Source organism: Capricornis sumatraensis, chromosome 1 (genome assembly GCF_032405125.1).
Source record: "Capricornis sumatraensis isolate serow.1 chromosome 1, serow.2, whole genome shotgun sequence".
In the NCBI taxonomy this organism is placed as follows: domain Eukaryota; kingdom Metazoa; phylum Chordata; class Mammalia; order Artiodactyla; family Bovidae; genus Capricornis; species Capricornis sumatraensis.
In genome coordinates this window covers 248,253,760-248,360,116 of record NC_091069.1, presented here as the reverse complement: position 1 = coordinate 248,360,116, position 106,357 = coordinate 248,253,760, and the positions used below count along the sequence as shown (strand labels likewise).

The 106,357-nt window shown below is 50.8% G+C and overlaps 1 protein-coding gene across 1 annotated transcript; it reads right to left on the bottom strand.

Annotated features, from left to right (window-relative positions):
- Positions 1-6,578: 6,578 nt before the first annotated feature.
- Positions 6,579-88,909, bottom strand: UMODL1 (uromodulin like 1). The gene is made up of 22 exons (XM_068969419.1): positions 88,834-88,909; positions 84,108-84,350; positions 76,289-76,450; positions 74,205-74,326; positions 71,671-71,857; positions 69,549-69,681; positions 57,507-57,514; positions 52,358-52,612; positions 49,304-49,416; positions 47,127-47,346; positions 41,523-41,660; positions 38,515-39,096; positions 37,143-37,400; positions 35,178-35,290; positions 31,302-31,515; positions 29,588-29,725; positions 27,158-27,477; positions 15,561-15,706; positions 14,836-15,072; positions 14,077-14,236; positions 11,834-11,918; positions 6,579-6,760 (listed from the first exon to the last, which is right to left on the bottom strand). The coding sequence occupies exons 1-22, from the start codon at positions 88,907-88,909 to the stop codon at positions 6,579-6,581; spliced, it is 4,092 nt and encodes a 1,363-aa protein (XP_068825520.1).
- Between the last annotated feature and the right edge of the window lie 17,448 nt (positions 88,910-106,357).

Below are 106,357 nucleotides of genomic sequence, written 5' to 3'. Positions count from 1 at the left end.
GGCTCTGCCCACCTTGAAAGACCAGGGATGAAGTAAAAACTCACATCTTAAGGCAAAACAAGGAAACTTTGAATATAAGCCTTTTCCTCTGCTATTGGGCCTGCTTTCCCCCCCGCCTCCCCTCCCTCCGGTGTATTGTGTCTTAACCAGACCTCCCTAGAGCAGAAATTCCTGCTCAACCCTAAACATCAGTTTTTCTTCCCCTGACACCAACCCCATAACTCCTTAGAAGACAGCTTCCCTCTCTCAATCCTGTGAGGGGTCACAACGACCCTGCACTCACCGTGTACGCGCAGACGTCTTCAGTGAACTGGATGTAAAATGCCAATATATCATTCCCCTTAAAGGTAGCCGTTGGAACAGACTGCTGAGATGACCTGCTGAGTGTAGGGCTGCACTTCAGGAAGTTCTCAGCTGAAATACTTCGTGTGTATTTCACAACCCCATGGACTGTAGCCCTCCAGTCTCCTCTGTCCTTGGGATTTTCCCCGCAAGAATACTGGAGTGGGTTGCCATCTCCTCCCCCAGGGACTCTTCCCAACCCAGGGATCAGATCCATGTCTCCAGCTTTGGCAAGTGGATTCTTTACCGCTGAGCCACCTGGGAATCCCTAAATACCTACTTATGACCTTGTTAACTAACGTTACTTGCTGTGTTACTTGTATCCCGTCTATTTTACAAGATAATTGTTTCTTGCATTACCAAATGTGTGACGGAGACTCAGGTAAAATTCATAACATCTGTGTGCTCAGTTGCTCATTCTTGTCCAACTTGACAACCGAATGAACTGTAACCCACCAGGCTCCTCTGCCCCTGGATGTCCCAGGCCAGAGTACTGAAGTGGGTATCTTCCCAACCCAGGGATCCTCCCGACCCAGGGATGGAACCCACATCTGCTGCACCTCTTGCATTCCAGGTGGATTCTTCACCACCGAGCCATCAGGGAAGTCCCAAGAACAACTAGGTGACCTGGAATGGTTGACCAAATATGTAGTCCTATAAGAAAAATGATTGTAATCGTGTAATTAGTCGTAGAAAGAAGCAACAAGAGGGACCCATTTCCTGGGCCAGAACAGACCAGTAGGACAGGCGGCCCAGAAGCTTTGGGCCCCTGTCATCAGGGCCTTGTCCAAGAACAGTGCATGGGGCAGCCTGTCAAGTCCGCATCTGACCCAGGAATGAGCATTCTTAGGGCCTTGGAACAAGCTGGTCATGAAATGCCTGCAAACGTTGGTTGAAATTAAGATCAAAGGGGAAGGGACTGTAAAACAGGAACACTGCCCTCCCTCCAGTTCCACGAGAATCAAGTCAGCAAGCTCTGCATATGCTGACCTACAGGGTGAAGATCCGGATGAGGCCCTCTGTGCCTGGGGAAGACCGGCCCTCAGACAGTCAGAGATTTTCAGGAGAAATTTTGTATGATCCTGGATTCTTGCATCTTTCCATACTCAGGAAAGCACCCAAACCAGATGCTGTTCCTGGTGACAGCAGCAGCCTTCCACTAAGGTGTTTGCTCGACTGCACACCCCCTCCCCCAAACCACACGTATACTAACCCTCCCCCTCTTTGGAACATTCCCTGGAGCTACTGCAAGACATCTCCTGGTGATAATCCTCAGGTTGGCTAGAATAAAAATTTTCATTTCATTCTTAGAGTGACTATTGATTAATTTTTTCCTCACCACCAGCGCGGTTGTCTGACCCAACCCCAGCAGACACGTGCCCCTGAGACCCCGAAGCTCTGTGGAGTGATTTCAGATTTCCTTCCTTCGCAGCCAAGAAGCTCAAACAGGGCGAAAGCGTTCAAACCAGAGAAGCAGGGCGCTGGCGGCTGCAGAAAAACGGGTCTCCCTCCCTGGTCTGCGGCGCCATCTCGTGGTGGCTTAGGGGTAGCGCAGCTTGGGCCGGAGGGTACCGGGCGGATGCGGTGAGTCTCCCCGCCTCCATCAGATCCCTGATTTTCATCAGACTCTCCCTAGCAGAGAGGATCACAGAACTTTACAAGCAGGCAGGCCTGGTTTCAGTTCCAGTGTCTCCACTTACTAGCTGTTTAGGAAAGTTGCAAAACGACTCCATTTCCCCCACTTTCTCCATTTTAAAGTGAGAAGGTGTATAATATCTACAAGGTGTGTGCACAGGCTTCTCTTGTGGCTCAGCTGGTAAAGCATCCGCCTGCAATGCAGGAGACCTGGGTTCAATCCCTGGGTTGGGAAGATCCCCTGGAGAAGGGAAAGGCTACCCACTCCAGTATTCTGGCCTGGAGAATTCCACGGACTGTAGAGTCCATGGAGTCGCAAAGAGTTGGACACGACTGAGCAACTTTCACTTTCACGGGTGTGTCATACAATCCCCGCCCCGGATAGGCAGGACAGCCCACTCTGTCCCGGGAGGGGTCTTCTGGAGGGTCTCCGAGGTTCCCAAGTCTGGCCTCACAGAGTGTGCCTTGCACAACTCTGAGGGTGACCTCTGCATTGAAAAGCAGTGAAAAACCTCTACAGATGTCCAGGGCCGCCCTGGATCCTGCCCTTCCTCCTTCTGTGTCACAATGCTTTGAATTCAGTTCCTGAGACATGTCAGCAGAGTTTTCGATCAGAGGGATTAAACAACAAGCAACATGCAGCCTGAACCTACCTTTACCCAGCAGCACCCCAGACTCTCTTGGAGAAGTAATGTGAGCACACGGGCACACATAAGCATAATTCTGGCTCCCTCCCTCTCTCCTTGACTTCCCTGACTTTACTGCACATAGGGTTCATAGGGGCTTTTCTTTAGCTGGATGTTGAGTTTCTTGGGACATGGACTCTACTTCACTCTGCCTTCCAAATGCCAGTATACGGCTTCCCAGTAGTGCTAGTGGTAAAAGTAGGAGGCATAATAGACACAGGTTCCATATCTGGGTCAGGAAGATCCCCTGGAGGAGGGCATGGCAACCCACTCCAGTATTGTTGCCTGGAGAATCCCATGGACAGAGGAATTTAGCGGGTTACTGTCCATGGGGTCTCAGACTCAGACACGACTAAAGCGGCTTAGCATGCACGCACACAATGTCAGCATAAGAATGGGAACTCAACGATCTTTGCTGGTTGGATGGATGGATGAATGGGAGGAAGGAAGGTTGGAGGGAGGGGGTGAGGGATGGGTGATGAGTGGTTGGGTGGATGGGAAGAGAGGAGAATGGTGGTTGGGTGGATGGGCAGAGGAGAATGGTGGATGGGTGGATGAGTGGATGGGTGGATGGGTGGACCAGGTCAGTGCACCTCACGACACACACGTTTTTGCCCCTCTCAGTACTTGTCATGACCCCATCATCAGTTTTGAGTGTCTCTCCCCAAGACCATGTGCCCTTTGAGGGCAGAACCAAGCCCGCCTCTCACGATCTCCAGCTCTGAGCTCAGGCCTTGGTGCATAGTATACGCTCAGGAAATATTTGTTGAAGAAGGGACTAGGGCAGTGGAAGGAAAAAGAGGGGGTGACCAAAGTTTCATTATTACAGAAAACACTAGTGAATGGACACAGCGGTTGCTGAGATTACATGAACACTGTGGATGAAGCTTAAAGATGGAGTTCTAAAGTCCACGTCAACCACTTCACCTGAGATCCAAACAGCCGCACAGTCACAGGTCTCAAGCCTGGGCTTACTGAACACTAACTGTCTCTTCCTCCAGAAAGGTCAGTGAGAGGTCCTGAGCTGATGTCAGAACAAGTGGACACAGCTCAGGAAGAGCCAGAGATGGGCTCCTGGTGTCCTTGAAGCACAGCACTTGCAGATGCTGAGTGAGCTTGTGAGGCGGATGAAAACAGACAGAGCAGCCAGCACGGGCCTCTTTCAGGGTTGTAGCAATTTATTCCATTCGCTCAGAATCGTTATCCATGGTATCACATATTGTAATTCTATCATGACTCTGAGATTTTCAATAAATCAAAATACATTTCCCTACTGTCCCGTGTTAGTTACACTCAATAAAATTAATCCTATGAGTTAAAAACATTCAATCAAATTAACTCTATGAATTAAAAACTAAGACCATGTTCTAAGTTCAAGGAAAAACACTATACTCTCAGGTGTTAGGTATCAAATACAATTCCTTGTACTTCCAGTAAAGTAAGAAGCATAATCGCTTAGCATGGTGCGATGAAGAAAATTCTAACTAAAACTTAGTTTCTAGACCTATTTCCTCATGAGCTCATTTTGTGAACTTATGTAAATAACTCACCCATTCATTTTATGGTTAACCATTATGCAATGGGTAAATAGTGCCTCACCCCCAGGTAAATTATTTATTTTAGTATCTGTGAAAATGCTTGGAAAAATATAAAATAGGGAGATATATATACATATATAAAATGTTTTCCTACTTGCTATAAAAATTTTCATATTAATAGAGTGCTTTTTGAGTCGCTGTTGTGTAAATAGAAACAACATCTTGGTAATGATGCAGGACTGAAGTCAAAGGGTATATGTGTCTACTAAAAATCACATTAGCAGTATTTTTTTATGACTGACCTAGTTTTAAAAATAGGATTTCAAGTGTGATGTCAAATATTTTTGAGAAAGTGAAATATTGTGTATTTAACAGAGGGGCACAAAGATGGATGGGTGGGTAGTAGGTGGTAGATGTCAACAGTGAGCAAAGCCAAGACAGGGGCTTGGCCCACTTGCGGTGGTGACTGGGCTGGGAGCTCTGGGTGGTGGCGGTGACTGGGTGATGGCAGAGCTGTGTTGGAGCTTGCTTTGAAAATCCCTGTGTCTGGGGCTCCTGGCGTCCGGGTTCCTGCATGCTTCTCCACCAGCTCCTCTCACCCTCCTGGCGCTGCTGCTTGTCTGGGACCCACATGGAGGACGGGCCTCCTGGGGGCAGGCAGAGTCTGTGTGTTCTCCATCTCTGGGGCTCATCGAAGCCTGGATGTAGGACAAAACAGGCTCCCATCAAGGCTCGCGTGCAGACCGGAACTTGATCACAGCTACCTGTGTCGGGAAGTTCATCTGGGTCAGTCTGTGCCAGGAAAGGCAAGGTTTATGCTGGAAACCCCGGGAGGGTGAGGAGGGGAGAGTTTCTGCCAATCCTGAGGACACGACATCTGTGCTTGCTGAATAGGGCCAGGCTGGGCCCAGTAAAAGGGCAGAGACTCCCAGGAGGTATGGGAACATGGTCTCGGGTGAGGCCCACTCCCTCTGGTAGGCAAGCAGGTGTGACGGGTGCACACACCTGAGCCAGACGGCCACGCCCTGGGGACTCTGTGCCTTTGCACAATTTGTGGGCCACCCACCCGGACACAGCACTCATCGCCCAATGGGGCTGTGCCAAGTGTCAACCTCGGGGATGTTTGTTTGATGTTTTCCAAAGAGCAGATTTTTGCAAGAACTTGAGAACTAGTTATAAGTTTCTTCCTTATATACTTTGGAAGACAGGAGTCCCAGGAGCTTAAGAAAAGACCAGGGGCCAATTTTCCCTCCGTGTTTTAATTCTGAGGAGGGGCCAGCCTCCCTGGTCAACTCACCAGATTTCTTTGGAAATCCCCCAGGACAAATACTGGCCTCCTTGTTGTCATTCTTATTTTATATCTGAACTAAGAAACTGAAATTTCCTTGTGATTCTGTGCGGGGTGGTGATGGGCCTGGGCCCAGTCCTGAGAGTAACAAGGGCTGAGAGTAACAACCTGAGAGTAACAAGGGCTCTCAGGTTGGTGGGGGCTGAGACCAGGTGGGATCAGGCGAGGACGTCACGTTCCCAGTGTCTCCAGGACCAGCTCCTGGAGCAGGGGACAATTTCTCTGGTCACAACGAAGTCAACCAGAAGGAGATGCTGCCTCATGGAGAAGTAACCCAGGCTCTGCTGTGTGACCGACCCGGGTGATTGACCTGAGCTCTCTGAGCCCACTGTCTTCATTTAAAGAATGAATCCCGGGTCTACCACACTGTAGAACTGAATTGTGCTGAAGGTCTGTTATCTCGAGAGAATGACAGGCTAAGCATGAGGACGGAAGAAGGGGATGTGGGCTAGCCCCCGCAGTACCCCCAACGAGGACAGTATGGAGCAGGGTCAGTAAGTGGAAGGGTCTGCATGACCACACCTCATGGGTCCCAAACCGGACGAGAAGGTACCCGGCCAAGGCAGCTGTTGTCTTTAATGTTAGAGGAAAGTTGAGCTGAGGTTGAGCTTCCCAGGTAGCACTGGTGGTAAACAACCTGCTTGCCAACACAGAAGATATAAGGGACGTGGGTTTGTCCCTGGGTCGGGAAGATCCCCTGGAGGAGGGCATGGCAACCCACTCCAGTATTCTTGCCTGGAGAATCCCAGGCAAGAGCCTGGGGGGCTACAGTCCATGGGGTCACAAAAGAGTCAGATATGACTTAGCGACCGAGAACACACACGTGTACCAGGAACAGTGGATGAAGGCCAAATATATATTTCTATTAAAAAAAATCACACAGTATTGCAGGCATGAGACACCAACACCCACAAATCTACCCACAGCCAAAACCCCCGGATATGCTGTGTGGTCGCCATCAGTGGTGAAGGCAGGACTCGCACGTCAGAGGGTCTCACTTGGCACCCACCTGCAGGGCAGCCAGGCTCCTTACTCGTGGAACACCTGGTAGCTGAAGTTGTCGGACCGGGCTTTGAAGTCGTATTTTCCAGTCATTCTCTGGTAGTGCCGGACAAGGAGGGCAGCGGCCCCGGCCACCAAGGCACAGGCGGCCCCCACGATGAGGACCAGGTAGCCGGCTCCCAGGCCCGGCCCTGCCGCCAGAAGTGACCCTGTGTTGCACAAAAGAAGCCAGTTTTGACTCCATGTTGGAACTGTTTCTTTAACATTGCTTTTGACTGTTATTACAATCATACACAATGGTCAGCCTCAGAGGACTCTGTCCCTCTGCATGTCTGTCAGCTAGAGTGCCTTTGCTCAGCTCACAGATAATCGGACCCTACCCACATACAGAGTACACCATGTGAAATGCCAGGCTGGATGAAGCACAAGCTGGAGTCAGGATTGCCAGGCGAAATATCAATAACCTCAGATACGCAGATGACACCACCTTTGTGGCAGAAAGTGAGGAAGAACAAAGAGCCTCTCTATAAAAGTGAAAGAGGAGAGTGAAAAAGCTGGCTTACAACTCGACATTCAGAAAATGAAGATCATGGCATCTGGCCCCATCACGTCATAGCAAATAGATGGGGAATCAATGGAAACAGTGAGACTTTATTTTGGTGGGGGGGCTGGCTCACTGCAGATGGTGACTGCAGCCATGAAATTAAAAGACGCTTGCTCCTTGGAAGAAAAGCTATGACAAACCTAAACAGTGTATTAAAAAGCAGAGGCATTGCTTTGCCCACAAAGGTCCGTCTAGTCAAGGCTATGGTGTTTCCAGTAGTTGTGTATGGATGTGAGAGTTGGACTGTGAAGAAAGCTGAGCGCCGAAGAATTGATGCTTTTGAACTGTGGTGTTGGAGAAGACTCTTGAGAGTCCCTTGGACTGCAAGGAGATCAAACCAGTCAATCCTAAAGGAAATCAGTTCTGAATATTCATTGGAAGGACTGATGTTGACGCTGAAGCTCCAATGCTTTAGCCACCTGATCTGAAGAACTGACTCACTGGAAAAGACCCTGATGCTGGGAAAGATTGAAGTCAAGAGAAGAAGGGGACGACAGAGGATGAGATGGTTGGAATGTATCACTGACTCGATGGACTTGAGTTTGAGCAACCTCCAGGAGTTGGTAATGGACAGGGAAGCCTGGCATGCTAACAAAGAGTAGGACACAACTGAGCGACTGAACGGACGCACCTGTGAGCAGAAGTGATTAGCATACCCCTCCACAGGTTGGCCATTCCCGTGGAGATGTTTGGCAAGACCGCAGACCCTTTCGCTTTACTTCCCCAGTGCCTCTCCCTCTCTGTTCTGCCTTTTGCCTTTAGTTCCTCCTCGCTTCTTTCTTTCTGACTCTATAAAGGAACCTGGCACCCAGACCCCAACAAGATGGTTATTTTGAGAAACAAGCCTGCCATCTTCTTGGTCAGTGGGCTGCCTGAATAAAGTTGCTTCTCTTAACCCCTTGTCTCTCAGATTTATTGGCCTATCATGCAGCGAATGGAGCGAGCCCTGACTGGGTAACACCTACAGGGGTGAGACGGTGCGGGTGGGAGGTCCACCCACAGCAGCGGGGCCAGGTCCTGGCTGGGCCCCAGCATCGCCCCTAGAGAGAGGATTCAGGTCAGAGCCCATGATGGAGCAGGCTCTCCCACGGCAGCTGCTCAGTGTGCCAGGTGCCTCAAGCCCAGGAGAGCACAGCAGAGGGGACAGCTCCTGCTGCTCATCCTCTGGATGGTCACTGGCCAAGAAGAGGAGGCCACGTGGGAGCCACTGGCAGTGCAGGTGGGGGCAGAGAGCTCAATGGACTCGGCACAGGGACACGTTGCCTGTACCCACATGCAACTCAGCACCAGGGAGCTGGCCTTCCCCAGACTCAGGGGCAAGAAAGCACATGGAGTCTGGACCCCAAACTGCTGAAAACAGGGATGCAAATACTCATATATGCAGGTTCACAGCAGCGGAAAGGGGAAACAGACCCGAATCCATCAAAGGCTCTGAATGAACAAACAAATGTGGCCATCACCCAGAGGAATGGCGTTCAGCCATGAAAGGGAGGAGGTTCTGCCACACATTACATGGGACCCAGAGGAGTCTTGAAAACATCCACTCCGCTGAGTGACAGGCACGGTTGCTGAAGACCACAGGTAGTCATGTGATCCTGTTTTTAGGGAAACTGGAGTCAGAAAGCCGACCTCATGGTTTCAGGGGTGGGGGTGGGGCTGAGGTTCACTCTCTGTGGGCTTGGAACTGCTTTGGGGGATGAATATGTTTTGGAACTAGAGAAAGGTAATGGTCGTACCACACTGTGAATGTGCTAAATTCTACCCAATAGTTTATTTTAAAAGTTAACTTTATATTAGGTGAATTTTATCTCAATCTTATCACAGGAGCTTATCAGAAAGGTCTGGGTATGAAAGCCTTCCTGGGGAACAAGCGACACTTGAGACCCCGTTTCCCATTTCTGGGGCTGTGGCCTGAAGTGCCTGCTGCTCTGGGCCCCCCAGTTACAGCTCAGGCATGTGCAGCAAAGTGGTCACCTATGGCTTAGAAAAGGCTCCCTTCAGACAGCCTGTATGATGGGTCAGCTGGAAACCGGACAACCCCATCCTCCAGAAGGAGGGCCACACTGGGATGAGGATACTGGGAATGATTGCTGGAGCACCTGCAACCTTCTAAGGAACCTGAGGCCCCAGGACTCTGGGTCACCACCTTCCTAACAACTCATTCACAGCTGGCTCTGAAATCCAGCCTCCAGTGGATGGTACCATGGAGACTCCCCCCTCCTCCTGTATCTCACATCAGGGGCCAACTTGTGACCATAAGGGGGGACTGTCTCCCTTGAGGATCCTACAGCAGAAAAGCAGAAGTTCCCCCCCCATGGTTGGCCCCACGGAGTCTAGCTGCAGCCCCAGACTGCCAGCTCCAGAGACAAGGGAACCTGCTTGGTTGCTGCCTCTCCAGCTGGGTTTCTATTCCCTACAGTCAAGTGCTCTTAACCAGCCACAGACTCAGAGCTGCTCTGAGTGGAGTCCACAGGCCAGCACTGTCCCCTGGTTATCAGGGTCCAGGAATGGTTCCTGGTTCAGGAGAGATGCTTACAAATAGAGAGGGAGCCTGTGCTGCAACGTGACCCGCACCATCAGTGGGAATGTCTCCTTAAACATAACATCCACAGGTCAGCCCTGATGGATGAGACACTTAGAAGACATGGGTCTTCCCCCAGAAGTGTGAGCACCCATGCACAGGGCGGTGGTGACATCATGCTGTGATGTACATGACCATTCCTTCTGCAAAGACACTGACCTGTCACTGCCCCTGTGATGGGGACAGTCTCAGTGAGGGGTAGTGATGGAGGTGCGCAAGAACCCAGGAGCTGGGAACCTAGAGCCCAGGCCCCTTCCAGAGGCTGAGCTCAGCCACCATCCGGGGACCCCCAGACTTCTCACTTCTGAGCCTCCTCCACAATTGTTCCAGACCGTTCCCACTGGTTCATTTCAGGAGCCTATAGGACATTAACCTCAAACTTTCTCAGCTTCTTCTTACACACACACACACACAAAGCTGTAGTGACTGAGAAATTATGTTCTCTGGAAAAGCAAATGGCGATGGATGATTTCCACAAATTAAGTGCAAAAAGTATGATGCTGATAGGTGATCTGTTGGCAGCACAGATTCAGGGATTGCCTGGGTGGATTCTTCCTTTAAAAGGCCAGCAAACAGTGTTACATGTTGAAGCACAATCCTCCAAAAAATATGTGTTGGGTTTGAACCCCCCAGTGCCTCAGAATGCGACCTTATTCAGAAATATGGTCCTTGCAGATGTCATTAATTAAGAAGTTATACTGAAGTGGGAGAGGCCCCTAATTCAATGACCAGTGTCCCCTTAAGAAGACAGAGGTGCTCAGGAGAAGCCACATGATGCCAGAGGCAGAGGCTGGAGGGAGGCAGCCACAGCCAGGTCATCCAGCAGGACCTGCAGAGGCTGGGAGCCAGGCCTGGAACGGAGGCCCTCAGAGACTTTGGAAGGAGCCAGCCCCACCCATTATGTGATCTTGGATTTGTGTCTCCAGATTTCAAGAGTATTTTCTGTTATTTTAACCACTCAGTTTATGGTTCTTAGTGAATGTAATTCACATATATGTTCTCTTTCATATTAGAGCCCCAGATCAACCAGCTCTCGGCAATTTAAGACAATGAAGAGGGCAGGGAAAGCATTGTCCCAGGACCCAGGCCAGTGATCGCCCAAGGACCAATGCAAACGCCAGGGCCTGGAGTCCAGCTTGGGAGACCCTGAGGGGACAGGCCTGGGGCTTGGCTGGGGACCTGTGATCTTTTAAATCTCTGAAATGTTCTGGATGAGAACCAGCAGCTGAATATCATTGGCCAAAAGCCTTCCCTCCCAAGCTCTGGTCAGGACTCCTGTCCTGGTTCACACCCTGCCTCCAGAACCCAGAAGTTCTTGAACAAGAAAATAGAGAGACAAAGAAGGCCATCCAGATTAGGAAGAAACAGAATAAAAAGAGAAAATCAACTAGGATTAGGTTTAGCTGAAAGAAAGAGAAAACCCCAAAATAGCGGTACAAAGAAAATGGAAGTTTCTTTCTTTCTGGCATAAAAATGGGAGGTCAGAGCTCAAGCCTGGCCCCACAGCTTTGCTCCAGGATGTCCTGGGGCACCAGTTCCTTCCAGCTCCTGTCTGGATGGTCCTCATGACCCCAGGTGGTGGCTGGCTGCAGCCACCTCCCCTGTATTTCAGGCAGCAGGGTGCATACCAGGTGTTTATAACGAGGGCATTTGACACTCCCTTTTGCATCTTACTGGGGCTTCCCTAGTAGCTCAGACGGTAAAGCATCTGCCTGCAATGCAGGAGACCTGGGTTTGATTCCTGGGTCGGGAAGATCCCCTGGAGAAAAAAATGGCAGCCCACTCCAGTATTCTTACCTGGAGAATTCCATGGACAGAGGAGCCTGGTAGGCTACAGTCCATGGGATCGCAAAGAGTCAGACACAACTGAGCGACTTCACTTCACTTCACTTTGCATCTTATTAACCGAGTTCACTCATGCAGCCACTCTTGCTGCGAGGTTGGCTGGGAACTATAGTTTTTCCTGGCAGCCACCTGTCCCCTAAAAACTGAGGGTTCTATTACCATTGAAGGAAGGAAGAGCAGATATTTGGGGACAGCTAGCAGTTTCTGAATCCATACCCAGGTTTAGTTGTCTAGCCCGAGTCAACTGCTCACCTTCAGACCGAATCAGGGGTCCCCAGGACATCTGGTGCATCACGGATGCCTCGCTGCTTCTCAGTGACCGAAAGTCATCACAGTTCTGTTGTTTGCATAGGAAAGAAGTGTTCACATTAGTCGAACAATGGTTATGAGAAAGGTACCCACTCTCATGGATGGTACACTGATTCAAACATGCTCTTTCCTGCTAGAAACATCAAGTCACAATGGATGAGTTCAATGAGGGGGGAAGGATGTTGAGGAGGCCAGATCACCTGGACTATGCCAGGCTGCATGCCCAGCAGGATGAAGGAAGGACTAGGCAGCAGGCAGTTTGGAGGAAGTGAGATGTAGCCCCCTGAGCTGTCTCCAGTTACTAGCTCTGGCCTCATCTCAGAGTCGCCTTTGTGTTCTTCACAGCCTGCTGCAGACACCTGCTCCTCTTAATGCCTTTGCCTTACAAAAAGTTTCAGAGACATAGAATCTACTTGCTATACCCCTGTGACGGAGTGCACTGTGCTCAGCCCCCAAAGATGTTACAGTCCTAACCCCAGTACCTGTGGATGTGACCCTAGGTGGAAGCAAAGTCTTTGCAGAGGACCCAGGTAAGATGAGGCCGTTAGGGTGGACCCCAACCCAGTGTGATTGTGTCCTTGAAAACAGGGGGCATTTGCACACGGACACAGGCATGCACAGAGGGAAGATGTGTGAAGACATAGGCAGAAGGTGGCACCAACCAGGCAGAGAGCCAGACCTCAACAGAGTCTCCCCACAGCCTCAGGAGGAATAACCTGGCCGACACCTCGATCTTGGGCTTCCAGCTTCCAGAGCTGTGCAAGGAGAGATTTCTGCTATTTAAGCCTATGGTACTTTGTTACAGCAAGGCTTCCCAGGTGGTGTTAATGGTAAAGAACCCTTCTGCCAATGCAAGAGATGCAAAAGATATGGATTCGATCCCTGGGTTGGGAGGATTCCCCTGGAGGAGGGTATGGCAACCCACTCCAGTATTCTTGCCTGGGAAATCCCATGGACAGAGGAGCCTAGCAGGCTAGAGTCCATACAGTCACAAAGAGTTGGACACAACTGAAGCAATTTCACACGCTCGTATGCACGCACACACTTTGCTACAGCAGCCCTGGGAAGATAATACAACACCTGTCCCAAAGGAAGTTGGAAAGAAATATGAGCAGCCCATGTTATACAGAATTTGAGAACTGGCAGCTCTTTACCCAGGCTGTCATGGCCCTTAACATCCTTAGTGCTGGAACCTCCCTGGCGGGCCAGTGACTAAGACCATTCCATGCTCCCAATGCAGGGTGCCCGGGTTTGATCCCTGGTCAGGAAACTAGATCCCACATGCCCCAACTAAGAGTTCACATGCCACAGCTAAAGATGCCGTGTGCCACAATTAAGACCCAGTGCAGCCAAATAAATACATAATAAGGGTCAGGGCCCCTCCACAGGCAAGCACTGTGTCCTCTCCTCCTGTTGTCCCAGAAGATCTTCTGTTTGAGAAAAAGTAACAACAAAACCAGGAGTCGCTGGGCTTCTCCTGTGCATTCAGACGATGCCCTGCCGCCGATCACCCTGGAGACCACCCAACTTCCATGAAGAGCATAGGAACAAGCGTGACCCCAGAGGAAAGAGAAACAGGTAGTGGCTGACCCAGAGACCAGCAGAGCCCTCAACGCTATCCTTCGCCACAGGCGACATGTGACAGTCACTGCACCTACTCATCTGTAGACAAAGAATAACTCTCCAACCCGGGAACACAAAGCACATCTCAGTTTCAAAGGTCTGAGGAAATGAGAATGTAAAGTTATTCATAATCCCAGCATAAATGCTGAACGGGAAAGAAGAAAAAAGATTAAACAGGGTAATGGCTAGGATTCAACAGCGTTCCGTCGACTTGCTAACAAGAATTCCAAATTAAAACATTTTTACACCTAAATATGTGTTCGATCACCTTGAAGAGAGGCACTACCGCACTATGAGAAGGAAGGTCTGATGTGACGGCCAGTGGAAGCGTATGGCCCCAGGAGGGGCTCCAGTGAACCACCCAGTGACATCGGTCTTCCATCCAAGGCTGTCCACCATCAAGACCTCATTTCATGCCTTTTAAAAGCCAGTTCTGTGGGGCCCAGAACCCTCTCCATGAAGTCGGTTCCCAGAGCTGCCCAAACCCCGGGCTTCTGATCCTGGAGCCTCCCTCCTCATATGCTGAGCGTGAGTCCAGAGGTTTAGAAGAGCAGAACACCTACTATCTTGCATGTGGCTCCGGGGGATTCCATGCAGATGCGGAGTTTGCAGTGCAAATAGACTATGGAGTTGTTGATGAAGGAAAAGATTCTCAGCTTAAACCGGGCCTTGTTGGAACTGCCGTTCTCGATCACGTTCGTGTGTGTGTTGGGGATGGGGCAGCTGGGAAGAGAGAAGGTGACTCATTAGTTCTGCACTGGCCCTCCTGTCCTTGTTGCCGGACGAGTTTCCTTGCATCGCACCTGAGTGCAGCTGGAGCATGCCCGCAAGCCTCCAAGTAGGCAAGGATGGCCAGGTCTCCAGTTCCCAACAGGAAGGTATCCTGAGGGCACTGCCTACACCCAGCTCTGCGTCCACGTGTATCTGGGAATTCTCTGGGAAGTCCTTTTGACTGCAAGGAGATCAAACCAGTCAACCCTAAAGAAAACCAACCCTGAATATTCATTGGAAGGACTGATGCTGAAGCTGAGGTTGCAATACTTTGGCCACCTGATGTGAAGAGTGGACTCAGTGGAAAAGACTTTGATGATAGGAAAGATTGAGGGCAGGAGGAGAAGGGGACAACAGAGGATGAGATGGTTGGATGGCATCACTGACTCAGTGGACATGAGTTTGACCAAACTCCAGAAGACAGTGAAGGACAGAGGACCCTGGTGTGCTGCAGTTCATGGGGTTGCAAAGAGTCAGACATGGCTGAGCAACAACAGCAAAATCAGGCTACACAGCAAGGGGCAGGTGCCCAGTGGCCCCTGAGCCCTCACCTATTGTTAATGAAACCAAACATGATCGGGTCCCTGGCATTGCTGGATGGCGTGGCCCAGCATTCGGTCAGGACCACCTTCAGGTTGCTTTTCTGTTTATAGAGCCCTACTTCGATCTTGACATCATCGCTGGCAGACACGCTGTAATTTTGAGGAATCGGAGAGTCTCCAATAAATAACTGCATTTCAGTGACGAAACTTCCAGCGCCGTGGAGGTCCTCAATGATGGTGTAAACCCTGCAAGACACAGTGTTTGCAGCGGTTGCTTCTTTGACCCACTTGTTCCCATTCCTCCCCAAAATGCAACTCCAAAGAAGGGTGGAAATAAAAGAAGGCCATCCAGTGAGAACAAGCAGAGAAAGGCTATTTTTTTCCCTAAGCTGGCTGGAGCTGGGAGCAGCCCTGGTCACTAGAGCTTGGTGGAGACCTGAAGGCAGGCAGAGGAGGGGTGAGTTTCACAGGGGACAGGGGAGCTCAGGTGTGCCCTGATGGCATCCTATGTGACTGGCTAGGGGAGCAGACCTGACTGTCTCTGGTTGGTTCAAACTGGAAAAGGGGACAAGTCTAGGGAAACTGGCAGTTAATCAGTTCCTGGCCAGTATCCACTTGTATGTTCAGTCTTTCAGAAGGGTCTTCAAGTGACTGAAACCCTAAAGAAGCCCCCAGGTGAAGGCACTGGGAGGAGTATGAGCCCCGGGGAATAGGGGAGAGACCTCTGCACTCACCCCCACTCGGACGTGTAGCCGGATGAGGTCAGGAGGTCATTCTGGAAGGCACAGTGGATGGGGCTCTCAATCTTCATGTGGTGGATGATGCCCTCTGGGGACATGTCGTTCCTCAGCGTGGTCCTCACCACCGTAGTGGTCATGTTCTGAGAACAAACGGGAAGTGAGTGAGCTCCCGGGTCCCGGTCAGCCCCCACCGTGGCTGCCGATCACGGCTCTGGGTGCAGGGGCTGTTTAAAGTTTATCGCCTCCAAGTGTGAAAACGCTGACAACTTTTCCCCAGTATAAACTGCAAAAGATAACATTGGGACACCTGATTTAGCCTATTTCCTGTGCTCCCTTTCTGCATTAAAAGAGAGCCAGAGACAAACTAGATCAGATACCCCAAACAACAGATCAGGCTCCTGCCCAAATAATCCTCAAGGGCATTTCTGAACACGAGAGTGCAGAGCGCTCACCGAAGAAATCGAGTTAAAATAAATCGGTTAAAGTCCGCGACTCAGAAAACTGCATTGTACTTTTGCAGAGAATTTTGCACAGAACCAAAGATCCAGAGGGCAACCTAACGAAAATGAATGTGGTCTGGAAGAAGACTGGGGGATGTGAGGTGATAGCGCAGTTTACGCCTGAGGACACGAGTCCCCAGGGAACCTTGTGATGCCTGTTAGTATTAACGAGGTTAAGCCCATAAACAGAAGTGCAGAGCAAATCGGTTTCATGCTAGGGAAATGACCCCAAGGTCAGCTGGCATTAAGGACTGGCTGCTCAGAATGTGAATGTTTAGCAGAAAAAAAAGAGGTTTAGCAGAGAAAAAAAGAGGTTTTCAGACAGTTGTGTACCAACTAATACAAGGAGATGGGCTTGGCAACATCAAAGAGAGTTCTGAAATTTCTCCAGAATCAAAAGCAGAAATGAAAACCTTGAGATGGGCAGCTTCATCATTTGATTCAGTGGAGAGAGCATTGCAGGAGGAGATTAAGAATTTCTGTGAAAATTGCCATCGTTATGAAAAGTGAAGTCACTCAGCCGTGTCCGACTCTTTGCGACCCCGTAGACTGTAGCCTACCAGGCTCCTCTGTCCATGAGATTTTCCAGGCAATAGTACTGGAGTGGATTACCATTTCCTTCTCCAGGAGATCTTCCCAACCCAGGGCTCGAACCCGGGTCTCCTGCATTGTAGACAGACACTTTACCATCTGAGCCACCAGGGAAGTCCTGCCATCGTTATACTGAAGCCAAAGTCTTTTGTTTGACAAAATACCTGAAGTTGTAATTATCTGTTTGAGTTGCTTTTCTTGCTAGTGGCTTGGAGTTTGATTGTCACGGTAGTGGCTTCCCCAAGATCAATACCCCTTATTGACACCTTCAAAAGTATCACCAGAAGGACAGAGCCCAGGACCAACCAAGAACAGCCTGGGTGACCTGTGCTTGTAATGCTTACTGTGCCTCACGGCCAGCAGTGGGCCTTGTTCTGCTTCTGTTAAAGTCACCAACCTTAACAGTTTAGAACTAGACAAGGGGCATTTTGTGTGAAGAGGAAACAAGAGGCGTGGCTGAAAATTAGGCCAATGAAGAAGCTGGAATTAGAGTCGGTGGAAATACACAGCCGAGTAAAGTAAATGTTATTGGACGGCTTGAAGGACGATAGAGCCAAGCAGAGTATGAGCCATATGACAAATGGCCTATCCTGATAAGGCTGCCAGTAGAGTATCTGCTGAAAATAGAGATCCTGAGATTACCAATACTAATGTGACCTGTGCCTCTAACTGACGAGAAACCCAATGGACAATTAAGCCTTGACTTGAGTGGGTCTGAAAACAAAACTTCATCTGCAGGACTGCTGGGAGCCAGCGTGAGGAACTCCGTCCATGGCAAAGGTCATGAGGAACGAGGCTTGGCATACGCAAAGGCGTGATCAAGCCTCAGGAAACCCCCTGTTCCCGACCATCTAACCCCCAAACCAGAGTCTGTTTTATGCTCACCTACACCTCTGACTTTACGGGGGGCTCTCCCCCATAACCGTTTTTCTCGGAGAAGGAGTAAACGCGCAGCTCCAAGGCAATAAAAATTCCTGGGCGTGACAAGAGTGTTTCAGCTTACGGACTCTGAAGGTTATCTAGCCCGCCTGTATAGGTTCGTCCGGCCACATGTGATTGTTTACAGCCTCCCAATCTGAGAGGCACGAGATGTTTTAGACTTACTAAAGGCAAATTCTTTTGGGGAGTTAGAAATTATTAGTACAGTGGGTTGGTTAGGAATTATATTGGTGAAGGGTTTTTCATTTGTTGTGTCAATAATTGCTCCTAATTCCCTGCTCTGGGTGGGACAAGGATATTTCAGGTCAAACCTCTCTGCTGACAGACTAGCCTGTGTGACAGGATTATCCATATTCCTGCCACTATGCACATGATTGTTTACTACCTCTTAACCATAAACAGCACAGAGAGTTTTGGAGTATTTTGAGAGTCTTAATTAGCATAGGGCTTTTTCTTCTTGAGTCAATGATTGCTGCCAGGCCTCCATATCCTTAGGCACCTGGGAATATATAAATCAATGTATTTGGAATATAGAAAAGGAAATATAATAGTTTTTGATGTTAGCAATACTAGACTTTTTGAGTTAATGGATTTTCTCTTTTGTAATAGATCACTGTACTTTGTTATAAATCACTGTGTCCTTGCTATGTAAAAATGTAACTTTATCATATCTTAAGACTAAATAGATCTTAAAGGGAGCATTGGTGAAAGGATTTTCATTTGTTGGGCTGATGTTTGCTGCTAAATCTCCATGTTCCCTACCCTTATAATGAATATAACTAACATATAGGAAGAATTAAGTATTAACCTTTAAGCATATAGGAGAAATAAGTATTAACCTTTAAGACTAATCATGTTAACTGTGGGTTAAATAAATTCCTTTCTTGATTGTAACTCACTACACCCTCACCCTATAGGAATGCAACTTTATTTGGAGGGTGGTGCCTGGTTTAAGAAGAAACACCCTTGGAAGAAATAAGTTTTTTGGTTATCAGAAAGAAAGGATCATAAAATGTCAGCAGGTCTCACTCATGGCCAGAAGATAATGTAATATCCCTAAGACCTTTTTTTATACATTTATGTGAAGCACCTGATTTTGATAAAGGTCAGGACTGCTGACCCCCGTGTGACTCTGTATTCATCCCTATGTGTAACAAAAGGTATATAAGCAAACCCAAAAATAAAGAAATCGGATCAGTTTCCAGAAAGACTGATTCCCCCATGTCGCTTCTTTCTTGCTCCCGTTTTTCTGGCTGAATTCCCACCTGGAGCATGGATGCTATTCTACGTAATCCAAGTTATTCAGCCTCTTTTTCTCCACTAATCTTCCTACTACACTATCCATTTCTAATCTCTCTATATCTGTGGTTAAATATGTATTTTTCCAAAGATGCCGACTCCGTCCCCACCTTCGAATCACCCTGGATCCACCGGGGCTGGACCCCGGCACAGGACAAAGCTTAGAGGAGTAGGAAGGGAATTGTCTGCTCTCTGATGATCAGAAAGTTCCTGAACAGAATGACATTTTGAATTATCTTTTCTTCTACAGCTACTGCATCTACTCCTTACTTGCTGTTTTATAATAAATTATATAATGAGTATGTTTTACTTGTGTGCATATTAAACAGACCTGGACAAACTGGCAAAGTTGTTCGTATCAAAGAGTCTTCAGCTCTTTAACATCACACTGAAAGCTGAAAGCACTTCCTCTAAGATCAGCAGCAAAACAAGAATGCTCACTGTCACCACTTTTATTCAACAGAGTATTGAAGTCCTAGTCACAGCAATTAGACAAGGAAAAAATAGAAGGAATCCAAATTAGAAAGAAAGAAGTAAAACTGTCACTCTTTGCAGATGACATGATGCTATACATAGAAAATCCTAAAGTGAAAGTCACTCATGCCTGACTCTTTGTGACCCCGTGGACTATGCAGTCCATGGGAATTCTCCAGGCCAGAATACTGGAGTGGGTAGCCTTTCCCTTCTCCAGGGGATCTTCCCAACCCAGGGATCAAACCCAGGTCTCCCACATTGCAAGTGGATTCTTTACCAGCTGAGCCACAAAGGAAGTTCAAGAATACTGGAGTGGGTAGAATAGCCCTTCTCCAGGAGATCTTCCCAATCCAGGAATTGAACCAGCATTTCCTGCATTGCAGATGGATTCTTTACCAACTGAGCTTTCAGGGAAGCCCCCAAATCCTAAAGACATCACCAAAAAAAACCTCATCAATGAAATCAGTAAAGTTGCAGAAACATAATTAGTATATAGAAATCTGCTTCATTTCTGTACACTAACAGGAGCTATCAAACTAACTAATAAGCTATCAGAAAGAGAAAACAATCTCATTTACAATTACATCAAAAAATAAAATTAAAAACCTAGGAATAAATTTAAATAAGGAGGTAAACGACTTGTACTCAGAAAACTGTAAGACACTGATGAAAGCAACTGGAGCCAACAGAGACAGATGGACAGATACGCTGTGGGCGTGGACTGGAAGAATTAATATTGCTAACATGACCTTTCTACCAGGGCAATCTACAGACTCAAGGCATAACCAATGGCATCTTTCACAGATCTAGAACAAAAAAATCTAAAATTTGTGTGGAAACATAAAGACCCCAAGCAACCAAAACAATTCTTAGAAAGAAGAAAAAAAAAAAAAACTGGAAGTATCATACTTCCTGACTTTAGACTCTACTACAAAGCTACAGTAATTAAAATAGCATGGTATTGGCACCTACACTGACACGTAGATCTATGGAACAGAGTAGAGAGCCTAGGAGTTAACCTACACTTACTTGGGAAATTGATCTATGAGAATATACGATGAGGATAAGTCAACCTTTCCAAAAAATGGTTTTGGGAAAACTAGACAGCTACATGCCAGAGAATCAAACTGGTTTACTCTCATGCCATGCAAAAAAAAAAAAGTTCAAAATGGATACAGAGTTAAATGTTAAATCTGAAACCATAAAACGTGTGGAAGAAAACATAGGCAATATGCTCTTTGAAATCAGTCTTATTAGTATTTTTTGATATGTCTTCTCAGGAAACGGAAACAAAAGCAACAATAAACAAATGGGACTATGTAAACTAAAAACTTACATAAGAACGAAAGTATCAACAAAACCAGGCAACCTACTGAATGGGAGAAGATATTTGCAAAGGACACATGGTGGCTCAGTTGGCAAAGAATCCACCCGTAATGCAGGAGACCCAGGTTCAAATCCTGGGTCAGGAAGATCCCCTGGAGAAGGAAATGGCAACCCATTCCAGTATTCTTGCCTGGAAAATCCCATGGACAGAGGAATCTGGTGGGGTGCAGTCCGTGGGATTGCAAGATTCAGACAAAACTTAGCAACTAACCCACCACATATCTGATAAAGGGTTAATATCTAAGACATAAAAAGAACTCACACAACTCAACATCAAAAAAACAAACCCAATTTAAAAATGGGCACAGGACCTGAATAACCCTAAAAGATGATGCTATCAAAATGTTACACTCAATAAGTCAGCAAATCTGAAAGACCCAGTTGTAGTAGTGGCCACAGGACTGGAAAAGGTCAACCCTCAGCCCAATTCCCAAGATGGGCAGTGCTAAAGAATGCGCTGAGCATTAGACAATTGCATTCATCTCCCATGCTAATAAGGTTGTGCCTAAGAACTTGCATGCTAGTCTTCAGCATTATGCGAATCAAGTACTTTGAGTGAGTGAGTGAAGTCACTCAGTCGTGTCCGACTCTTTGTGATCCCATGGACTGTAGCCTACCAGGCTCCTCGGTCCATGGAATTCTCCAGGCAAGAATACTGAAGTGGGTTGCCATTTCCTTCTGCAGGGGATCTTCCCAACTCAGGGATTGAACCCAGGTCTCCTGCTTTGTAGGCAGACGCTTTACCATCTGAGCTACCAGGGAAGTACTTCAAGGTGTACAAATGAGTTTTAAAAAAGGCAGAGGAACCAGAGATTGAATTGCCAACTTTCGCTGGATCATAGAGAAAGCAAGGGAATTCCAGAAAAACACCTACCTCTGTTTCATCAACTACACTAAAGCCTTTGACTTTGTGGATCATAACAAACTGTGGAAAGCTCTTAAAGAGATGGAAATACCATATCATCTTAGCTGTCTTCTGATAAACCTGTATATGGGTCAAAAAGCAACAGTTAGAGCCTTGTATGGAACAACTGACTGGTTCAGGATTGAGAAAGGAGTACCACAGTGCTCTCTGTTGTCACCCTGTTTATTTAATCTATATGCTGAGCACATCATGAGAAACGCTGGGCTGGATGAGTTATAAGCTGGAATCAAGATAGGCAGGAGAAACATCAACAACCTCCGATATGCAGATGATACCACTTCAGTGGCAGAAAGCAAAGAGGAACTAAAGAACCTCTTGATGAAAGTGAAGGAGGAGAGTGAAAAAGCTGGCCTAAAACTAAATATTAAAAAAAAAAAAAAAAAACTAAGATCATGGCATCCAGCCCCATCACTTCATGGCAAATAGAAGGGGAAAAGGTGGAAGCACTGACAGATTTCCTCTTCTTGGGCTCTAAAATCACTGCAGATGGTGACTGCAGCCATGAAATCAGAAGATGATTGCTTCCTAGCAGGAAAGCTATGACAAACCCAGATAATGTGTTGAAAAGCAGAGTCATTATTCTGCCGACAAAGGTCCATATGGTCAAGGATATAGTCTCCCCAGTGGTCACGTATTGTGAGAGTTAGACTGTAAAGAAGGCAGAGTGCCAATAAATTGATGCCTTCGAACTGTGGGGCTGGAAAATACTTCTATGAGTCCCCTGGACAGCAAGAGATCCAACCAGTCAACCTTAAAGGAAATCAATCCTCCAAACTCGTTAGAAAGACTGATGCTGAAGCTGAACCTCCAGTATTTTGATCACCTGATTCGAACAACCAACTAATTGGAAAAGTCCCTGATGCTGGGAAAGACTGAGGGCAGGAGGAGAAGAGGGCATCAGAGGATGAGATGGTTGGATGGCATCACTGATGCAATGGACATGAACTTGGGCAAACTCTGGGAGATGGTGAGGGACAGGAAGGCAGAGGGACAGGGATCGCAAAGAGTCAGTCGTGACAGGACGACTGAACAACATACATAATGGAATACTTCTGAGCCATAAAAAAAAAGAATGGAATTTCGCCATTTGCAACAACATGCATGGACCTAGAGGGTATCATGCTAAAGGATTTAAGTCAGACAGAAAAAGGCAAATACTGTATGTTATCCCTTGTATGTGGAATCTAAAATACAAAACAAATGAACAAATGTAACAAAATAGAAATAGTTATAGATACAGAGAACAAAGAATGGCTCTCCAAAGAGTGGTTCTCCAAAGAGAACCAATACTCTTGGATAGTATTGATCTCTCTAGGTTATTATACAAACACTGAAATTAGAGTGAAAGTCATCATAATTTTTAGGGTTCATTTTCCTTGGTAGAGACTCCAGATGCATTAGCGTCTAGGAACAAAGTCACACAGGTTCTTAAGTAAACGATTCAAAATGAAAACATTTAAACATCTTTGAATTTACACCTATCTCCTATGATTGCTTTTTAAAATAAAGTGCTTGTGTTCATATCTCCAGGCTTCCCAAGTGGAGCTGTGGTAAAGAATCCTCCTGCCAATGCAGGAGACACAGTAGATGTGGGTTCAATCCCTGGGTCAGGAAGATCCCCTGGAAAAGGCAATGGCAACCCACTCCAGTATTCTAGCCTGGCCAATTCCATGGACAGAGGAGACTGGAGGGCTACAGCCCATAGGGTCACAAAGAGTCAGACACAGCTGATCTATGAAGCACGCACACATGTTCATCTTTCCATGTTTCTGAATGATCTGCATGATGTTTATAAGCTCCGTGTTTTTTCAGTTCATTAACAGAATCTCATGGAGCACATCTGGTTTTACAAAGCCATGAAGTCACATCTTGGATGGGCTTTATTAAAGACAACGGATCTGGAACACGTGCCCTCCCAGCGATGGACGTCATGCACCTTGACTCACTTTGAAAACTGCCTCAGAAAACCTGGGCAGTCTCCTTCCATCGTCATACGAATTTTACACAAATTATGAAGATGATTCTGTACTCCAGGAAATCTTTGGAGTGTGGGCTCATTTCTGTCTCTTCCAGTGCTATGCTGTGCTCGGTCACTCAGTCGTGTCTGACTCTTTGAGTCACCATGGACTGTAGCCTACCAGTCTCCTCTGTCCGGGGGATTTTCCAGGCAAGAACACTGGAGTGGGTTGCCATTTACTCCTCCAGAGGATCTTCCCGACCCAGGGATCAAATCCACGTGTTCCGTCTCCTGCATTGGCAAGCGGCTCTTTTGAGAAGCCGCTTGAGACACCAGGGAAGCCCTATCTCTTCCTAGCCAGATCTAAATCATCTGTATAGAGTGAATCAAACTCAGAAGTGAGACCCTAAATTTCACTTTTGTTAAAAACTAGGAAGTCAATAAAATTTTACCAAAAATAAAAGGAGACAGGACCTACTAACAGCATATACTCTGCTGTATTTGTATAAGGAAGCCTTGGGGAGAATCTTAGTTTTTGACAAATTTCAGAACACTTAAGAGCTCCTGTGGCTTCCAGGGCTTGGATATGACTCATAAGACATGAATTTCCTTTTGTTCTGAATGCGCTCCGAGTCTTACTGAATTTAATTGCTCAACCAGGTGTTTGTCCAGCTCAGAAAAACAAGCAAGCAGGAGAGCTGACAAGTGCAGCCTTCTCCTTGTCTCTGGGCCCCCTGTCTGGCCTCCAGTCGTGTGGGCGGCGACGACTCCCCCGCAGGGCAGCCCAGGGCTCCTCCTGCCTGAGCACCACAGGCAGGAGCATCTTATTTCTCGTATCTTTCCCTGGTTCTACAAGCCCCGCACCAAAGCGGCCCCGAGAACCGCGGCAGCAGCTTCGCCTCCCCTCTCTGTGCACCCACCTGCATGTGAGAGTCTTAGGGATCTTTAAGAAAGAGAACCGGAACCCTGGTTGTTTTCTGGTTGTACTGGTTAGAGAGTCGGAGGGGAGCTGAGGAAGGCTGTGGTCACCAGAAGCATCCTAACTGGTCCTTCAACCCAGGGTCCCTGTCTGTAGGTCTGAGACCCCCCAAGGCAGCCAGGCCCACAGGTCCCCGCTGACCTCCAGCTGCCTGGCCCGCCCTTGGCACAGGGTCTGGCATCGAGGTGGGCTGGCACTCTGAGCTGTGTTTGCACCACGTCTCCAACCTCCCCTTCCCCAGCCCATCCTACTCAGGCCCTGGGTCATGTCCGGGCCTCCTGCTTAGCACAACACTGATTCTGACCCTTTCAGCCCGAGATGCCACCTCCCTGTACCCTAGACTTGGGGTCATCAGCAAGCTCAGGCCAGCCTGTGCCCAGGCTCCCCCTCCCCACAAGGGAGCTCACCCAGGGCTCCAGCCAGAGCCTCTGAGGGTCCCACCCTGTGCCACTGAGACCCTTGGAGCGGCAGAGTCACAGAGGCTACAGGGTCCTCGGAGGCCAGGCAACCTCGACCTTGCCCTACCCCTTAGACCTTGGTGAGCTTCCAGGTTCCATTGATTACACATGGCTAATAATACCCAGGGGCTTCCCTAGTGGATCAGAGGGTAAAGCGTCTGCAATGCAGGAGACCTGGGTTCGATCCCTGGGTCAGAAAGATCCCCTGGAGAAGGAAATGGCAACCCACTCTAGTACTCTTGCCTGGAAAATTCCATGACAGAGGAGCCTGGTAGGCTACAGTCCATGGGGTCGCAAAGAGTCAGAAATGACTGAACGACTTCACTTTCTTTCTTTCTAATAATACCCAGCCTGGCGCTGATGAGGGAGCTAAATACCCAGCCAGCAGGTCCCAGCACACTCCCTACCCCTGTTCTAGGAAATGAAGCCAAAGACCCTCAGGGCCCTCCCCACCCAGCAGCGCAGTTAATCCAGCAGTTTCCCTGATAAGGACTACCCTCCCCCAGGGCCATGGCCGACCCCCTGTGAGACCCTCCCCAGCCTACCTCCAAAAGGGGACCCTTCCCCTTGGTGCAGCGCTCCCGCCCAGAGCCCAGCCTTTCCCACTGGCCAGAGCCACTTAGATACCCTCTATCATGTAAATTCCTGGCCTCCCTCATCGGCCACCAGCACTCGTCCTCGGCCACAGGCATGGTCCCCTCCATACATCCCTTGGGACCATTTCAGCCTCCTTGCACAGGCTCCCTGCAGAGGCCTCTCCCCACCCTGGGGCACGAGCCAGGTGCTGGGCTGAGTGCTGGGCTGGCCCCACCCAGCTTTACTGGGTGATGGCCCCCATTCCATGCCAGGACCAAACGTTTCTCCAAGGACAACCTGCTCGGGGCTGCTTCTTCTCCCCAAGTCCCGGCGCTGGCTGAACCCACAGAATGCGTTGCTACTGCCTGGTGTGGCCCTGAAAGCAGAGCCCTTGTGCTCAGGGGCCAAATGTGGGGAGCGGGGATGGGGGTAAGCAGGAGTGTAACCGTGGCTTAGAGACAGCCTTCAGAGACTCAGGACCTGGAGCCGTCAGTCCGCCATATGAGGATGCTGCAAACCAGAGATGCGGAGGGGGGCCTGGGAGCCTGGCCCAGAGTCACCCCAGCAGTCGGTGGTGGGGGGAGGCCAAGAGCCCCTCTCTGCACGTGAGATGTAAATGCCTTCTGGCCAGGACAAGCCCACTCCCCACACTGCACCGCAGAGGAAAGACCCTCAAATATGATTTTGGATGCCCCTCCAGCCAGGTAACCCCCACCAATGCACGCACACACACAATTATTCATACATTCTTCACAAACATCCCCCCCAACACACATGAACACTGACACACTGTCATACACAAACACACATGCACACGCAGGCTCCCAGCTTTCCTGCCACTTCACACACAACCGCTGACACACATGCACACGGATACATTCTCATACGCAAACACACGTGCACACAGACAGGTTCTCATACACAAACACATGTGCACACAGACACCTCCTCATACTCATGCACACGTGAACACACATGCACACGCAGGCTCCCGGCTTTCCTACCACTTCACACACAACCGCTGACACACATGCACACGGATACATTCTCATACACAAACGTGCACACAGACACCTCCTCATACTCATGCACACGTGAACATAACATGCACATGCAGGCTCCTGGCTTTCCTACCACTTCACACACAACCGCTGACACATGTGCACATGGACACGTTCTCATACACAAACACACGTGCACAAAGACACCTCCTCATACACAAACACACATGAACATACATGTACACGCAGGCTCCCGGCTTTCCTGCCCCTTCTTCTCCTTCACTACCTATCCTTCTGGCCCGTGCATCCAAATCACTGGGAGGATTTTATAAACACTGACTTCACACCTGTTGCCCGATGAGAACTCCACCCTGTTCTAACCCCTGGCTCTGTTCTGCACTCAGAGTCAGAGACTCCAGAATGCAGCGTCTTCCCAGTCCCCCAGGCCAGACGCTGACCCTCCCCACCCCGAGATCAGATGCCCGGAGCCTTCTCCCCAGCCTCACACTCTGCAGGGCGGTCCCGCACTCGCTCCACGCGGCTGCCAGGGTCACGTGTGTACTGTTTCGGTCGCTGATGTTGCAGGACGGCTGCCCCAGGTAGAGCGAGGACTCGGGGATGCCCTCCTGCTGCAGAAAGCGCCTCTGGATGACAATAGCCACCTTCTCGATCTCACAGAGCACCCTGACCGCCCCAGTCAGGTTCAGCCGTGGGGAGAGGCCCTGGGCGGCAGGGCGGGCACCTTGCACAGAGGCAGCTTCAGCTCCCGTTGGGGTTGGGGGCTGTTCTGGGTCAGGGGCCTGGGTTGTGTTGCCAGGAGAGTCACCTGTAAGACAGGAGGAGACAGAAGCATAGAGTGGGTTTGTGTTTAGCGTCAGCCATGGGAGCCTGGCCAGCGGGTGGCACAGGGTGGGAGGGTGGACAGAAGCATAGAGTGGGTCTGTGTTTAGGGTCAGCCACGGGAGCCTGGCCAGCCGGGGTGGCACAGGGCGGGAGGCTGTGGGCAGAAGGTGGACAGCAGATGGGAAGCACTCACAGCCTGCAGCCATGCATGATGAGGCTACACATGCCAGCACGGCTGCACACACACACGTGTTGCATGTTCCCACCAGCCCACGCAGCTGGGCATGCCCTGGCTCACTTTTGCCGCCTTGGCCGGGGAACTGTAGGGCCCTCTGCCCACCCAGGCTGATGTTGGGCGTGTGATGAGCCCATGGACTTGGGACCAGCCATCACCCCCGGGGACCCTGAGTCTTCTCTGTAAAATGGGTTATGGAAGACTTTTATGGTGGTCCAGTGGTTAAGAATCTGTCTGCCAATGCAGGGGACACAGGTTTGATCCCTGGTGCAGGGAAGATCCCGCATGCCACAGAGCAACTAAGACCTTGTGCCTCAACTAGAGAGTAGCCCCTGCTCGCTGTAACCATAGAAACCCACACGCAGCACCAAAGACCCAGTGCAGCCAAAAATAAAGTAAATAAGTAAGTAAAACGGGTTAATGAAGTTTACTCTGGATCCTCAGATTCTTCACTCCTGCTCAGCTTCCCGCTCCCCTCGAAGCACGCTCAGTTTCAACCTCTGGGAGAGCACGAGGCTCTGTAAGAACATCCCCCATCCTCTGAGGGCAGACCCAGGACACGCTCAGCCCTCCCGGGGCCTCTGCCACAGCCCAGCTCCACCACCTGCCCCTCAACCCTCGCCATCCCATCTCAAGGCGCTCACCAGCTGCCCAGCCCCAGGCGGCAGTCCAAATCCCTGTTCCCAGTGCTCACAGCCTTCTCAGCTGGCTGCATCTGGCCTCGCTGAGCAGCCTGCTCCGGCTCTCCCACCCACCTCCTGCAGGCACCAGCTGCAGCCAGCCCAGGTGATGTGCCTGGACCCTGCCCACCCTCAACAGCTCTGTTCTCACTGCTGCACCCACCACCACACCCCGCCCCGCAGCAGCCCTCTCTACCAGATGACGACTGCTGCTACTGCTGCTAAGTCGCTTCAGTCATGTCCGACTCTGGGCAACCCCATAGACAGCAGCCCACCAGGCTCCCCCGTCCCTGGGATTCTCCAGGCAAGAACACTGGAGTGGGTTGCCATTTCCTTCTCCAATGCATGAAAGTGAAAAGTGAAAGTGAAGTCGCTCAGTGGTGTCCGACTCTTAGCGACCCCATGGACTGCAGCCTACCAGGCTCCTCTGTCCATGGGATTTTCCAGGCAAGAGTACTGGAGTGGGGTGCCATTGCCTTCTCCCAGACAACTAAGCCATCCTTTAAGACGGGTGCTAAGACAGCTCTTTCCTGACCACACCCTAACCACACCCATGGGACTGAAGCAACTTAGTGTCCTCTGGGCCTCCTGCTTCTACCTCAGGTAGCCCGCATCTCGCATCCCCTGAGGCATCGTGTTCACTCCTATAAACATCTGTCTCCTCCATTTGACCACAGATCCCTAGAGGGCAGGGGTCATCTCAAGGTCAACAGTGAACCCACAAAGATCCCATTTAGTGGAAGAAGTGCTGCATGGACAGTGGGGCTGAGCAGAAAGATTTCCTTGCATCGTTTGTCACACAGACTTGGGTTTTGAATGATCATCTTTTAGCATCTGAGAGGACACACCTGAGTGGTTGTGTGTGTTTTCTCATCACGGGCATCAGAAGAAGCACTTAAGAGATGAGGTGCCTCCAGAAGGCTGGAGGCGTGTGGAAGGATGGGGAGGTACCAGAACATATACACGTGCACACACAGGCACACCCATGCACAAGTACACACATATGTATCTACACATGCACATGTGTGGCACACGCATGCACATGCACACTCCGGAAACTTGCCCAGGACTTACAAATATGTTGACCTTATTTAGAAAAGACACATTTTGGGGATGAGTGTCCTTAAAAGAACAGACTATCTGATGGTATTCCAGACAAAGGATCCTGATAATATTACCTTCGCAGGGTCTTCCAGAAAATTCCACTAGGAGGTCAGGGGCGCCTCCCTCGCAGCTGCAGGTGAAGGAGCCCAGTGTGTTGCGGCAGGCAGAGCCCGGGGCACAGTCATCCTCCCGGCTTGCACACTCATCAAAATCTGCAGCATGCAGAAAGCAAGATGGGAAACCCTTGTGGGGACCTGAGCATCGCGGCTGCACCGTGGTTCACAGCAGCTTGATGGGGAAGGTGCATCTTGGGGAGTAAAGTTAAAATTATCAAGTGACAGCAAAGATGACCAGTTCTGGAGGGCTCAAGAGCAGGGTGGCACCTTGAATTTCTACAGGATTGGGGTGGGAGCAGGTGGCAGACAGTCTGCTAAGATTGTTCTGGAAGGAGGATTCCTGGACCCGGGGATGCTGGGGTGGAGAGGGGCACAGCAGCATCCCGTCAGCTCCCTAGAGACAAGGAGACAAGGAGGACCCCACCCCCACCCTGGTCTCAGGCAGAGGGACCCCGCCACCCACCCACTCTCATCTCGACACTCAGTTACTCATCTTACTAGCAATAATGCAGCTTTACTAAAAAAAACGGATAAAAACTCAAAGGGCTTGGCAAAGCCTTCCATCTTGGTGTTTCATCTTTCACATACCGTCTATTTGGATCTTTTGTACCTGTGTCTATTGCGTTTAGTATTTTCTTACCAATGCAAGTGATCACTCTATATTTGGGATATAACTCTTCACCAGATTGTTGAAACTATTTTTTGGTCTGTTGCTTGTTTTACAATGGTGGTGACTATTTTGTTTGATATGAGAGCTTGAATTTTTTGTAGAGGTAGCTATTCCAGTCTTTTTCTGCATAGGCTTAACCCTTCTCATTCCAAAAATCAGAAAAATATTCATCTACATGGTCTTTGATTTTACCCATACATGTAACTCTAAGCCTTTTATCATGTATTCTTGGGCCTGATATGTGCTAAGGATGGAATCTTATCAAAATCTATATGTTGAAGCCTTGACACCCAGTAGGACTGCAATTCGAGATGGGCCCTTCAGAAGATAATTAAGGTTAGCTGAGATCATAAGAGAGGGGCGCTGATCAGATTAGGACTGATGGCCTTATATAAGAGACACCAGAGCCCTCTCTCCACACACAGAGAGGAAAGGCCACTCAAGGACACAGCCGCAGGAGAGGGCCCTCACCAAAATCAGCTGGCATCCAGCGTCTAGAATTGTGAGACAATAAATGTCGGTTGTTTAAGTCACTCCATCCATGGTTTTTCTTTTTTTTTTTTTTTAACGACAGCTTGAGCTGATCAATACAATATGAGAAGAGACTCTAAACGGCCTCTACTCCCTGCTTTTGTCTTCAATTATTCTTCCTAGGATCTCCTTGGCAACTGTGCTGGGGAGGAAGTCTGGCTGCAGAGAGGGGCCTGTCTGCCCTCTGTCCAGCCCGCTGAAGAGCAGCAGAGGAGGAAGGAGCGGGGTGCAGAAGGGAGGCAGTGTCCCTGGGCACCCTGGCAGGTTCACCAGAAGATGTTTTCAGCCCTTACACCTTTTCAAAAAAACCATAGTACCAATAAGAGAGACAAGGGTCCTATAGGTTTCCATTTTCATCCCATGCAGGGAAGCCCTTACGAGGAGGCCCATCTTTCAGAAATGAAGCCAGTGGGGGGGATTTCACTGCCTCCTTTGGAGAGTAAGTCTCCGTCGGGCCTGGCCTTCACTTACCCCCTATGAAGGTGTCGCCCCTGACCACCTCCAGCAGAGAGGTGTTCTGAAAGGCGGCCAGGAATGCAGCAGACACCTCCCGGACATCCATGTCTGTGATGACCAGCAAGGTGAACTCCACCACGACGCTGCCGTTGGAGATGCGAGTCACTTCTATGCGCACCCCGCCTGTGTCCAGGTGCTGAAGCATGAAGGCTGGCAAGGAATTCCGCACCTTCAGAGAAACAGGGCTGGTGAGAAGAGCTGCCCACTGAGAGAGAAGACAGGGTACTTGTTCTAAAGTGGTTCCTCTGGGGACTGTGGCCAGCAGCAGGGCTGGCCTTGGGAAAGGCGTCAAAGCCGCAGGTCAGCTCTGGCCTGGTCCCCAGGCCCAGCACAAATACCAGTGGAGTCTGAGACAATGAGCCCTGTCCTCCCCACCGACCAGCCGGTCAACACGGGACTGAGTGCCAAAGCCCCACCCTATGGGGCTTGTAATCTGGTAGGGGGCTCACGAGGGCAGTTAGGATCTGCTGATCACTCTTGGCTCAGAGCCCGTGGGGGTGGGGGACAGCTGAACGAGTGGTCAAAGGGAGGGACCCCACGTCCCCTGCTTGGTTTGCTCCAGAACAGTCCTTGTGATTCTCACGCTGCAAGACTTTCCCCTTTCTTTTTCGCTGCCTGCCTTCCCAAAGACCACTTCCCTTGAGCATCCCAGCTATTGTTGCTGTTCAGTTGCTCAGTCGTGTCCGACTGTTCATGACCCCATGGACTGCAGCACACCAGGCTTCCCTGTCCTTCACTATCTTCTGGAGCTTACTCAAACTCATGTCCATTGAGTTCGTGAGACCATCCAACCATTTCATCCTCTGTCGTCCCCTTCTCCTCCTGCTTTCAATCTTTCCCAGCATCAGGTTCTTTTCCAGTGAGGCAGCTCTTAGCATCAGGTGACCTAAGTATTGGAGCTTCATCATCAGTCCTTCCAATGAAGATTCAGGACTGATTTCCTTTAGGATTGACTAATTGGATCTCCTTACTGTCGAAGGGACTCTCAAGAGTCCTGCCCTTATAAGCTTTGCTTATTATTCTATCAGTTTGGACAGAACTCTGTATGTAATAATAACCATATTATTCCATTCTAACCTATCATGGCCTAATGCCTAGAAAACTACCCCCATCATATGATGAGCTTCGAGTGGTCCATATAGTGTAAATCTGCCATGGAAAAGCCCACCTCCATGGTTTGCCCTCATAAGAATACCTCATCTGCGTCTAAACTGCATGAGGTTCAGGCACAGGCTTGTGGATTCCCAGCCTTGGGACAGCCAGTGTGAGCATATCACCCACGAGAGACTGTGGATGCTCAGGAGACCCCAAAGCCACCTGCAGTCACGTGGCTGCCACCATTGTCGCTGGAAGAGCTGGTCTTCTCTCTGTCTCTCTTTCTTTCTCTCTGGGATTTCCAGAGACGGCTCTGTCAGAGCCTTGGGTTAAAGTCACTCTTGTCTGCATTACAAGCCAGTCTCAAAGCAAAGGTCCAAGCCCCTTGCTAGGAAGTGACAAAGAAAAAAGCAACACCATTATCCCACAACATCCCAAAATGTGTCCTAATGTCCTATGTAGGTGTTAAGTTGCACAATTATTTGCTATCCAGAAATTCCAGATAGCAAACTGTCCCCCCAAATAGGCAAAAATATGAAATGCTTTTAAAAAGAAAGGTTAATCAAGGAACTTGAGTGGTAATGAAGCTGTCTCGTGAGGCCACTAGAGCCGTGTGATCTGATCTCAGTGACTGTTGCTCAATGTGATATGTGTTGTTGTTAGGGGCCTCCCAGGTGGCTCAGTGGTAAAGAATCCACCTGCCAATGCAGGAGACACAGGCTCAATTCCTGGTTCAGCAAGATCCCCTGCAGGAGAGCATGCCAACCCATGCCAGTATGCTTGCCGGGAGAATCCCATGGGCGGAGGAGCCTGGTGGCCGGGCTACAGTCCGTTTCCAGCCACTAAGTTGTCTCTGACTCTGCAACTCCATGGACTAGGGCACACCAGGCTCCCCCGTCCTTCACTATCTCCTGGAGTTTGTTCAAATTCGTGTCTGTCTAGTCAGTGATGCTATCTCAACATCCTCTGCCGTTTTCTTCTCCTTTTGCCTTCAGTCTTTCCCAGCATCAGGGTCTTTTCCAATGAGTTGACTCTTTGCATCTGATGGCTAAATTGGTAGAGCTTCAGCTTCAGCATCAGTCCTCCAAGGAATATTCAGGGTTGATATTGTTTAAGATTGACTGGTTTTATCTCCTTGCAGTCCAAGGGACCCTCAAGAGTCTTCTCCAGCACCACAATTTGAAAGCATCAATTCTTTGGCTCTCAGCCTTCTATATGGTCCAACTCGTGATGTGCAACTATCGTTTAACCCAAGGAAGCTGGTGATACACACGTGAATCAGACCATCAACAGCTCTTGAATCCATCCACACACTGGGCCAGGAGCTGGGGACCTCAAGATAAATAAAGCAGGATCCCAGACCCCAAAGGTCACCAATGGGACGGTTCCTGGAGGCAGTATGCCTGTTTTATCAGTGACGCTGATGGGGTTGAAAAGAATCACCAACCATTGCAGAGCCACCTGCATTGCAGCCACCAGCATTGCTGAGGCTTCGTCCTGCTACGACTCCACCAATAGGTGGCGCAGCCGAGCTCTCTCAGTTCTGCATCTTAAACTCCCAGAGCAAGGAAAAGCTAAAATACCTCAGATGTCCTCTATGCCAGCGGTCTCCAACCTTTTTGGCACCAGGGACCGGTTCTGTGGGAGACAAATGTTCCACAGACCCACGGGAGATGGTTTGGGATGATTCAAGCACATTACATTTACTGTGCTCGCTATCTCTATTTATTACTACTCCAGCTCCATCTCAGATCTCCAGGCATTAGATCCTGGAGGGTGGGGACTCCTGCTCTATGCAAACAAGATCTCAACTAGTGCATTCTCTATTCAAACGGTAATCTAACCACCAGCAAAAATAACATATTACTACTCTAAATAAATTCTAACAATATACATTCTTTGGGATGAAAAAATGCCAAAGGGGTTGCAGAGTGCACTGCAACAAAGAGAAAGGAAAGGAATTTTTTAAGGCTGGAATCACAGCAGCATTATTCCCAATAGCCAAAAAGCGGAAGCAACCCAAATGTTCATCAGTGGATGATGGATAAACAGAACGTAGTTTGTCTTTACAGAGGACTATTACCCGGCCATAAAAAGGAATGAAGTTCTGATATTGGTACAACAGGGATGAACCTTGAAGATATTATACCCAGTAAAATAAGCCAGACACAAAAGTGATGTATTGTATGATTCCATTTCTGTGAAATATCCAGAACAGGCAAATCCATAGAGACGGAAAGCACACATCTGGTCCCAGGGGCAGAGAGAAGGGGAGATGAAGAGCTAAACTGGTTTCTTTCTCAGAGGATGAAAACGTTCTGGAATTAGATGGTGGTGATGGCTGTACAATTTTGCAAACTGTCTAAATCGCTGGATCCCGCACTTTAAAAGAGTGAGTTTTATAGTGCGTGAAATAGATCTCAATTTGTAAATGCTTTTCCTTTTTAAGGCACAGGGGAGGCTTTCTTCTCCACAGGGTCCCACATCAATAGAGACTGAACTGAAAACAACGTGAAGCAGAGGAAAAGACGTGTCCCTCACCGGCTGGTGTGTCTATTTAATGACAGATCGGAACACACAGGCCCTTCAGCAGAGCTGGATGCCCCAGCTTCCCCCAGAAACGAGGAGTCTGTGGCCCTCCTCAGTCAAGCCTGAATCCCCATTGGCTGTTCAGGATGCTACCACCTCCCTCCTTCACATCCCAGGAGAAAATAAGGACCAATTCCACCAACGTACCGTCCTCAAGAAGAGCTCTAGGAAGGCCTGGGACTGCTCACTGCTGGTGTTGCTGAAGGATTCGAAATACCTGACGTTCACTATTCTGACTTTCCCACTGAGCTTCTGAGCCGCTGCAGGGTGGAGAATAAACATGTTTGCCATGGTAAGTGTCGGATAACAGGTTATCATCTCTGTCTTAATAGTAGTATTTTCCCATCAGTCAGGAAGAACATCAAAGGGAGGCTGGTTTGCACTCTGTAAAGAAGGAACAGCACCCGGTATGTATAGATACAGCCCCTTGGGTCCAGAGGACAGTGGGACAAAGCCTGGAAACAGGCAGATGCCTTTCTGGAGCCACAGAACCAGATCAGCCCTTGCACCCTGGACTCGTCCCGCCAGCAGTGACCTCCCCTCCTCCAGCTCACCGAGAACTTGCACTTAGCACCCTCATCCACCGTCTCCTTTCTATATCCCAGTCCACAGTGAAGTCCTGCTTTAAAGCATATAAGCAAAATTCTAGACATTTCTGACTGCACCCTAATGGGACATCTTAGGTATCACCTAAGATGTCCCACCTTGGAGATGACTGTTACCAATTCTTGGATGGATGCCCAAGGTTTGATAACTAATCTGCAACACCAGGGCTGCCCTTGGCTGCTCAGGCAAGTTAGATATTCAAGAAAATATGTGGATGACAAATGCTAATGAGGAGAAAGGAGGAATATTGTCGGAATATATACCTATCGACAAGAATCACCTTCACCTTGGGATTGCCCTGGTGGTCCAGTGGTTAAGAATCCTCCCTCTTACACAGGGGACTAACACAGGTTTGTGTTAGTGGTTAAGAATCCTCCTTCTAACACAGGGGACTCAGGTTTGATCCCTGGTCGGGGAACTAAGATCTCACATGCCTTGCGGCAACTAACAGGCGTGCTGTACCTACTGAGCCCACACTCTGCAACTTGAGACGCCCTCATGAGCCACAAGCTCCCACAAACTTGTACAGAACATGAGCACCACAACGAAGACCCAGCCCCCGCCCCCACCAAAAAAAAAAATCAGCTCCACCTTATCAGAGTCTATTAATACATTTGACTTGCTTAATTCTACTCCCCTCTCTTTTACGCTGCAGCCCTAGGCTCAGGGTGGGGCACCCTCAGAGATCTATCCATCGTCATCTTTCCTGAAGGCTATGTCCACTAGGAGTGAGAGAGGTCAGAGAAATCGCACAACCAGCACTGCACAAGTGCCGCAGTAGCTCTAGTGGGTGAAGAACCTGTCTGCTGATGCAGGAAATGAAGGAGACCCTGGGCCAGGAAGATCCCCTGGAGAAGGGCATGACTAGCCACTCCAGTGTTCTTGCCTGGAAAATCCCATAGACAGATGAGCCTGGTGGGCTACAGTCCACGGAGTCGTAGAGTCGGACACGACTGAGCACCCAGCACAGCACTGTATCCATTTCCCTGCTGCATACCCGTGAGGACACAGGTGATCGAGGGCCTGCAGCCTCTGCAGAGTCTGGACATCGTGCAAAGCAGCCTCTTTGCCCACCACCTGTCCCTGAAACGGGGCTTCCTTGGTGGCTCAGATGGTACACAGTCTGCCTGCAGTGAACGAAACCTGGGTTTGATTCCTGGGTCGGGAAGATCCCCTGGAGAAGGAAATGGCAACCCATTCCAGTATCCTTGCCAGGAAAATTCCATGGACAGAGGAGCCACAGTCTATGGGGTCCCAAAGAGTTGGACGTGACTGAGCAACTTCACTCATTCATTCATTTGTCCCTGAAATAAGCCCCCTCACATATGGCCTTTGAACCCCAGCTGAGGAAGAAGCGAGCCAGGTGTTCATATACTGAGAAGAACGGAAAGCCAACATCCATACATAAATGCAGCTGTTTTAAGCCTTCACCCATTGAAAACTTCTTTCCTACTTTTTCTCCTCCCTTTAAGAACCCATGGTGACATTGTTTCTAGAGCCTCTTACCTGTCCTCACTTTCAGCTGGGCTTTGGCACTTTCTCGCCCACATGCTCTGGCCACGATCTCCACCAGGTACAGGACGCCGGGCTCCAGGCCTGACACCATCAGGCTTGCTTTCTGGGTCTGCAGGTGCACGGTGGAGCTCCGAGCAGAAACCAGGCTGAGCTGGAAAGTGGGGCGCAGGGTGGGATCCGCCACCCAGGCCACATGAAAGCCCGTGCTCGTCACATTGGAGACAGTGACCCTTCCGATAGGGATGGGAGCTGAGAAATGGAATATAAATGCCCCTGATTAAAATCAATCCAATGTTCCCAGTAACAGGAAGGATAGCTTCACCCCACCATGCGGGGACACAAGCATCCTCAGGGGACGTCAAGTTCACTTGCTGCCAGCTGCACGCTTGGGTGCAGGGTCACTGGATTGCCCCCTGAGCCCTGGGCTCCCGGGCATGGCTTCCCTGCCCTCAAGTTGGCTCTGTGGCCACCTTGAGGTCCCAGGACCTCCAGAAACAAAGTTTTCTTGAGGAGGTTCTGGGCAGCTCCTCCAGGGGTCCCCCTCCTCAACCCCCAGGCAGACTTCCCAAGGAATCAGCCAGGTGGCTATTGCTGGTCACACACCATTCCTGCAGGTGACTTGGGGCTGTTTATGTAGGCTCAAGAGTTTAGTCTGGAATCCAGCCTTGGGCAGCAGACATGCATCAACGGAGCCACAGCTGACAGTGGGTTCCACGTGGACGCAGTCCAGGGTCAGACTGGCTCAGGGAACTCACACAAGGGGGCCAGGGCTATCTCCTTCCATGGGAGCCGCATCACCAGGCCTGTTTCCTTCTCAGAGTGGCCACCCGGCTCCTGGGGTATCACCCTGGACTACTGATGATGGCCAAACCTCCACAGGTAGTGGGTGATGTGGAGCTGCTGGGGGCGGTGTGGCTGCGGGTGGCGGGCGGAACACAGAACCGCTGGGACTGCAGCGGGCTTGAGGGTGCAGCACTGCTGGGGTCTGTACCTGGATGAGGGGTGCAGTACTGTTGGAGAGGTGCAGAAAGGTTGGCGCCCAACACTACTGGGGGGAAGCGCCCCCGTGCTCAGGGCCCTTAATGCGACACCTGCTCGGTTTCCTGCTCCTGCTGTTGGCCAACAGGGAAGCAGGAAGGGGAGGACAGGGCTGGAGAGGAAGAGGGGACACCAAGTTCTCACCCTAACTAGACTGGGAGCTGGCCTCTCGGGGACTGGGTGTGCTGCAGTGGGTCTACACAGCATAAAATGAGGGCCCGCCCGGTGCTGCTGATGGCCCTGGACTGTGTGAGCCTTTGCTTACGGGAGCTCACACACCACATGGCTCCACACAGCCCCAGGACACACTCTCCGTGCCACTCACCGCAGGCCGCGGTCTTCAGAGATGCAGGCGTGGGGGCCAAGGGCTGGTCTGGGGAGCTGAAGGGCCCAGGGTCCAAGTTCTGCACCCACATGGGATCCAGAGGTGCTGGGGGTGTGTCCCTCATGGGGAGGCTGGAGTGCCACTCAATGTGGCCTGTGGGATCCGGGGCAGGAGTGGGCCAAAAGGGCAGCTCCACAGTAGAGTTAGGGGGTGACTGTCCAGGGGCATCTGGCAGGCTGTCCGTGGCCCCAAGAGAGGAGCTGTGGGTTGGCCCAGGAACCCTGGGGGAGAAGGCCACCCTGCTGGCTGTCCACTGGCTGGTCCCCAGGCCTGGGGCCACGCTGGCCTTCTCCATGCCATGCCCAGTGCTGTTACCACTGTGGCTGCCCAAGCTGCTGACTCCTCTCCTGGGTGGGAGCCCTAGGGTCCAGGCCTCGCCTGCTGCAGGGGTACTCCATAGGTGTACAGGGCCAGCGGACAAGGCAGGGGTCTCCAGACTGAAGGATGTTGTTTCTGTGCTGGGAGCTGAGGCTGTGACCTCTGACACTGGAGACGGCACACCCGTGGGACTCTCCATGTCACCTGCCAAGACACAGCCAGGCTCAGACAGGGCATCTGGTCTACCCTGACCAAGCGCGCCCACCCCCCAAGGGAACTCAAGGGGGACACAGGCTGTCCCAGTGGGTGATTCAGAGTGTTTAACAGGACCCATGGTTTTGGTTTCCTAAGAGCTCTCTTTAAAGGCCAGGGGGCTTCTTCATTTGACAAGTGAGGATGCCCCTACCGTGAGTAAGGGGTCCACCCAGTGACTGCAGAACCAGAACATAAATGCAGGGCTTGGTTCCTGCAGGCCTCAGATGGGTGCATCTGACCCTTAAGAAACTTGGACAGTTTCCCCCAAATGTGTGCTCAGTGTGGGGGTTGGTGCTGGTCACTCTTACCAGCCTGCTGGGCATTACACATGTAAGAAAAAGGATGGGACGGCAGGACAGTATACACAGTAGGTAAGGACTAGAGGCTTGCTCCCAAGGGAAAAATTCTCTGCTGCTGCTTCCAACCAGAAGGCTTTAGCAGGGATGGCAGAGCAGACAGGTGGCTGAGCATCTCCACTGCCCACCTGCCCCCAAAGCAGACATTGCTAGTCAATCACAGCACTGCAAATCTGTACATGACCTCCTCCTGCTTCTTAGCTCAGCACTCCAGGTATCCCCAACCAGCTGGTCAGAACTGCACCCTATCCCCAGAATCTTGGGGCCGAAATGTGCCTAGAATGGGGCTCAGAGGCCTCACCTCGAGGCCTTCTCCATGCTTACCTGGGCTCCTACCCCTCTCAAGATCTGGGCCACCCAGGAAGGGGTCATCCTCTCCCTCCATGGGTTTCATCAGGACCTTCTCAGGCCTTTTCATTCAAAAATAATAATAATTTAAAATCGTACTTTAAAACTGTATTGGTCCAGGGGCTTCCCTGGTGGCTCAGTGGAAAAGAATCCGCCTGCTAATGCAGGAGATACAAGTTTGATCCCTGATCCGGGAAGTTCCCACATGCCACAGAGCAACTGAGCCCGTGCACCAACACTGCTGAGCCAGTGCTCTAGAGCCCAGACGGCTGCAACTACTGAGCCCGAGTGCCCTAGAGCCCATGCTCTGAAACAAGAGAAGCCAAACAATGAGGAGCTTGTGTACTGCAAACAGTGTGCACGGCAGCAGAGACCCAGCACAGCCAAAAATAAATAAATAAAATTTCTGTAAACTGCCTTGGTATAAACTAGGTTCATAATTGATATTTAAACTGTGGAAAATTCTGAAAGAGATGGGAATACCAGACCACCTAACCTGCCTCTTGAGAAATCTGTATGCAGGTCAGGAAGCAACAGTTAGAACTGGACGTGGAACAACAGACTGGTTCCAAATAGGAAAAGGAGTACGTCAAGGCTGTATATTGTCACCCTGCTTATTTAACTTCTATGCAGAGTACATTATGAGAAACTCTGGACTGGAAGAAACACAAGCTGGAATCAAGATTGCCGGGAGAAATATCAATAACCTCAGATATGCAGATGACAACACCCTTATGGCAGAAAGTGAAGAGGAGCTAAAAAGCCTCTTGATGGAAGTGAAAGAGGAGAGTGAAAAAGTTGGCTTAAAGCTCAACATTCAGAAAACGAAGATCATGGCATCTGGTTCCATCACTTCATGGGAAATAGATGGGGAAACAGTGGAAACAGCATCAGACTTTGTATTTTTGGGCTCCAAAATCACTGCAGATGGTGACTGCAGCCATGAAATGAAAAGACACTTACTCCTTGGAAGAAAAATTATGACCAACCTAGATAGTATATTCAAAAGCAGAGACATTGCTTTGCCGGCCAAGGTCCATCTAGTCAAGGCTATGTTTTTTCCTGTGGTCATGTATGGATGTGAGAGTTGGACTGTGAAGAAGGCTGAGCGCCGAAGAATGGATGCTTTTGAACTGTGGTGTTGGAGAAGACTCTTGAGAGTCCCTTGGACTGCAAGGAGATCCAACCAGTCCATTCTGAAGATCAGTCCTGGGTGTTCTTTGGAAGGAATGATGCTAAAGCTGAAACTCCAGTACTTTGGCCACCTCATGAGAAGAGCTGACTCATTGGAAAAGACTCTGATGCTGGGAGGGATTGGGTGCAGGAGGAGAAGGGGACGGCCGAGGATGAGATGGCTGGCATCATGGACTCGATGCACGTGAATCTGAGTGAACTCCGGGAGATGGTGATGGACAGGGAGGCCTGGTGTGCTGTGATTCATGGGGTCGCAAAGAGTCGGACACGACTGAGCGACTGAACTGAACTGAACTGATTACTATATTAATTTTTTCTTTTGGTTTTAAAAGGAATTAAATCATTCTCATGGGTCCCTAACAGTATGGTGGGCCCCAGGCACTGTTCCCACCCTGCTGGATGGAGGTCGGCCCTGCTCCAGCCCAGGCCCTAGGGGCAAGGGCTCAGCCCAGAGCTGGGGGTGGGGAAGGTGCGCACCGTGGCAGACCCGGCCCGGTCTGGAGGGGTTGGCGTCCCTGGCTGTCCGGCAGCGGCAGGTGTAGGAGCCTTCGAGGTTGATGCACTGGGCCACGGGCGAGCAGTCGTGCTCCAGGCTGTCTGCACACTCGTTCCAGTCTGCGGGCAGGAGGGAGCAAGGACGTGAGTGAACACGGCTATGTGGTAAGAACATGGCAGAGGCTGCTCAGAGAACAGGATAGTCATGGCATCGAGTTCTCCGTGACCGTCCTTTCAGCGAACACACAGAGGGCTGGGTCAGGGCATCAGTGAGGCCCGGGAATCCAGCCCCTGGTGTAGGGATGGGGACCCTGCACAGAGCCCTCCAAGAAGCTTCCATCTGAACCAGGGACCACCTGAACGGAGTGTCTGCCTGCCTCCACCGCTGTCTGATCTGGAGGCAGAGACTAGGCAACGTCGGTTCCTTTGGGGGTACTAGTGCCCACGGGCTTCCCTCATAGCTCAGTTGGTAAAGAATCTGCCTGCAATTCAGGAGACCCAGGTTCGTTTCCTGGGTTGGGAAAATCCCCTGGAGAAGGAAAGGGTAATCCATTCCAGTATTCTTGCCTGGAACATCCCATGGACAGAGGAACCTTGTGGGCTACAGTCCATGGGGTCACAAGAGTCAGACACGACTTGGCGACTAAACCACCAAACCACCGCCACCAGCACCAACAGGTGTGAATATAGTCCTGTCTTGTTTGTTCTTTGCTCCCAAGGGGCTGTCTCTTCTCTCTGATGCATCCCTTAATATTTAGTGTCTCAAGAAAGAAACAGGAAAATAACTGAGCCAGGAGGTGTCCAGTCACTACAGCATGAACCTTCTGAGACCCAGGGCGGCCCTTGCACACCTCCTCTCTGGGTCTGGGAAATGACCAAGAGAGACTCAAAGGCCTCGAGCCACCAGAAGCCCTGAACCTTCTGATCTGGACAAAGTAGGCTGTTAAGTGAGCCCTGTAAGTACCCCCTGCCCCCAGCCCTGTAAATCCCCACAAATCCTCCCGTCCTTTCTCAGCCAGGGCCAGCTTTAGGGAAAACTCATCAGGAGCATCCCACCCGCCTCCTTCTCCCGCCACCCCCTCCCCTCCCCTCTTCTGGGCCCCCTGGTCACCCCCAGCCCCACGTGTGGCCCTGCTGGAGGAAAGAATCTGATAGCTTTGGGCATGTTGACTCATGACTGATCAATAAGGTGCTACAGGAGAGATAGCAGGATAAAACCTTAAGGAAAAAAGACAAACATATGTCACTTATACGGAAAACCTGAAAAAAAACAAGGGGGGTACAAATGAACTTATTCACAAAACAGAGAGAGAGTCTGTAGAAATGTAGGGAGATGTAGAAAACCACCTTTTGGTTACAAGGGGAAAGAGGGAAGGGATAGACTGGGATTGACATGTACAGTACACACAGTAGGGTGTGTAATAAAATAGATAACTAATAAGGACCTACCGTATTGCACAGAGAAATCTGTGCAATCTATGTATATGTATTTCCAGCAGTTTTTCCAGTAGTCAGGTACGGATGTAATAGTTGGACCATAAAGAAGGCTGAGCCACGAAGACTTGATCCCTTTGAACTACAGCGCTGGAAAAGACTCTTGAGAGTCCCTTGGACAGTAAGATCAAACCAGTCAGTCCTAAAGGAAATCAACCCTGAATCTCATTATAAGGACTGATGTCGAAGGTGAAGCTCCAATACTTTGGTCACCTGATGTGAACAGCCGATCCATTAGAAAAGCCCCTGATGCTGCGAAAGATTGAGGGCAGGAGGAGAAGGGGACAACAGAGGATAAGATGGTTGGATGGCGTCACCGACTCAATGGACATGGGTTTGAGCAAACTCTGGGAAAGAGTAAAGACAGGGAAGCCTGGCCAAGAGAGGTCGCAAAAGTTGGACACGACTTAGCTACTGAAGAACAACAAATGTATATGGAAAACTGATTCACTTTGCTGTATACCGGAAACTAAGACAATATTGTGAATCAACTATACTCCAATTTAAAAGTAAACAAAAGTAAAATACTCAAGCTCTATCTCCTGGGAGGAGCCAGGTGGGGGAGCAGTCTTCCCCCAGCCCTGGAAATCCATCCTTCCGGTCTGGCTCTGTGGGTCACTGCCTGTCCCACCCCTACTCCAAGAGAACAAGTGGCTCTGAGCAGAGTCACCCTCTGTCATCAGAGGAAGCTGGGTACCTGGAGGGGGCTGAGGGTCCCCATGAGGGATGGTCACCAGCCCTCTGCATAGGTTCCCCAAGAGCTGCAGGGCAGGTTCCCTGGCCAGGCTCAGGGTACCTGAGGAGCCTGGACTTAGCTGGGCTTTGAGTGAAAATAAGGCAGAAAAGGTTCAGTTTTGTGCAGAAAAAGCTCTGCAGCCGGGTGCTCAGAGGCCTGTTTGCTGGTTTTCAGTTTTGCTTCATCTGATCTTCACAGAAGACCAGCAGACTCATCAGCTGATGCAACAGTTACATGCCGACCCTGGGCTCCCCACTGGCCCAGATCCCCTGGAGTGCTGCCCAGCCTCCAGCCTGCAGGGGCTCAAAGGTGCTGATGGTTCAGGCCAGGGCCAGAGCCAGGCCAGCCGGGGCAGACGACCACGAGGAGAGTGGAGGCCCCACTGAGACCTGAGTTCAATCCGCAGAGCTTCGGAGGTTATCGTGGGGAGGTGGTTCCCTGTTCACTCAGCCAGCACAGGGCTCAGGAGCAAGCCAGAGCAACTCTGTCTTATGCCAAAGCCTGGGGCCGTGCAGGTCTCGGCTTCAGGCCTGTGAGCCGTGGGAGCTGCCGAGCAGCCTTCGTGCCTCCCGGACCACCAGACGAGGATGCAGACAGGATCCCCTATGGGGCCTGCGCTCTGCTCCTGCCGGCAGGAAGCTGGGACGAGGGTGTGGCCCCCTGACTAGAGGAGGGGGAGGCCACGGGAGAGCTGCAACTCCCCAGGTAACCCTCAGGAATGCAGCAGGGAGGCCCAAGGACAAGCCACCCCATCCCTGCAAAGGCAGGCTCCTCGGGAGGCTCCCAGCTGTCTTGGAGGTCCGGGTGGCCTTTGGGGGTGAAGCCTGCCTGGCCAGAGCCCTCAGCCCTTCCTGGGGGCGGGCATCAGAGTCTCACTCAAGGAGGCAAGTAGCCACAGAGAACTGGGTTCTAACAGCAGCTGGTGCCAAAGGCAGCACCACCGATGGTGGAGAAAGAGCCCCATCAGCAGGTCAGGGGGATGGTGACAGTCCCGGGGCCAGGCTTCCCTGCCCATGCCTTCTCCCACTGCCCGCAGGGGTGACAGGAAGGGCCCCTGCATCTGAGAGGCTGTCAGGAGCCTGTGGCCAATGGGAAGTTTTGGGGAGCGTGGCTAGGCCTGTCCTGAGCTCACAGGAGGAGGCGTTGCTGCCCGGGTACTGCGGTGACCCAGGCGACCCCTCACACTGAACGGTGCCACCATCAGGGCCTTGTTGGGCCGAGGTCTGCACACAGCATGATGGCATGAAGGGGCCACGTGGACACACGTGGAGGCCTGGTGGGTCGTCTGCACTTGGAGCAGGTGCGCAGCACAGCCCTTTCTGAGCAGAGTTTTAGGAAGGGGTGGGGGGCGAAGGCTGCAGAGACAAGGGGAACAAGGGGAAGGAGGAGTGAGGAGGACTGATGGGGGACCGTCCAGGCCCGAGAACTCTTCCAAAGTACGGACGTAGGTCCTAGAGCAGCATTGCCCCGACGTGTTGGGTGATGCTGTCAGACATGTGCCAGGCACGCGCTAACTGCCCCCCATCCCCCTCAGCACTCCCTCATTTACCCACGAGGTGGGATGTGTCCTCGCCTTCCCATCTCCCAGATGAGTACACTGAGGCCCAGGAGGCAAAGTCCCTTGTACAGTGGTCCACGGCAAGCCAGCATCAGAGCTGGGATTCCACCACAGCCAGCCTCCCTTGCTGGGTAGAGTGGACAGGATCTGAGAACCAGGGTGCTGCTCAACACTGGGCCTCCCCACACATGTACACCACCCCAGAGGAAGACCAGGGCACGCGGCCACCCAGTGTCTTGGGGGAAATGGGCCTCAGGGAAGACATGAGGTCATAACAATATGACGGCAACGCTGCTGGGACCTGGTCATCTGGAAAAACCCTTCTTCCAAATACAGTCACATCTGAAGTTCTGTGTTCTCTTATCTTGCAGGATCACCATTGAACCCACAGCCTCACTTGACAAGGATATGGAGTAACCTAAGCCTTGATGCTGGGAGGTATGGCTGGGAGGCACCTCGAGGAGGGCTGGATCTTCCAAAGACGGTGCAGATCTGCCTCAGGTGGGCCCTGGGGGATCTACGCACAGGCTGCCTGGCGTCTGCCCGGCACTTGGCCTCTGAGCCCAGGCAGGCAGAGCTCATCATGTTAGAGAGGGCCGCCACCATGTCCATTCCCGTGGGGGTGAGTGACAAAGAGATGGCAGGCTAAGCAGGCAGTGTGCTCCAGGTGTGACACTCCAGCGGCACCTTCCCTGCCTTCTTGGGTTGGGGGAGGTTGAGACAGCAAGCCGGAAGGGACTGAGCTCACAGGAGCTGGCAGCACCCACTCCACTGAGGGGTCAGCCATGCCCAGACTGACCCGCACACAGGCTTTTTGATGTAGAGACTGTGGTGCCCTCACATGCGAGGGAACTGCGTCCCCAAGCAGACGGCAAAACCTTGCTGACATGACAGCTCACTGTCTCTGTCGCCTCTGTAGCTCTGTCTCTCCAAGTCCCTGTCTCTCCCCACCCAGGCCACCCTGGATCCCCTGAACCTCTCTCTCTGTCTCTCGGTTTCTCCGTCTCTGTCTTATCCCTGACTCTGAGCCCCCTGCTTCCCCATCTCTCACTGCTCCTGCCCCCGCCCTCCCCCCACCGTCTGCTTCTCCATCTCCCCCTCTTCCCTGATCTGTGACTTCCTGCGTCACCAAGTCAAATTACAGGTGTTTGGGTTAATGACATAGCCCCCCATACTGGCGAGTCACACAGCGGCCAGCTGGCACTGGGCCCCTACGCAGACCCAGGAAGCCCCCACTCTTGTGCCCCTTATGATTCCTCCAGCCTGGTTCTGCCCTGGGTTCCGGGCCCACTGAAGATGAGAGGCTCCATCCAAGGGAGTGAGTGTCTCCAGACCCCGCAGGTCACTTCTCCTGTCAGAAACAGGAGGTGTGGGATGCACGTGGGCTCCATGGTTTCGGGGGCCTGGCCCCAGGCCCCAGTTCCCAAGGAGGAACACAGAATAAGGACTCACATTTCATTTGCTTTATCTACCTTTTGGGCTCCCCAGGTGGCGCTAGTGATTAAAAACTCACCTGCCACTGCAGGAGACACAAGAGACCCAGGTTCTGTCCCTGGGTGGGGAAGATCCCCTGGAAGGGCATGGCAACCCACTCCAGTATTCTCACCTGGAGAATCCCATGAGCTGAACAGCCTGGTGAGCTTTGCCCATAGGGTCCCAAAGAGTCAGACACGACTGAAGTGATTTACCACCACCACCATCTACCTTTTGGAATAAAGTGAATGTTGACCAGAACTGATGCAGCCTAGACTCAAGGGCATGAGGGTGGCATTCCCAGGGTGTGGGGAGGGGGACCCACCTTGCACATGTGTCCCTTGCTGGTCAACCTGGAACACGGTGCTTGCCCACAGAGCCGGGAGCAGGGGGGCCAGCGTGGACACACCCACTGGGAACTCAGGGTCCCACACAGTCAGCCTGAGCTTCACCACCACGCTTCCAGTCTGGAGAGACACGACCTGCAGCCTCAGCTTCCCTCTTCGGTACAAGTCAGAAACGGCTGGCGGCAAGGAGGCGGTGACCTGGCCCGGGAGAGGCGACAGATGCTCGGATGGAGCGGACTTTTCCATCAAGGTCTTCATTGCTCATTGGGGCCCCCGGAGTGGCACATGGATGGTGCACAGAATCCACGGGTCCCCTTCATGACCAAGAGGAGGCTCCCACTCACCCACCTCTTGGGGCAACAGTGTCACCCCCGGGATGACTGGAGCCCTGGGAGAGTGGGCCGGGCCTCATCAGCCTTTCTGAGGATGCTGAGACCACAACAGTCAACTCCCCGTCCTGCAGCCCTAGATGCACGGCCCACTCCCTGTGCCCCGGAAACCAGTGTGAAGGTTAACATGTGTGTGAGAGGCAAACAGAGAGCTGGGTTGACTGGCGGACTGGTGGAATGACCAAGAGGAGCAATCACCTGGCTCTTTGGCACTGTCCCCTCTCCCTAGGCTGAATCCTCAGGAAATGCAGGCACAAACAGCTGCTCAGGGCAGCCTGTGCCAGAGCAAGGAGACCCCAACCCCTCCCCACCACTCCTGCCCCCCCAGGCCAATCACTGCAAAAAAGCAGGAAGACTTCTCCAAGAAAGGTAAAAGACTGACCCCTACCCCCCCAGATGAACGTAGAGAGGCAACCCTCCTTCAGGGTGTCCCATTTCCACACATCCTGCAAGTGGAGCTTGCAGAACTTCTTTCTTGCTCCAGAATATCTTTCCAAGACACGTGTGTGATGAACGCCTTGGGAGAGAGAGAGGATGGCCCGATCCAGAGCAAGGGCAGATCTGTCTGTCTGATGTCGCAAAGATAACATCTCTTGGGAGCTCCCTGGTGGTCCAGTGGCTAAGACTCCAGGCTCCCAATGTAGGGGGCCTGTGTGTGATCCCTGATCAGGGAACTACAAGCCACATGTCATAGCAAAGTAGACATAAAAATAAAAAAATAAAAACAGATATATTCATTGGAAGGACTGATTCTGAAGCTGAAGCGCCAATACTTTGGCCATCTGATGCGGCAAGCCTATTCATTGGAAAAGACCCTGATGATGGGAAAGATTGAGGGCAGGAGGAGAAGGGAGTGACAGAGGATGAGGTGGTTGGATGGCATCATTGACTGAATAGACATGAGTCTGAGAAAACTGTGGGAGATGATGAAAGACAGGGAAGCTTGGCTTGCTGCAGTTTATGGGGTTGCAAAGAGCTGGACACGACTCAGCAACTGAGCAATAGCAACAAATATTTTTAAAAAAATAAGATAAGGTCTCTTTCTGCAAGGTTCAGGCAGGTTTGCATGGGGATCGTCAGCAGCGGTCAGAGGTCCTGCCTGTGCGTCAACCACACGCAGAGGGAACCGGGTTCCCTCTGTGTCACCCGCTCGGGACTTGGGGGCCAGCAGGGGACCTGGCACCCCTCTGATGCTCATGCTGCCTGCTCTGCCATGAGCAATGAAGTCCTTATCTCCGATCCAGGCATCTCGTGTCCTCTGCCAGCGTCCATCCAATAGTCTAACTTACTAGCTTGCAGGCAGGACGAAATCCTAGACCTTTCATAGTTTCTGACAGTTCAGCATTTTGTTCTTTTCTCCTATTCAGCTTATGAGGATAGATGGTAGTTGCTACTGGCCCTGTTCTCCCAGGCCGTGTGCTGGTGACTCCCCTCAACCCCAGGGAGGGACGGATGCTGTGATCCCTGGTAAATACTTCTTCAGTGAAGCTGCCCCTAAGCAGGAGGGCAGCAGCCCCAGAACCCCAGATGGAAAGTTCAACAGAAAACCTAGCTAAGCCATCAAGTGGTCCAGCCCATTTGAATCCAAGATGCTTTGGCCCCAAATCTAGGTAAGTTATCCATAAAAGGGGTATTTTGAGTAATTACCATGGGTTTTGAGACTGCCCCCTCCCCAGCCCTGGTGACTGGTGCCCGTCCCACACCCGCACTGACCTCCCATTTGGTTTCTGGCTCGGACCCTCGGAAGCCCCTCTCCCAGGCTTTACCTCATGCATCAGTTGCTGGGAGAAGTCCTGGAACTCAGGGCTCCCGCGGTTCCGCAGCCCCTCCGTCACGCTGCGGTTTAGGATCCTGACCGTGATTTCAAACACTCGGGCATCTGAGACAGACAATAATGTGAGTTAGCTGAAATCCGTGAGCTTTTCTGTTAACGTTTTCCAATGTCCCTTACTCTTTGGAGGGGGAGGCTTTAGAAAACAGATTGAGGCATGAGTCTCAGGTTGGTGGTCACATTAGGAGAAACCAACATAAGGAATATGATCCGTCTGCACTGGCATGATGGAAACTCAGACGCAAACACACGCCTTTAGAGCCAGAGCAGGGGAACGAGGTATAAATGTCACATAGTCCTTAGCAGCAGGAACTGGTCAACCAGCCACGTGGGCTATGAAGACCCCTCCCTCCAGCAATTCTTCACGAGGTGTGGCCGCTGCTTTCCTTGTCCTGGATCACAAGTGCATGTCCCACCCTCTCAGGTGACCAGTTCATCCTGATTTGCCCAGGAGTTTCTGGCTTTCCCAAAATAAAATTCCCACCTCTCCAGGGCCCACTCCAGGGCAATATGATAGGGTTGGTCACCCTACAAGGAAAGTTTGGTTTCCTGTGGACATAAGCGAAGCTGGAAGCATCAAGGTGGGATGTGGGAGTTTACGTACGTCTCTTTCATTATCAAAAATGATGCCCACACCCACAGCAGATGCTGCAGCAGCTCTAATGACCTACAGGCCACTCACACTTCTTTCCCACCCTGGCTCTCTCCACTAGCCAGCAAGGGCAGAATTTATCACTGCTGCACACACACAGCCCCAGAAATGTCCCCAAGGTTGAATAGTGCCCATTTCTAGACCAGGGCTCCTCTGAACCTTCTCCCACCTCAGCAAGAGAAACAAATGAACCTTGAGGCCCAGGATTCCCAAGCCCCAGCCCTGCCCACATCACAGAGCCTCCTGAGTAGTCAGTATCCCCCAGTGCTTGGGGAACCCGGATTTACCATGAGGCCCTGGGTCTCCATTGCTACAATAATCTCCACTGCCTCCAACATTGCAGGCTTGTACCAGTGTCAAATTAATTAGATAAGACCTCTAAAGCCAATCAAGCTTCTTTAAAAAAAAAAAAAAAGGCTCTGCAAATAGAAGGCATTTTTGCAATATAGAGAAGGAAAGAGAATCAGCTGGGGAATGAATAAGCTGATAATCAGGAGTCTTCTGGAATCTTCCAAATTATCTATCCTGCATTGGAAGAGAGGGTAGGGGGCACAGAGTCAGTAGGAGTCGGGGGGAGCTACGTGTTCCTACTACAGGTCCTAGCAGAGATGAATTTGCGCTGGAATGTTGGCTCCATAAATGGTCATGTCTGAGGCAAGCTGGGGGCAGGTAGAGGGCAGAGGGCGGAAGACAGAAGCCAGCAGGGACTCAGAAGGGCTGGGCCACCCCCAGGATGACCCACAGGGATGAGCCCCATCCATCCCTGTCTCCTCAAAGGAAAGCGAGTACCCCCCTCATTTTCTTCATGGAACAATTTGAAAATAGAACAAGAAGAGAAGACGGCACCAGTTTGGAAATTGGAGGCTTGTGCAAAGTCAAGGGCTTACATTTTTTGCATGGCTAGGGCTCCAGGGGCCCTCTGGGTAGGGACCTGTGCTGTGTGCTTTGACGATTTCGCGTGGGGAAGCCCTGAATTGGTTCATAAAGGGTGTAACACTGCTCCTTTCATACCTCACTCATTCAGTCATGGGCATTATCCCTGTGCATGAAACTGACCCCAGAGGCTGTTTTTCTTTTCACCTTTTTATTTATTTATTTTTTTTTTGTATTTTAAATACTATATATATATATTTACATACTGTACATATATTTTATTATATGTATGTGTACCTTTTGTTTTACTTGTGATGTACCCTACATTTTTTTTTATCGTATATATGTGTTTATTTCTGTGCTATCTATCCTCTTCCATTAGTCTATGTGTCTTTTTTTTATGCCAGTTCCATACCGTTTTGACTATTATTATTTTTTTTTGTTTTGTTTTGTTTTGTTTTTTAATTTTTTTTTTCTTTTTTTTTTCCATTCTCTTTTTTTTTTATTAAATTTTAAAATCTTTAATTCTTACATGTGTTCCCAAACATGAGTTTTATACTCTAGTAAAGTTGATTAACAATGTTATGTTAGTTTCAGGTATAGAGCAAAGTGGTTCAGTTATGCGTATACATGTATCTATTCTTTCTCAAATTATTGCAGCATTTAGGTTGTTACCTAATATTGAGCAGAGTTCCCTATGCTCTGCAGAAGGTCCTTATTGGTTATCCATTTTAAATATAGTAGTGTGTACATGTTGATCCCAAGCTCCCAGTATACCCCTCCCCCCACGCTTTCCTCATAGGGCCTTTCACCCAGGGATTTCTGCGCTTTGCCTGCTCAGCACCCCTAGGCTGGGGCTCCCCCCTTCTCTGGTCCCCAGAACGTCTCAGAGCCCACTGTCCCCCAGTGCACCCTTCCTTGTCCTGTTGCCGGGGGCCAGCCTAGGAGGGAACTCCCCACCCCGGGGGGGCCAAATCTGACAGAAGTCTCTAGAAGCCAGCTCCACTGAGAGCAGGCAGAGGGGAGGTGGCCAGTGTCAGCCACCAGTCAGAGTCACACGGAGACTGGAATCCCCAGTTCATGAATATGTTGTGTTTTTGTTGGGGGGGAAAGTCTCTTCAGCTCTAGGTCACTTGGGGCCTCGCTCTATCTGACCGCTTCATGCATCCCTCAAACTCCAGAAAGATGAGGTCTCCATAGAGCCCTCCTCACCCCGTGTCAGGAGAGCCCTCAGTCAGGATGAGGTGCTGGGGAGCGAGGGAGCCTGTGCAGGCAAGGAGTGCCGTGGCACTGCTCCAGGACACGGAGCGCGCCCACTGTCCCCCTCCCAGGAGGGGTGGGGTCCGGCCAGTGACGGCCCCCGCTCTGCCCACGGGAAGCACAATGATTTGAATCACTAGGGCCAACAGAACTGGACTAGACTGAGACACTCCCAGGGGATGAGGATTTTGGATGTGGCCTTACCGGTCCTGGCAGCAACCATGGCAGTGATGTGGGCCCTGCATGCCTGGTAGCCGGTCTTCACCCCATACCTCACTCCAGCCTGCAGCCCGGCCACCTCCAGACTCGTTCCAGAGGTGCTGGCACTCCTGAACAACTCTTCGCCCTGGTAAACCTGCACCCAGAAAGTGTGGTTCTGGGTGGAGTTTAAGCTCCAGGACACTTGAAAGCTGCTGCTGGTGACATTGAAGATCACGAGGTCTCTGATGGGAGGGTAATCTACAAAAGGGTAGAACAAGAAAGATGCAGAAAACATCAGAGGGAAGCAAAAGAAGCGAAAGTCAACAAGTGAACCAACATCAAACTGAGCAGCTGCTCCCCAGCAAAGGAAACCAGCCACAAAATGAAAAGGTAACCTACAGGCTGGGGGAAGATATCTGCAAATCATTCAATGATCAGGGGCTAAAATCCAAAATATATATGAAATCATGCAACTCAATAGCAAGAAAAAATAATACTCCAATTTATAAACGGACGGAAGATCTGAATAGACATTTTTCCAAAGAAGACATACAGATGGTCAACAGGTTCAAGAAAAGATGCTCAGTGTCACTAATCATCAGGAAATGGAAATGAAAACCATCCTGAGGTAGCAATTCATAAGTGTTAGAATGGCTATTATTAAAAGGGTAAGAGAGAATAAATATTGGCGAGGATATGGAAAAATGGGAAACCTCTGATGGTTTCAAGAGTGTATACTTATCTTCAAACTCATCAAGTCATGTGTGTTAAATACGTGCAACTTTTTATATGCCAATCACACCTCAATAAAGTGATTTTAAAATGTGAAAAAAAAAAGAAAAATGAGAACCCCCATGCACTGCTGGTGGGAATATAAACTGGTGCAGCCACCATGGAAAACAGCCTGGAGTATCCTCAAGAAAAGAAAAATAGAACTACCATGCTGCTGCTAAGTCGCTTAAGTCGTGTCCGACTCTGTGAGACCCCATAGATGGCAGCCCACCAGGCTCCCCTGTCCCTGGGATTCTCCAGGCAAGAACACTGGAGTGGGTTGCCATTTCCCTCTCCAATGCATGAAAGTGAAAAGTGAAAGGGAAGTCGCTCAGTCGTGTCCAACTTTTAGCGACCCCATGGACTGCAGCCCACCAGGCTCCTCCGTCCATGGGATTTTCCAGGCAAGAGTACTGGAGTGGGGTGCCATTGCCATGCAATCCAGTAATTCCATTCCTGGATATTGATCTAAAGGAAACTAAATCACTAGCTCAAAGAGACACCCGCACCCCCATGTTCATTGCAGCATTATGTACAATAACAAACCCATGGAAATAATCAAGCTGTTTTTGTAGCTGCGGTCGAAAACACATTATGGTGTGTGATGGACAGAATTGTATTCCCCTAAAATTCATGTGTTGGGGTCCTAACTCGAAATGCCTCAAGATGTGGCTGTATTTGAAGACAGAGTCTTTAAGAAGTTATTATGTTAAAGTGAGGTCATTAGGCTAGATCCTAACCCACTGTGACTGGTGTCCTTATAGGAAGGGGCAACCAGGATGCAGAGAGATGGCCCTGTGAGGATGCGGGGAGAAGACAGCTATCTACATGCCAAGAGGCCTCAGAAGGCACCGGCCTGACCACACCTTGATCTTGGACTTACAGCCTCCAGACAGAGAAGGTAAATGTCTGCTGTTCGTTGTGGTTGTTCAGTCATTCAGTCGTGTCTGACTCTTTGGGATCCCATGGATTGTATGGCTCCTCTGTCCATGGGATTCTCCAGGCAAGAATACTGGAGTGGGTCGCCATGCCCTCCTCCAGGAGATCTTCCCACATGGAGACTGAACCCAGGTCTCCTGCGTCTCCTGCATTGGCTGGCGGATTCTTTATCACTGAGCCACCAGAAAAGCCTGACTGCTGTTTAAGCTCCCAGTTCGTGATGCGTGTCATGGCAGCCTGAGCAGGTTAACACACGGTGTGAGCTTTCTGTGCTACGTTTATCTCAACACAAAATCAAAGGGCCCGCTCTTCTGATTCACAAACACTTCATCACTTGCCTTTGGACTTCTGCTTGGCTAATTCATCCCCAAAACAATGGCCCGGTAGGGAAGCAAGACCAGACAGAGTCAGGCTGAGGTGCTCTGTGTTCTCAGATCGAAATTCATGTTTTAAAGAGCAACACTTGAATATAACAACCAAAATATATTTTAATGCTCACATGGAATTAAATCCCTTTAGTGCGAGAAAAATTCTGGTTTTACAGCAAGCAACTGGGCAACATGAATTATACAAAAAGTAGGGTGGCAGAACGTCTAGGCACCATCATTTTTATAGCAGAATTTGAGTTCAATAAGAAACAAGCAAGAAGGCAATTTTTAAAAATCTTTTGTAAAACCATACTAGAGAATAAAGAATTAAAATATGCGTTGTTTCCAAAGCCCTTCTTATAAGGATTCATAGGATATATGTTTTCAAATATTATGAAAAAATGTCTTTTCAGACAAAGGTGTATGCTTCCTTTTAGTAAAAAGTATCACTGGCACAAGTCAACCATCTCCCTTTTTGCCCTGGCTGCCAAGAGGCTCAGGATTGGATTGGAGTCCCTCCCTTCCCCTGCAGCCCGGCCCTGTGTGTCCTCCCTGAGCTGCCCTTTAGAAATGGCAGTGCCCAGTGACTGTGCTTCCCCACCAGAAGCCCTTGCAAGTCTCCTCAAAGCAGAGGGCATAAACTAGTGGATGCTGGAGAGACATGTGAGCCCAGCTTCCCTCCATCTAAATTCTTGCAGCTTTCTGAGACCTCTCCTTGCAGGAGGAGGGAGCCTGTACACGTCAGTCCTTTCACTGAATCATCCAGTGTTTTTCTGTGCCTTTGTCAAACAGTTTTCATTCTTTACAATACCATCTTTTGTTTCAGCTGAAGATTGGCCAACAGCTCAGACCCTGAGACCACAGGTCTCATTCCCACGTCCCCACCCACTGGGACCCTGAATCAAGACGGTCACCTGCTGCAGGTCTAACAACCAAAGAGCTTTTAGGTCTGTCCCTGGGAACGTGTCTCACTGAAAAAGTAAGGAAAAGCTACAACTTTCCTAAAAAGCTGTAAAAGCACTGCATGATCTGATTCATGCGGTCACACCACACGACACCAAATGCGTTTTCAGTCCCACAGGTGGCAACTCAACACACACCAAACAGGACAGTGGGGCTGAGAATGAGACGCGAGGCCTGGGCGGCAGCAGCCAGCCCTCATCAGGCTCCGACCCCACTTCCTGGCTGTCATTCAGGCATCACTGGACATGGAACTGCAAACAAATTCATGTTAAGGGCTTGTGTGTGGCCCTTTACAAGCACGTGCTACAGACAGTGTCTCCAGGGCTGAGGGAAATTAAAACGGAAAGTGGTCCCTAGTTCTTGGAGAGAACTCCCAGGGGCTGACAGTATCAGGCTGGCTGGAGACACATTCACTGGTGGGGGTTATTTTTAAGAATTTTTTTTTTTTTCTGGCCTTGCTGTGTAGCCTTCGGAGTCTTAGGGATTGACCCAGGGATTGAATTCATGACCCCTGCAGAAAGTGCAAAGTCTTAAGCACTGGACCACCAGAGAAATTCCCATCTTCACTGTTTAAATTAAGATACCATGGGTCCCTGGGTCACTGGGCTGAGGAGCCATCAACGGCCATTTTGATGACTGTCAACCCTAAAAAGCTGTCGTCTATCCATGGTTCCCGCAGTGAAGATGCTGTGGATACATGGCCCTCTCATCCACAGACATAAATCCCCCCGCAGACGATCCTACCTCATTTGTTTTGTTGTTGCTCAGTCGCCCAGGCATGTCCAACTCTGCGGGCCCCAAGGACTGCAGCATGGCAGGCTTCTCTGTCTCTCTGCTGCGGCTGCTGCTAAGTCACTTCAGTCGTGTCCAACTCTGTGCAACCCCATAGACGGCAGCCCACGAGGCTCCCCCGTCCCTAGGATTCTCCAAGCAAGAACCCTGTCCCTCACCGTCTCCCAGATGGTGAGGTGTAGCTTTCTCCAGTGGAGACATTTGCCACTGTCCAGATTCCACTGTGTTTGACCAAGTGCAGTGGCAATTTCATATGGTTTGATGTTTCTTGAGTACCTACTGTGCCTCCAGGCAGTGATGGAAATAAAGATGAGTTAATGTCCACAGCAATACCAGACACATGCGCGGGATGTGCAAGCCAGTGTGGCTGGCATCGTATCAGCAGAGGGGATGCCGAGTTTGGGAGCACCCCCTCCCGTGACTCCATCACACTGCTGGCCACGCTATCAGTGACACACTTAGAGATGGCAGTGGCTGAGTGCTGTTGCACAGGACATGTCATACCGCACAGCCTTGCCAACAATACCATATACTACTATGAACCCATTTTACAGAGGACAAAACTGAGGCCTAGAAAGATCAAGGAGAAAGTAAGTGGCAAAGCTACCTAATAACTAATGACAAAGCTCCCCCTTGTCCTGTGCTGCACTCCTAAACGATCCCATCACCAGGAACAGACTGACCTCCAAAGACAGCAGCTCCTGATCCCTAGAACATGAAAATGTGACCTTATTTGGAAAAGGAGTCTTTTCAGGATGATGAAGTTAAGGGTCTTGAGAAGAGACGGCCCCGGATTGTCTGGGTGGGCCCTCGGTGCCATCACAGGACGGGAGAGTGGGCACACGTACAGAGGAGGAGACCACGTGAAGGAGCAGAGGAACTGAAGATGCCGTGTCGGCCTCGGAGGTGGGGGTGATGTGGCCACAAGCCAAGGACTTCGCGCTCCCCCGGAAAGAGGGACGTACAAAGCAGGGGTGTCCCTAGAGCCTCCGAAGTGGACCTGCCCTGCCAGCACCTCGACCTGGACCCAGGGACGAGGATGACAGGTTTCTGCCCTTCAGAACTGTGGGAGAATGAATCTCTGTGCCTTTAAACCCCTAGGTTTGTGGCGCTTTATGATAGCAGCCCCAGAAAATGAATCCACCGCCCCAGTCTAAGTAGTTCTCAAGGCAGCTGTTGGCGAGACAGCACAGCTGGTTGGAAAGTTCCCCATGTTGCTGCAAAACCAGCCAACTTCTGACACGCTAAGGCTACTCCCTCCCTCCTCTTAGGACAGACCTTGAGACACTGTAAACTGGAAATAATCTGTCGTTTCTGACCCTGCCACCTTCCCTCTGACTTGGATTTCAGTTCATCGGCCAGGACACTTTCTGTCATTGCCCCCGTCTTGGCAATGCCCCCTCCTTTTAAAATGTGGTCCCAGAAAATAAATCAGTTGATTTTCGACTGTGAGTGATCCCCGGGTACCCCTGCCCTGTGGCCCTCCTCAGGCTACAGCTGTGAACCTGAATTCAAGAGTCGACGTTGATCTCAGTGAAGCACGTTAGATTCTCTGTGTCCACGGGTCTCAGCCCTTGTTTTTTCCAGGCAGCCCTGACCCATGTCTGGAGGGGCAGGAAGGTTGATGCCCACGCCATGGCCTCTCCCACATCTCCCGTGTCAGGCTCCGCTCCTCTCTAACCCCTGGACCTCTCAGCTGGACCCCTGAACCTTGTAAACACTGAGGACTAGAGCCAAGGTGTTGAGCCTTCAATTGTCAAAAACCTGGTTGCAGATCAGGCTTGTGAACTTGAGTGGCTGTCTTTGGCAGCCTGCCTTCCTCAAGCAGCAGACCCAGAACAGTTATTTACCAAGAGGCACACCATCGTCAGGCCCCAGCTGGGAAAGGACCATGTTGAAGGGAGTTAGGATGACCCTTGAATCCAGTTCCATCCATCCTAAACGCAGAACACGTTCCTGGAACATTCAGTGCAAACTGGGCAATATCTCTTACAGTTTTTGTTTTGTGCAAGAATCCAGCTGCCCCGTGTGTCATTAATTGGGTGACTAATTTCACAAGAAAAGCATCTGAGATTTGTGCTGTATTTTCCATGGATTTGTACCTCTAACTCATTCCAGCAGATAGCTCATTTATTATATTAGCTTCTAAATTTAAAACATGTGCTGTTTCCCTTAGCCATATACAATTGGAATTCACTCTAAATTTCTGATCTGGAGACACTAGCTATGTCTTTCCTGCCCTGTTGGAAGTGAATCTGGGGCGGTGCACTTTCTCTGTTTATTTATGTTCAGCTGTCAGGTGGCCCTTTATCTTGAGGGAAACTTACAATGCAGCAGCATGGCAGTTTGGCAGTATTTCTCTCTGTAAATGGAGCCTGATGTTTTTGCAGATGCCTGAGCAGATGACTATTCCAACCTTCTATGTTCATGGGTCATCCCCAGGTGGCACTTGTTGTTGTTGAGTCTCTCAGCCGTGTCTGACTCTGTGACCCCCATGGACTACAGCACACCAGGCCTCCCTGTCCTTCACCATCTTTCAGAGTTTGCTCAAAATCATGTCCATTGAGTCAGTGAAGCTCTCTAACCATCTCATCCTCTGTCACCCCCTTCTCCTTTTGCCTTCAATCTTTCCCAGCATCAGGGTCTTTTCCCATCAGTCACCTCTTCACATCAGGTGGCCAAAGTGTTGGAGCTTCAGCTTCAGTCTTTCCAATAAATACTCAGGGTTGATTTCCTTCAGGATTTAAAGAATCTCCTGCCAATGCAGGAGACATAAGAGATTCGGATACAACCCCTGGCTGGAAAGATCCCCTGGAGGAAAGCATGGCATCCACTCCAGTATTCTTGCCTGGAGAATCCTGTGGACAGAGCAGACTGGTGAGCTGCAGTCTATAGGGCTGCGAAGAGTCGGACACGACTGAAGCCACTGAGCACTCCTCATGCTCACTGGGGATCAGTCCAGGTGATCTGGGCTGGTCTGTAGGGGTTCTGTGAAAAGCTCGTGGGTGCATTTGTGCACAGAAGAGGCACAGGTTCTAACTAGACAAAGCCCCAGGGCACAAGAGAGGAGTGTTTTGTTGCAGAAGTGGGGCTGACAGGTGCTTTTTTAAAAGAGAAAAAGACAATGTGGTCTGTACACACACACACACACACACACACACACACACACACAACAGAATATTACTCCGTCATTAAGAAATGAAATAATGTTGTTTGCAGAAACATGGATGGACCTAGAGAAAGAAGTGTTGTGTGACATTCCTTGTATGTGGAATCTAAAAAGAGAGGATACCAATGAACTTATTTACAAAACAGATGGTGATGAAATTAAAAGATGCTTACTCCTTGGAAGGAAAGTTATGACCAACCTAGACAGCAACGACCAACCTAGACAGCATATTAAAAAGCAGAGACATTATTTTGCCAACAAAGGTCCATCTAGTCAAGGTTATGGTTTTTCCAGTAGTCATGTATGGATGTGAGAGTTGGACTATAAAGAAAGCTGAGCATCAAAGAATTGATGCTTTTGAACTATGGTACTGGAGAAGACTCTTGAGAGTCCCTTGGACTGCAAGAAGATCCAACCAATCCATCCTCAAGGAAATCAGTACTAGGTATTCATTGGAAGGACTGATGTTGAAGCTGAAACTCTAATACTTTGGCCACCTAATGTGAAGAGCTGACTCATTTGAAAAGACCCTGATGTTGGGAAAGATTGAAGGCAGGAGAAGGGGATGACAGAGGATGAGATGGTTGGATGGCATCACCAACTCAATGGACATGAGTTTGGGTGAACTCCGGGAGTTTGTGGTGGACAGGGAGGCCTGGCGTGCTGTAGTTCATGGGGTCGCAGAGTCGGACACGACTGAGTGACTGAACTGAACTGAACTTAGCAAACAGAAACAGACTCATATACTTAGAGAAAGAACTTATTTAGAGTTGTCAGGTGGGTAAGAAGGTGGGGTAAGGAAGTTAGGGAGTTTGGGATGGTCACGAGTATACTGCTTTGTTTAAATGAATAACCAACAAGGACCTACTGTATAGGACATGGAACCCTGCTCTATATTATGAGGCAGCCTGGATGGGAGGGAAGTTTGGGAAAGAATGGATACATGTATATGCATGTCCGAGTCCCTTCACTGTCCACTATAGCAACATTGTTAATCGGCTATGAGTATGAAAGTTGCTCAGTGGTATCCAACTCTTTGTGATCCCATGGACTGTAGCCTGTCGGGTTCCTCTGTCCACGGAATTCTCCAGGCAAAAATACTGGAGTGGGTAGCCATTCCCTTCTCCAAGGGATCTTCCTGACCCAAGGATTAAACCCAGCTCTCCTGCATTGCAGACAGATTCTTTATAGTCTGAGCCACCAGATACTCCAATATAAAATAAAAAGTTTAAAAAAACCCAGAGACTTTAGGAATAGCCAACCCCTCCCTTCAAAGGGAAAGAACATGTGGATTAAATTATTAATTCAAACTCAATTGTAACAATATTCTCCATAACCACTTCACAACATTAGCAAGAACGTTCTAGTCTTCAGAGCAGAATGTTGGAGGTGACCTAAAAGCCGCCCCTGAGGGAAATAGCTAAGCGCATTTTATCACTGCTGTAGCATACCACTGTTACTCAACCATCGAAAATCGTAATCACAAAGACCAGGTTGCTTCTCAGAAATCTTTACACGACATAATGGGAAGTAAAGAAGCCAGATATAAAATTGCATATGTAGCAGAATTTAAATAAGGTTTAAAAAAAATTACTGGAAGGAAACAGGGGAAAATAAAAATAATTTGCTGGGATGCTAAGACTAGGGGTGACTTATCCTTCCACTGCTGTTAGCATGTTATTAAAGTAATAGGTCAGATCCCAGAATGATAACAGGAAGTTCTGGAGGCCAGATTGAATCAGGTGTACCCGCATTTCTGCTGAACTGCTTGAGAGGAGATACTAAGGCCATCAGACCTACCCAACAGCATCCTCTTCTGTCCCCCTGCTACTGACCAGGGTTCTTGGCCTCTTTAATAGTAGAAATTCAGGCGAGGCTTCATAGGGGCCCCTGCTGCAGTGGGGGTGGGGTGGGTGGGGCAAGAACAAGGAACAGTTTCCCTTGCTCACTCCCAAGGTGTGGGGTGGGGGACGTGAGCTGGTTCTTCACACGGGGCTCTGCTCCTCCATCCTTGGTATCTGGGGCTTATCCACAGGCCCCTGCATGACTCTGATGGCCGATGGGATTCGGCCTTCACAGTCCCCTGCCCAGCAGGCTCATGACCTTCACCATGACTGGCATCAGTAGACTGGCTTTGTAACACAGGAGCAAATGGACCCAAGTTTGGTTCGGTAGCACTCAGGTCCAAAATTCAGATGAGAAAAAAAATCCTTATCTTCACTGACCTCTGTCTAGAACCTCACATTTCCTTTCGTTGTGACGTTGGTGCGCACACACATCCCAGGAGGTCTCACGTCGCAGGACCATGTGGCCCGTCTTAGTGGCCCCTGCGCTTCTCACCCCCACGGCCAGGCATCGAGGTTTGATAAATGAGTGAAGATGGGTTTGCATTACTACTTAGTGTGAGTTCTCTGGGGAGCTGGCCCGGAGACAGGGATGCCACAGCCCACGGTTTGTTGGGGACATTGGGGCATAATGTGGTCACAGGAGGAAGGAAGGTGGCAGTGAGATGTATGTCATTCAGGCAGCAAGCAGAGTGGGACCCTTCAGGAAAGTCCGGAACAGGGTGCAGCATACATACCCCATCCCCTGAAGAGCAAGGGCGTGTAGGGTGTCCTTAAATCACTCCAGAGCCGTTGGTGAGGGCTTCGGAGTGAGGGGCAAGGCCCACAAGCTGCTGAGTGCAGCCCGTTCTGAATCCAACAGGTGGGAAGGGACAGCTCTGTCACCCGGTCGGGGTTGTAAGATTTTGACAGTTGTGTCTCAGTAGAGCAGGTTTGCTCTGCCACCCTATATATTCAATGCACTAGTAAGCACTCATTAACTTCACCTGATACAAAGCAGGCCTGAGTACCACTGAAAAGGCCTGCCCCAGAGCCAGCTGCAGTCTACAGAAATTCCAGCAGGGGTCATGGTGATGGGGAGCCCCAGGGATGCAAACTGGCAGACCCCAGTCAGTGGGAAACTCTGCCAGGCTAAGGGAGCAGGATCCTCCAGCGACTACAAGGAAACAGAGATGGAGGGGGAAACTTCTAGTTTAAAAAATGACGTAAGAGATCCCATTACTAATGGGTGAGCATGCATGCTTGTGTGCTCAGTTGGGTCCAACTGTTTTGTGGGGATGGACTCTAGCCCGCCAGGCTCCTCTGTTGTGGAATTTTTCAGGCAAGAATACAGGAGTGGGTTGCCATTTCCTCTTCTAGGAGAATCTCCCCGATCAGAGATCAAACTTGAAGCCTACTAATGGGTAGACCTGATTTAAATTGTAACTCAAACTGAAAAATTATGAAAATGAGATCACTAGGTGAGACCACTAGAAATTTCAACACACTGTTCAATGATATTAAGGAATTATTGCTTTGTTTTTTTTAAGTGTTTTAAAAATCTCATTCTTCTGTCCTAGGAATTCATTCTGACGTAGTAACAGATGAAGTGGTTTGAGGAAAGAGACTTCAGCATAATGGGGATGGGGGAGGAGGGGGTGGATGGACGAGGGGATATGAAACCAGGATCCTCCGAGTATCATCAGATTACCTGTTATACTCTTCTCTCTGTGTGTATACTTGTCTACAATTTTCTAGAGTAAAACGTTACAATTTCCCATGGTCTTGCCGTGTCTACACCATGTGGGCCCTACCTGGCTCTGCCTCCTGTCCGCAACCCTCCTGCCTGGCTCCACCCCCACCGGCCTCCTTGTTCTTGAATTCCGTGCTGCTGGGCCCTGATTCCTTGCATTAGTTCCCTGTGGCTGCTGGGAAGAATTACCACACACTTTGGGTTTCCCTGGTGACTCAGACAGTAAAGAATCTGCCTGCAATGCAGGAAACCCAGGTTTGATTCCTGGGTTGGGAAGATCCCCCGGAGAAGGAAATGGCAAACCACTCCAGTATTCTTGCCTGGAGAATCCCATGGACAGAGGAGCCTGGCGGGCTACATAGTCCATGGGGGCGTAGAGCCAGACACGACTGAGTGACTAACACTTTCACTTTGTTGTTGTTGTCCAGTCGCGAAGTTTTATCTGGCTCTTTGAGGGTCTCCTGTGGACGCGTGAGTCAGCAGTGACCTGCTGACGGGGCACTGCCAGCAGCGGCCCTGGGAAATGTGTGTTTGCATAAGCCCTCGTGGGGGTCACCATTAGCCCGATCATAGAGTTTGTAGACCCCAGGACTGAGTTGCCTCAGGGCAACCAAACAACTAACAGGGAGGGAGCGCAGCCCCACTCATTAGCAGAAAATCAAAGATTTACTGAGAATGGCTTTGCCAACCAGAGCAGGACCCGGTTTTCCCCCACGGCCAGTCTCTCCCATTAGGAAGTGTGCACAAGGCTCTTATCCTCATCCATCAGAGGGCAGATAGAACAAACAAGAACGACAATCCCACAGTCTCCAGAATCAAAACCACAGTCCAGAAAACTAACCAAAATGACCACATGGATCACAGCCTTGTGTAGCTCAATGAAACTATGAGCCAAGCCGTGTAGGGCCACCCAAGACGGATGGGTCATGGTGGAGAGTCTGACAAAACATGGAGAAGGGAATGGCAAACCACTCCAGCATTCTTGCCTTGAGACCCCATAAACAGTATGTAGAGAAGATGAGCCCCCAGGCTGGTAGGTGTCCAATATGCCACTGGGGAAGAATGGAGAAATGGCCCCAGAGAGAGAGAAGGGGTGCACCAAAGTGGAAACAATGCCAGGTTGTGGATGCGTCTGGTGGTGAAAGTAAAGCCCATGCCGTAAAGAACTTTCATTCAGAGGCTGAAGACAAGAGGAATGGTCTCTCACAGCCCTGGAGGCCGGAAGTCTAACATCGAGGTGTGGCTGCAATTCTTCCGGAGGCTCCAGCGAGAACCATCTCTTTCTGCCCTAGTCCCTGGAGGGCCACACACGCTGAGGCTGGTGGTCCCGTCCCGCCTCCGAGGCCAGCGAGGCGGCTCCTCTCCCCTCTCTGCCTCCCTCATCATATCTGCTCTCTCTGGCTCTGACCCTCAGCCTCTCTGTCCTGAGGAGTCTCTGATGACATTGGACCCACCCAGATTATCCAGGTCACCTCCGTGGCAAGGTTCTCAGCCTAATCCCACCTGCAGAGCCCGCCCCCCGCCCCATGGTGTGAGATGTCCTGCTCACAGGTACTGGGCTAGGGAGCGGTCATTTGGGGATCATGGCTCAGCCCACCACATCCTCCTTGTCCCTTGTCGGTCTCAGGACCCCCTCACACTCACAAAGCTCAGCCCACCCCAGGGGCAGCCCCAGCCCCTCCACCTGAGACAGCGCACCTGCCCATCTCTTCCCTACATCATTTTCCTCCATAGCAGAACTGTCGCACCATAATTTGTATCATATCTGTCCACATCTTTTTCATCTTCCCCGCTGAAACATGAGTTCCAAGGGAACAAGGGAATCTCGGACTCTGAGGAACCCAGCTAGAGCAGTCAGTGACTGGCATACAATAGGTGCTCTTTACAATGTATCCGGTAAGTGAATGGATGTGCCCCTGACCCTCAGCGCCCTGTCGCTGCCAGCTGAACCCTCTACCTGTTCATCTCCAACCCACTATTTGAAGCTGTGAGAATCAGTGTGTCTCTTGCACTGCACACAGATATGTTTTGGCATCACCGTCTTTAAATAAGACCCTCCTGAAAGCTCAAAGAGTCAGACACGACTGAGTGACTGAACTGAACTGGAAGCCCATATCTCCTCTAAATTCTGCTTGATCTCTCTGAGCCCCTTCTTGGTAAATGTCTGTAAAGCATCATCCATTCTTGACTTCTGGGCATCATCTTTCCTGCTTTTCTTTCCACCTCACTTCACTTCTGCAAGCCCCTCCTCCTGGTGTCGTTTAGTCACTCAGCATCTGACTCTTTGTGACCCCAGGGACTGTAGCTCACCAGGCTCTCTGTCCCTGGGATTCTCCAGGCAAGAATACTGGAGCAGGTTGCCATTTCCTCCTCCAGGGGATTTTCCCAACTCAGCGATCAAACCTATGTCTTCTGTATTAGCAGGCAGGTGCCTTACCACTGCGCCACGTGGGAAGATGTTTAAATACAGGGTTCCTTCCCTTCTCCCAACCAGCCCAGAGTTCAAACGCCACTTGCACATGGACAACCCAGGTTTACTGCATCCCAGGCCCTGCTCTGAGCTCCAGCCCCAATGATCCAACACAGTCAGCACCTGGCATCTCCACCTGCTTTCATCTCCACCTCAGTCTAAACTGTCAAACATGATTATAATAACCCCAGCCTTCCTAGTTCATCTGCCATCTATTCGCGGTTACACCAGGACACGCTGCCTTGTTCCTCTTTTCCTCTTCTACATTTCATTAATCAGTAAGTGCCAAAGCTTCAGTCTCTAAAATATTCCTTGACTCCGTCTCTCCTTGCTGGCTTTCACCTCCTAGACGCAGCTCTTTGCGAAATACAGTGATTTCTTACAGGGGCCAGTCACATACACCAGCAGCTTGTTCACACCTGGCTTCCACAAGAGATGGCCCCCTGGCCAGACCCCCACACAGTAGGACTTCCTTTCAGGTGTGTCCGCCAGCACCCGGCACTTCCGTTTGCCGTCCAGTTGGTTGCTTTCAACTGCTTTTTTAACCAGTTTAAACTGGTGTGTTAGTTCTAAAAGGTCTTGTAGGTCTTCATAAAACCGTTCAACTTCAGCTTCTTCAGCATTACTGGTTGGGGCATAGACTTGGATAACTGTGGTATTGAATGGTTTGCCTTGGAGATGAACAGAGATCATTGTCATTTTTGAGATTTTTGAGATTGCATCCAAGTACTTCTTTTTATGAAGACCTACAAGACCTTTTAGAACTAACACCCCCAAAAGATGTCCTTTTCATTACAGGGGACTGGAATGCAAAAGCAGGAAGTCAAGAAAAACCTAGAGTAACAGGAAAATTTGCCCTTGGAATGAGGAATGAAGCAGGCCAAAGACTAATAGAGTTTTGCCAAGAAAATGCACTGGTCATAGCAAACATCCTCTTCCAACAACACAAGAGAAGACTCTACACATGGACATCACCAGATGGTCAACACTGAAATCAGACTGATTATATTCTATGCAGCCAAAGATGGAGAAGCTCTATACAGTCAGCAAAAACAAGACCAGGAGCTGACTATGCCTCAGATCATGAACACCTTATTACCAAATTCAGACTCAAATTGAAGAAAGTAGGGGAAACCACTAGACCATTCAGGTATGACCTAAATCAAATCCCACATGATTATACAGTGGAAGTGAGAAATAGATTTAAGGGCCTAGATCTGATAGAAAAAGAGCCTGATGAACTATGGAATGAGGTTGGTGATATTGTGTAGGAGACAGGGATCAAGATGATCCCCATGGAAAAGAAATGCAAAAAAGCAAAATGGCTGTCTGGGGAGGCCTTACAAATAGCTGTGAAGAGAAGAGAGGCGAAAAGCAAAGGAGAAAAGGAAAGATATAAGCATCTGAATGCAGAGTTCCAAAGAATAGCAAGAAGAAATAAGAAAGTCTTCTTCAGCAATCAATGCAAAGAAATAGAGGGAAACAACAGATTGGGAAAGACTACAGATCTCTTCAAGAAAATTAGAGATACCAAGGGAACATTTCATGCAAAGATGGGCTCGATAAAGGACAGAAATGGTATGGACTTAACAGAAGCAGAAGATATTAAGAGGTGGCAAGAATACATGGAAGAACTGTACAAAATAGATCTTCATGACCCAGATAGTCATGATGATGTGAGCACTAATCTAGAACCAGACATCTTGGAAAGTGAAGTCAAGTGGGCCTTAGAAAGCATCACTACGAACAAAGCTAGTGGAGGTGATGGAATTCCAATTGAGTTGTTTCAAATCCTGAAAGATGATGCTGTGAAAGTGCTGCATTCAATATGCCAGCAAATTTGGAAAACTCAGCAGTGGCCACAGGACTGGAAAAAGTCAGTTTTCATTTCAATTCCAAAGAAAGGCAATGCCAAAGAATGTTCAAACTACCGCACAATTGCACTCATCTCACATGCTAGTAAAGTAATCCTCAAAATTCTCCAAGCCAGGCTTCAGCAATATGTGAACCGTGAACTTCCAGATGTTCAAGCTGGTTTTAGAAAAGGCAGAGGAACCAGAGATCAAATTGCCAACATCCGCTGGATCATGGAAAAAGCAAGAGAGTTCCAGAAAAACATCTATTTCTGCTTTATTGACTATGCCAAAGCCTTTGACTGTATGGATCACAATAAACTGTGGAAAATTCTTCAAGAGATGGGAATACCAGACCACCTAACCTGCCTCTTGAGAAATCTGTATGCAGGTCACGAAGCAACAGTTAGAACTGGACGTGGAACAACAGACTGGTTCCAAATAGGGAAAGGAGTACGTCAAGGCTGTATATTGTCACCCTGCTTATTTAACTTATATGCAGAGTACATCATGAGAAACGCTGGACTGAAAGAAACACAAGCTGGAATCAAGATTGCCAGGAGAAATATCAATAACCTCAGATATGCAGATGACACCACCCTTATGGCAGAAAGTGAAGAGGAGCTAAAAAGCCTCTTGATGAAAGTGAAATGGAGAGCGAAAAAGTTGGCTTAAAGCTCAACATTCAGAAAACGAAGATCATGGCATCCGGTCCCATCACTTCATGGGAAATAGATGGGGAAACAGAGGAAACAGTGTCAGACTTTATATTTTTGGGCTCAGAATCACTGCAGATGGTGACTGCAGCCATGAAATTAAAAGATGCTTACTCCTTGGAAGAAAAGTTATGACCAACCTAGACAGCATATTCAAAAGCAGAGACATTACTTTGCTGACTAAGGTCCATCTAGTCAAGGCTATGGTTTTTCCTGTGGTCATGTGTGCATGTGAGTTGGACTGTGAAGAAAGCTGAGTGCTGAAGAATTGATGCTTTTGAACTGTGGTGTTGGAGAAGACTTTTGAGAGTCCCTTGGACTGCAAGGAGATCCAACCAGTCCATTCTGAAGGAGATCGACCCTGGGATTTCTTTGGAAGGAATGATGCTAAAGCTGAAACTCCAGTACTTTGGCCACCTCATGAGAAGAGTTGACTCATTGGAAAAGACTCTGATGCTGGGAGGGATTGGGGGCAGGAGGAGAAGGGAATGACCGAGGATGAGATGGCTGGATGGCATCGTGGACCTGATGCACGTGAGTCTGAGTGAACTCCGGGAGATGGTGATGAACACGGAGGCCTGGCGTGCTGTGATTCATGGGGTCGCAAAGAGTCGGACACGACTGAGCGACTAAACTGAACTGAAACTGGTGTGGAGTTGCCCACACCAACCCATGGAGAGTCCAGGTTACTCCTGGGGACCCAGTGTAAGTAGTAATCATGCCACCTTCACTCTTAAAGAGTCCCAGTTTAAACAATAAATTATACTGGCATCCTGTATACATACCAGCCAGTCGAGTATCTGGCATGTTCTCTACTGAGTTCCCCGAGAGCAAAGATTATGACCTGTTCATGTATCTGTGCCACCATAGTCATAAATGTTTACCAGCATCTAGCATGGTGAATTGAAGAAGGCAATGGCACCTCACTCCAGTACTCTTGCCTGGAAAACCCCATGGACAGAGAAGCCTGGTGGGCTGCAGTTCATGGGGTCGCAAAGAGTCAGACACGACTGAGCAACTTCACTTTCACTTTTCACTTGCACGCAATGGAGAAGGAAATGGCAACCCACTCCAGCGTTCTTGCCTGGAGAATCCCAGGGACAAGGGAGCCTTGTGGACTGCCGTCTATGGGGTCGCACAGAGTCAGACACGACTGAAGTGACTTAGCAGCAGCAGCAGCATGGTGAATGGCACATAAACAAACATTTGTTAACTCAGAGAGGATAAAAATAGCCCACTCTTTTCACAGGGATCTCTACTCAATATTTTGTAATATCTATAAGGCAAAAAATCTGAAAAATCATATAAATACACACACACACATATATAACTGAGTCACTTTGCTATACACCTGAAACTAACACAACATGGTAAATCACTACAATTAATAAAAAGAAAAGAATATCCAGCTATGAGGTCGAGAACGCTCAAAAGAACTAAGTGAGCCTTCTCTTCTGTAAGCCCCTCTTTCCCTCTTTGCAGAAGAGAGGGTCTTGCGGTCAGAGGACTGTCCAGCCTGGAAGATTCCTTAAAGCCCTTCTTCCCCACCCGGAAAGCCCAGTCGCTCACCTGCACACATGCCATCCAGCCCCGGGGGAGACGAGCGGGGGGACTTCAGGTAACCCACACACTGGTGCGAGCCCTCCACGTTCAGGCACAGTTCCTTCCCGGAGCAGGTGTTGAGTTCACCATAGGAACATTCATTCACATCTACGGAGGAGGAGAACAGGTAAGGACGCTCATCGGAGCCATCCCCGTCAACCTCGAGACATGTGTCACATGAGCTGAGGAAGTGGGTGAGGCTGCGGTCTTGGGGGCCCTCTTGACGCCCTGCCCCAGAGGCCTCATTGGCCACAGCCTCCTCCACCGGAGCAGCCAGCCCACAGCTCAGTGCATGGTTGTGGCCTGAGCGAATCACCCTGGGGCTGTGTTGAGTCTGATTTCATGGGGTCCGGGCATCCTCCCCAAGCATCAGCCCTGTGAACAGTAGTGTGTGGACGAGGAAAGAGGACAGAGCAGCCCCTGCTGTGCAGAAGGGGCCTGGTCCTCCCCTATCTGGTGGGAGCACAGCTCAGAACAGGCAACCAGGCTTCTCCATGACCAGGACAGAGTGACACAAGGCAAGACCATTTATCTAAGCCATACGGAAAAAGACCAGCATCGTCCACTAAATACCAACCCCCTCTCTTGGCCACAGTGATGGGCTATTCATTCTTCACCAACCCTCGCACATCTTCATGCTGGCTTCCCCTTCCTGTGGGTAAGATTTGTTGAGACCCCAATCACAGAATTGCCTCTGCTTTGGGACAGCATCCAGGCTAGAACAAGCCCCACATCCTCACCCCTTCTTCTCCCAAACCACCCACTTCAAGCTGTACCCATAATGGATGCTCTCCGATGCCCTCCCCCATGAGATGCAAGTGATCGAGACACAATCCCTCCTTGTTCACCTACAGGGGAGTTCTCAGGGTCCCCCTGTGGAAACCTGGCAGAACAGACAAGACAAGTGCTTGGCTTACAGGCACTGCTCAGTCTGGTTTTCAAGAACATTTGTGGAATTTGAAGATAATTAAATGCCATCATTAGAGCTTTCCCCAGGCTTCCCAGGTGGCTCAGTGGTAAAGAATTCACCCGCCAATGCAGGAGATGTGGGTTCCATCCCTGGGTTGGAAAGACCCCCTGGAGACGAAAGTGGCAAGCCAGTCCAGGATTCTTGCCTGGGAAATCCCATGGACGGAGGAGTCTGGTGGGCTACAGTCCATGGGCCCTCAAAGAGTCAGACACGACCTAGTGACTGAACAACAGGAGCAAAAGAGCTTTCCCCAGGCTGCAGACCCTGGCCTCTTGGTGTGTGACCTTCAGCGTCCTGGAATGAGCTGTCTCACAAGAGCAGCCACCCTCCCAGGGGCACAGCAATCTTCAGCTGCCTCCTGTCGCTCAAAAGAACCTTCTACTGAAGTCCACCCATCTGCTTATGGACTGGCCACAGCTGCTTTCATGCCACGTGGCAAAGCTAAGCAGCTGAAACAGCCCATGAGACCCACAGCCAAAAAAAAATCTACTATCTGACCTTTTTCAGAAAGTTTGCTGACCCCTGACATAGACACACACACACACACACACACACACACACACACACACAAATACCAGGTAATTTCTTCCAGAAACACATTGGTGTACTTCACCAAATTCAGCTCTGGCTCAAGACTCTTTGGGGACTTGCCTGATGGTGGACTTGCCAGTGGTTACGTATCTGCTTTCCAATGCAGGGGACTCAGGTTCAATTCCTGGTCAGGGAAGTAAGATCCCACACGCTATGTAGCATGTCCAAAGGAAATCTTAAAAAAGAGCCTTCTAGATACAAGGATGTTCTTGGCAAGGGTGGGAAAGAGACTAGAGGGCAATTTGGGACCCCAAGAACAGATGACACGGATTACTTGAGGGGTATTCTGGGACTCAGCGTCCAGTTCTATCTGGATGGAAGGAGAAACCCGTCATGAGAGGTGGACAAGGTGGGGCGAGGGGAGAGGAAGGCGATGCTGGTACAGAATCAGTTCTCAAAGTCTTGGCTTCGGCATCTAGAGTTTAACTTTGAGCTGGGGTGAGCCAGAGATGAGTCTGCCCTACCCCCCCAACTGGATGATTCTCCCAGCAGTCCTGCGGCCCCTGAGCCAAGGGGACCACCGAGGGGAGCCCCACCTTGCACTTGGACATCGATCACTTCATAGATGCGCTTCACCATGCCGTCCAGCACTGCAGAGACGCGGGCCACGGGCATCGGCCTTGGCAGGCCCAGCAGCAGCCAGGACACTGTGGTCGAGGTGTCCCCCCCGGCCGAGTGCAGGTGGTGGACAGTGGTGTCCAGTGGCTGCAGAGCACTGGTGACCTGTGAAACCAGGGTCAGAGCATCAGGTGGTAGAAGGGCACCCCCTCAGGTAGACTGGGAGAGGATGAGGTCCAGAGAGGTTATAAGCTATACACGTACACGGTACACGCACACACGCACTGTCCTCCTGTGCAAAAAAGAGAATTCTCTACAATATTTTTACTTCTGCCTTCATTCCAATAAAGTCCTGCAAACCAGATTATAAATACTTTGGGGCTGAATCGTGTCCCCCCTACCAAAAAACAATCCCCACATTGGAGTCCTAGCACCTCAGAAGGTGACCTCATTTGGAGACAAGGCTGATGCAGATGTAATTATTAAGATGAGCTCTTTAGGATGGGCCTTGCTCTAATGTGACTAGCGTCCTTCCACCAAGGAATTTGGACACAGACACTGGCAGGAGGGAATGGTGTGAAGACAAGGAGAAGCCAAGGAGAGTTCTGACACGTACCCCTGCCTGTGTGCTCTGCCATGGCAGCCCCGAAAAGAGACACGGGTCAGTGCGGGACCCCCGACCCCTTGCAGCTGACAGCAGAGAATCAGGTCTGGAATTAGGTGTCACGTCCGATATTTTCTGAAGTTTAATGATCTCTTTTCTTATTCCACTTGACTTCCTTTTGCTCCAGTCTAGTATCTTGACATCTCAAGGTACTATTTGCCTTGGGAAGCCAGGCAAAGCAGCATGACCACCAGGAGAGCCTCACTGAAGTGGGCTTTGCCAAGAAGCTCCCGAGTCTCCCCAGGGAACCAGAAGGTGTCTGGGGCAGGGGCATCAAAGCCTGTACCCTCCTCAGCAGGCTTGAAACCCTTCACATTGGTCGGCAGAGCAGAAAGCCAACACTGGCCTCTTGCGAACCCCTTAGTCAAAGTGCCTAACATTTGCTACAGTCAGGAGCCCGTGTGGACAGGCTCCTCCAGCAGGGAGGAACAAAGCCTGCACATACGAAGAGATAAAGGGTGACAGGAGAAACTGACATACAAAACCCAGCAACCACAACAGCTCAGAACCTACCCAGATCAGCATCATCGTAAGCTCTTTACATGGACTGTCTCAGCCTCACAGCCACTGTCTCAGGTAGGATTATGATTTTTTCTGTTTAACAGACTCTAAGGCACAGAGAGGTTAAGTAACTTGCCCAGGGTCACACAGCTGATGAGTGACAGTGCTGGGATTTGAATCCAGGTAATCTGGCTGCAGACTGGCCATGTTCCTACTGGCCTACTGTGCATCCCAAACTCTGCAACAAGCTAAGGAGAGACAGAAATCTCTTCCAGTGGGGGCACTTCCAGTTAAGGACACTTCTGGGTCAAGGTGATGACTGAGAATACCTCTCAAACCAGCTACTGCACAGCCCAGAGCAAGGGGAGGGAGTGTGCCCTCTGTAAACTGGGCTCACCCCAGCCAACTCTGGGTCTGATGTCATGGCACATGAGACACATCTGCGGGGCCTGATGCTCAGGCGGGACCAGCCACACCGTGTGGAGCCCAGTGCACAAGGAAAACATGCAGCCCCTTGTTCAGGAATCATCAAGCATTTCAAGAGGCAATGGCCGAGCATCTCACCAGGCACAGGGCCCTTCAGAGCATGTGGGGGATTGTGTGGGTCATTCGCCTGAGGTCAGACCACCATATAGGGCAGGCTCCTCACAGTGGGTGACAAGCAGTGCCTGCCCCTGCCAGCTGGGTTCCTAGGACCTGGGTGGGGGGCGTGGGGGACATCCAGCAGGTGGAGATATCCTGCTGGTTGGAGGCGTTGCTGAGGCGCCAGAAAGTTGGAGCTGTGTCTAGGCTGGGGCTCCCCAGGGGGCCAGTGTCACCCCTCAGGGGACCTGTGGCTACGCCTGGAGACAGTTTTGGTTGTCACAGCTGTGCACGTTTTGTGCTTAGAGCCAGGCCTGCTGCAAAATCCTATGGGACAGGCAGCCCCACAGCAAAGACCCATCCAGTCCCAATCGTGGATGGTGCTGTGGGGGTGGAGCCCTACCTAGAGGCCCCATCCAGCACCTTCCAAACTTCTGAGATACTCCCTCAACTGGGAGCCAGAACTTGGGATCCCTAAGGGAGGTACTCGAGGGCACAGCTCCAGGGCCTGGGTCGGCTGCACCCAGCACCCTTGTGTTTAAGCAACAGACCCTGGAGAGAGACAGGGTTCCCTGCTCCACGCCATGAGGGTGCAGGGCTTGTATACTGAGTACCTCAAAACACGCCAAACTGCATGCTTGCAAGAGTACACTTTGTTGCATGAAAATCATACCTCTTTCAAACCATTTTTAAGGAAGATCTCACGTTTGGTTCAGAGGCTGTCACTTAGGGTCCCTCATGGAGCCCCTTCCTCCCCCCACCTACCATGGAGTGCAAAAGCCTCATGTGATCCAGAAGCCGTGGGTCCACCTGCTGGAGCTCCTTGAAGTCCATCTTCACCACAACGGTCACGTTGTACCAGCAACCCTCCCGGTTGCTCTCTGGAGCTGCAGGAGGGAACATGGGTGAGCTACAGGCCCAGGACAGGGTGGGGCCGCCAGAGGTCACTGGGGCGGTGTGGCACAGTCCCGCACCTCCCGTCCCCTCTCCTCTCATATTACAGATAATCCTATGTGTACTGTATAATATATTATTACATACAATGGATACTAGCTGGGCTTCCCTGGTAGCTCAGGTGGCAAAGTATCTGCTTGCAATGCAGGAGACCTGAGTTCAATCCTGGGTCAGGAAGATCTTCGGAGCAGGGAATGGCAACCCCTCTTGTATTCTTGCCTGGACAATCCCATTGACAAGGGAGCCCAGCAGATAACAGTCCATGTGATCACAAAGAGTCAGACACAACTGAGAGACTAACACTTTAACTTCACTTTGATACTAGAAAATACTGTCTATATTATTTATAGTATATATATATATATATATATATATATATGTAATATAATACCCCATGGACTATACGGTCCATGGAATTCTCCAGGTCAAAATCTGGTGTGGGTGGCCTTTCCTATCTCCAGGGGATCTTCCCAACCCAGGGATTGGACCCAGGTCTCTCACATTGCAGGCAGATTTTTTACCAGCTGGGCCACAGGGAAGCCCGAGAATACTGGAATGGGTAGTCTATCCCTTCTCCAAAGAATCTTCCCAACCCAGGAATCAAACTGGGGTCTCTTGCATTGCAGCCAGATTTTTTTTACCAGCTGAACTACCAGGGAAGCCCTGTAGTATAATACAGTTAACTATATATGCTATTACTTTATACTACAGCATATTGGAAAGCAGAGACATTACTTTGCCAACAAAGGTCCGTCTAGTCAAGGCTATGGTTTTTCCTATGGTCATGTATGGATGCGAGAGTTGGACTGTGAAGAAAGCTAAGTGCCAAAGAATTGATGCTTTTGAACTGTGGTACTGGAGAAGACTCTTGAGAGTCCTTTGGACTGCAAGGAGATCCAACCAGTCCATTCTGAAGGAGATCAACCCTGGGATTTCTTTGGAAGGAATGATGCTAAAGCTGAAACTCCAGTACTTTGGCCACCTCACGAGAAGAGTTGACTCATTGGAAAAGACTCTGATGCTGGGAGGGATTGGGGGCAGGAGGAGAAGGGGACGACCGAGGAGGAGATGGCTGGATGGCATCACTGACTCGATGGATGTGAGTCTGAGTGAACTCCGGGAGTTGGTGATGGATAGGGAGGCCTGGCGTGCTGTGATTCATGGGGTTGCAGAGAATCGGACATGACTGAGCGACTGAACTGAACTGATGCTAGGTTATGTGCCACACCAATAAATAATGAATTATAACGTATATTGCACCATATATAATATGATGCGTGCATGCTCAGTTATTCCGACTGTTTCCATGGACCATAGCCCACCAGGCTCCTCTGTTCATGGGGTTTCCCAAACAAGAATACTAGAGTGGCTTCCCATTTCTTTCTCCAGTGGATCTTCCCAAACCAGGGACTGAACCCGAGTCTCCTCTGGCTCCTGCATTGGCTGGCAGATTCTTTACCTCCTAATGCCACTTGGGAAGCCTACATAAAACGTATACAATCATATGTTTCCCTAGCTCTGAACCTTGATGAACGCCTTCTCCTAGGGGCCGGCACTGAGAACCAGGCCATGGACCTGCCCGACAGGGGGGCCCCCACGGGGCTGCACCAGCTGACAGCCCGACACCACCCAGCTCTGACACAGCTCAACTCCCAGCAAACTCATGGGGCCCCAATGGCTTCCCCTGGCAATGTGGGGAAACTGGGGCCCCTGCTCTTCCGGGGAACGTCTTCCCCACTTCGGGCATCTGTGAGCACACGTTCCCCCCAGAGGTCAGTGGCTGGATATTGATGAGTGAAACAGGCCAGATACAGGCTGTAGGCTCCCCGTAAAACCCAGGCTGCTGCTTCTGGAAACCCACTCCCCGCTCCTCCCAGATCAGGCCCCTGCCCTACCTGGGGCTGTGGGGGCTGAGCAGTGGTGGCCCCCTGATGAGGGGCAGCACTTCTGAAGACCAGGACAGTCAGCGTCCAGGGTGCACGGCAAGGCAGACGCTTCCAGCCCCACCGCCGGGCAGCTCCCAGGTCTGGATGCAAACTCCTGAGACCGGTTCAGGGCTGGGGGGACAGGTGATGAGGTGATGAGTGATGAGTGGTATTGGCTGTAGAATCCCAGTGGGCCATTTGGTGCTGCATCTGGATGTCTCTGGGCAGAGGGATCCGTCTGCGGCTCCGAGCCATGCAGAGCAACCTGCCAAGGGCCTCGCCATGCCCTGCAGAGCAGCCATTAAGACCATTTGCTCTGACTCTAACGTAGCCCGACCAACTTTTCTAGGAGGAGGGCAGCTTTGGCTGGAGGCCTGGGTGTCCTCTCTCTTGGCCTTAGGAGTCCGTGTACAGGGGGCCTCCACCACCCCCTGAGAGGCCCCCTTGTTACTTTGCATCTTAACAGCTCACTCACTCATCCAGTATTTACTGAGCACTTACTCTGTGCCAGGCTCAGCACAAGGTGCCCAGGACCCAGCAGAAGGCCAGAGGCAAAGTCTTTCTCTGCCTTCAGGATACTTAGAGTCCAGTGGATGGGGGCCAGTGTACAAACAGAACTATGGGAGTTCGAGCAGATGAACACTGCAGAGAGGAAGGCAGGGCCCAGGAGCAGGTGGGCAGAGAAGACGGCACTGAAGACGAGCTTCTGTAGGGCCAGGGAGGTGGGGGAGCCTGCAAACCGTCAGCCTTTATGCCTGGGCAGGGGCAGCAGTGTGCAGAGTGAGGGGTAAAGGCAAGCATGAGGAGCTGGCCTGCTGATGGCATGGTGGGCAAGCAGGTGGGCTGGGTCACAGAAAACCGTCTGGTGTTGAGACAGGGGGCCTGGAGGGTCAGGGCAGTCCTGCAATGAAGGGGATGCTGTGGCTGCCCTGCCCAGATTCTCATGTTATTCTGACCCCATCTCACGTTATTCTGCGTCCCCATCTTCCAGGACCCTCAGGTGGCTCTTGGGGTCTGGATCTGCCGCACACCATATGTAGAGCCTCCAGTACCTGCCGTTCGACAAACCACCTTTCCACCCCTCAGCCAACGCCATGAAATCAACCCATCCTCTGCTCCTTCCCTCCCCTAGCCTGCTTCGCTGACCTCCACGAGGGCAGTCTGACCTCCTCGTCTGAGCTGTGTCCCGGCTGCCGGGAAGGCAAGGGCCTGTCTGAGAGCCCATTGTGATGGTCCAGGTGAGAAATGGTGCAGGCTGGACCAGGGTGATGGGTGGAGACAGAGGGAAGCCTCCGATCCTGGGAATATGCAGCTGCAACTGTCTGCAGGACGTACTGACAGACAGGACAGGATGTGAAAGAAGGAGAAGCTTCAGGAAGGCTTCAGGCCTGGTCATCCACTTGGCCCCATTCCTGGGAGAAGCTGCAGGAAGAACAGGCTCAGGCGCAGCCAGGGTTTGGGTGTGCAGATGGGAAGCTTGGCATGCCTTCAGAACCTGCACATGGAAATGTGGGCAGCGTGGGCTGTGCCCTCCCCTGGTCAGTTCCCGGGAGGTCCACCAAGGTCAGGCGGCAGGGCTGTGGGCTGCACGTCTCCAGGGCCACCACTCACAACGTGCTCTGCCTGGAGTAATACAGCTCCAGGTAGACAATGCAGATGTGCAGGCAAGAGCCCACAGGAAGTGAAAATGATGGGGGGTGAGGTGGGGCGTGCGGCCAGATGTGACTGGAGCCGCCATGTGAGACTCGGGGGACCCGGTGCCCTGACCCTTAGCCAGGGGTCTGGGGGAGTCATGAGTGGGCTTTTAAAGAAAAAGGGCTTTTAGAGATCTAAGAAAGGCAGGAACTATCTAAGAATCTGCAGTCTCCTAGGGGATCTAGCCAGGAGCCAGGGTGCCCATATTCCGGGATAGAAAAGCACAGAGGATGGATAGAGCGGGAACCTGGGGGAAGCTGGCTGGAGGCAGGTGGCCAGGTATGAGCCAATGCTATGAGACACTCAGTATCTAGGCATTGGGGGCAGCGGGACTGACCCCCCGGAGAATCTGTGGGTCTGTGCAAGCCCAGCAGTGGATGGAGCTGAGGGCAGCACAGGACACCAAAGGCTTCACAGCCCTGAGCTCAGGGGGCTAAGAGCAGCAGGGAGAAAAGTACAAGGAAGGTGAGACCCCAGCACCAGCATCTGAGAAAGGGCCTGCATGAGGTCCGGCTACCCACCCTGGGATAAGTGCCCCATGCCAGCACGAATGTCACTCAAACCCATCCAGCTCCCGCCCAGATCTACATAAGGCTCTGTGTCCCACATGACATTCAGAAGCACAGCTCCAGGCCCCTCAAACCCCTGGAAAGTCAGAGGAGGCGTGACAACCACGCTCTGGAAGGACGCCTACAGAGCTGGGGAGGACCCGCCCCTGGGGGAACTTGTGGGCTCGCCTGGTGGAAGGGAAGTGCTGAGTACTGACGGTGGTCCTCTGGGGGTCCCCTGGGCTCTCTGCAGGATGCTCCACACACAGAGAAAAGGGGGTGGCCCTTCCTGCTGGGAACACATCACCAGGGTGGCTGCATCGGCCAAGGAGAAGATTTAGCTGCTGAAACACATGCAGAGAGGATCCCCATCAGTTCTTTCCTTGTGGAAGCTGAGTCCGGGCTTGGCGGCCACTCTCAGGAGTATTCTCACCACGCTGCCCTTGGCTCCTTCCTCACTTCCTAGTTGTCTTGGTGGCTAGTCCAATGTCTGAAGTCCTGGAGAAACGGCCGCTCAGGGAGGGTTTTGGGAGTGTGAAGAACAGACGTGCAGGGCAGCCCGAGAGGTGGGGCTGGGATGGAAATGCGGGAATCCCTGGAGGGCCACCAACCAGGGATCCGGAGCTCTGTGCTTTCTCGCCCATCATAAAAACCGACCACCTCAGCACTGAAGATATGTGATACATGAATCTAAATGTATTAATAACCTGAGCTCCTGGGACAGAAAAGTGATGTTACGGGGGGAACGGAAATCCAAATAAAGCATGGAGCAGAGGTAACAGTAAGGCACCAGGGTTGTTACTTGCTGGCACGTGCACCCTGGAAATGTCAGAGCTAACATTAGGGACTCCGGGAGAGGAGGCGAGGGACTTTCTTTACTGTCTTTACAAATCTTTGTCTGGAAATCTAAAACTATTCTTAACCAAGAAGGATGAGCACCAAAGAATTGAAGCTTTTGACCTGTGGTGCTGAAGAAGACTCTTGACAGTCCCTTGGACAGCAAGGCAATCAAACCAGTCAATCTTAAAGGAAATCAACCCTGAATATTCACTGGAAGGTCTGATGCTGAAGCTGAAACCCCAATACTTTGGCCACCTGAGGCGAAGAGCAGACTCATTGGAAAAGACCCTGATGCTGGGAAAGATTGAGGGCAGGAGGAGAAGGGGACAACAGAGGATGAGAGGGTTGAATGGCATCGTCGACTCAATGGATGTAAGTTTGAGCAAAGTCCGGGAGTTGGTGATGGACATGGAGGCCTGGTGTGCTGCAGTCCGTGGGGTCACAAAGAGCTGGACATGAGTGAGGAACTGAGCAGCAAGAGGCTTATCTAAATGAAAGGAAAATACAGGACACGGAGAAAAACTGACTTCCCAGAATGGTTGCTTGCTCACGATAGAAGTGCTTTCAAGTTACAGTTCGTCTTAATTTGAAGGCTGCTGGTAGTCTCTCTCTGTCCCTTAGGGCTGGCCAGCCTACGGAGAGCCCAAGAGAACGGTCAACAGTTCCGACTTGGTAGAAAGTTAAAAATCTGCTTCTCCTTCCCTAACTCAACACAAGCAATGCCTCCGGACTGCCCAGCACCTGGCCATCCCACGTTAGTCACATTTCAATGAGATAAGGCAGAGCTTTCTATCTGAGCCCTGAGGACTCTCCAGGGCTGGGGAATCTGATCCACTCTGGAATAATCAGATTATAATCCACCTCAGAATCCTCTTTCCTCAAAGGGACCCTGGCCATCAGCCCAGGAGATGGGAAGTTTGGGGTAGGCTCCCAGTCCAGCGGGGTCCTAGGCGTGTCGTGTGAAGGAGGCCAGCCAGGCAGGAACTTCAGGTATTGAGCGTCCACTGTGATGCTTGGTCCTCCTCTGAGGAATCCATCCTGGGTCAATATTCCAACTTGTGTGCAGCCGTGTTTGCACCATACATTACTCATTGCAGCATTATTTATAACGAAAAGCAATTGGAAACTACGAGATGTTAAGCGGTAGGAGATTGCTTAGTGCTGATCCATCCCTATGAGGTAATGCCTTGTGGGCATTAAATCATGCTGGAGAATGCGATCCTTTGACACAGAAGATGTTCCAGATAAATTGCCAAGGGGTGAAGCGTGCTACAAAATGTCTTCAACAGGGTGACCATGCTTTTGTAAAATGTCTGCCCTGAAGGAAACTAGAAGAAAATGTTAACAGTAGTTATTCTTGTGGGGCAAGGAAGGGGGTGATTATGGGAAATTTCCCTTTTTTTCTCTCTCTCTCTTCTTTGTTTCCAAATTTTCTCCATGGCTTGTGTATTCTTTTTTGTATTTTAAGTAGACATTTAAATAAAACCATGTATGGCTTATCATTGCTTTCAAAATGTGGGACTTAAAAAATTGAAAAGGTCATCTAGACTGAAAAACATACCACGTGTTCTCATAATGCCCTTCCCTTTTTTAGGTCCTTGGCTATTGAGTGGGAGGAGAAAGAAGAGAGCAAGGCTGAGGTTTTGGTGCTGCTGAGGATGAGACCTCTGAGCTGAGGTTGCTGAGATGTGAGAAGCCCCACACACAGGTGAGCTGCTTTTTGCCCTCCTCCTTTCCCAGACACCCTGGCTCCTCCTATGGCCACCACGTTCGGGGGCTGGCCTCTGCCTGGTTCCCTGACGGTCAGCCCCAGCACAGGCCTCAGTGCATCGCTTCCAGAGACTTCTCACTTCTGGTTCCAAACAGCCAGGCTGTCAGGAGGCATCACAGAGCCAACTTTGGTCCAACATTCAGGCTTTGATCAGAGAAGCCAGGCAGGCGTGGAGAGAATTGAGCTGCCGGTACCCATGGTATAAACTCTTCCGACCGGGTGCTTTCCAGCTGCCCACGTGGTGCCCCTGAGCTTGGAGTTGGGGGGAATCAAATGCTCACCGGGGGCCTCACAAGCCATAGCGAATGAGCGCTGCAGGTCCCCACCCCAGCTCTGTGCTCACACACCAGCCCCCTCAGCAGCTGCGGTGCCCAGCCGGGTCTAGACACCAAACCAAGACTTTCCCAATGGGCTCTGGGCCCAACACCACACACTGAGCCCGACGGGGGTCAGGGAGACTCAGGCCCGAGTCTGCCCCGACTTGGTCAAGGCACTCGCCTTCCCCGGTCTGCCTCCCCATCAGCTCCTGTCCAGTAATGACCAGAAATCTCCACTGAACGTTATAGGATGCCCTCAGTCGAGCCCCCTTTTCCTCTCTCTTCTCCATCCTTTGGGGCTCCTGACTGGGTTCTCTCCATATTGCTTCTAGAGTGACCCTTCTAAGGTCCGGGAGGATTGTGGACCCCCCACCCCATTTCAGCCCCCTTTGTGGGGCTTGGGGGGCCTTCTGGGTGAATGCTCCTTCCGTCACTCCCAGCGCCTCCACCTGGTCCCCACCTCAAACATCAGTCACACCACCGTCTGTAGTTCCCAGAGCAGATCTGCCCACAGGACTCTAGTTAGAATGTTCTGGGCCTCTCCTGCCTGGTGAGTTTCTATTTAAAGGCGCTCACACTTTAAAAGTGGGGCTGAGTCCCCAAGAGGCTGGTCTGCTGGGAAGAAACATGTGCGGCAGGTGCCTCCCTGCCTTCTATCTGGGAGAATTCGCTTGTCAGTGCTGCAGGGCAGCAGAGTGCAGAGAAAGGTGACCGCTGGGGCTGGGTGGGGCCGAGGATGCCTCTGGCCTTCTGGACTTGTGACCCCATCAGCCCCACGACCGCCAGCAGGTGGGAAGCGTGGTCTCCATAGGTGAAGGTGGGCAGGGCAGGGTGGCCCCTCCATCAACCAGAATCTGATGCTCCAAGCCAAGTGCCGTGAGCCCCATCCAAGGCCTCCCTAACCTGGCACACCCCTCCAGGAATAGGGTGCTCCCAGGGCAGGGGCACCACCCTTTGTACATGTGGCCCTTAGAGACAGGGAGAGTGGAGAGGGGTCCCACAGTCAGCACAGGAAGAGACACCTCGAACCCAGCACCAAGGGACAGCCCCCCCATCAATGCCCACAAATTTCCCTTTAGGGAACCAGCATGAACGCACAGCAGCCGCACAGCTCCAGACCTGACGCCCCCGACCCTTCCTGGCTTTGCTGGTGGTGGCAGTGGTGTCATTTGAAAATTCCAGGGAGAGTTTCGCTCCTTGGACCTGCTCACTCTGAGCTGTCCCGTCGTCTCTGAGTCTGGCCTCTGAGCAGGGTTGGTGCAGATGTCAGCTCTCCTGACCTCCGCAGGCTCCAGGGGCCTGAGGGAGGGCAACCTCAGAAGGACCCTGTGTTCCACCCACACAACCATCTGCAGGGTCTGGCTGATTCCTGACTCTACATCTTATAGCCCCCGAGGTTGGGGGTATGGGGTCCACACCTAGCCTGCTGCCTGTCCTGGCCTCCGGCCCCGGCGATGGCACACATGGGACCCTCCCTGCACCCTCCCAAGCTGGCACTTTCTGCTTTTGGAGGTGATGGCCCTCACGTCTCAGGGTGCCCCATGGCCACCCACAGAGCCCCACCCTTCTCGCTTCCCCTCCATCACGGGTGTGAGGACAGGGCGACCTCCTGACTGCTCAGAAACCCATCTTAGCTCTGGAACTGACTCAAAGTAATGATCACACCTCCCCCACATTCACACATGCACCCGCCTGCACCCTCACCCTGGAAGAAGTCTTCTGGGAAGTTCCCTTTGGGCCGAGAGGCTGAGCTCCAAACCCCCACACAGCATGGTCCCCTCAATCTCAGACATGGCCCGGACCAGCCACACCAGTGCTGGTCACCACCCCAAGCATCTTTAAATCACCCCTGGAGGCCTCTGGACAGTTAGGGGCCCCTTTCCATCTCTTACAGATTGGAGTTCAGATACGGATTTCACAGTCTGTTGAATGAAAAACCTGGCTGCCAACATAGAGGAGATACAAATGCTGGTTCTCAGACTTAGCTGCTGGTTAGAATTCCTGGTGAATGTTTATGCCTGTTAAGCGCTAAGTCACGTCTGACTCTGTGACCCCACCGACTGTAGCCTACCATGCTCCTCTGTCCTCGGGACTCTCCAGGCAAGAATACTGGAGTGGGTTGCCGTTTCCTCCTCCAGGGGATCTTCCCGACCCAGGGATCGAACCCGGGTCTATTGTGTCTCCTGCATTGGCAGGTGGGTTGTTTACCATTAGTGCCACTGGGGAAGCACAAAAATTGGAGCCTTAAAAAAAAGATCTCAGCACCCAAGCTCTGCCCCAGATGGAATCCATCGCAGCCTCTGAGAAGAGAGCCAGCCGTCGGCATTTTTAAAACTCTGGGGACTTTAATGTGCAACCATGTCTGAGAGCTGACACCCACGACAGGTTCTCAAAGTGGGGCCTCATGCCAGCAGCATTAGCACCCGTGAGAACGCGTACTCCATGCCTGACCCACTGGATGTGAAACCTTGGGCTGAGGCAAGTGCCCTGCGCTTGGGCCAGCCCTCTGAATGACCCAGCTGCACACGGGAGGCCAAGAAGCAGCGTTCTGAAAGGATCTAGTCAGTTCGGGGCTAAGGGCGTGAACAGTGGCTATCCCAAGACTGGACAGGACTCACGCAGGACACAGTAGAGGCCCAGCTGCTCGTAGCCCTCGCAGCAGTCGGTCACATTCCTGGGCTCCGGAACCTCCACCGCCAGGTACCGGGTCTGGTAGACGGTCTTCAGGCAGCGCCGCCAGGGGATCCAGCCGCCGCAGGGAACACGGGTCAGGCGGGACATCTGCATAGCCTTCACGCTCTGCACGCTCTGGGTCACGCTGTAGTTGCACAGCCGGAAGCCCAGCAGAGAGAGGCCTTTTTCTAGAAGGGAGGGAAGAGGATGGAGAAACAAGAGAAGAAAATGCTAGGATCAAACAATATGAAGGGTCCTTCTGCAAGTCCCCAGCTTCTGCAAGAGCAGGTGAAACAAAACCCCTGCACAGGGCAGACCCCAGGGCATCTGCCCACTGGCCTGTATCTGAGAAGGCAACGCAGACATGGAGACTCAAAGGATAAAGCATGATACCTGTGCTGCGCAATCCTCCTCTGCAAGACAGAGACGCCTCCCAGCCTGACCCTTGCTCCTCATCCCAGCAGTGCTGACTCTATATTGAAAGGAGGGATACAGAGGAACCAAGCATCTGGGGCTCACGTCCTGGGCTCTGCTGCGCATCCTCAGACTCTCCGGGCCAGAGAGACTGCGCACACCTCTCATCTCCACAGTAAGGGTTGTTGTCACATGCAACATGAATACGCAGCAGTTCCCTCGATGAATACACCAGCCCCACATGTGCTGGGCACACTGGCAGTGACACCGGAATGAGATGAAATACAAACACACATGTCAAGCTCATGTGAGACGTGCATGGATGGTCAAGTGCAATCTGACTGCTGCTATCATCAGCAGGAGATGAGGGCATGGCACCTGCAGTGAAACATCCAGGTTGCCTTATCTGGCCCTGAATGTCTTTCACCTGGAGCTTGGCTCCTGGGCACAGATGCCCATGGCCTTCGTCAGCATCATTACTTGGTTCTCGAGACCCTGTGGCACCTGCTCTCACCAGCCCTGTGTCTCAATGTCATGGACCAGCTCACCTGGGGCCCTGGGGTGTTCTATCTGCCCAGAGAGCCTCTCCTGCCTCATGGGGCAAGGACCATTATTATGGGCTGAAGGATGGCGGCTGTTGTTCAGTCGCTCAGTCATAGCCAACTCTTTGCGATCCCATGGACTGCAGCGTGCAGACTTCCCTGCCCTTCACTATCTCCCAGAGTTTGCTCAGATTCATGTCCGTTGATTCAGTGAAGCTATTTAACCATCTTGTCCTTTGTCGTCCCCTTCTCCTGCCCTCAACCTTTCCCAGCATCAGGGCCTTTTCCAATGAGTCAGCTCTTTGCATCCAGGCTAAAGTGTGTCCCACCCCAAATTCACACACTGAAGTTCTAAGGCCCAGGACCTCAAAATGTGACCTTACTTGGAAGTAGGGCTTCTGCAGACATAACTGGTTGAGATGAGTTTATACTGGAGCAGAGTGGCCTCTAAAGCAACATGACCAGTGTCCTTATGAGAGGGGAAATAGACACAGAGACAGGAATGCACCCAGGGAGATAAGATGTGAGGTGAGGCAGAGATCAGATTGTTGCTCCTACAGGCCAAGGTCACTCAAATCCCAAGCAGACCCAAGCCCCCGGAAGCTGGGGAGACGTGTGTCTGGGACAGACCCTCCCTCCCAGACTCAGGAGGAATCCACCATGCCCACACCTTGATCTTGAACTTCTGGCCTCCAGATTGAGGGGAAATAAATCTCAACTGTTAAGTCCCCCAGGAATCCCTGGTGGCTCAGTGGTAAATTATCCACCTGCAATGCAGGAGACCCGGGTTCAATCCCTGGGTCAGGGAGATTCCCTGGAGAAGGAAATGGCAACCCATTCTAGTATTCTTGACTGGAAAATCCCATGGACGGAGGAGCTTGGCAGGCTGCAGCCCTTGGGGTCGCAAAGAGTCAGACACAACTCAGTGACCAAACTAACACCACCAAGGCCCCCAGTCTGCAGTGCTTTGCCAAGGCAGACCCCAGGGCTGACACGGGGACCATGGGGTGCCCTCCACATTTGAGGCTAGTGTGAGACTCGCTGCATTCATGGGCTGTCAGTGAAGGACGAATGAATGACTTGAATATATCTTAGGTTTTCATATACTCAACCTTATATAGAGCTCTAAGCTCTATGAGACTGTATATCCACTGGATAGGGGCTCTATGTTATAGTGTAAACCTTCAGGGAGAAGTTGGATTTCTGGGGCAGAGCTCACAGGGGGACATCAGAAATCACCTTCATCCCCACGCCAGGACAACACGCCTGGAGACTCCCACCTTTGTCCTCTACGTGCTCAAGTGTGCACGTGCTAAGTCACTTCAGTCGTGTCCGACTCTTTGCGACCCCATGGACTGTAGCCCGCCAGCTCCTCTGTCCATGGGATTCTCCAGGCAAGAATACTGGAGTGGGTTGCTATGCCTTCCTCCAGAGGATCTTGCTGATCCAGGAACTGAGCCCACATGTCTTACATCTCCTGCATTGGCAGGCAGGCTCATTACCACTAGTGCCACCTGGGAAGCCCATGGGTGCCCACAAACATGCAGAAAGCGAGGCTTGGGGGTTGGTGACCCCAAAAGAAATGAGGCCAAGCCAGCCCTCATGCTCAGGCGGGCGGGAGAGCCTGCAGCCTTCCTCCGGACAGAGTCAGGTGCTGAATCCCACCACCCCAGAGCGAGTCTACTCCCAAGCCACATGGTGGCCTCCCTGGGAATGGCCAGGGCTCTGGGGGAGGACACAACCTGCACCCACAGAGACCAGGTCCCAGGAAGCCTTGGGAGGGACCAGGAGGCCCCAGACTGGGTGGGGTGAGGCAGGAGCAGGCGGCTTCCGAAGCCAGAGCTTAGAGGTGACTGAGGGGGCTGGAGAAGATGTGCAGTGAGCAGGGTCTCCATGGAGCAATGGGGTGAACAGGACAAAGCTTCCTGCGTGGAGAAGTCGGTGAGGCCGACCTAGACCTTGTTTTTCATCTGAACTGAAGGCAAGATGCAACCACTGATGAAGATTACTCCTCTGCCTCCAGAAAGCCTCCGGGCCTGATCATGACAAGGTCCCAGCTGATCCTCAGCAGAGCCCTCCTGCACACAGGCATGTGCACACACACACACACACACACACACACACACACACACAAACACACAGACACAGATACAAACAGACACACAAAGAGACACACAGACACACACACAGACACACACACAGACACAACACAGAGACACACATGCACACAGACACAAACACACACAGCAGACACACACACACACACACACACACAGGCACAAAAACAGACACAAACAAACACAGACACACACACACAAACCTTCCAAACTTCACTTGCCTCTCCTTGTTTTGTCTTTTACATTGTGCTGGAGGCCACCAAGTCCTCCCAGGCCTGGCTTCTTGCCAGAGCCCACCGCAGAAACCATTGGGCATATTCGGCTGTTCAACAAATCCTTTCAGCAGCACAGAAAGCGGGGTTCCTGGGTTCTAATCCCAGAGGGAGAAAACCTAAGTGCTCTGGTGGGTGCTGAGGTCAGCACTCACCCTAGCTCCACAAATACCAGCCGTGTGATTCTGACCTCATTTCATGTCCTCTCGGCGCCCTGGTCTTGCCTCTTGTAAAATCATAGCTGCGCCTGGGATTGTAGGAGGATTGAATGACATCACGGTCGTCGCCTCAGTATGTGGAACCTGGGAGCAGACAGACCTGCAGCCCTGATGGGCCATTGAGCTGCCACCACCCAAGTCCTCACGTGCATGAAACACCCTCTGAGATCTCCTCTGGCTTCCCGACATTCCCATTGTCCTGCCACTGACCTGAATGATGTGCACATTACTCATTCCGGAGGAAATACCATGTTTTCTTACAAAATCACAGTTCATATAAAAAGAAATAACAAAATTCTGCCTATTTGTGAAGAAATTTTAAACCAGTTCAAAACCGAAACTGAGAGCAGGAACAGAAGGGCTCTGTTTGAATTCCCAATAGAATAAGACGGATGTGCAGGAGAAAATGACTGAAAAGCTTCGCAATCTCAGCGCTCTGAAATCTGGGGCTTGAGAATCCCAGTGTGTTTGGCTGCTGACACGTGCCTCTCAAAGACCCTGGATGTGCTCCTGGCCCTTCTCATCCCCCTGAGCCACAAGCACCCTCATCTAATGTCGAGGAAATGGCGTTGGCAAAGCCCCAGGTGAGCGGGAAGACACACATCCTGAACCCCCCTCCCTGGTGGGGGAAAGGAGGTCAGAGTCAGGATCTAGGGCAGGGTTGTCCAGGTGGAAATCTTGCCCTTGGCCAGCTGTGTGGCCCTGTGTGAGTCCCTGGCCACTCTGGGTCTCCCTCCCCTTATCTATAAATTGAAGACTGATGGGCCAAGGCTCCTGAGAGTTCGATTCTCCATCTCTAGGCATGTGCTACCCTCGGCAGGCCTATAGCATCTGTACCACTGGCAGAAATGCAGAGTTCTGGGTCCCACCCCAGACCCGATGACTTAGAACCGGCCCTTGAACAACGCTGAGCCCTAGCTGATTCTGAAGCATTCCCGTCACCTCTTTTGGGGTTACAGAAAGTTTGCCCAAAAAGGAGCCATCCCTGACTCTCCCAGCAGGTGCATCTTTGCTGCCCCACTCTTGGCAGGGCTGTTGTCCTCAGGAGACCCTCTCCTGGGAGCCCTTGCCCCTCCAGCATCGCCCACACGGAGCCCAGACCCCTCACCTGTGAAGCTGCTGGCCTGGCTTGGGTTCATGATGATGACCAGGGCCAGCAGGCCCAGCCCAAGGGTTCTGAGCATGGCTGGGCCGTGGTGGTGACTCTGGGTCTCTCCTGAGTGGCAGCACGAAGGGGCCTGGGCTGCCTGGACCCAGAGAGAGGGCCCGTCTCTCCCCTGCACCACTGACTGTCGCAGTGGCTTCAGACTGTGTGCTTGCCGGGAACAGTCCCTTATGCCTGCTCATAAACACCAGCCACCACTGTGGCCGTGTCCCCCGGGGCACCTTTGTGTCATGGCCCATTCTCCATCCAGGCAGATGGCATCTCTCAGGAAAGGTAAGTACCCACCTGCCAGACTACATCTCAGGGTCCCATCTCGTTGTTACGCAGAAAACACATTTCAGACCCGAATCTGACTCCCTCCATCAAGTCCAAAGTATTCTCTTACCTTATCGTAGCGAACTGGCAGCAGAAAACAGCAGCAAATCAAAGTGGTACATCAGATTCAGAGAGCATCCTTCGCACAATTGGACAAATAGATCAAAAGCCATAAACCTACCCCTGTGACCCAGTGATCCCTGCCTGAAGCTGGGTCTGAGGGCCATGAAGCTGCGTTCTCAGAGCTGTTCATCACTTGCCAGAATTTAAAGCCGCAGGGTGTAGAAGTGAGCCTTAGGGATGAAGGGGGTTAGTAAGCTAGTAGAGAACATTTGAATGTAACATTGCCCAGACATGCACCCCAGGAGGACACTTAGCAGCTTGGAAACAGCTTCTCATCTTGTGACATCAAAGCAGAACCTCAAACAGTTCTGTCTCCAAAAAAAATAACAACTCCATGATTCTATAAAAGTGGCCCCGGCCCAGGAAGGGCCAGAGGAATAAAACATGGTAAGGATGAACTGATGCTTTCAAACTGTGGTGCTGGAGAAGACTCTTGAGAGTCCTTTGGACTGTAAGGAGATCAAACTAGTCAATCCTAAAAGAAATCAACCCTGAATATTCATTGGAAGGACTGATGCTGAAGCTGAAGCTCCAATACTTTGGCCACCCGATGCAAAGAGACAACTCACTGGAAAATACCCTGGTGCTGGGAAAGAATGAGGGTGGGAGGGGAAGGGGGCAAGAGAGAATGAGAAGGTTGAATGGCATCATCGACTTAATGGACATGAGTTTGAGCAAACTCTGGGAGATAGTGAAGGACAGAGAAGTCTGGTGTGCTGCCGTTCGTGGGGTCGCAAAGAGTCAGACATGACTGAGAGATGGAACAACAACGAACGATGAGAGGATGACGGCTGATTTATGTTTTATTTCAGTAGCCATCATGGGCTGTGTGAACTGAATTTGTAAATGTCATATTGAATACTTCCTGCTGCTGCTAATTCGCTTCAATCGTGTCCGACTCTGTGCGACCCCGTAGACGGCAGCCCACCAGGCTCCCCCGTCCCTGGGATTCTCTAGGCGAAAACACTGGAGTGGGTTGCCATTTCCTTCTCCAATGCATAAATGTGAAAAGTCAAAGTGAAGTCGCTCAGTCGTGTCCAACTCTTAGTGGCCCCATGGACTGCAGCCTACCAGGCTCCTCCGTCCATGGGATTTTCCAGGCAAGAGTACTGGAGTGGGGTGCCATTATGCCATCTTCTTATTCCCCTATTGGGTCATCTTTCGTTGCATGGTACAATTTTTAATATTAAACTAGGCACAACTGTGAACATTATACAAAGATTCTATACATTGGTTCTACTGAGAAAACTTTCAAATAGGATAATAAAGATCCAGCTCAGATCCATGGTTTAGATGTAGAATTCCCTTGTGCTCAGCATACAAAACAGTTGTGCCAGGAGGGCCCTTCTGGCCTAATTCCCAAAGAACATGACTACATCTTTAATTCTCCAGAGATTAACCCCTGAGATGATTAACTGCTTGTTTGCATGGTTAATGACTAGATCACAGATGCCAGGATGAGAGGAAAAAAACTGGAAATAATCGTGCAGTTAAGGGGCTCAGAGCGAGTCTCCTGGGAGCCAGTACCCTTTATAGAAAAACAGTACTCCAGGGCTAACTCACAAATCCTGCTGCTCTAACAGAGGTTTTTAAAAAAAAGTGTCAATAAAAGGATGCAGGCTAAAGTTGTAATAGAACATTTAAGAGAATAAAGTTCAATTAGCACTGACAGAATAAATATGTGTGTGTGTGTTAGTAGCTCAGGCATGCCTGACTCTTTGCAATCCCATGGACTGCCAGGGTCCTCTCTCCATGGGATTCTCCAGGCAAGAGTACTGGAGTGGGTTGCCATTCCCTTCTCCAGGGGATCTTCCTGACCCAGGGATTGAACCTGGATCTTCAGAGTTGCATGCAGATTCTTTACCAGCTGAGCCACCAATAGGAAAAGTATTATAATGAAGCTAAATACGAACATTTAAAATATGAGTTGAACCTGTATTCCAGTATTCTATCACCCCTTAGAACTTTAGATGCTATAAGATATGAGCACTTCTCTAAAAGATGAGGTGGAATCAAAGATAATCTTGTATTTTCAAACTGGAAATTGGCCTCAGGCACCACTTTTTCTCACCTTCAGAACCACCCTATGAAGTAGGTCCCTTATCTTCCTGTACAAATAAAAAGACTGAGGGTCCAAGAGGCCCTCGGCAAATGGGATTCAGTTCTGAAGCCCACGTTCTTCACACTGCACCCCTGTCTGGACACAGTTCAACCAGGAGAGAACCCAGCCTCAGACTCAAGAGAGGGCAGCAAAATCAAGACATTCTGTCTGCTGAGCACTTCCTGCTAATTAGCAATTGTCCATGAAATATTGTCACAGTATGCTTTCTCTTCATATCGAAACCATGGGATTAAAAAATCCCTCAATCTCAGCAGCCTGGGCCAGCTCTGTCCTCTCTCACCCTGCATTTGCACCCTCCAGGCACAGGCAGGGTGAGCGTGTAGGCTGTGTGCTTCCGGTTCATCTACAGCAATGTTTCCCACCTGTGTGCTCTTCTGCCTGATGCCGCAGGGATTTCCCACATTTGACTTTCCCCTGTAAACACGCTGAGGAAAAAGAACCATGCCCTGTAACCAGCAGCGCGAGGGATGGCCCTCCAGGATGTCACATCTGGGTGCATCTGGCCACCAATGTAACCAGCAAAGGGCCCCCAGGTGCCCCTCCTGGTGTACAAACTCCAGCATCCTGCCGATGCCGTGTCCAAGACCTAGGGGACTGGGGGAAGCCAGCAGGGTGCAGGCTGGATCCAAGGACCTGCACACACGCTCGTTCACACTCACACCACAGGTATCCACACATGTAGGCACATTCACACAGTCACCTATGACACACTCACACATACTCAGTGTCACACAAGCAGGCTCACCCACACATGTCCACATTCACACCCACATGTGTGTGTGTCTGTGAGCACACATGCATGCTGGCACACACATGGGTATGTGTGCAGTCTCACAATGCTCGCAGGTACACTGCACAAGCATGCTTGCACACTCACAAGCTCATATGTGTGCCCGTATGTGCAGACACACACCCTTGCACTCTCTCACACACATACAAACACACAGGATGAGGGTGAGTTCCCTGACCCTGCAACACTCATCTTCAAGGACGGAGCGGTGCCTGCTGCCATCGGTGAGAGAGCCTGGGCTGAGCCTTCTGGAGGAGGAGGGGTTGAGTTATGAGACCTCCAGAGGCCTTTCTCGTCCCTGCTTCCGAGTTCTGCGGCCCTAATGCGCGGTGCCGCTGACTCCACTACAGAATCACACCTGCCATTACCCTGCAGGCCAGAATGCATACGTGTCGACCTGGGATGGGGCATCATGTGCGCGTGCATGTGCAGGGCCATTATGGGCTCCAGATGTCATCTGGGGCGGGGAGCGCATGAGCGGCTTTACTCACAGCCTCCTTCCTAGAATCCTGCTCCACACGCAGCCCAAGTGACCACTGTCCACCAGGAAGGGCGGGCAGGTCGGGCCATGGGGTACCAGGTGCCCTCCTGCTCTATCTGACCCAGGTAGGGGCAGGATGCACAGAAGAGGCATGGGTGGCAGAGGTGGGGACCGAGGGTGAGAGCTGCATGTGGGACCTGGGGATAGGGTGGGGTCTGGAGACAGCTCTGCTTGTTGTCCATTGGTGAGGTTGGTGCTGGAGATGGGGAGGCACCCCCATCTCTAAAGGGTCATTTCCAGGGACACCAGCCATGATGGACGAAATCCTGAATGGACGAAGTCCACTGGACACTAGCCCTGATGGACGGAGAGCTGAAGAGGAGCTTCATTAAGATGGGAAAACGTCAGATTTCAAAGACCTCCTGGGATCCTGGCTCAGCACCTGACCCACTCCAGGCCACTCTCTGCCACCCTGATCACTTAGAGCCATGTTTCCCAGGGCACAGTGAGGACCTCCACATCAGAATTATGTGGATGAGCCTGCTGGAAGTGCAGGAGCCCCCAGCCTCACCCCAAACTTCTCAGGCTCTACAGGGGCCCGAGGGGCTGAAGTCCCACAGGAGCACACAGAAGCTTGAGCACACCCACCAACCCTGAGGACACAGCCCTGTGTGGAGCAGCCCCTCCCATGAAGAGTGGTTCTGCCGGAAAATTCCTCTCGACGCGCATCAAAGTTGACCTCCACTCTGGAGCCATCATTCATGGGGGTTCTGGTCCTCCCTGCAACCAGATGGCAAAACCACATCAGCCTGCCCCACGGCGGCTGACATCTCTTCTGGAGGGTTCTCAGAGCATCCTCATTTTTAGTGTGGTTGCTCTTATGGTCCCTCCCCACACACTCATCTCTTCTCCACCACAAACACATAGACACACAGATAGACACACAAACACAAGAGACACGCACAGACACACACACAGAGACACATACACAAACATACAGGCACACACACAGACACACAAACACACAGTCACACAGACACACAAATACACAGTCACACACACAGATACACAGAGACACACAGATACAAGAGATACACACAGACACAGAGACACACAAACATACAGGCACACAGACACACAAACACACAGTCACACACAGAGACACACAGAGACACACACACAGAGACACACACACAGACACACAAACATACAGACACACACACACAGACCCACACACAGAGACATACAGATACACAGAGAGACACACAGACACACACAGAGACACACACAGAGAAACACACAGGCACACACAGAGAGACACACATAGACACACAAACACTCAGACACAGAGAGACACACACACAGAGACAGACGCACAGAAGGGGCCCAGATACAAGGAAGTGAGGTGCAGAAGGATGGCCTGGGAACAGGGGCCCATACCCAAGGCAAGCTCTGCTCCGGCTGCGCTGCCTCTGGATGGACATCCGACTCTACCTGTGGTGCCTGGAGGCTACACCACCTGCTCTGGGCAAAGCCATCTCTGGGGCAAGCCAGTGGTAGGTGGGGTGACACTCCTGGTGGCTGCCTCACTGCCACTCCTCCCGGCCAGAGGCCCACCCCAGGATGTCAAGCTGGAGGTTTTCATTCCTGCCTGCCCTAAGGATGGGGTAACAAACCTTCCTGGTTTGCCAAGGCTGAGGCATTTCTCAGGGTGTGGGACTTTCACTACAAACCCCAGGAAAGTCCCATGAAAACCAGGATGAGTTTGTCAACTACTGGGAATCTTGTTAAGAAACACCAGTTCCTTCTCCCCATCCCCAGCCCAGGAAATGGCTTAGAATCTCTCGGAGAAGAGCAGTTACTTCTTTCCCTTTTTTAAAACATTTTCTTTCATACTGGAGTGTAGCCAGTTAGTGATGTAGACAGTGAAGGGACTCAGCCATACGTATACATATGTCCATTCTCCCCCAGACTCCCCTCCCATCCTGGCTCCCACATAACATTGAGCAGAGTTCCCTGTGCTGTGCAGTGGGACCTCATTGATTAAGGATCCTCTCCCTTTAAGGCATTTTGAGGGGGGTGGTTTCAGGGAGACAGCAAGGTGGACAACCCCTTGTCCAATCCAGACCCAGGGCAGTTTGCCAACGAAAAGACAGAAGTGAGATGCCCTGGGACAATGTGCCCCCGTGTCCCCGCTGAACAGCGGCCCTCCCAAAAGATACGTCCAGGTCCCAACTCCTGGTCTCTGTGAACATGCCTTTATCTGGAAATAGAGTCTTGCATATGTAACCAAGACAGAGACAGGAGAGATGCGTCCACAGCTGAGGGACACCAGAAACTGGAAGAGGTGAGGAAGGAGCCTTGAGAAGCACCCGCACTGCTGACACCTTGGTTTCAGCCTTCCGGCCTCCAGGATGGTCAGAGACTGAAGCTCTGTTGTTTCAGGGGGCCCTGCCTGCCAGGCTGTGTTACCGTCACCCCCAGGACACTAACGCACCGCACTGGCCAGACGTGTAGTCTCAGCCATATTTCATTGGGCCCCCGACAGTGGTGGTACTCTTCCCATCATCCCCGCCCTTTGCCCACCTCCCCTCTTCACTCCACAGGTCGGCCCCACTTCCAGCAGAGTTTATTGTATTGAACGGTGAGAAACATTTGAAGATTATAGGGTCTGGAGGTGACTTGTACATTCATCCTTTCAGGCAGCGTAGGCATCAACCTAAAATAACCCGGCCGGTTTCCATGGCTTCCAGGTGTGGGGGGCTTTCTGCAGCCTGCAGAGCCGGGAGAAGACCTTCAGGAGGTTTCTCCAGAGATGACTGAGAAGTCACCGTCCGGGGCATTTCCCATTCACCACCCAGCCCACGGCCCTGCACTGTAAGCCATGTCCAGGAAGGTCCCTCCCTTTGACCGAATGGGTCTATAACAGCTTCGTCCCACTAGGAAAGCACCTTTTCCATCCTCTGGTGGGTGGAGGTGTGCTTGGGGTTTGGCTGTGTTGTCTCAACCACGTCTGGGTGATTCCCCTGCAGAGGCGACTCACCAGTGGCCCACCCTCAGCTGCTCACGCTTGGCGTTGGCCCTGCCTGGCTTCTCTGCAAACCCTCACTCACTCTCACTTAGAGATTCTCTCACATTGTTTCTCATACTGCCCACAGTAGGCGGTTTACAGTGAGTGCTGTTTTGTCCTGAGCCTTTATCCCTCTGTATAGTCCTGGGGGTCAGCACTGGGGCCTTAGCAGAGCCAGCGGTGGTGCCAGAACACCCAGCACCCAGCACTGGGTGCCAGGGGCCCAGCCCAGACCCCAGCTCTGTCTCCGTGCCCGTCATGGCTTCAACCAGTAGTACCGGGCAGCATTCCTTGTGTGCTTCACAAGAAAATAGATTTGTGTTGAAAAAGTTGGCAAGTACGTTGTGGACTGAATGTTCATCTCCTCAAAATTCATAGACGGAATCTTGCATTCCATTGTGGCTGTATTTGGAGTAAGGGATTAATTAAGGTTTGTGCTTGTTCAGTCACTAAGTCGTGTCCAATTCTTTGCAACCCCATGGACTGCAGCACGCCAGGCTTCCCTGTCCTTCACTATCTCGCAGAGATTACTCAAACTCATCTCCATTGAGTCCGTGATACCATCCAACCATCTCATCCTCTGTCATCCCCTTCTCCTCCTGCCCTCAGTCTTTCCCAGCATCAGGGTCTTTTTCCAATGAGTCAGCTCTTTGCATCAGGTGGCCAAAGTATTGGAGCTTCAACTTCAGCATCAGTCCTTCCAGTGAATATTCAGGGCTGATTTCCTTTAAGATTGACTGGTTTGATCTCTTTGCAGTACAAGGGACTCTCAAGAGTCTTCTCCAGGATTGCAGATCAACAGCACCAGTTCCTCAGCACTCAGCCTTCTTTATGGTCCAACACTCACATCTGTACATTACTCTAACTGTATGGTCCATAGCTTTGACTATAATGACCTTTGTCATCAAAGTGATGTCTCTGCTTTTTAATATGCTGTGAAAAGTCAGCAGTGGCCACAGGACTGGAAAACGTCAATTTTCATTCCAACCCCTAAGAAAGGCAATGCCAAAGAATGCTCAAACTACCACACAACTGCACTCATCTCACACGCTAGTAAAGTAATGCTCAAAATTCTCCAAGCCAGGCTTCAACAATACGTAAACCGTGAACTTCCAGTTGTTCAAGCTGGTTTTAGAAAAGGCAGAGGAACCAGAGATCAAATTGCCAACAGCTGCTGGATCATCAAAATAGCAAGAGAGTTCCAGAAAAACATCTATTTCTGCTTTATTTACTATGCCAAAGATTTCGACTGTGTGGATCACAATTAACCACGAAAAATTCTGAAAGAGATGGGAATACCAAGCCACCTGACCTGTCTCTTAAGAAATCTGTATGTAGGTCAGGAAGCAACAGTTAGAACTGGATATGGAACAACAGACTGGTTCCATATAGGAAAAGGAGTACATCAAGGCTGTATATTGTCACCCTGCTTATTTAACTTATATGCAGAGTACATCATGAGAAACACTGGGCTGCATGAAGCTCAAGCTGGAATCAAGATTGCTGGGAGAAATATCAATAACCTCAGATATGCAGATGACACCACCCTTATGGCAGAAAGTGAAGAGGAACTAAAGAGCCCTTTGATGAAAGTGAAAGAGGAGAGTGAAAAAGTTGGCTTAAAGCTCAACATTCAGAAAGCAAAGATCATGGCATCTGGTCCCATCACTTCATGGTAAATAGATGGAGAAACAGTGGCAGACTTTATTTGGGGGGGGACACTCCAAAATCACTGAAGATTGAGACTTCAGCCATGAAATAAAAAGACGCTTACTCCTTGGAAGAAAAGTTATGACCAAATTAGACAGCATATTAAAAAGCAGAGACATTACTTTGCCAACAAAGTTCCATCTAGTCAAGGCTATGGTTTTTCCAGTAGTCATGTGTGGATGTGAAAGTTGGACTATAAAGAAAGCTGAGCACTGAAGAATTGATGCTTTTGAACTGTGGTGTTGGAGAAGACTCTTGAGAGTCCCTTGGACTGCAAGGAAGTCCAAACAGTCCATCCTAAAGGAGATCAGTCCTGGGTGTTCATCGGAAGGACTGATGTTGAAGCTTAAACTCCAGTACTTTGGTCACCTCATGTGAAGAGCTGACTCATTGGAAAAGACCTTGATGCTGGGAGAGACTGAGGGCAGGAAGAGAAGGGGATAACAGAGGATGAAATGGTTGGATGACATTGCCAGCTCGATGGACATGGGTTTGGGTAGATTTTGGGAGTTGGTGATGGACAGGGAGGCCTGGTGTGCTGCAGTTCATGGGGTCGCAAAGAGTCGGACACAACTGAGTGACTGAACTGAACTGAACAGAACTGAGGTTTGTCATAGCTTTTCTTCCACAAATGAGGTCCAAAAAGTGGGGCCTGATCTGATAGGATTCGTGCCCTTATCAGAGGAAACTCCAGAACCCTCTCTCTCTCTCTCTCTCTCTCAGCCGCGTGAGGACCCAGCGAGAAGGCACCAGTCTGCAAGCTAAAAGGAGTCCTCACCAGCAAGGCCCACCTACCCTGCTGGCCCCTGATGGTGGACGCCCAGCCTCTGGAAATGTGAGAAAGTTAGTGTGTATTGTTGGAGTCACACAGTCTGTGGCCCCCGCTGTCTAAGTGCTAGCAGCAGTGGTAATGACAGTGAGCATTCAGCACTGCGGATCTTGCAGGTTTTCTGAGATTGGGTCAGAGATAAGGCCCGTGCCTCCTGGTGGCAGAGCAAGTTCCCAAGATCACAGCCCAAGCTGGGCTCTTGAGGCAACCTGGGTGGGATTTTGCCAGCAGACAAGCGGAAACAGGAGGCACGGAAGGTGCTGCCCGGCCTCCGAGGGAGCAAGGGGGTCCACATCACAGCCTAGGGTGCTCTCATTTCCAAGGTGACAGGGGAAGCTGCTGGGGATGGACGGATGTGGGCCAGAGCCCAGGAGAAAGCGCCTTCTCTGTTCCTCCTCCGTGGGCACACCCAGCTCTGATAGCTTCATTCTGAAACAGCTCTGAGGAGGGGCAGGAAATGGGAAGTGAGAAAGGAGGGAGAAGGGAAGCCTTGACACAGAGGATTCAAGTCAGAAAGAATCAAAGGTACAAGAAAGGAGAAGACAGAGAGCTCACTAGCATGCATCAGACTCCTCCGAGATGTCCAACCTTCTCATCCCTAACATGTTTGCTGCCTGTCTGTCTATTCATCCCGTAGACATCGCTGAATGCATTCTGGGGCCACCTGGGGACTCAACAGTCTGGGCTGCTGTGGGTTAAATCATATCCCCCTCCTGGAAAGATATATTCAAGCCATACCCCCAGTATATGGGAAATAAGGTCTCTGCAGCTGTAATTTAGTTACAGTGAGGTTGTCTTGGCTTAGGGTGGACCCTAAATCCAATGAGCTTCTTTTCCTCCCAAGAAGGAAGTTTAGATACAGACTTACAGAAGCCGGGAGATGACAGAGCCAGAGGTGGGGTCAGCTGCCAGCCAAAGGGTGCTGGGGACTGCCCGCCACCACCAAAGGGGCACAGCCCTGCCAGCACCTCAGGTTTGGACTTCCAGCTCTGGGCTATGAAAGAACACATTTCTATAGTTTTAAGACCCCCAGTTTGTGGTGCTTGTTACGGTGGCCCTAGAAATCTATTACAGAGTGGACTTTGTTGTTGCTTAGCCCCCAAGTCGTGTCCGACTCTTTGCAACCCCATGGACTGTAGCCCACCAGGCTCCTCTGTCCAGGGGATTCTCCAGGCAAGAACACTGGAGTGGGTTGCCATTTCCTTTTCCAAGGGATCTTCCCAACACAGGGATCAAACCCAAATCTCATGTCTCCTGCATTGGCAGGTGGGTTCTTTACCGCTGTGCCAAGAAGCGCAGAGAAGACTCTGCAGAGAAGACTCTTCAGGAAGCTGGAGAAGCCTAAAACTGAAGTGAATATTTCACAACTATTTCTGACCTAGGGTGAAAGCTGGACTTGGATGGGGAGGCACTGGCTACAAAGGCCTTGGGCCAGGAGCTCAGCTCCTCCAAGGAACTGATGAAGGAGAGGGCCCTGAGGCTCAGAGGGGCCAGACACAGCCCCAGCCCTCACAAAATGGTATCCTTCCAGCAACAGCTGAGAACAACATGGCATCTGAGAGCCGAGCCTCTCTTGAAGTGGGCACCGAGGCAGAGAGCCAGGGAACGCATCGCTGGGTCACCTCCACCCGGGAGCAAGGTGCCAGCCTCCACAAGGTGTGTGACGCGGCCTCCAGGTCACTCAGGGCCAAGTCACAGGAGGTCGAGGTTAGTTTCAGCAGGAGGTATGTGGGTCAGATAATGAGGGCTGTTAAGCCCTGGAATGCAGTGTCCAGACTGCTGTGACAAGGAAAACCTGGTGCTATTGAACCTGCCGAGGCCGCTGGGGCTCTCCCACCCCACAGCATCCACCGCACCAGGTCACATCCAGGAGCCCCACCTCCATGCCTCCAGCCTCCACGTCTGAGATTACAGCACAGGGCAAGGCTCACTTCCCAAGGGGGTGACTTCAGCTGGGGGTGAATAGGAGCTCAGCTCCAGGGAGCAGGATACAGAGCGAGAAGGGCCCACGGGCCACTGGGCAGAAGAGGATGAGGAGCCTGCCCTGGGCCTTTGGCCTCAAGGATCCGGCTCCATCGCCCGGTCCTCATGGCTTTCTGAGAAGCCTTGGAAGGCACCTGGGCACAGCCTTGTCTGCAGACAGGGACAGTGCACCTCCTCACGGGTGGTCCAATGAGCTGGAGACCCTTACATGTGACCATTGCTTCATCAAGGCTGGCCTCCTGGCTCCCCCCTCGTGAAGACAGAGGACAAGAGTGACCATGAGATGACCTTGTGCAGGAAAAGGCTGTGCAGTGTCATGTCCATGTGTGGGACCCACTGGACACGTAGACTCCTCGCCTCTGGTGGTCAGGGGCAGATAGACAGGCAGCAAGGGACCCCTTGGAAGCTGGCGGTGCTGGGGGAGCTGCTCTCACTCGTGGGGTGGGGTTGAGGGGCACTCAGCCGGGGCCACGTCAGTTGTGGGCCGACCCACAGCGTGGATCACGGACACATAGGTACCACAGACAGTGAACCAGGGCAGGGGTGAGCCAGCCAGCTTCAGGGAGATCCACTGGGGTGGCAGAGCCAGAAACTCCTGACCCCAGAAGGACAGTCCTCAGGGTCATCTCAAGACCAGGAGGGCCCCTGAACAGACCACAGGACCAGGGCACAGACAGAGGCAAAGCTGTGCAGGAGGAAATGGTCCAAGGTCCAAGTCAGCCTGGGCTCGGAGGCCAAGGTCAGGCATCACAGTTAGAGCTCGGCCTAAGGGGCCGATGCTCAGGAAGGACCCCAGGCCCATCAGATCATGGTTGGCCCAACAAGGAAACAAATATGAGTCTGATCAGCACCTGCTCAAATACTAATTCCTCCTTTCGACCTCCTGTCCTTTCCCTCTCCCATCTATTTTCCTTCTGATGTTTTTGACCCCTTGGCCACCTGTAGCCATGGCAATAAATGTGTCTTCCCCTGATGGATGATGGGCAACCCAACAGGAGGAATCATGGCTAAGGCCACCTCTGCCTGGTACCTAGCCCAGTGCCTGGCATACAGGAGGTGCTCAATAAGTGCTTATTACATGAATGGCTTTGGGTCGGCCCACATGCACATTAGAGGATCACCAAGGCAAGCACATGGAAGAGAGGTCCCCGTGGCTGGCTTCCCCCACACTCTGCCCTGAGGGCACCTTGTTCTGGGGTAAACATACCCTAACAGAACCACAGACTTGCATCCCCAAGTAACCAAGACCACGCTGGTGTTCAGACCTTCCGGAAAATGCTTCCTTTTTGTGATCAGGGCTCAGACCCGTTGGGCCTCCTTTCCCCTTGGAGACTGAAAATGAGGAAACGTAATTTTTGGCAGCTTTCTTCATCTACTTCCTGAAGAAGGTATCCAAGAGTGAGATGAAGACATTCCCAGGAGAGAAACTGATGCCCAATAGTGCATGTGGTCTTGGAAATACATCTAAATTTTCTATTAATTGAAATTTAATATGCAGTCACTAACTTATGCCCAACTCCTTGTGACCCCTATGGACAGTAGTACGTGAGGTTTCTTGGTCCTCCACTATCTCTCGGAGTTTGCTCAAACTCATGTCCATTGAGTCAGTGATGCTATCTAACTAACTCATCCTCTATTACCCCCTTCTACTTTTGCCTTCAGTCTTTCCCAGCATCAGGGTCTTTTCCAGTGAGGAGGCTCTTTGCACCAGGTGGCCAAACTATTGGAGCTTTAGCTTCAGCATCAGTCCCTCCAATGAACATTCAGGGTTGATTTCCTTTAGGGTTGACTGGTTTGATCTCTTTGCAGCCCAGGGGACTCTCAGGAGTCTTCTCCAGTACCACAATTCCAAGGCATCAATTCTTTGATTCTCAACCTTTTTTATGGTCCAACTCTCACATCCATACATGACTACTGGAAAAACCATAGCTTTGACTTTATGGACCATTGTCGGCAAAGTAATGTCTCTGCTTTTTAATATTCTATCTAGATTTGTCATAGCTTTTCTTCCAAGGAGCAAGCATCTTTTAATTTCATGGTTGTCATCACAATCTGTAGTGATTTTGGAGCACAAGAAAACAAAATCTGTCACTGCTTCCACTTTTTCCCTCTTCTATTTCCCATGAAGTGATGGAACTGGATGCCACCATCTTAGTTTTTTGAATGTTGAATTTCAAACCAGCTTTTTCACTCTCCTTTCACCCTCACCAAGAGGCTCTTTAGTTCCTCTTTGCTTTCTACCACCAGAGTGGTACCATCTGCACATCTGAGATTGTTGCTATTTCTCCCAGCAATCTTGATCTTAGCTTGGGATTCATCCACCCCGGCATTTTGCGTGATGTTCTCTGCATAGAAGTTAAATAACCAGGGTGACAATCTAGGTACTTCTAAACAGGACCGTATTACAAATCATTAACCAAGAAAAGACTCAAAAAGAGTATCACACCACAGGACAAGGAAGACCCTCTGGGAAATCTTGGCCAGTATTTGAACCTGGAAGAGATGCCCGGTATAACACAGAAATCTCTGCTGAACAGTGCCTTCTGGGGGGCTGGACAGCCAGGCCATCACAATCACCTGAGGGTTTGGTAATGGGTTCTTAAAACTGTGAGCTTCCTTCCAGATGAGATGAGTAAACCCTTTTCCATTTTCTGAAGCTTAGGAGATTTTTTGTTTTTTTTGGTTAAGAAATACATTGGAAGTGATGTTAGGAAAAACATACCCTTTCAGAAAACCTCAAAGTATGTGAAGAAAGTCCCCTGGTGTCCCAGTGCTTTGCTGAGGCTTCCCCAGGGGAGGGAGGGCCTGGGATTCCAAGCCCAGCATTGACAGAGTAAATGAGTGAGTGTTTACCACGCAGCGTTCGGTGGTTCGGGGCTTATGTAAATAAAAGGCAGACAGATGAGAAAGCCCAAATGGAAAGACTGGACTGGAATGTCTCACTGCCTGGCGGGGCCGTGGAGAACAGTTTTCCATCCCAGAAGGAAACAGGGCATGCAGCATTTCCAGAACAACACCCAGGGAATTTGCTGAAGAGTTTTGGAGAAATGATACATGCACTGTTTGGAGGCAACCGTCTTACAGATCTCAGCAGCACTGGAAGGAAAAAGAAAGGGCACCTGACCCTACTCAGCGCCCTGTGGTGACCCAAACAGGAAGGAAATCCAAAAAAAGAGGGGATATGTGTGTATATGCAACTGATTCACTTTGCGGTACAGAAACTAACACAACATTGTAAAGCAGCTATACTCCAAAAAAATTAAATTTGAAAAACAAAAAGAATTTTGACTAGAAGAAGAAAGAAGAAAGAAAGTGCATCTGAGAAGGAAAAGATGACAAGGGTGTTAAATGTCGTGGGCTGAACAGTGCCCATTGCTATTGTTCAGTCACTAAGTCGTGTCGACTCTTTGTGACCCTAGGACTGCAGCACGCCAGGCTCCTCTGTCCTCTACAATCTCGCAGGGTTTGCTCAAATTCATGTACATTGAGTCGGTGATGCTATCCAGCCCTTCTCACCCCCAAAAAAGGTGTCCACTCAGAACCTCAGAATGTGACTCTTAGAAGTAGGGCCTTTGCAGATGTAATTAAGGTAAAGACAGAGAGTGAGATCACCCTGGATCTGGGTGGGCCCTGAATGGAATGAGCCTGTCCTTCTAAGAGGACATCCAGAGGAGCAGAGACTGCAGTGATCCATCTCCAGGCCCAGGACAGAAGGACAGACACCACGGTTGGGGACACTGCAAGAGTCGGAAGAGGCAGTGGTTCATTCATCCCAGGAGCCGGCTGAGAGAGCACGGCCCAGTGGACAGCCTCCACAATTCCGGATGATAAATTTCTGTTGTTTTAAGCCACAGACATTGTGGTAATTTGTTGCAACAGCCCCAGGACATTATTACAATGGAAAGGGATTAGAGCAACCCACAGGTCTCAGGCGGGTCCCACCCCTGAGTCTTTGCCGGGGCATCCACAGACGTCTTTAGGTAGAAGCATGTGTTAATGCTCACTCCGAGGAAAACCACAGGAAGGGGCTGGCTCTCCTGCTGAGATATGTTTGCACACAGTTACTAAGGCCTCTGGACACAGAACTAGTGCAAAGTTTTTAAGCGGTTTGCCCTCAGGATTTCCCAAACTATTTTGAGAAAATTAGACAAGGAAACTGTTGAGCAGGCAGGGGTGGAAGCAGAGGATAGAGCGAGGAATTCTGAAACTGAGCTCGGACTCTGCTTCGAGGCTGAGGAATCTCCTCTCCCCCAGCCAATGAGCCAAGGGAAGAACGTTGTAGTCACTAAGCGCCCAAGGGGTGGGGGCGTGGAGTGGGGGGTGGTGCGGCAGAGGCAGGACCAACTGGGCTAGGTCCGGCCTTGCATGGCCAAAGGGGCTTAAACCGGAGACGTGGCCACCTGTCAACCACACCTTGCCTTGGGCCCTGCAGAGCTGAAACCCAGGGATGCACAATAATTTTGAATTCTTTTCTCAATTTTTATAAAATAGAAATAGAAAGGCCTTGTGATCATCCAATTTATTCTCCTGGAGGTACTTTCTTAGAAGAATGGAAGGAAAGAAAGAAGACTGGATGCGAGGGAAGGAGGCAGGGAGAGGGAGAAGCTCCCAGAGAGATGGCTGTTCCCTGGGGGTCAGGACCACCTTCCCGCATGGTTACTCTGTGCCCCGCGGTGCCACCCCCACTGCCCTGGGCTAGTGAGTCCAGCCCCGGCCTTGGATTTGGCATCATGTGCTTGGAGTTCCAGCAGAGGTCCACCTGTGACTTTGCCTTTGGGCCTCATCTCTGCGGGAAGGATGAGACCCAACACCCCAGAGGCGAAGGGTGGGGGGACACCAGGAGAGGCCCCTTCCCTGTGGTGTCAGCCCCTGTGCGCTGTGCCCTGTGTTCCCCGCACAGAAGGTCCCAAGTAAGGAGATGTCCTACCCAGCTGAGTTCCAAGTCATTCATCTGCGCCAGGCTGGCTCCACAATGCCCAGGGCAGGGCTGGGAGGCAGGTTCTAAGTCTCACTCTACCCTTTCTTGGGGGTCTTCCTCCCATTCCTGAGCCTCAGCACCTTCCTGCTGGCCCAGGCTCACAACACCTGCCCCCCCAACTCATTCCACTCCAGTCACATGGTATGGGGCAAGGGCACAGCCAGGCTAGGCCCACCTTCCACAGCCTGCCACACTGACCCCACTTCACTCTGGACACCCAGTCCTGGTCTGTACACCCCTCTGCCAACACCAGCTGGAATCCAGATCTTCCTGGAAGCACAGGGTCAACTTCTAGTTAACTGATGTCTATGCCAGAGGAGAAAAGATTGATGGAATCTGGGCTCGCTAGAAGAGGGTCACAAGAGGGCAGAATAGGTATGGTGCCTACGTATGCAAATAGCTCTCTCAGAAAAGATCAAAAGCAGGCCTAGTGGCTGATGTCAAATATTTGGACATCTGTCATGGAGAAGCAACGCATATTTATTTGGTCGAAAGCCAAAAAGTAAGACAAGAAATGATGGCTGGAGGTTATCCCCAGGTGGGTTTCGGCTTAGCTCAGGAAGAGGTTTCTCATGCTTGTGTGTGTGCTAAATCGCTTCAGTCTCGTCCAGCTCTCTGCAACCCCATGGACTGTAGCCCTCCAGACTTCTCTGTCCATGGGATTTCCCAGGCAAGAATACTGGAGTGGGTTGCCATGCCCTCCTTTTAGGGGATCTTCCCAACCCAGGGATTGAACCCACGTTTCTCATGTATACTGCATTAGCAGGCGGGCTCTTTACCAATAGTGCCACCTAGGGAGACCCGAAGTGAAAGTGTTAGTCGATCAGTTGTGTCCAAATCTTTGCAACCCCATGGACTATAGCCCAGCAGGCTCATCTGTCCATGGAATTCTCCTTCTCGTGTTTAGATCAGGGTAGATGGCTGCCAAGGGTGGTAATGAGCTCCCCGACACTGGGAGTATTCAAGAAGACTAAAGACCATGTATGGTCATAAGAGCTGGAGGATTGCAGGCTGGCTTCATGCTGCCGGGACAGGCTGAGCCCTTGCCTGGGGCAACAGTCTTAGA

Coding starts and splice junctions, on each gene's coding strand:
- UMODL1 (XM_068969419.1), bottom strand. CDS start 88,909: ATGCTCAGAACCCTTGGGCTGGGCCTGCTGGCCCTGGTCATCATCATG. Junction 84,351..88,833: donor CCAGGCCAGCAGCTTCACAG/GTGAGGGGTCTG, acceptor CCTCCCTTCTAG/AAAAAGGCCTCTCTCTGCTG. Junction 74,327..76,288: donor CTCAGCCCCCACAGCCCCAG/GTAGGGCAGGGG, acceptor TCCCTCCTGCAG/CTCCAGAGAGCAACCGGGAG.